The sequence below is a fragment of the Petaurus breviceps genome, unplaced genomic scaffold (assembly GCF_028583685.1).
Source record: "Petaurus breviceps papuanus isolate PSGF00001 unplaced genomic scaffold, PetGlider_PUasm1.0 63, whole genome shotgun sequence".
Classification (NCBI taxonomy): Eukaryota; Metazoa; Chordata; class Mammalia; order Diprotodontia; family Petauridae; genus Petaurus; species Petaurus breviceps.
The window spans coordinates 1,035,716-1,179,894 of NW_027186418.1; the positions used below are offsets into that span (position 1 = coordinate 1,035,716).

General features: G+C 40.3%; 1 protein-coding gene and 1 long non-coding RNA gene across 4 annotated transcripts; one reads left to right on the plus strand and one right to left on the minus strand.

The window, feature by feature from the left end:
* Positions 1-2,292: 2,292 nt before the first annotated feature.
* LOC138173639 (sphingolipid delta(4)-desaturase/C4-monooxygenase DES2-like) lies at positions 2,293-75,151 on the minus strand. 3 transcript variants are annotated; one of them, XM_069103689.1, is made up of 4 exons: positions 74,731-74,987; positions 63,326-63,383; positions 23,848-24,590; positions 2,293-4,954 (listed from the first exon to the last, which is right to left on the minus strand). In XM_069103689.1, exons 3-4 carry the CDS (start codon positions 24,562-24,564, stop codon positions 4,808-4,810), a joined length of 864 nt encoding a protein of 287 aa, XP_068959790.1. In that variant the 5' UTR covers positions 24,565-24,590; positions 63,326-63,383; positions 74,731-74,987; the 3' UTR covers positions 2,293-4,807. The 3 variants fall into 3 exon arrangements, with proteins under 3 accessions (XP_068959790.1, XP_068959788.1, XP_068959789.1); XM_069103687.1 differs by lacking the exon at positions 63,326-63,383 and having other exon boundaries at positions 74,902-75,151; XM_069103688.1 differs by lacking the exon at positions 63,326-63,383 and having other exon boundaries at positions 74,731-74,984.
* A 49-nt stretch (positions 75,152-75,200) lies between these two features.
* Positions 75,201-80,077, plus strand: LOC138173642 (uncharacterized). Its single transcript, XR_011171475.1, has 2 exons — positions 75,201-75,339; positions 78,716-80,077. It is a non-coding gene; the product is annotated as an uncharacterized lncRNA (long non-coding RNA).
* The last annotated feature ends 64,102 nt before the right edge of the window (positions 80,078-144,179 follow it).

The following is a 144,179-nucleotide window of genomic DNA, read 5'->3' on the forward strand; positions in this document are numbered from 1 at the left end:
GCAAGGAGGCCCATGCCAGCTGACTAGAGAATACCCAAGGGAAATGAAGTGTAAGAAGACTGTAAAGGTAGGAAGGGGCAAGGTAATCAAGAACTTTAAAAGCTGAAATGGGGGGTTTTATTTGATTCCAGAGGTGATCTGAAGCCATTGGACTTGGAGTGTGGGGTGTGGGCAGAGGGAAGGGTGTGAATGGAGAGAGGAATGATGGTCAGAGCTGTGCTTTAAGATCACTTTGTTTTGTTTTGTTTTTATTTTGGGGAGGCAATTAGGGTTAAGTGACTTGCCCAGGGTCACACAGCTAGTAAGTTTCTGAGGCTGGATTTAAGCTTAGGTCTTCCTTACTCCAGCCTTTATGCTCTATCCACTGTGCCACCTAGCTGCCCCAAAATGAGAATTGGTAGAGTGTGAATCAAGATTTGAGTTTAAATCCTGCCTCAGACACTTTGTTATTGTTCAGTTGTTGCAGTCCCATATGACTCTTTGTGACCCCATTAGTGTTTCCTTGGCGAAGATACTGGAGTAGTTTTCTATTTCCTTCTCTAGGTCATTTTCCAGATGAGGAAACTGAGACAAACAGGGTTAAGTGACTTGTCCAGGATCACCCCGCTAGTAAGTGTCTGAGGTCAGATTTGAACTCAGGTCTTCTTGACTTCAAGCCTGGCACTCTATTCACTGTGCCACCTAGCTGCCCTTAAGATCACTTTGACAACTGAGTGGGGGATGGGATGGAGTGGAGAAGAGACTTGAGGCAGGGAACTCAACCAACAGACTATTATAATACTCCAGGAATGAGACAATGAGAGCCCGCGCTAGGGTGGGGGCAGCAACAGAGGAAAAAAGACATGTACCCAAGATGTTGTGAAGGGAGGATGGACAGAAGTTGGCAGCACATTGGATACTGGGGAGAGAGAGAGTGATGGATCATCTAGGTGCCTGGGAAGAGGATGGTACCCTCCACAATCATGGAGAAGCTGGGAAGAGGACGATTGAGAGGGAAAAGAGGGGATAGGTTTGGGATGGGTTGAGGTGAAGATGTCTGTGGAACATCCAGGTGGAGATATCCAATAGGCTGTTAGAGATGTGAGACTGGGCATCAGCTAAGGCTGGATAAACAAAATGATAAAATTGTCATTATCATTGAATCCACGGCAGCTGATGATATCGCCAAACACAACCGTATAGAGAGAAAAGAGAAGAGGGCATGGGATAGAGCCTCCAAGGACACCCATAGTTACTCACTCATGGAGGCCTAGAGAATGGCCCAGCCAAATGACCAAAAAGGACCAATCAGGTTAGAGGAGACCCAGGAGAGAGCAGTCCTTCAAAAACTTGCAGAGAAGAGAATTATCAAGAAGAGAGTAATCAACTGTGTCAAAGGTTTTCAGAGGACCAAAATGTTGAGGACTGAGAAAAAGTCATTATAAAATGGATGTAAGAGCTGGGAAAAAAAACCTTAGAATATGGAATGTTTGAACTGCAAGGGATCTTAAAATGAAAGAATGGAAGTTACAGCCACAAAGGTTCTTAAATATCTAGCCCCTTCCTTACCTAACAGATCCCTTCTACATACATTTCAGCCATTGTTTAAATACCTCCAAGTGACAGAAATCATGGTCCCAAGATAAGATCTATTCAATTGCTGGATGGCTGTAATTGTCTTTCTTATACTAAGCTGAAATATTGAACTGGACCTTCTATTCCCTACTTTAAGCAGAACAACTTTAATCCCCCTTTCCACAGGACGTCAAATACTTAAAGACAGTGATGTTTGTCCCTCCCAAATTTTCTCTCCTCCAAGTTCCCCAATTGCTTCAACTTATCCTCACATAGGAGGTGATAATGTCTACGGAGGTGAGGGAAGATCATCAGCCGCTATTTGAGTCTTCAGAGGGACAGTGCCCAGTTTGGATCCTTAAATAGCGACCTGGGACCTTGTTCTTGGGTGGAATCAGAAGGAAGAGGAATGATCCAAATAAGTGTTCCTGATTCCTCTGTCATGGGCTGATGTCCGATCAACACCAGGTTAGCCAGTTGCATTTGGTGGGAAAGTGGAGGTGTGGTCTCTTCCTTCTAGATTTTTAGGCTCTGGTTAGGAATAAATTCTTACATAGGACCCTCTTTATCTCTAGCCCCACTCTAGTCTGGAACGTAGGGAAAGACAAGGAGGAGTCTAGACCCAGAGGAGGACACAAGGACCATAGCTGTTCCCCTTAGGCTGGAAACCTCAAGGCCATCCCCTCCCCATCCCACCTTCCTTATAAGCATATCCCACAAACAAAGAAAATCCAAGACTGGATTTAATTATTTTATTTTAAGTCCAGATAACCTTCAGAAACACAAGAGATTCAAACATTTATTACATTTGTTTTTCACAGGACAGCTCTGGTCAAGGGCCTCACAGGCCAGATGAATTATCCAGTGGAATGGCCCATAGGCCAATTTATTGATATTTTTCCTACCCCTTCATGACTGGTGACCCTAAGAACGAGCTCCAAAGAATTTCTGGAAGCTGCTCTGAAAAGCATAAAGTGATATATAAACATAAAAGAGAACATTAGACTCATAAAATATCAAAACTGGAAGGGAGCTTGGACTCATGGAATGTAGAATGTTGAAGCTATAAGGAGTTTTTTAACGAGATTCAGAGCTTCAAACCGACTCATTCATAGTCATCCAGCATATTAATGGCAGATCCAAGAATCTGTCCCTTGCTTCTGAGTACCTTTTAGGTCTGGTCATTTTTAGGTCATTACCTTTTATGACTGGGGACATTTCACTAGGAAGACTGGAACATGTCCATAAGAATACAAATTCCATCTCAAAGGCTATTTCTTCTGGGGCTGAGAAAAGGAGCACCTTAGACCCCTCCCTTTCGGTACAGTTGTTACAGGAGCATCCTTTGAGGAACAAAGGGGAAGTTGGATCATAGGCTCTGGTTTACAGTTCTCTGGGCCTTGGGGTCCCAGGTTTCCTATGCCACAGCAGTGGCCAGTCTACTGTTGGTGGTGTGGGAAGAAGACAGTAAGAAGCTAATGATCTATTAGAGGACTCCAGTATCATAATGCTAGTGCAGGCCAACCTTCCTGACCTCTGATCCCAGTAGGCCCCAAGCTGACCAGGGCTGGATCCTCTCAAGAACAATCCTTCCCATATTTCTCTACCCTTCAACAGAGACCAGCAACGGACCCTTCTAAGCAGCTGGTCTTCAAGTAAGGAGAGGTATCACAACAGGCTGTTTAGAAATCCTGGGCAATATTGGGAGAAAGAGATGAAACTGACCCCCATCAGAATTTAAAGAATTTAGTCATCAACGAAAGGGAATGCAGCCCTGGAACCCTACAACTATAGAATGTCAGTACTGAAAGGGGCCTTGGAGATAATCCATCCCAATCACTTAATCTTATAGATGAGGAAGCTTGAGACCCAGAGAGGGGAAATTATTTGTTAGAGGTCACACAAGGTTCTGGTGACAGTATAGGAATCCAGACTCCCGCCTCTGGACCCAGAGGTTTTTCCACATCATCACCTTTCACTGGACTTAAAACGACCCTGCCCAAGGTTCCTTCACAAAGAAAACTGGCTTGTCAGAGGACTCAATTTGCAGGGGTTGGGGTGCAAAGAAGGCTTTGTCCCAAGAAGGAGGCTGATGTCCATGACCACCCAGCTACTCAGGAGTGACCTTGGTGGAGCCACATCTACCAGCCCTAGGGGCCACAAGTTAAGGATAAGGGAGTGGTATGATATGAGAAGGCAAAAAGCACTCTGACTCAAATGTATTTCTCCCTTTTCCACTGAGTGCCTATTACACTGCCATTATAACTTCATTTCTTGAAGTCTTTAAAAAAAAATGCCCCTGTTCAAATGAAGATACCTGAAGAAAGCAATGTGATCAAAGTAGAAAAACGTTGGTGAGGGATTTGGGCTATTCTGATACCAGATCTGCCAGCAGAGTGACTTGGTTGCTGGAATTCTCTGGGCCTCAGTTTCTTCATTGAAAAAATGATACTTAGAGCATGCCTAAGCCCTGCTCCCCATCCCCTTCCCCTCCAGTGGCTCTGATATCCAGTACTGGATTGATCTAACACTGTCTTCTGCCCTAGAGACCAGTCATGGCATGTGCTCAGGAACAAGAAGCCAAAAAGCACCAGGGGAATGAAAATGCTGAAGAACCAGTTCTTCTGCATGGACCCAAATTTGCATGGTGCAGAAAAATATTAACAACCCAAGAATAGTATAAGAACTACCCTTGGGGTCCTTTAGTAAGGAGCCCCAGACCACCCCTGAGCAAAGTTAACAGCCTATCCCTCCTCCTCCCTGCCACCTTCAGGATACTGGATTACAGAATCTAGAACTGGAAGGAATCTTCAAGATCATCTACTTAGCCCAACCATCCCAGAACAGCTCTGGTTCAGAATACAGTAAAAGCAGGAGAGCCAGAACTCAAACCCAGATCTTCTGATTCAAAACGAATGTTCTTTTGCTGCCACATCAGTGCAAAGGAAGAATTCTGTTTTTTTTTCTCTCTTGTTTCTCAGGACTGAAGCAAAAAGTCCAGCGGGTCATGGGATCTGTCCCCCTGCTCAGAGTGTAATGGGAGCTTCCTGGAGGCAGGACAGAGGTGGGTGGGGTTTGTTGTTTCTGCTCTATTTAAACAAGGACACATTTCAGTATTTTGGCCATTTCAGATAACAACTCAGGTTCTACATACAGTTCACATTGAGGACTTCTGGGCCAACCTTTTTTTCCAACCAAGTTAGGTCCCCGACCCAGGCCCAAGATGGCCCTATCAATTGAATAGAGAGGCAGGTTAGAAGGCTTTCAAGGCCTTCTTGTAGACCCTCTTTGTCCTTGAGGCAGGCCCCATGGTGTCTTTGAAGACAAAGTCCCAGAGAACTTGGATCCAGGAATGGTGCTGAGGCAGGTTGTCATAATATTCAGGGGCAATTTTCCGTACCTGGAGAGAAGAAAGAGAATCAGTCAGCATCATAGAATGCTAGAGCTAAAAAGAGTTTAGGCAGGGTGGGGAACCTGTGAAGTATCAGTCAAAGGGCCACACTTGAGGACCTGGAGGGCCACATGTGGTCTCAAGGCCACAAGTTCCTCACCCCTGCTTTAGAGACTCTAAGATTTAGAGCAGAAAAAGGACTTTACTGATGACCCAGGTCATCATTTTAGAGATGAGGCCCAATGTCACATACAGATAGCAGCAGAGACCTGAATACAGGTCTCTTGACTTCTATTCTTATATCATTTCTGCTGCTATCTCCCCCAGCTGACTCCTGAAAAAGGGTCACAATCTACACTGGCAACCAGTTTCCCTGCAGGACCCTTAGTTTCCTCATCTATAAAATGGAGGAATGTTGTAAGGAAAAATGCTTAAAATCTTAAAGCACTCTAGAAACGTCAACTACTGTTGTTTTTGTTATTGTGTTTTGAACCTTAGTACAAGGTGTATAATATACATGATAGAGAATTGGAGTGAATCATCTGTCCAGGTCTCTCATACCTACAAGGAATCTAGATCCAACCCCTTCACTTGACCTGTCCAAGGTAACATGGCAAGATGGTAACCATGCTGGGGCTAGAACCTAGGTTCCTTAATTGCTAGTCCAAAGCAAAGAATGCAAAGACTGTGCATGGAGTCACTAGTCTCCACTCCCCTCTACAGCATTCTTCTCTTTTAGTGCAAAAAACATAAGGCTTTGAGAATAAAATGGGATGGAAAAGTGGTTGGAACTTGAGAAAGGTCTTAAGTATTTCAGGATCTAGTCCAGGGGTGGGAAACCTGCAGCCAACATGAGCAGCACTTGAGGGCTTAGAGGGCCATGTGTGGCCTCCAAGCAGCAGATTCCTCACCCCTGGGATAGCCTATGAAATAAGGATTAGATTTGTCCTGCTTGGGCCCAAAATGCAAAACAACGAACAGTGAATAGGAGTTGCAAAAAGGCTTAATTTAACAGACTGAGCTAGCCTCCAAAGTAGAATGGCTGGTCTTTGGATGTAGCAGGTTCCCTCTACCACTAGAGGTCATGGAAGCCGGGCAGTGTAAGGGGGAATTCCTGTTCAGATATAGGTTGATCTCAGAGGTCCATCTCAGCTCTGAAATCCTAATTCCTTCTGTACTTTCCCCCAACCTATCTCCTCTGATGACACTGTTCTCAAGGCAAAGTGACATTTTACACATCAGTGGAAATGGAGGGGCCATGTAGTAGAGCAGAATTAGCACCCATCTTGTAGTCAGAGTACTTGTAACTAGGACAAGTTACTTAGTCTTCCTGGTCCTCAGTATTCCCATACGCCACATCAGGGAGTTGGACCAGGTAGCCTCCAAGATGCCTTCCAGCTCTAGCTCTATAGGCCTATGAGCCCTCACCCAAGGGCTTTGTGCTTCAAGCTTGACCTATGAGTAGGAAAGGTTTGGCACACTCATCCTTCCTTTTCTGTGGCTTCTAGAATCCATGGCTGCCCCTGTCTATACACAGTAGACAGTCTAGACACTGTCTATACCATCAGGGCACAGAGTGGTCCCCAAGGGGCCTGAGATATCCAAGTGGCCCCTAATTCACAGGCCCAAGCCTGTATTAGGAGTGCAAAGAATCTTGAAATAAATAGCATTTAGAGCATCCCATGGTGTCATAGAGTGATAAGAATGCTGGATCTGGGGAATCTGCGTTTGAATCAGCTCTGCTGTTTAGGAAAGCTTAAACAAATCTCTTTTCTCGAGGTCTCTGTTTCTTCCTTTGCCAGCAATAATTCATATCATATAGCACTTTAAGATTTACAAAGCTCTTTCCTTACAACACCACTTTAAAGTGGGATAGTATTTGTTGTTGTTCAATTGCTTCAGTCAAATCAAACTCTTTGTGACCCTATTTGGGATTTAAATGGAAAAGACACTGGACTGGTTTGCCATTTCCTTTTCCAACTCATTTTATAAAGAAGGAAACTGAGGCAAACAAGGTTAAATGACTTGCCTAGGGTCACACAGCTAGTAAATATCTGAGTTCTGATTTAAACTTAGGTCTTCCTGACTCCAGTCTGGGTGCTTTATCCACTGTACCACCTAGCTACCCAATGATGGTATTATTATCCCCATTTTAAGGTGCAGAAATCAAGGCCCTAAGAGGTATAATGACTTACCCTATGCAAATAGTTGCATAGCTAACATCAGAATTCAAACCTAAATCCCCTTATCTCCAAATCCAAAATCCTTTCCACTTCATAATGTCAATAAGGACTTTGGACTAAGTATAATCCCTGAGTTCTTCCTAAGAAAGCAAGTGGTATAGTAAAAAAACATTGGACTTGAAATAGGACTAAGGTTCACAATATTAAGTCACTTAAAAACTCATATCAATGCAATAACCAGTTTTGATTGCAATCCAATCTCTTCCATTGAAAGAGGGGAACGATGAGAATGTATAATGCTACAATGTGTTTTGCATCAGTTATTGGGAAGTGAAAATGGGGTGTGTATGTGTGTGTTTGTGTATGTGTGCGTGTGCATTTTAAGCTTCATATTTTAGTTCCTGTACCTGGCATAAACTAGCTGTGTGATTTTGGATGTTTCCTTACCTATAAAGAGTTTTAAAATAACTTGAATGACCTCCTTCTCCAAGATTGTTGTAAGGAAAACATATACAGTAAAACACTGTACGTGGGAGTGTTACTTCCTCCCTATGTAACCTTAGGCAAGTCATTTTACATCTAAGTGCCCCACGTTCGCCATCAGTAAAATGAAAGGACGTTTGAAGTCCCTTTCCAGTTCAGAAGCCCGAATGGTAGCTAAATTCCCTTTAACTAAGAACAGTCACCCTTCCAGATTTAAGCCACTCCCAATCCTACTCTTCCAGGGAGGATTCCAAAGAAGCCACCGTTCCCCTCCAGGTCTCCCCACCACACCCCAGTCCTGCCCCCATGCCCTACCCCAGCCACAAGGAAAACTGGGAATTACATCTGGGAGTTTAGGATAGAATCTGGACCCTGAGGGAAGGAGTTGGCTTGCTTCCTGATATCTTGCCTCTGGACCTAGATGGCTCTTGGGGAGCTGGTGACTTTGCAGAACTCTCCTTCACTTAAATCCAATTCACTCGCAAGTCATGGCATCCCCTCCCTGACAAACAAGAATCCCGCTGCGCCAGGCTTTTTGGGGTTTTCAGTAGGTGTTCCCAGCTTGATCGGCCTCAGTGCAGAAACCAAAGCAAGCCCCTGGGGCTATTTACGCCTTCCTCGGGGAGATTGTTATTGGACAACAGAAATAACTCAGCTAGAAGGAAATGTAAGAGAAATGTCCTAACAAATGGAAGAAGATTGAAGAGCTCCGGGTAACTTCCCCTCTTCTCCCCCTTAGCACCTAGCCTAGGACTAGGCACAGAACAATAAATATTTCACAGATAAGAAGAGTCTATGGGCAGGAAACCAAAAACAGATTTTATAAGTTCAACTTCTTCCTTTTGCTAATAAGGAAGCTGAAGTCCTGGAAGAGGGATGTGACTTGCCCAAGGCATTAGGCAAAAACTCTCTCTGGAGAAGAGATAGAATGGGGCTGGATGACATCATAGCATCAGAGACATTCGGATTCTGAGAGTTTGAAAGGAATTCTAGAGGTTTAGTTTATTAGCTGGGAAAGCTGAAGCCTGTAGACCCTGATTGGCAGGACTGTCTCCCCCCTTCATAATACCCTTGACGAGTTGCCAGATTACTAATTCCACAATTACAAATTCTGACCATTGGAGAAAATTCAGATAAAAGGGAGAATGGATGAGATGGGCATGAAAAATGGGGAGCAATGTCTAAGGTCTGACTATTCCTATGTATGACTGAGGACAGGGTCACTAAGGATGAGAAGGATGAGGAACTCGGAGGACATGGTACTGAAGGGGACAGGGCTTGGGGTAAAGAAAACTGTGAGCTAGGCACTAAGCTGACAGAGTAGAAAAAAGAATGACCTGGAAGTCCACAGGTGAAAACACTAAGAACCTGTGCTACTCAGGATTCATCGAATTTCCAAGGGTGAAAAGGTAGCAATCCTTGCTCATCCTTCTTTCTCGATAAGGACCAATCACAGGGTGTTGTCTTTTTTTTTTTCTTTTTGGAGGGCAACTGGGGTTAAGTGACTTGCCCAAGGTCACACCACTAGTGTTCTATGTCTAAGGCCAGATTTGAACTCAGGTCCTCCTGACTCCAGGGCCAGTGTTCTGTTCACTGTGCCACCTAGCCACCCCCTCACAGGGTGTTGTTTTGAACTGTGAGTGAATTGAATTTAAGTGAGGCAGAATCGCCCCAAATCCTCAGCCTCACTCCCTCCTCCAGTCATGAAGACCAGTGGCTAGATGATGGCTTGAAATTCATCAGGTGACCTCGGCCTTTCTAAATTAAAGTCTTTCCCAGCCCCCTTGAGTGATGGAGGATGAACACTGGCAATAAGGTGCATACCAATTCCTCTTCCTTGCCCTATGTGTCAGGAATGAAGAGAAGGAAAGTGGTCTTAAGGAGTGAGGTCAGAAGGAAGCATCAGTCAGAGGAAGAAATCTAAGCTGAAGATGGGTTTGATAACTAAAAGGGAGGGTCCCACAGGGCACAGTGAAAAATGAAAGCAAAGAGAGTATGGCCTGGGGATGGCTGGGGTGTCATTTATTCATGAGAGGAGCTGATACTAGCAAGTCCCCACTAATCTGTTCTAAGGGATCAGGGTTCATCACCTCCTTGTTCCTGAAAGTTATGCCTCCATTAATGCTGCCCCAGATGGCATAAAGGATTTTGGTCTGCCAAATCATATGGCATGGTGAGCTTGGAGTCCATTAAAACCCATAAATCTTTTTGAGATAAACCATTATCTGGTTATGCCTCTCCATCTTGTACTTGTGACATTTTTTTTTAATTCAACTGCAAGATTTTAGATTAATCCCTTGTTAATCTGATCTCATTACATTCAGCTCCATGCTATATCTATCTAGTCTCTGATAATCTTGGATCCTGAGTCTATCCATTGGGTTAGCTATCCATCCCATGATGGTGTCTGCCATCTGCAGATCTGATAATTCTGCCTTTATCCAAGTCTAGGTATGTTCCGGCTTGTCAACATCCACTGTAAAATGTGATGCCTACGAGAGAGCTCCAATACTCCAGATGTGATCTGACAAGGACAGAGGACATCTGGACTCAAACCTTCATCATTCTCAAGTCCAGATTTATATGAACTCAACCTAAGATTGCATTTGGTTTTCTGGTTGTACGTTGTACTGTTGATTCAGATTGAATTTACAAGCCACTAAAATCCTCCTCTTCTTCTCATGAGCTATTATTCAACTACATTTGCCATTAGGTGGGATTGGAACTAGTAGAATTAATGCTAATAGCTCAGTGTCAACCTGGAGAGAAGTCTCTAGGAAACACCAGTACTCTAGAATAGAGAGTCAAGATTTTTATCAATGCTTTAGATAAAGGCATAGGTGGCCCAAAGCTTAAAAGGGTAACTAATGTATTAGATGGCAGAGTTGTGACCCAAAACGATTTTGACAGGGTAAAACAACGGACTTAAAAGATAAAATTTTATATGAGTAAAAAAAAGTAGCACCTTGCTCTAAAGATAAAAAGAAAAAATCAACAGGGTGTTGGAGGTGTTCTAGGACATGCTAACTGATGTCTTTCTGTGTATTAGTACAGAGGGAGTTGGAGTAGGGGGTGGAGTAAATTACTTTTAAGCTACCACAGGAATACTAAAATTCTATGATTACAAGATGGCAGAGACATGACCACAGGTATGTTTAGTACTGGTGGAATTAAGGCTAATGTACACTTGAAGAGAAACCTCTGGAAACCATCACAATACGGTGACCTCATTGGGAATTTCCCACCCAAGTTATGAATTTCTAATGGTTCATCACTAGTCTTGGAAGCTCCATCTGAGGGGAAAGGGAAGCCAAAGATCTGGGTAATCCACAACCTTGATAATAAAACCAGTCTTCCCAGAACCCATGCTAGGCTGTCATCCTCTGACAGCTCCAGGGTGATAAATGAGAGCACTGTAATCAGCTAAACTGGGCAAACAAGCAAGGCAGTCACCTGACCACTGGGTTTGTTTGTTTTTTTTCCTGACCATTCTTTCTTGGTATCCTTTGCTGGGTCCTCTCCCAGACCATGACCTCTAACCATACATGTCCTAGGCGCTCTTCTCTTTTCCCTCTATACTATTTTACTTGGTGATCTCATCAACTTACGCAGATTTATTTACCCTCTTTATGTTGACGATTCTCAAATCTACCTATCCTGCCCCAAATTCTCTGCTTACCTCCAATGTCACAACTCCAACCGCCTTTCAGATATCTCAAATTCAATGTCCAGTAGACATTGTAAACTCAATATGTCCAAAATGGAACTTACTATCTTTCCCCCAAAACCTCCCCCTTCTCCTGCTGTTCAGTCATTTCAGTTGTGTCAGATTCTCCATGACCCCATTTGGGATTTCTTGGCAAAGATTTCCTTCTCCAGGTCATTTTATAGATGATGAAACAGAGGTTAAGTTAAACAGGGTTAAGTGACTTGCCCAGGGTCACACAGCTCGTCAGTATCTGAGGCCAGATTTGAATTCAGAAAGATGAGTTTTCCTGACTTCCAGCCCAGCACTCTGTCCATTGTGCCCCACCACCTCCTACCCCAAAGAGCAACGCCATCCTCCCAGTCCCTCAGGCTTGAAATCTAGGAAGCACCAGAATTCTTCACTATCTCTCATCACTCCCCCACCCCATACCTTTGTGACATCTCTTGAACACACACACACACACAACCACCCCCAACACTGCCATCACTCTAGGGTAGACCCTTGTCTCCTCACATATTGATTACTGTAGGTCTGCCTGCCTCAATTCTTTCCCCATTCCACTCCATCTTCTATTCAGCCACTAAAGTGGCTTTTCTAAAGTGCAAGTCTGATTATGTCACCCTCACCCCTACTTAACAAACTTTAGTAGTTCCCTATTACCTCCAGGAGGAAATACAAAATGTGCTGTTTGGCATTCAAAGCCTTTCATAACCCAGTTCTGCCCTTACCCCTTGCCTATTTTTTTGGTCTCCTTTTACCTTACTCCCTGACATGTACCAGGGACTCCTGCCTGTTCCCCAAACAAGACACTCCATCTCTGAGCTCCAGGCTTTTTTTTCTGGCTGTCCCCTATGCCTGGAACACTTTCCCTCCTGCACTCCAACTACTCCCTGGTTTACCTTAAGTCTCAACTAAAATCCCAGGAAGTCTTTCTCAACCCCTCTTAATTCTAGTGCCTTCACTCTGTTAATTATTTCCTATTTATCCTGTATATAGCTTCCTTTATGTATCTTTGTTTGCATGGGTATATATTTGTTTGCAAGAGAACAAGTATATATTTGTTCACCTTATTAGATTATAACTTCCTTAAGGACAGGAAATGTCTTTTGCCTCTTTTTTCTTTTTTGTATCCCCAGTGCTTAGTATAATGCCTGGCACATAGTAGGTTTCTAATAAATGTTAATTGATTAACTGATTAATTGGACACCAGCTTGGGATTTTGTCAAGTGGCGACCTTTGAGGATCCCAGAACACTCTTTGGGGTGCCAAGTCTGCCTTTTCAGGGGTTGATAAAATGAGGGGAAAAAAAGATTGAAGTCATCCCTCCTCTTAGGAACAAGAGGACAGCTGAGAAAAGCCAACTCCTTATAGTTTTAATGACCAGAATCAACCTAATTTGATCACTCTAGAAGGGGTTCTCAACAAGCATGGTGTGCCAGAAATTGTATGCATGTTATACTTGCAATCCCATTCATTTACCCCATTCTCTTAACTCTCCAATTGGAGTTATTGGCTCCAATATTGGTTCCAATTCTTCCCAGGAGCAAAAATAGGTTATGAGTAAGGCTATGGAGCCCAGTTGGACTCTGCCAAAGACTTCTGGATTCTAAAGAGCCCAGACCTGAGAGTCAAGAGAGTTGGTTCTACTTCTGGTTAAGCTATTAATTTCCTGTATGACCTTGGGCAACTTTCTTCCTTTTTTCTCGGCCACAATTTCTTCATCTATAAAATGGAGCTAGCAATCACCACTCTGTCATGCCTCCTTCACAGGGTGCTGTGAAGATGAAATGAGATAAGCCCTAGAAAGGTATAAATCAGAAGTGTAAATTATTCTTAGGATCATCATCATTTTATACCCCTGCTATGAGCTGCTGGGGGCATGGGGGTGGTGAGAGGCTCTCCATTTTGGAAGACTAGTCCCATTTTTCTGAATTTTAATCAGTCACCAAACAAGAATGAGAAATATCCTAGACCCTTAAAAGAAATTTCTGCTCTTGGAGATAAGGAGAGAAGGAAGGTATATGCCAGTGGCCTCAGTAGTGCCAGAGATAGGATTTCTTCCCAGTACTCTGTTTTTTCATGTACAGATGTTTACAAGAGAAGGCTGTGTACATTTGCCCAGCTAAACCAGCTGAAAAAACTTTTCTAGCAATCTCTCCCCACCCCCACCCAACTTAAAACACTGCCCTGTAAACAAACAAAAGGCCCAGTGTCTCCAACCAAGCAAGTCAGCAAGGAAACCGTCAAATTCAGCTCAGTTTTGGTTGGGTCTAAAGTTCAGCTCCACAGGCTTGGTAGTACCTTAGTACATAAGACATCCCATCAATCTGAGACAGGTAAAGGTAGAGTAGGGGGGAGGAAGAGGAGGAGAGGGAGAAACATCAAAGAGAAGTTCTATTGTTAAAATAAGTAATGGTTTCTTCCCTGGTTATGCTAGTCTAGAAGTCAGTACAGAGGGATGAAATATCATTACCCATCTCCTATTTGCTCCAAGTCTCCGAACCATAGAACATGGAATGTCAAAACTGGAAGGTACCCAACCCACAGTGTAGGTAGGGTATTTCTTTTCTGCCCATGGATTTTCTCCTCCTCTAAGACAGGAAGGGAACTAAAAATTCCATGAGCTTCCTTAGCTTCTTTTAAGAGAAGAAGAAAATTCCAAGAGTTTCTTTGGTCCATCCCCCCCAAATTGTACAGAAGCAGACTGGGTCAGAGGAAAAACCACTGGGTTCAAGATGTAGCTCTGTCACTTAGAATAATGCTTTGGGGCCTTGGCATTTGTTAGCAGATTGCTTGCTGGAAGTCTTATTAACAGATATACTGAAGATAATTGGAACACTGCAAAAGTTTAGAGAAGTAGCCTCATAAAAGCACTGTTAGGACTTTTCCAAAGATCCCATTGTTTTTTCTCCTTGAGAATCAAGGAAGCCTCCATTTGGTTGGCCACAAGGTTATTTATTATAAAGCTTAGCATGAAAACATACTGAATGAATTTCCAATTTTGGAACCCAACTTTACTCAGGATTAAGCTATTAGTCAAAGAATGAAGGTTCAAAGAAACTATGCAAGGTCAGCCTATAATTTCCAAACTAAAACTCAGTAGAACAGTCTACAGTAAGTTCTCATCCCCACCCCCATCCCCAAGTAAATTAGTCTGGTTGTAGATAAAGACTCCTAATTCCCTAATAATAATTTTTTGTACAGTTATTTAATTTATCTATATTGAGAAGAGAGGAACAGCTAAATGGTGCAGTGGATAGAGTGATGGGCTTGGATTCAAGAGGACCTGACTTCAAATCTGGCCTCAGATTCTTACTGGATAAATCATTTAACTTTGTTTGTCTCAGTTCCTTGTCTGGAAATGAGCTGGAGAAGGAAATGGCAAACTACTCCAGTATCTCTGCCAAGAAATTCCCAAAGAGGGTCACAAAGAATCCAACACAACTGTGATGGAATCCTAATAAAGCTGTCCTCAGCCCCAGTATTCTAACTTTGTTACAGGCCCCACTGAACAGCAGGCATGTTCTGATTTAACCACACAATCTGACCTGAACCACACTACAGGCCCCCAGATTCAATACAATCTTTTCCCCTAGATCCAATTCACACATTTGAACAGGTGTGTTCTCGTACTCAACCAAATCACATCATCAGTTTGGCCCAAAACAGGACCACAATACCTAACTATCCATCCTGACCAGACAGGACCACAATAGCCAGCCAATCAGAGGGCAGCACAACCAGGATGTCTGACCACCAAACCATAGAAGGGACTCTTCCTCCATTACCTAATCCCTTAACAAACTCCTCCTACCTTTTTAATATTCATAATTTCTGTTAGGTAATTGCATCTTTACCCTCTACAGACCCATCTTGCTTTCTCTGAAGATGCTGATTCTTCTTGGAACCTAACCCACTTCTGAGGGGTGTCAATTCTCAAGAAATGCCTATACTTGGATTAAAGGTGGTCCGATTCTGAATTTTTTGATATGGTGCCACCGTGAAACTGCAATGCTAGAATCAAATCACACCTATGACATGACCTATGTTACCTTGGCAAAGGTATTTAAACCTCTCGGCGCCTTCATTGAGGAGCTAGGTGGTGCAGTGCATGGAGTGCTGGGCCTAGAGTCAGGATAACATCTCCCTGAGTTCAAATCCAGCCTCAAACACTTCCTAGCTTTGTGGCCCTGGGCAAGTCACTTTGCCCTGTTTGCGTCAGTTTCCTCACCTATAAAATGAGCTAGAGAAAGAAATGGCAAACCACTCCAGTGTCTTTGCTAGGAAAATCACAGATGGGGTCACAAAGAGTCAGACACAATTCAACAAGTGCCTTAGATTCCTCATCCATAAAATGAGGAGATTAAACTAGATGGCCTCTGAGGACACTTCCAGTTCCAAAGCCTATTCTTCTAGAAAATGTATGAGTAAGGGGCAGCCAGGTGGCACAGTAAACAGAGCACCTGCCCTAGAGCCAGGAGGACCTAAGTTCAAATCTGACCTCAGTCACTTAACACTTACTAGCTATGTGACCTTGGGCAAGTCACTTAAAACCAATTGCCCTGCCTTTCCCCTCCAAAAAGAAAAAAAAATGTATGAGTAAAAATAGAAGATGGAACAACCACATGTCAAGAATGGGGGCTAATTAACCCATGAAGAACCCAAATATTTCATTGTTGTTGTTATTCAGTTGTGTACAACTCTACATGACACTATGGACGTTTTGTCCATGAGATTTCATTGGCAAAGACACTGAAGTGGTTTGCCATTTCCTTCTTCAGTGTGCCCTCATTTTACAGATGAAGAAGTGAGGCAAATAGGGGTTAAGTGACTTGCCCAGGATCACACAGCTAGTGTCTGAAGCCAAATTTGAACTCAGATCTTTCTGGCTCCAAGTCTGGTGCATTACCTAGATCCTCCAAATATTCTATTAAGATCCTCGTAATGTCAGAAGCAAAACAAGAAAGGAACCCAGCAGAGTGAATGAACACCCCCCACCCCCATCACAAATTTTGAGAATAGCATAAGTTACAGTCGATGTGATAGGTAGGGATTAGTGGGTTTGTAGCAGCATTCCTGGAGGAAATATCCAAATCTCTAAGATCACAGATGCGTTTGAGGACTAAGCACCAAAGAGTAGAGGCAGAGTTTCTCTCTTACTCCTGTTTCTTATTTAGAGAAGGGTGGTCTTTCTCCATCTCTCTTCTACCCCTATCCCTGCCCCAAGAGCCACTCCACCCCCAAAGAATTAAAAAAAACTAACTTGCTTTTTCCACCTAACCAACCCAGGTCAACAAAACTAGGATCTTTATTACTCTGTTTCATCTTCCCAGAGATCCTTTCAATTTAGTTTGGATACTCCCCATCTGTCCTTAAGTGTGTGTGTGTGGTTTGTTTTCTCCCTCAAAAGTCTCTCCAGGTTCACTCTACATAAGGACCTTTTCTGCCCACCTGATTTGTGATTCACTATTAAAGGTTTTTAAAGCTAAGACCATATGCAAGGTAGGTAGCTACCTGACTGAGCCAATTTTCATTCAGATGACCAATGGTTAGTATCCTTGTCCATGGGCCAAAATGTTTCTATCGTGATTGTGACATTTATTTTAATAAATCTATACTTCTCTTTTCAAAGATGGACCTATGAGAGTGTGAGTCCTTAGGTACAATTGACCAAGAGACTTGAAGGAATTTGTAAAAGAAGTACGTCCATGAGAAGAATCTTACTAATAGCAATTGCCTTTGCCTATGTCCATGAGAAGAATCTTACTAATAGCAATTGCCTTTGCCTTTCTGAATGTTGGTTTACTGATATCCGAAACGAAGATAAGCACACTTGTATCGCTTTCTTATAGGGTCGTTTGTGAGGGAAACACTTAGTAAATGGTAAAGCACACGAGAAATGGGAACTGCTTTTATTGAGAGGAGTGGTAGTTGGGAAGGACATATAGCTTGGGTATGGCAAGGGAGCCCACATTCCCAGTCTGGAAACTCTAAGTGACAGGCCTGGCTCCAAGCATAGTATCCGTAGTTGGCATGGGACAGGGCAGGATTCCAGGGAACCTACAACCAACCCAACTCCAAACTAACCCAAAAGCACAGGACTCAAACAAAGAGAAATTGGAGGTGGGAAGGAAGGAAGGCAGGAGACACAGAAAGAGATGACTCCAAAGGTAATGAGCTTCCCATCACTGCAGGAGTTAGCGATGTCATAAGGGAGTTTAGTTATTGGTTCAACTAGAAACCCCTCAGATCCCTTCCAGCTCTTAAGTTTTGTGATTCTATAAAGGATGGAGCCACTCAAGATCCCTGTGGGAAGGTTGATTTGGGGGTGTCAGAAATACCCAGTAAATGGTGGTGGGAGGAGACAATCCACAGTGGTTTCGTGGTATTTGCATTAGGCTTTGATGGGATTGGTAGAAATTTAAGAGGTGAAGAGGGGAAGGAGGGACAATCTGAGCATAGATAATATTGTGAACAAAAGAATAAATGCCCGCCAGAGTAAAGCATGGAGAACAATTCATTTTGGCTGGAATATAGATTACGTGGCAGAGCATACCTGGCATTGGCAGTGTAGCTATAACTTTCTAATGCTAGTAAAACAAAAGTGGCATTGCCAAGGTGGCACAGCAGATAGAGTGCTGGCCTAGAGACAGGAAGACTCACCTTCCTAAGTTCAAATCTGGCTTCAGACACTTTCTAGTTCTGTGCCTCCAGGTAAGTTACTGAACCCTGTCTACCTCAGTTTCCTCATCTGTAAAATGAGTTGGAGAAAGAAATGGCAAAACCACTTGTAATGGAAATGCAAATTTAAAGATCTTCCCTACCCCTAAGCTAAAGTACACCTGGAGCCTGGAGCCTGGGGTGGGAAGCTTGTTTTTCAGTAGATACTTCTTGATTGGCCAGTGAGTCAATAAGGTTGTTACATTCTCTGAGCCAGGAGAAGGCTATATAAGCCCTGATATGTAGCTTTGTTTAGGGGGCTCACTTTGAGAAGTGTTCTGTGATTTGATATGGATTCTGGGAAGCCGTTGTCCTGAGCCGCACCCCCCCCCCCGCGCTTTGAAAAACCCAGATGTTGACTGGGTATGGATGTGATGGTTGTACAGTTTGGAAATCTGTCTACTTGATCTGTTTCTGTCTTGATAATTCTGCCTGTATACTTTGAAGTTCAGGGTGCTGACCTTTTTCCCCTGAACAAGGTAAACGATATATGTTTGACTGATTAAAGTAAGCTTGTTAACCCATTTTGAGTTGCTCTCCTTTATCAAAGCAGATCCAAGAACCTGTGGTGGCAGCAAACCCTGAGGATGCTTGGGGTGCTTGCTGCTACACCACTCCAATATCTTTGCCAAGAAAACCCCAAATGGGGTCACAAAGAGTCAGATACCACAGAAACAAATGAACAACAACAAAGGATTGGAAACATTTGTCCTATACTAATGAAATACTTCTAAATACATCTGTGAAGTGTCCAGATTCTCAGATGTTTTGTGAATAAATTTTGCTTAGTTGTATGTGTTTGTGTGTGTGTGCATGTGTATGCTCTTTTTTCCATGAATGTCTAGCACATTGCAATCCTCAAACAGGATTACCTTTGTTGTACTGGCACAATCAGTGACTACCTGCATGTCCAGCAGTAACATTTTAGAAAGTTTTATCAGCCAGCAATATCTTCTGTTCATAAGTATTCAAAAATCACATGCAAGAATGGATTTAAATTTTCTGAATATCAAGATTGAACTTCAAATTGCTGTAGAGTTAGTAATTGCTTATTAAATTAGTTTTGATGTTAGCACTGCATGTGCTATGCATACTCTGATTTTATTAAGATAAAAAGTTCAACTGCAGAGCCTCCTTTTCACTGTAGCCCAATATTAGGTGAAATAAATATAGATTACTTTGTAAAAAAAAAATCTCTGATGTTACTTTCACCTCACCAATGGGAGAAATTTAAGTTTTTATCCTAACATTCAGTAGGGATCAATTGTTTCATAGAAATACACTAATAGCTTTTTAGTGGCTCAAGTCAGTAACTATTTAGATAAGAGTAAGGTTGGATTTGGAGTTGAAAATTCCACATTTGCCACTGACTAGCTGTGTGACCTTGTACACATTCACAACTTCTCCTTGTATAAAATGAGTGGGAGGTATTGGATAATCTTTTAATATTCTACCCAACTTTTATTGTCAGAAAACGGAGACACGGGTGATAAAGGGGCATGGGTGTATCAATATATAAGGGGTAAGAATTCAGGCTCTGTCCTATTGAATTTCATGCTGACAAAGCTGGGGGAGTTATCTCTACAATATATACTCCAGTTTGTTAACTCTCTTTAAGAGCCCAATTCAACTCTCTTCTAGAAACAAGTTATTAAGTACCTATTCTATGTACCTTATAGAGATAAGGCTGAAAAGAGGAGATGGCATGGGGCCAAGGTCATGGCAGAGATGAAGAATGATGAACTCTCCCCCTGACTAGATGAGGCCAGCCTCCTGACTTATTCAGTCACTGGCTCACAGGATTTCCCTACACTAACAATGAACTACATAACTCCCATTGGACCCCCTCACAGGTAACAGGTGCCAAAGTTGGCCAACAGGTTTCAGATCCCTCAGGAGAGTAACCCTGCCCAGGTTTAATGAGTAACTCACTTGTCCTCAGAAGAAGCAGGGTGAGGCCTAGCATGCTGAAAGTGGGTGGAAGGCGGTAGAGCATAATTGAAAAGGGAAAGGGGTACTGAATATAGAAGGCAGCCTTCAAAAAATATACATATGGGAAGCAGCCAAAGTTTGGAGCTACGTTCTCAGGTGCACCATGGAAAAAGCAAAGGGTAAGAAAGGAATCCATGAGAAATTTGCCAAAATGCCGCTCTCTAATCTAAATTCGTTGCCTCCAGGCTCCAGGTCAACTAATAAGACTCGGAATAGGCAAGAAGAGGAAGAAGTTCTGTTCTGTGAGCCAGGAGACCTGAGTTCTAGTCCTGCTTGCTTACATGACCTCAAGCAAATCATTCTCCACTCTGAGCCTCTGTCTCTTCATTGTTAAAACAAAGAAAATCCATGGAGGAGTAGAAAGAGAGCTATTAGAGCCTGCTTCCAGTCCAGGCCCTTCCGTCATCAGTGAGGAAAGTAATCCCTGTGTGAAAAAGGAGACCACCATCTTCACCACCAATAACCACCACTGGAAAACTGTCACTGATAGGCAAGTAATCCCAAAAGCTTCAGGAGAGGAAGCACCCCATTCCAAACCACTGGCCACCCCTACCCCCCAACCTTAGCCATCATCCAGGGAAACAAAACAGCTACTGAAAAGCCAGAAAGGAAAGTTCTTACCATCAAAGTCCTTGGCAATGTCAAATGGTTCAGCATCAGAAAAAGATACAATTTCATCCGTGCAAATAGCATGAAAGAAGGATCATCTTCTGCTTTATCACTGCCCCATGAGAACCATAGGGCCTTTCCATCTGACTTGCAGCTGAAACCTGCACTGGAAGCTGTCTCCTCTCAATGCCCTAGCACTTATGCCTGGGCATTCAGCCAGCACCTAATAAGTGCTTTGTCATTCACTCATTGTTGGCAATTGGTGAGATTTTCATGAAGCTTTTTAAATTAAAAAAAACTTTGACATAGAAATTTTTTAAATTACTTTGACACTTAAGGAGCCATGACTTCTATCGATGTGCTTAGTAGATGATCTTATTGAGTTGCTGGGGCTAAAAAAAGTCATCCCCAGGTAGTCAACCTTCTGGTGATGAGCCTCTCTTACTGAAAATGAAAAATAACCAATGAGCTAGGTAATAAATAAAACTGGATGATTATAATGTCTGCCTCTTCAAATCTGCTAATCATAGCATGGACAGGTTAGTGAGGTGGCACAGTAGATAGAGCAACCGCCCTAGAGTTCAAATTGTTAAAACAGGGGGGACCTTGAATTCAAACCTAGCCTCAAACACTTACTAGCTGTGTGACCCTGGGCTAGTCACTTAACCTCCTCACCAAAAAATTATAGCATGGAGGTGACCCTGAGTTCTCATCAGAGTAATGCAAAGAACACTAGCTTTGCAAATGGAGAAAAGCGAGTTTAAATTCTGCTTCCACTCCATTCTAGAAAGGCATAACATCGGGTGAGTCACTCACTCACCTCTCAGCTTCCTCATCTATAAAATCAAGGGGCTGGATTGGATGACTGACTGCCAAGGTTCCTTCCAGTTCTCAATCCAATGCCAGCATTAGACTGAAGACCAAAAGGAAGAAAACCAGATCCGGACCACAGAAAATGTCAGACTCTCTAGTGTCTAACTCCATATGGCCACATCCTTCCCTTCCTCTTCTCCATGCCCATGGATACCACACTGATTCATATCCACGTTGCCTTTATTCTTGGACTATTATAATAGCCTCCTACTTGGTCTCCCTGCCTTTAGCAGGGAGATGCTCCCTCCCATCCCTAACCCACACCATTGCTCCAATCCATTCTTGACATTGCCAAAATAATCTCTCTAAGACATAAATCTGAATATGTCATTCCTGCTGTTCACAAGTCTGCAGGGACTCTCTAATGCTAGTAAGATATCAATTCTTTAGTCTAGGACTTAGGCTTTCTATTATCAGCATCTTTTAACTCTTTCAGTCTTTACTTCAGGTGGCTATTATTCATGAACCCTAGAGGTAGTTAGGTGTCACAGTGAATAGAGCACCAGGTCTGAAGTGAGGGAGACCCAAGTTCAAATCTGGCCTCAGATGCCTTGTGGGCCTAGGCAAGTCAGTCAACCTCTATTGGTCTCAGTTTCATTCCCTGAAGATTGAGACCATTATAGCATCTGCCTCACAGAGCTGTTGTGAGGATCAAGCATAGTATTTGTAAAATACTCAGCGCATTTGATGTTGTTGTTATTTGGTCATTTCAGTATTTCTAACTCTTCATGACCCCATTTGGGGTTTTCTCGGCAATGATACTTGCCATTCCCTTCTTATACAAAGGAAGAAACTGAGGCAAACAGGGTTAAGTGACTTTCCCAGTGTCACATAGCTGGGAAATATCTAAGGCTGACCATTGTGCCACCTAGTTGGGAGCAAACCCATAGTAGGTGCTTAATGAATGTTTCTCATTCCCTACCATGAGCCCTATTCTCTAGGCAAACTAGACTATGAGCTGTCCTCTTACCAGAAGCATTCTCTTGCCTCTACCCATTCACACAGTCAGCTTCCAATGTTGAGATCTTTCTCTTCTTCAAGGCTTTCTTTCTCTTGATTCCCCTAACCCAAATGCTCTCTTCTTCCTCCAATTTTCCTATTCTTATGGTACTTTGCCAGTATGTCTCCTATGGTCCTATCACATTCTATTCTGCACTGCAGATCATAGATCTAGATCTGAAAGAAACCTTATAGATAGAACATCTAGTCCCATTCCCTCATTGTACAGATAAAGAAATGGTGGACCAGTGAGTTTCAGTGACTTGCCACGGTAATACGACTAGGATATTAAAACGAGGTTTTCCAACACCAAGTCCAGCAACATTACTTATTTGTCTAGATGTCATACCCTCCTCCTTGGTTACAATAGGAAACATCTTGAGAGGCGGTATGATGTTGTGAAAATGGCAGAATTGACAATGTTGTCTCATGCAAAGATTTCAGATGCTCCCTTCAGAGTAGGGGGAACCAGATGAAAATGTAATTGGGAAATGTCCAAGAAAAGAAATAAAAATACAATATGATATTAGTAATGTTCATTTGTGGTTTTCTACGTCAATATGGGGCAGCAGAAAATCATTTCTATTTTAATTGGACACCACTGGTCTAGTGGATATGGCTTGGATTTAGAAAGACCTGGATTCAAATCCTACCTCACATACTAGCAGTGTGACCCTGGGTAGATCATTTAATCGTTCTGAGACTCATCTGTAAAATAAGGAGGCTGGACTAGAGGACCACTAAAATCTCTTACAGCTCTAGCTACATCATTCTTTGATCCTAAGGCAAGAGACCTAGGTTCTAGTATTGACTGTAAGGCATAGTAGCTCTGTGACCATGGGCAAATCACTTAACATTTCTAAGCCTCAATTTCCACACCTGTAGAATGAGGAAAATAACCATCTACCTCACGGAGATACTATAAAGAAAGCGTTTTACAAATCTTAAAGTACTATTTAAATGTTATTATCACTAGCCTTTAAAAAAAAGAAATCTGGACTAATAATTTTATCAGTATGGGGAATTCCTGGTGCAGAAGCTCCTTTCACTGATAGGATGAGCAGTTTATCTATAACATATAGTCTTAATATTGTTATCATGATGCTTCATTACATATATATGATATTAATATAATTATATGCTATAATGATCCTAAGTATTAACAGTTATTACAAATAATATTAGAGCTATAGTTATAATTATTTGTAGGCCCCATCACAGTAGCTGACACATAGTATGTCTAATAAATTTTTGCTGAGGTGAACTACGTTGGCCCCCTACCCATACTCAGCACAGCATGACGGAAAAAGTCTCCCTAAAGGTACCCCACCTACCATGGGCAGCTTGAAGCCTGAGATACTGGGAAAGTCATGGTGTTCCATGTGGTAGCCCACATTAAAGGTCATCCAGTTGAGAGGCCCATAGTAGGAATAGGTCTCATAGCCCTTCAAGAACATATAGTGCTCAGCAATGAAGTGACCAGAGAAGGGGTGTATTCCTGTGCAGAGGACAGTGCCCGCGATAAAGTATACAATTGGCTTCAGCCCCCAAAACATATAGATGGTAAGGTTGACTGCAAGCTGGGTCAGTGCGTTGTAGATCTCCATCTGCGTAATAGGTGTGGGGTTTACAAAGAGCGGCCGCAGGGCATAAAACACCGGCTGCAAGAAGAGCCAGAGCAGCTTCCTCAAGGGAGTGCAGAAGAACCAACACTCAAAGTCTGTGGGGATGTCCACATCTAGTTTGTCACCGCCCAGGTAGCGATGGTGATCGACGTGGTACTTCTTGAAGGAAGCAGAGTATGGCAACCCAATGGGCAGGTTGGCGAAGACTGCAAACCAGCGGTTCCGCTGAATAAATTTGTTGCCAAAGGCCACGTTATGGGAGATGTCGTGGATGGCCAGGGTCAAGGAGTGGTTCACACAGCCCCCAAAGGCATAGGCCCAGAAGAAGACCCATCGCCAAGACAAGTCTTTGACCAGGTAACAAGCGCAGAACTGGGTCAGCACCATGCAGGACACAATCCATTTCAAGAGTGGATCTGGGCCCATTAGAGATTTGATGGCTGGATACTTGGCTAAAGGGGAAGACAGAAACATTTTCAAAACAAGAAGAATCAATTCATTTCGCCTTGTGGATAGTGGGCTTTTGCAGCGAGCACCCAACACAGTGCAAATGTAATACATTCATCTGGATACGATTTGGGTAGAATACATTCATTTGGCACGTAGAACAAGAGAAATTAGAATTGGAAGGGACCTGAGAATGACAAGACCATTCCTTCAGATATTTAACTGTCTACTGAAGTGGTTCTCTAACTTCACACTTCTCTATCTACATTATGACACAGCAATACCAGCTACCTTGCTATATGTCACAGATGACACACTATCTCCCAGTTCCAGGCCTTTTTACAGGCTGTCTCCCATGCTAGAATGCTTTCCCTCCTTACCTCTGCCTCCTGCTCCTCTGGCTTCCTTCATAACTGATCAAATCTTACCTTCTACAAGAGGACTTTCCTGGCCGTCCTCAAAGTTAGTGCCTTCCATCTGAAATTATATCTGTGTATGCCTCTATACACACACACACACACACACACACATATACATATACACATTTATACATACACATAAACACATAAACAGATACATACGCAATGTACACTGAATACATGTACACACATATACCTATACATATATATCTACGCAGACACATATGTGTGTATACATATACATCTATACACGTATACAGACATATGTACGTGTATACATATATACATAGAGACAGAGAACTATCTAGCATGTACAAGTTTTTTATGTTGTCTCCTCTATGGGAAAGGTGAGCTCCCTGAGGACAGAGATTGTATTTTCACTTTTCTTTGTATCTTTAACACTTAGGATAGTGCCTGGTACATAGTAAACACTCAATAAATACTTGTTTTCTGCTCTTTTTTTCTTGAGGCCCTGATCACTTAAGTTGGCAACAAAAAAGGAGAGTCAGGAGACACTCTTGCAGTTTATCCTTCAGTAAAGGCAGCAAGAATACATTTCTATTTTAGTTAATTTCTTGGAAAGTCCAAAGTCTAATGGGTTTTGAGGTCAGTACATACTAACATATAATAAGTGAGCTTAAGGGTGGCCAGGTAGCACAGCAAGTAAGAGCATCAGCTTCAGTGTCAGAACGACCAGGAGATCGAATCCCGAGCTCAGACACTTAGCACCCACCCACAAACACCTGGCCGTGTAACCTTGAGCAAGTTACTTAACCCTGATTGCTTAATAAAAAAAAAAAAATAAGTGAGCTTCATTTATTTTGCAAATATTATGCTATATCTGCTGGGAAAGTAAAATTTATATGAAACAGAATTACTCAGAAAGTTTCTTTTATTTGCCATAATATAACATCCAAGTTTCCACAGTATACAAGGCACTCCCATGAGATTTTGTTAGAGTTGTCTGGGTCCACCTTACCCCTTTCTGAGGGGAGGAATTCCCTGAGGAGGGGATTGTATTCCCTCTGCTCTGTTCTGAGGACAGAACATGCTTGGGTGGAGAATGCAAATTTCCCCAGGTCACAGGGATTGTTCCTAGCCAAGCTACGTTTAGAACCCACAGCTCTTGACCTGGCCACACTCTTTGCACTATTCTCCACTGGCTTACATTATAATCATTTTATTTTTGTCCTTATTACAGCTGATGCTCCCTACTATATGGTAAACTCCTTAAAGAGAGGGATGACGTTTTATTTTTGCTTTGTACATCCCACAGTTCCAAATACAGAGTACAGAGCTTTACGTATAGGACATACTATATATATATATATATATATATATATATATATATTAGATGTATACACATATATTATAAGATAAATATAACAATAATATAAGTATATGTATATATGTGCATACACACACGCATTAGTATGACCAACATAGACAAACATACAATAAATTACATAACAAAAAGTCCATTTTGCATCAATATTCAAACACTGTAATCTATTCTATTTTACTAATAGGAACTTTTTTCTTCTATAGAGAAGTTATCACCTTGTCATTTCCTCCAGTTGTTCCTTGTTCTTCTTGGGAATGAGCAGAACTAGGATGATCACTCTTCCACATAAGAACCCTTCCAATGCTTGAAGGCATTTGTCATATCCCAATAAGTCTTTTCTTCTCCAGCTAAACAACCTAAATTTATTCATTATCCTATTTGAAATCATTATTTGCTTCCTCCACCTGTAGCTACTGCCCCATCAGGGTCTTACAATCTTTTTAAAATACAGAGATTAGATCAAATGTCCTTTAATGTCCTTTTCAACTCTGACATTCTGTGATTCCAGAGTCCCTTTCAACAGGGACTTTTATTTTTTTTTATTTCTATGACATTAGAAGAGAACAGGTACAATGTGTGAACTTTGGTGCAAGAAAGAAATGTCTGCCATTTGCCAACGTCTCTCATGCCATCCTTGACAATATGTGTCCGTTAGCTGAATGGGTACAGAAAAGTAGATTCAGAAATGGTAAAAATGGTCAGAAACTAGGCCTAGTCTTCATTGGATGTCAACCTAAAGAGAGAGCCCTAAAGGAATTCCCCCAAGATCTGACATTTGACCAGCATTGTTCTCTTCATCAAAGGCTCAGATAACAGCCTCTGCAATCTGCAGATGACAAAACTCTGGAGAGGAGAGCAAACACATTGGGGCAGAATGGGATAATGAGATTAACATAATAGGATGAAATGAAAGCAGGATACATGCTTTTAACTGCCTGCCGAAGTCCTACATTTGGGTTAAAAAAAAATCAACTGCATCTTTTTGTAAGAGGAGAGAGGTGTGGCAAAGACCACAATCCCTATGGAAAAACATCTGAGAGGTTTTATGGACTGCAAACCCAATGTAAGTCAACAGTATATGATAAGCCCCTCCAATAATAAAAATAATAATAATATCTAATGCCACAAGAATAGAGGCACAGTGTCCAAAGTAAGGGAAGTAATAGTCCTGCTATATTCTATCCAAGTAGACTGAATCTGAAGTAACGGATTCAATTATAGGCCCGCTATTTTAGAAAGGAGCAATGTCAAACTGGAACCCACCCACAGGAGTGAGAAGACTGAAAAACATGCCATACAGAGATTGGTTAAACAAATAAGAGATGGATAACCTGGAGAAAAGAAGACAGGAAAAGGCTGGGAACATCAGATAGGACTTCTGAATACCTGAAAAGCTGTCACCTAAAAGGAAGATTGAACTCACTCTCCTTGTCCCCAAAGGGCAGGACTAGGAGCAATGGGTATGTGTTACAGAGAGGCAGATTTTAGCTAGCTATAAAGAAAACCTTAGCCATAATTAGGTCTATCCACAAGTCAAATGGGCTGCTTGGGGAAGTAGTGGATCCCTCCATCAGGGATGGATGATGACTTCCTGTTGAGTAGAGTGTAGAGGGAGTGGTTTGTATTGGACATCTTCTGAAGTTCCTTCCAACTCTGGGTTTCTGTGACTCAGGGATTTTGGAAAATGATTTTAAAGTGCTATGCAACCTACCTCCCTTCTCTGAGGTGGGAGACAATGGGTATGACCTATCCCATTTCCTACTAGGTATGGTGGATGCATTTAGTTGTTCTTGCCAAACCGTATTTTCTTCTTTATCTTTTATAAGGAATGGTTTGCTGTGGTTGGACAGTAGGAATATTCTGAAATGTGTTAAGACAAAGTTAACATAAAAATTTGATTAAAAAATTAAATGCTGATGTATATAACCTATATCAGATTACTTGCCCTCTTGGGGAGGGAAGAGAGGAGGAAGGGACAGAGAAAAATTTGGAGCTCAAAATCTTATAAGAAAATGAATGTTGGGGCAGCTAGGTGGCACAGTGAATAGAGCACCGGCCCTGGAGTCAGGAGTCCCTGAATTCAAATTTGGCCTCAGACACTTAACACAAAAACTAGCCGTGTGACCTTGGGCAAGTCACTTAACCCCAGTTGCCCACCAAAAAGCAAAAAAAAAGAAAAAAAAGAAAAAATGAATGTTGAAAACTATCTTTACATGTAATTGGAACAAAGAAAATGTTATTTACAAAAAAAAAAATGCTGAGCAAATGTGAAGTAAAGGCAGTTAATTGTTGTCCTCATTGAACTTTGGTCCATACTTCAATGTTCCCCAGTTTTCATGGCTTCCCTGCCAACCATCCCCACAATCTCTCATTGTGATAAGGACCTTTCTGGTGTAGCACTCCCAGGTCATTAACACACAAACAGGCAAGATGGAACAGAGAAAAGGGGAATGAAACAAGTCAGAACAGATGGAAATACAGATTTGTTTTTGTTATTCAGTTGTTCAGTTATGTCCAATTCTTCATGACCAACTCTTCATGACCCCATGGATCACGGTACACCAAGTCCTTCTATCCTTCACTATCTCTCAAAGTCTGTCCAAGTTCATGTTCATTGTGTCCATGACACTATTTATCCATCTCATGCTCTGCTGTCCCCTTTTCCTTTTGCCTTCAATCTATCCCAACATCAGGGTCTTTTCCAATGAGTCCTGTCTTCTCATTACATGACCAAAGTATTTAAGCTTCAGTATTTGACCTTCCAGTGAATAGTCTGAATTAATAGATACAAGTATGGATATGCCAGTTATCTATAAATCTCATTCCAAAATCATGTGTATTTGGCTGCTCCCCATCACATTCATTTCCAAGTGTCACCATAGAGCTCCAGCACCCAAGAGGGGTTCTCTGTCCTTGGTCCTGAGTTCTAGGCTCACATCATTCACTGCCATCATTCGAGGCTGGATATCTAAGAGGCATCTCCAACTTAACATGTCCATAATAGAACTTAGCATTTTCCCCCAGGAAAACCCATCCATCTTCCAAAGTGTCTTATTTCCATCAAGAGCACCACAACCCTTCTACTCATACAAGTTGGCAACTTCAAAGTTATCTTCAACTCTTCACTCTCACTTAGCCCACTTTATCTATTAAATTGCCAAATCCTGTCTATATTCACAGCATCTCTCATCTCTGTCCCTTTCTCTCTACTTATCACCTCTTGACTGGACTATTACAACAGCCTCCTAATTGGCTTCTCTGCCCCAAGTCTCTTCCCTTTCTAATTCATCCCTTATATAGTTTCCTAAGTGAGATCCCTAACGCATATGTGTGTCCATGTCACTCCCCTGCTCAATAAACTCCAGTTTATTGTCCCTATTACCTACAGGAACAAACACGAATCCTCTTTTGACATTTAAAAGCCTCTATAATTTGACTCAAACCTACCATTAGACTTATTATACATTAACTCCCCTCTATTCACTCTTTGGATTAGCTAAACTGACTTTGCAGTTCCTCAAACACTACCTTGCATCTCCTCTCCCCACGCCTCACAGAAATTCCCCTCCCTTCCCCTCTTAGAACCTCTAACATGCCTCAAAGCTCAGCTCTAATAGGTCTTTCCTGTTTTCTCCCAGCCCTTCCCAGTGCAATTAATAGTGCTTCACACACACACACACACACACACACACACACACACACACACACACACTAAAATTACCTCATTTATTTTGTATACTTATAACACACACATTGGAGAAGGAAATGGCAAACCTCACCAGTATCTTTGCCAAGAAAACCCCAAATGGGAAAACAAAGAGTTGGAGATGACTGAGAAAGACTGAACAACAACATGTATATATTGGCTCCACCTCTAGAATGTACATATGCTCTTTGAAGATGAGACTTTCATTTTTGTCTTTGTGTCTCCAGTGCCTGACACACAGTAGGAACTTAATAAATGCTTCTTCCTTGATTGATAAAACCAACTTCAGCAGGTAATATGTATACACACAACTGCTTCCAAAGAAGTAGATGTAAACTTCCCCTTGGAAAGAAGCCAGAAGTTATTGAACTTTCTAATGCTAGAAAGATTAGAGCGAGGGAAACACCCTTGGCCAGCAAACCTCAGGGAGGCTGAGCAGGTGTGCTGTAGTTAATAGTGAAGTGGAAGAATGGCCAACGATATTGAATACAAACTAACACACACCTACTATTAATGATCCCCAACTCACAGGGGAAACAAAAAAGCCCTGGCCCCTTTGAAAAGTACTGGGAACACAGGAGGATTAGCCTTCCAAACCCAAGCTGACAAAGTCTATTCCCAGGGGCCCAGGTCACTGCTGCTTCCCACCTTTCCAAGTATGAGCAATGATCATTTTCCCATGAGGCTGACTTAAGACAGACCAAGTTCTCCAGTCCCACCTCTGCCAGAAGGCTCTTGATGAGTGATAATTCCCTATATCTAGCCAAGGGTTCTTGTCCCAGGACCCATGAACTGCTGGGCTCCATAAATAGATTTCATGAACTTGGATAGAACCAAAGTTACATGTTTAGTTTTATTAACCTCTAGCTGAAATTTGTCATTTCCTTCATTTATATGTATGTGCAACAAAACATTATTCTGAGAAGGGATAACTAGGTTTCACTAGACTTCACCAGACTGCCAAATGGGCAGCGAGGTGGCAATAGAAAGAGCATTGACCTTAGATCTGAAGACCTGAAATAAAATCTGACATCAGACACTTATTAGCTGTATGATCCTTGGTAAGTTACTTAACCTCTGTCTGCCTCAGTTTCCTGAACTGTAAAATGGGAGTCATAATAGCACCTTACCTCCCAGGATGGTTGTGAGGATCAAATGAGATAATATTTGTAAAGCACTTAGCACAGTGCCTGGCACATAGCGTTTCCTTCCCCCCTCTTCCATAACACAAAAAAAGGTTAAGAATCCCTGAATGAGCCCCAGTCAGACCCACCATGCCACTCCCTGTCTAGCCATTCCATGAAACAAAGCATACCCTTTCCTCTACCTTCCACCTTGGGAAGAATAATCAAACTAACACTGCTTTTCTAGAAAGGACATGCCAATCAGTCAATTGCCCCATAGCTTCACTCATCAATCATTCTCTTGACTTCCCGGACCAAAACACCCCTCCCTGGACCTTACTCACCTATATGTGTTGTCTTCCCCTATTAAAATGTAAGCTCTTTCTGGGTCTGCAGGGATAGTCATGTTTTTTGTATTTGTATGTCCTACAAATGCAAGTGCCTGGTCTATAGTAAGTGCTTAAAAAACGGTTTTTCAGGGCGACTAGGTGGCACAGTGAATAGAATACCAGCCCTGGAGTCAGGAGGACCTGAGTTCAAATCCAGCCCCAGACACTTAACACAAAACTAAACATGTGACCTTGGGCAAGTCACTTAACCACAAATTGCCCTACCTTCCCCCCTCCAAAAAAAAAGCAAAAAATAAAAATAAATGGTTTTTCATTTATTCTTTCAATTTCTTCATCACTAATGGTCTTCAAGAAAAATGTAGCCTTGTTTCTCAAATACATAAAGAACTGAGTCAAATTTATAAGAATACAAGTCATTCCCCAACTGATAGACAGTCAAAGGTTATGAACAGATAGTTTTCAGATAAAGAAATGAAATTACTATAGTCAGATAAAAATGCTCTAAATTGCCATTGATTAAAGAAATGCAAATTAAAACAACTTTAAGATACTACCTCACACCTCTCAGATTGGCTAATATGGCAAAAAAGGAAAATGACAAATGTTGGAGGAGATGTGGGAAAATTGGGACACTAAAGCACTGTTGATGGAGTTGTAAAATGAGCCAACCATTCTGGAGCAAAGGGCTATAAAATTATGTACACCCTTTGACCCAGCAATACCACTACTAGTTGTGTATCCCAAAGACATAAAAAAAATTTTTTTAAGTAAAAGGAAAAGGATCTATATGTACAAAAACATTTAGAGCAGTTCTTTCTGTGGTGGCAAAGATTTGGATTTTGAGAGGATGCCCATCAATTAGGGAATGGTGTAGTTGTACATGAATGTGATAGAATACTATTGTAATATAAGAAATGACAAACAGGATGATTTCAGAAAAATCTGGAAAAACTTATATGAATTGGTACAAAGTGAAATGAAAACCAGGAGAAAATTGTATGAAGTAACAGCAATATTGTACAATGATCCCTTATAAATGACTTAATTATTCTCAGCAATACAATGAACCAAGATAATTCTGAAAGACTTATGATGAAAAATGCTTTCCATATCCAGAGAAAGAACTAATGGAATGCAGATAAAAGCAAACTTTTTTTTACTGTCTTCATTATTCTTGGGTTGTTTTTATTTTGGTCTGTGCTTTCTTTTACAACATAACTAATATGGAAATAGATTTTGCATGACTCCACCTATGTCTAATTGCTTGCCTTCTCAATGAGAAGGGAGGGGAGAGAGAGAGAATTTGGAATTCAAAATTTTTTAAAATTGTTTTTACATATAATTGGGAATAAAGTAAAATATTTTTTAAATGTAGGTGGCCACCTATTGTATATGGTTTAAGAGGAAATTTCTACTGCATTTACAGACTACACTACATGGTCCTGGAGGTCTTTTCTAACTGTGATTCCACAGTTCTGCTCCTAACCCTCAGTGACATCTCATCTCTCAATTCCTATAATACTCAGGATCACTGTCCACCATTTTTCTTTGTTTCATGTGTAGATCTTGTCTCCCCTACTAGATAATGATTTAAAGCATCTGCCCCATAGATCCTGACCTTGTTCAGACACAGCTTGTCTGTATCTCAGACCAAAGTGATAACTAGCAATGGAATCTAATGATTGAAAAAAAAAAAACAATAACCACCACAACAACAAAATCAGACTGAAAATTGGAAGGTCTAGCTAGATACTCATATCAACTCAGACTCTTACTAGGCCTTGTGACACCAAAGGAGTCCTTACCTTTCTCTGGGTCTCAGAATGCTCATTTGCAAAAGGGCTTAGGGTCAGAAGATCCAAATCCAAACACCAGGTCTTACCCTTACTGATCATGTAAGTATCAGTAAGGGCAGGTAGGTGGCACAGTGGATAGAGCACCAGAAAGATTCACCCTCAAGAGTTGGAAGCCATCCTCAGACACTTACTAGCTATGTGACGCTGGGCAAGTCACTTCACTCAGTTTGCCTTACTTTGCTTATCTGGAAAATAAGCTGGAGAAGGAAGTGGCAGACCACTCCAGTGCCCCAGAAGGGGTCAGGAAGAGTCAGACATGACTGAACAATGACAAAAATATCAGCAAATCTCTTAACTCTCTGAGCCTCTTCTCTTCATCTCTACAAAGAGGACATTGATGATGAAGCTATAACCTCATATTTGGGGAAAGTACTTGACTAGCCTTAAAGTATTCTAGAAATATAGTGCTTTTATCTTATCTACATAATATTTGACCATGTCTATCACTTAGCACAGTGACTAGCATGTAATAGGTACTTAATAAATGCTTCTTTATTGACTGTGGACTGCGTTGTTCAAATTGATCCAGGATCTCATGTGGTGTTCCCAACACCCTTTGCCCATCTCACAGCAGGGTTGTAAGGATCAAATGAGATGGTAAATCATGGGGAAATGAGTCAGAAGAACTAGAAAAGTATCCAAGAACAACTCCCCATTTTGCAGAGGGAGAAAGTGGCCTTTGTGATTAAGGACCATACCTCAAAGGCTATAAAACAATGCACACCCTTTGACCAGGCTTTATCCCTACTAGGTCTGTATCCCCAAGATGAAAAACAAAAAGCAAAAGGATCTATATATACAAAAATATTTATAGCAGCTCTTTTAGTGGTGGCAAAGAATTGGAAATTGAGAGGATGTACTCTATCCACTGGCCACCTAGGTGCTTCCATAACAACATTGGGAAATGGTTCACCAAGTTATGGTATATGATTGTGATGGAACAGCATTGTGCTATAAGAAATGATGAGCAGGATGCTCTCAGAAAAATCTAGGATGACTTACATGAACTGATGCGAAGTGAAATGAGCAGAACCAAGAGAGCAGTGACAGCAATATTGTATGATCATCAACTGTGAATGATTTAGCTATTCTCAGCAATACAATGAAGATCCATGACAACTCTGAAGGACTTATAATAAAAAATGCTAGACATCTCCAGAGAAAGAATTAATGGAGTCTGAATGCAGACTGAAGTGTACTTTTTCTTTACTTTATTTTTGTTGTTGGTCTTTTCTTGGCTATGTTCTCTTTCACAAAATGACTAACATGGAAGTATGTTTTGCATAACTCCACATGTATAACCTATATCAAATTGCTTGCCTTCTCAATAAGGGGACAGAAAGAGGGAGAAAATTTGGAACTCAAAAATTTTAAATAAACAAATGTTAAAAAATGTTCTTACATGTAATTGGGGGCAGGAGAATAATATTGGGATAGCAAGGCAGCAGTGTGGATAGAGCACCATCCCTAGAGTCAGGAACACCTGAGTTCAAATCCAGCCTCAGATACTTATTAGCTGTATGACCCTGGGTAAATAACTTAACCCTGAATGCCTCCAAAAATCATTTTAGATGATTAAAATAAAATAATAAAATTAAATCCTAAATTAAAAAAAAAAAAAGAAAGTGACATCCAGGGAAGGGAACTGGCCTGCTCACACTCTCATAACAAGTCTGTGGCAGAGCTAGATCTAGAATCCAGGCCTCCTAACTGGCCAGTGCTTTTTCTACTACATGACATAAATGTAAGCTACAATTATTTTTCTGATGAAATTGTTTGTACTAATGAGAAGAGAGTAAGATGCACAAGACCTTCCTTACTCATTTCCAGAGAATACATTTAACCTTAATAGGTGCCTTTCTAGCCTTTCCTCCCCACTTCTGGAGCTCTCTAGCACCCCTTCCCCACCCCTCCCCGAGGGCTTCATTGAAACATTAAACAAACATTCACTGAGCTTCCTACTGACATGTCACTTCATCCTCTGAGGCTGAACCCAAAGGTGGAACCAGCAGGTCAATGGAGAGACAGAAGTCCTACAGCAATTCGTTGTGGAGAGATATTCCAAAGGATCTTGGGCCATAGACCCAGAAGAGACCTTAAGAGATCTTTTCTTTTCCAACCCTATCATTTTACAGATAAGGAAACTGAGCCTCAGAGGAGAAAAGATTTGCTGAAAGTCACAGAGACAACAAAGGTAAGAATAGAACTGCCACTTCTCAACAGCCAACCCAGTGTTTTTCCCATAACTCACCATGTACATTTTTCTTCTTCCCTCCAGCTATCCTGGTAAATGACCTTTCCAATGTCTTCTCAGACCTTAAAGGATTAAAATATAATGGGCCACAGCCTCAAATCCTACCCACCGCCAGGTCTTTTGCTAAGAGCTATTTGTCTCTGTCTTTAACAGGGCTCAGGATATTCTCTAGCATTGTCAGAGGGATTTTGTTAACATTCTCATTGTCCTTACATAATCTCTTGCTCAAAAGATGTTTTCTTGAGTAAGACACATCCAATAGAATGGAGATACATACTCTTCCTTCCTAGATTCTCACTCTAGGTGTGAGATGCTTATACAGTGAGAAGGCAGAGGACTGTAGCCTCTTCAGGAGAATTGAGCTCCACAGTTCACTGGGTTCATCTCAGAGTTGGGAGAATCTCTCCTGCTTCTAAATCCCTGAAAGATGAGCTGGTGATTCCCCCTTGGGTCATAGGTCAAAAGTCATGCTTGTGGTTAGGAAGTTTTGGAAAGGAAGGGAGGAGAGTGTTACCTGGCCTGGTACCCTTGAGGAGAGTCTGAACCCCAGGGCTCCAGAGGTAAAGAAGATCCTAGCTAAAAGCCCATTATGGTTGACCAGATGGAGGAGAGCTAGGGTGAGGGGGGTGGAGAGGAAGATGTTCCCCAATCTTTCTGATGCTCTGCCCTATGGTCTTGGATCAAGAAGAAGAGGAACACTGAGTGCACCAAGAAAGGCTATGACCACACCCAGTGTTCCAACTGTACCCACTGCATACACAAGGATTAAGGTCATGCGGAAGTTTGTCATCCAGATTATGGCTGCCATGACCCTCAGGGATATCTCCAAGGACAGGGCCCCTGACTCCTCTGTCCTGGCTAGAAACCGTATGTGAAACTACATTACTATGAGAGCTACAATCCACTACAAGGTGGTGAGGAAACAATTCTCAAAGGCATGAAAAGATCCAACACCCCCACCCCACTTGAGACCTGAGAATGCTTCCCCTAGAGCTGCTCCAAATCCCATGAAAAAAAAAATCTATCTTCCCATCAAGATGGAAAGGAAGGAGAGAAAAGGGGAAATGGGGAGAGAGGGAAAGGGAAAAGGGAAAAGGGAAAGAAGAATTGAAGGAAGGAAGGGAGAGATACTAGAGGGAGCCAGGTGTCAGATCAAGATAAGGAACAATTTTCTAACAATCAGAGGGGTCAAAAGCAAAATACATTGCCATTAAAGAGCATGAGTTCCTCATCACAGAAAATTTCCAAATAGAAACTTGATGACCCTTTATTATGGGGGCTGGGGAGGAAATTCCAGCATTGGAAGAAAGGTTGGGCTAAATGCCCTTTGGGAATCATAATTTCTAACTCAGATTTTATGAGCAGGAGAATCTCTGTTTGGAGTTTCTACCCTGCTGACTATATAAATCCTTCAAGATTCTAGCTCAAACCCCACCTCCCAAAGCACTCCAGGCCACCCTAAACTATTCTGTCTCAGAGCTCCTAAAACAGTCAGAAACACACACCTTTACATTTAAGCACACTATAGTTGTAACATAGGTATTATGCCATCTCCAAGCAAGATTATGAGCTCTGATGGAAAAGACCATGTCTTCTTTTGTAACTTGTAACTCATAAAGGTCATTAGGTCAGAAGGTCCCCAACAGCAAAGGCTAGGTGACCCTATGTCAGGAATGATGTTAAAGTACTCCTGCTTCAAGTAACAAGTTGGACAAGAAGATCTCTGGGGCCTACCACACGGAGCTCCAGACAACACAAACTAATGCCTATACAACTGTCCTTTCCACATCGTGAGGTTTAGGGGTGCAGGGTTCCCTCCCATGATCTGGAAAATACTCACAAAATTTTTCGGCCTTGCCTTCATACCAGAGAAGAAATCTTAATTTTTTCTTTTTCTTTTATGGGGTATTGACAGTGCCTTATTATAAAATTAAGTATTTGGTTCTGTTGTTGTCTGCTGGCCTTTGCATGTCATCTGAAACTTCTGCAAAATTCTCCCAAAATTTCTTATGCCAACCCAGGATATATCAAAACCCTATGGGGGAAAGTTGCAAGGGGCAAGGAATAACTGTACTTGCTGATTTAGTGACTCTAAACCAGGATTCTGCTTCTGATGGTGTAATGGGAATGGGAATCTGAAGATCTTCCCTGCCCTTTAAAAGACCTAGGGGGGAGTTTGAAGACCTCCCCTGCTTTGAAAGCCAACTCTGCCCTCTAATAGGCTGAATGTAATCACATGGAGCATGTGATGGAGGGAATTTGCTGAAGCCATGGTGGAGAAGAGCCCACAGGAAGCTTCCCTGCTGTGAAGATAAACTCTGCCCCCTAATAGGCTGAATGTAGTCACATGGAGCCTGTGGTGGGAGGAGTTTTGCTGAAGGAAAGTAGAGCCCACAGGAAGCTAGTTCAGAACTGGCCAGACAGTGGGGGACAGAGGAGTTCAGGCAAGGAGATAGAGAGTTTTGGGAGTAAATATTGATTTTGTATTGGTTTATGAGAAGGCTAAAGGATGGCATGGCTCTCAGTGTTATTATGGCTTCTGAATATCTTTGGTACTGTGATGGGAATTGGCTTACTGGTTTGGGGATTCGGTTTTTTGGTGTTTAAATAAATCCTTCAGTGCTATCCTCTATCTGGAGAGTTGAGCATATTTTGTGATCGAATGTCATGTGATACTTATAGTCATGGTTTTTATTGTGATTGTGGGCACTGGAAATATTGCATTGGTGCTACAGATGGGTGGTGGGAGGGATGAAAGACAGTTTGTAGAGAGCTCAGTTTTCATTACAATGTCAGAATGTATTGACAAGACCCCATCCACAACTTCCAATAATAAATCATTGTTTTCAGCCATTATTATATGGTACAAGATCAACCTAAGGCAAGCCATTTCCCCTGTATATGTGTCATTTTCCTTGTGTGTAAAATAAGGGAATTGAATAGGAAGGAAGGAAAGAAATTAGAGGCAGATATCATCTTAAGATCTACAATAACTTCCTAATAATCAGAGCTGTCTGAAAGTGATATATATCCTGCCTTTGGATGGAAATGAGCTCCCCATCATGCCCATCAATTGGGGAATGGCTGAACAAGTTGTGGTATATGCATGTTATGGAATACTATTGTGCTATAAGAAACGAGGAGCAGATGGTCTTCATATTTACCTGGAGAGGCTTATACGAACTGATGCTGAGTGAGTAGAACCAGGAGAAATTTGCACACAATTACAGACACAACATATGTGTGATGACCAACTTTGATAGACCGGACTCCTCTCAGCAACGCAGTGATATAAGTCAATCCCAAAAGACTCATGATGGAGAGAAATATGTGCATCCAGAGAAAGAACTAGAAAGAACTGAATTTATATCCAGGTGGAAGCAAAATACCTAATCTTTTTCCTTCTCTTATTTGGCTTTATATACGCTACTATTTTTCATTCCAGCTGATCCAATACGTCTTTATAACCTGACTAATGTATAATGTGAAAGTATTTACAGATCTTATACTTGACTATATGCCACCATGGGGGGGAGGGGAGGGAGGAGGACAAAATGTGAAACTCAAGGAATTGTGGAAATGAATCCTGTAAACTAAAAGGAAACAAACAAATTAATTAAAATAAAAAAAATTTAAAAAAAAGAAAGAAATTATGCCCCCTTATGGCTTTCAATTATATTCCAATTAAATTATAAGCTCTTAAATTACATTCAAGTTCCTCATAATAAAGATTTTAATATAAAAAGAAAAAAAAAGAAATGAGCTCCCCATCATAGAAGGTTTCCAAATAAAGTCTGGATGACCCTCTTTCATGGGGCCTGTGGGGAAAATTCTAGTACAGTATATATCCAGGAGAACTCGGGAACAACTTTCTTTGGGAAAAAGAAGCTGGAGAAGAAAACAAAGCCATCATTCAAAATTATATCATAGATTCATAATATCATATCAGCAAATACTTATTAAATGCTGTGTGCCTGGATCTGAGACAAGTGACATGAAGAAAACAGGTGACAGAGAAGATATGATATTCTTGAGCTCACAGTCTAGTTCAGGTGATGAGAGTAAAACACAAATACAGTGTGACCTTGATTAAGATGATTAACCTCTCTGGGCCTTAACTTCCTCCATCTGTAAATGAAGGTGCCGAAGTATCCATGACTAACAATCCATTAAACATCAATGTATAATACTGCATAGGGGGAAGATCATAGAATATAGAACATAAAAGTTACAGGAGAAGGTTTAGTGGAAGAGAAGGGCCTCCATCAAGGTTGATAGAATTTGACTTGGTGGGAAGGAGGATTAAGTGTAAAGGAAACTTAATAAAAGGCTCATACAAGCCTGGCTCAGGAACAATGTCCAGGGAAAAGATTAGATAAAATCATAATATGCCAGTCAGAAAGGGCCTTATAATCATAAAATACAAGAATGTCAGCTCTGGGCGATTTCTTGGCATTTCTTCAGATGAGCTGTGATCTCTCCATCATGGGTACAGAAGGGGCCCTAGCATCCATCTAGTCTAACCCATGCCAAAAGAAAATTCACAGAATACCATGTGCAAGAAGCATCTTGTACCTTTTACTAAAAGGGCTCTCTTTAACAAGGAACAATCTTAGTCTGTCACCCTTTAGATAGCTCTAATCGTTAGGGAGTTTATTTTTCCTGTCATCAAATTGAATTTTGCCCCTTTGCATCTTCTACCTATTGTTCACAGTTTTATCATCCAGGATCAAATGGAATGTCTTCAATATCAATACATCCAAAATTATAAGGTGCAAATTTCTGCACCATGACCTGTTAAATTGGCATTGAACTTCTCTGCCACCAGACACGGTGGATATGGCCTCACTGCTCACTATGCTCTCCTAACTTTAGTCTAATTATTTACTCAAGCCAATGGTTCCAGAAGTAGAGGGAGAATTCTCTTTCAAACTAAAAGTAAGGAATGAACTGCTCGTAGTAAAAAAAAAAGCACTTCCAAAAGTACAAACAAGCAAAGGCTTTTAAAGAAAAGGAGAAAAAACCCAGGATAAATGGTTAGGACCAAAGACCTAGAGCAGGAGTTCTTAACCTAGAGTCCATGAACTTGTTTTATAAAAAATATTTTGAGAATTGTTTCAATATAATTGGTTTCCTTTGCACTCCTCTGTATTTTATTTCATGCATTTAAAACATTATTCTGAAAAGGGGTCTATAGGCTTCGCCAGACTGCTGCAGGAGCCCATGACAACAAAAAGATGAACCTAGAGCAGTTGTTCTCAAGGAGTGGTCCAGGAACCCTCAGAGTTGCTAGGACCTTTTAACAATGTCCTCAAAGTAAAAACTATTTTCATAATAATACCATGATATTTTAATTTTTTTTTTGAAGCAATTGGGGTTAAGTAACTTGCTCAAGGTTACACAGCCAGTTATTTCTGGATGTGGTGCTAAGTATCTGAGCCCAGATTTGATCTCCAGGTCATCCTGACACTGGAGTCGGTGCTCTTACTCACTGAGCCACCTGGCCGCCCCTAAGCAATTGGGGTTAAGTAACTTGCTCAAAATTACATGGCCAGGTGTCTCTGGGTGGGTGCTAAGTGTCTGAGCCCGGATTCGATCCCCAGGTCATCCTGAATTGGGGCCGGTGCTCTTACTCGCTGTGCTACCTGGCGCCCCAATATTTTAATTTCTAATGCAGTCAATATTGATAAGTATAGCCCACATAAACAAAAGTTACTGGGGTGCAGCACAGTGTCCTCAATAAGTTTCAAGGGTATAGAGAAGTCCTGAAACCAAAACACTTGAGAATCACTGACCTAGGGGCGGCCAGGTAGCACAGCGAGTAAGAGCACTGGCTCCAGTGTTGAGAAGATCTGGAGATCGAATCCCAGGCTCAGACACTTAGCACCCACCCAGAAACACCTGGCCGTGTAACCTTGAGCAAGTTACTTAACCCCAATTGCTTAGGGGCAGCCAGGTGGCTCAGCAAGTAAGAGCACTGGTTCCAGTGTCGGGATGACCTGGATCAAATCCGAGCTCAGATACTCAGTACCACACCCAGAAATAACTGGCCGTGTAACCTTGAGCAAGTTACTTAACTCCAATTGCTTTAAAAAAAAAAAAAAAGAGAGAATCACTGACCTAAATTTATGTTGAGAAGAGAGTCAAAGGTTAAAATAACATTTACAGAAACCAAATTAGGAGCATGTAAGAGAGAAGCAGTCACGATTTAGTCAATCTTGCTTATCACTATTGCCATGTTGTAAGTGTGTGCTTGTGGCCCTGTGTGCTGTTAATGGTGAGTATTCTTGCAAATAAAATAATATTAATAAGTATTTACAAATGTTACATACACATATTTACATATTACACAATAAGTATTTACATAGTATTTATACATTGTATGTAATTTATACAAATCTAGTAAGTGGTATTTTAAGAAATAAGTTTTGAAAGCAAAATAAATTCTTAAATTGGCCATTATGATAACATGATTTTATATAGCTCAGTTAACCTTGCCATGAGATGAATATGACATTATTCAAAGGCCACTCAATAATGTTTGCTGATGTTTTCCAGTATTTGAATATTCACTGTAGACTATGTTTCTTGGTAAATAATATGAAACTTAATATTTCTAATTTATTAAGCACAATTTTTAAAAACTATCCATTACAATGAATAATATAGAAGCAGCCAGGTGGTTCAGTGGATAGAGTGCTAAGCCTAGAGTCAGGAAGATCTCAGTTCAAATCCAGCCACAGAAACTCACTGTGTGACCCTAGGCAAGTCACTGACTCACTATTTGCTTTAACCCATTGGCAAAGGAAATGGCAAACCTCTCTGGTATCTTTGCCAAGAAAATCCTCATATGGGATAAGGAAGAGTTGGACATAACTGAACAACAACAATAATGAATAAAGAGAATGAAGAATGTTGGAAGTGTTTTAAGATAAAGGAAACTATTCAACTCATTGCAAGATATGTTTTCTATCACTGTCATAATACATTAGTTCATAACAATAATAAACCATTCAGAAAACCTCTGAAAGTTTTAGTATAACTATTATAAAAAATGATTCACTGTTTATAACAAAAATCTTATGGGAAATATAGGATAAATTATTCAGTAATTCCCAAGAATTTCTGGGAATTCTGATTTCTCATTCCTGAATCCTAAAGATTACTATCTGTTGGAAATTTGGAAACACTAATCCAGTCCAATGTTTTTTCTTATTCAGTTCTGAACATGGTGTAGTGCCTGTTCAAGACATAGGAAATTATGGGCTAACCCAATGACTGATCAATCGATCATCAAACTGTATGTTAATAGACAATCTGGACAATAACTGTTCTTCATCCACTTGAGTTCTGGAGTGGTAGAGGGCTAAGTGACTCAGCCAATCTATTTTAAATGACCACGGACCTCTTTGAGAAGGTACTGTCATTATTCTGGGCCTCCATGAAATCAACATGATGTCAGCTGTGAACAGGAACATATACCTTATTATTTACAAATAATTAATCTCCTATTTTTTTTTTAAGCAATTGGAGTTAAGTAACTTGCTCAAGGTTACACAGCCAGTTATTTCTGGGTGTGGTGCTAAGTATCTGAGCCTGGATTTGATCCCCAGGTCATCCTGACACTGGAGCCAGTGCTCTTACTCGCTGAGCCACCTGGCTGCCCCTAAGCAGTTGGGATTAAGTAACTTGCTCAAGGTTACATGGCCAGGTGTTTCTGGGTGGGTGCTAAGTGTCTGAGCCTGGATTCGATCCCCAGGTCATCTTGACACTGGAGCCAGTGCTCTTACTCACTGTGCTACCTGGCCGCCCCATCTCCTATTTTAATTATACATAGGACTTCATCCTGTCCTCTGGCCTTGGACCATCCCAGAATTTGCCTGGATTGGCAGTGGTAGGAAGAGGCACTACCACTAGGAGTGTGCCCCTATTCCCTTGCCTTATCTGACCCTACACTATTCCCAAAATCTATCAGAAAAACCAAGGATGAGAAAATTCTCTACTACGGGGTTCACCCTTCCTTTCTTGACCCCTCCCCGACACCAGATGATGCCCAAACCCATCCAGGCTGCTTGACTGCTTACACAGCTTGAATGAAAGGAGACTGACCCACTCTATTCCTTATAGTAAGATGGAGAACTACTGAACCTTACAGCATGCCCTACCTCCTAAGCCTTACCTGCATAGGCCTGGCACTGTATTTTTATGTAACCTCAGGACCCCTGGGCCTCACCATCTATCCCATTTCATCTTCCTTAGGACTTCCATGCCTTTCTACCCACTTTGTAGCTGAACTTTCTTTCATATGTTTTCTCCCTTAATTCCAGTATGAGTTCCCTGAGAACAAGGGCTATCTCACTTTTGCCCTTTGAATCCTCAGCAGTTAACATGGCACTGGGCCCATAGTAAGCACTTAATAAACATTTTTCAATCATTTTTGTTCATTCATAGACATCTTTGTTCTATGCTTTGCTCAAAAGTGATACTCAGGAAATCTCAGGGGTGGATACCCAGAAGACTGGATGATCTTGAGGGATAGGAGGGGATGAAAGGGAAGGGAAGAGAAGGAACAGGAACAAACATTTATATGGCACCTACTAGATACCAGGGACTGTGAGAGGTGCTTTATAAATATGGTTTCATTTGATCCTCACAACAATCCTAGGAGATAAGTACTATACTTATCCCCCTTTTACAGTGGAGGAAACTGGGGCAAACAAGAATTAAGTGACTTTCCCAGGGTCACAAAGCTAGAAAGAGTCTGAGGTCATATTTCAACTTCAGTCTTCTCGACTCCACCCCAGCATTCTATCCACCACACCATGAGGTTGCCTAACATCTCTGGAAGATACCTATTTTGACATCCCTTGTTAGAACCAGTTAGAACACAGTAAGGACAGAGTCCAAATCCTGCCTCAGACATTTACCAGCTGTGGGTGTAGTCACTTAACCTTTTCAGCCTCAGTTTACTCACCTGGAAAATGCTAAGCACCAACTTCACAGGACTATTAGGAGATTCAAATGAGATACCTCGTGAAAAAGCACTTTGTAGACCTCAAAGTGCTATATAAATAAATGTTAGTGATTCTCATCATTATGTCTTTAGAATCACACTTTGCTGACCAATGCTTTTTTGTGATCAACTAATGAAAAGAGTGGGATCAATGTATGACTATGAAGATGCAGTCTGAGAAAAGCATGTTGGGAAATTAATTGAGAAATGGTGAAATATATTGTGGCATATTATGGCGCCACAAGGAACAACAATAATTATCAATTCAGAAACATAAAAACTCATACCCAGTGGAACCAGGAAAATATATGTGACTACAATATGTAAATGGAGACAATATAATTCAAATCAAACACAATGGTCAATGTTAGTTCCAAGTGATGAATGTGAGAATACATTCATTTCCTCTTTGTTAGGAAATGGTAAAATACAGGTAAAGAACTTGACACAATATATCAGGTTTTTTTGCTTGTTTAAGAGAAGATATGACTTGGCGGATGTTTACTGAAAAGTGAATATTATGTCAAAATAAAGTACATCAGAGCTTTTTAAGGGGAAAAAATGTGCAAAATCAGTTCAGATCCCTTTTTATGTCTTCATCTAGAATGATCTTGATACCTGAAATAAGAAAGTAGACACATGGAGCTAGTAGAGCTTGAAGGCACTTTAGAGATTATATGGTTCATTTCTTTATTTTACAGATGATTCCCTCAAAGTGGGGAAATTAATTGTCCATAGTCACATATGGAATTACTGACAAAGACAGACAAAAGCAGTAAAAATGTTTATCTGATGATATATTTGCTATATGTGTGACATAACAGAAAGAATATAGTCTTTTTTTTTTTTTTGCTTTTTGGAGGGGGAAAGTCAGGGCAGTTGGGGTTAAGTGACTTGCCCAAGGTCATACGGCTAGTTTTTGTGTTAAGTGTCTGAGGCCAGATTTGAACTCAGGTCCTCCTGACTCCAGGGCTGGTGCTCTATTCACTGCATCACCTAGCTGCCCCACGAACATAGTCAAAAGCATCTTGGTTCAAATTTTGACTCTGGAATTTACTACTCCTATGATCTGTGGCAAAATAATTAATCTCTGGGGGCTTTAGAGTCTCATCAATATACTAACTTAGACAAAATACTAATCTCCACCTTGATTAGAGTCAATGCTAAAACTGAAAGGGACCCTGGAGCATAGAATATAGCCTATGTGCTATGTAGCCTGGCTATTCTCCAAATATAGTTCTTAGACCCAAGGGTCCCTAAGGTCAAAAAACCATCATCATCATCACCACCATCACAGCTCACATTTATATAATACTGTAAGATTTGCAAAGATCTTCATAAATGTCATTTTATACAACAAACCTGAGAAGTATGTGCTATTATTATTGCAATTTTACAGATGAAGAAACCAAAGAAGACAGAAGTTAAATAAATTGCCCAGGGTCACACAGCTACTAAATATCAGAGGTCACATTTGAACACAAGTCACTTGACTCCAGGTCTATTTGACCATTAAAATATTCTTCCCTTTTCTAACTACATATTTTATGGGGTTGAATTCTCTTCATATATTTCAACCAAAACAACATACTGCAACAGACTGAATGCAGCAGCAAATAGGAGAATCTGGCTGTCTTAAATTAAGCCAGACAACAACAAGATTTGCAAAAAATACATAAAACAATGCCACTCTTCTCATTAATTTTTTTATATTGGAAAATAGTTACTTTTCATAAAAATATATCATTTTAGATTAATAGATAATTGATTCATTATTATTTTCTAAAGGGATCAATAATTTAAGTTTATCAGTTTTAATTTTAGTATGGTAAATATTGAAAGTTATAGCCCACACAAATAAAAGTTCTTTGGAGTCCCCAATGATTTTAAGAGTGTAAAGGGGTTCTGAGACCCTGTAATGGGAATGTAAATTTGAAGATCTTCCCTGCCCCTAGGCTAAAGTGCACCTGGAGCCTGGGGTGGGAGGCTTGTTTTTCAGTAGATACTTCTTGATTAGCCAGTGAGTCAATAAGGTTGTTACATTCTCTGAGCCAGTAGAAGGCTATATAAGCCCTGAGTGTAGCTTTGTTTTGGGGCTCACTTTGAGAAGTGTTCTGTGATTTGATGAAACTCTGGGCTAGCCATTGTCCAGAGGCCCCCCCCCCCTTTGAAACCCAGATGTTGTTTGGTATGGATGTAATGGTTGGACAGTTTGAAATCTGTTTACTTGATCTGTTTTTGTCTTGACAATTCTGTCTGTATACTTTGAAGTTCAGGGTGCTGACCTTTTTCCCCTGAACTAGGTAAAAGATACATATCTGACTGATTAAAGTAAGCTTGTTAACCCATTTTGAGTTGCTTTCCTTTATCAAAGCAGATCCAAGAACCTGTATTGGCAGCCACCCTGAGGACTCTTGGGGTGCTTGCTGCTACAAAATGGCATCAGGAACAGGATCTGCAGAGTAAAAGGAAAGTATGGGGGCTGGGATAATTGTTTGTTTCCCAGTTGTGGTAGCTGTGACTCTGTGGAGCTGTGGAGCAGGAGAGAAACATGGCCTGCATGCAGACTTCGATGAGCTGAGAGCAGGAATGGTGAGCTGCCTGCATCAGGACCTGGGCAGAAGCCAGGAACGGCTGCCGCCTGTGGGAGGAGAAGGAGCCCAGGAGTTTGGAATTCAGCCACAGGAAAAGATAAGAACTGAACAGCAAAGCAGGGGCACTGAATGTGTTTCCTGGCTGCATCCCACAGTTTGGGACCCTGGGGGAGGATGGACTTGTGACTATGGTGGGTGGGATGAAGTGCCTTGGACCCCCAAGGACCCCACCTTGTTGGTTTTGTTGCCCAGCCCCCTCTCTGTACTTGGAAGCTGGGGCTGGAGCTGTGTGAGGGGAAGGACACCCCCTCCCCCCAAGAGAACTTTATTTGAACTCTTGTTTTGAATTGAAGTGGTAATGCAACGTACTTTGTGTTTGTTTAAGGCCCAGTGGCCACTTTGGTAACTTCAGTTATGTATCTTGCAAATGTGACCTATGATTGTTAATGCTAATTCAAAAGTAAATTGTCTGTGCTATGGGCATGAAAGATCTTGGGGTGGAATGTAATGAGAATGTAAATTTGAAGATCTTCCCTGCCCCTAGGCTAAAGTGCACCTGGAGCCTGGGGTGGGAGGCTTGTTTTCCAGTAGATACTTCTTGATTAGCCAGTGAGTCAATAAGGTTGTTACATTCTCTGAGCCAGTAGAAGGCTATATAAGCCCTGAGTGTAGCTTTGTTTTGGGGCTCACTTTGAGAAGTGTTCTGTGATTTGATGAAACTCTGGGCTAGCCATTGTCCAGAGCCCCCCCCCCCTTTGAAACCCAGATGTTGTTTGGTATGGATGTAATGGTTGGACAGTTTGAAATCTGTTTACTTGATCTGTTTTTGTCTTGATAATTCTGTCTGTATACTTTGAAGTTCAGGGTGCTGACCTTTTTCCCCTGAACTAGGTAAAAGATACATATCTGACTGATTAAAGTAAGCTTGTTAACCCATTTTGAGTTGCTTTCCTTTATCAAAGCAGATCCAAGAACCTGTATTGGCAGCCACCCTGGCTACGCTTGGGGTGCTTGCCACTAGAGACCCAAAAGCTTAAGAACTGATAATCTAGCTCAATTACTTTATTGAATAGATGGTAAAAACTATGGTCTTAGAGATCAATCAGTCCAACCCCTTCATTTTACAGATGGGAAAACTGAGGCCTAGAGAGATGAATGATCTGGCATAAAGTCAATGAAAACCAAAGCCAGGGCTTGAATCCAAGGCCTCTGCTCCAAATAGTCAATAGTTCTTCTGCTTACTAGAATATGAGCTCCTTCTTGAGGAATTGTTTAACTTTTGTTTTTGTTTCCCCAGATACTTAAGCAGGTATTTAAATGAATGTTTGTTGATTGATTTACAAAATTAGTGATGGATTTATAATCACAAAAAGCTAGAAACAAACCATGTGCCCAGAGAACAGGAAATAGCTAAACAAATCTATGAGTGTGATAAAATATTATCGCACCATAATCAACACTGAAATGAAGAATTCATAGAAACATGGAGAGACTGGCACCAAGAAAGGTAGTCTGGCATAGTAACAAGAGTGCTGGACCTGGATTCAGCAAGACCTGGGTTCAAATTCCACCTGTGACACAAATTATTTAATGTCTCTAAACCTCAGTTTCCTTATCTGTAAAATGAGAGGGTAAGGCTTCTAAGGTCCCTTCCAACTATAAACTTACAATTTTATACTCTGATGCAGAGCAAAAAAACAAAACAAAAAAAAATAGACATAATGACTCAAATATAAATAATAAATATAAGTAATAAGATAATAAATGAAAACAATTCAGGACAAACACAATGGCCAATATTAGTACCAGGTTATTGAGTTTTAAACACACAGCCTTCCTTTTGATTAGAGAATGGTAAACTAAAGAGTGTAAAAGTTATATGTGCTATCAGTTAAAATTGCTATATTAGCTAGCTTAGCTTAGCTTTTTTTAATTTTTTTAATGAGAAGTCAAAATAAAAGAGGTTATTCAAGCGATATGTTTAAAATATATCAACAAAAAAGTATAATTTTATCATTGCAAGGACATCAAGACTATCTAGATGGCCTATCCCCCTGCTTTCTGAGAGAAGAGATTCTTGAGGGTCTCTGAAGGTCTTTTTTTTTTCCCCACTGATCTCCAAGAAATAATTTAGGGTCACATTTTAACACCAAGGTTAGATGTCCACAACAAAGGTAGAATATCTTGAAAGTCAAGGATCAGAGATTCAGAGATGGAAGTTACCTTACACTTATCAAGTCCAAACCCCTCTGTACAGATGAGGAAATTGAGGCAAAAAGAGGGTTAAGTGACTTGCCCAGTGAGTGTCTGAGGCAGGATTTGAACTCAGGTTTTCCTGACTCCAAGCCTAATACTCTTTTGATTGAAACACCCAGATACATAGTTGGCATTCTATAAATATTTGCTAACTATCAACAGTGATAGGACAGTAATTAAGGGCATACATTTGAAAATAGTGTTTTAGAGAACTTTCTTCAACATATGAAAGGTAAAATATTTTACTTCATTGTAAACCTAAAATGTAATGTAATGTAATGTAACAATGGCCCATTTATTTATTATTTCCAGGTTTATAAAGCACTTTTGTCATAGGAATCCTGTCAGGTAAGTAGCGAGAGCACTATTTTTCTCATTTTGCAGATGAGGAAACAGACCCTGAGAGTCCAAGGTAACAATGTATCTTTTAAGTGTGGATGCTATGAGTTGAACTCTGATCTCCTAAGTCTTACCAATATTTCTACTATTCACACTGAATGATGGTATAGTTTGATCAATTCTGAATTGGACTGGATATAAAAAGTGAAGATAAAAGGATCAGTGTCGGCCCGAAGAAAGGTTTCCAAATGGACTGCTTTGGTCACTGTGCCGTGAAGCATTTTTTACAAAGCCCTTTGATGAAGGAATAAATGGCATGCTATCAAAGTTATAAATGAGATAAAATAAGGAGGTATCTCTTGATACCTCAACAGAGACAAGTAGGATGAAACAGAAAGGCATCTAGATATTGATACCTCCCTATTTCTTGCATCAGTGATACACTGAATAATGTATCTTCCCAGTAAATAAGTAGATACATCGAATGATGAAATTGGCACTCCAACAAATCAACAGGTTATAATTAAGGGATAAATGTAATAAAATGATATTTTTATATGAGACCTATGAATTCATTGAGAAATCCCAATGAAGAAATTGTCTTGATCAGTGTAGTTTGTCAACCATTCTGCGACACTCAGAATTATGAGGTTAGGTCCCTTGCATAGGGTTGCCAAACTAATACATGCCCCAGTCCGGACTGAGCCCAGAACTTTCCTGATTCTCAGGCCAGCTCTCAATCTACATCACCATACTGCCTCTGGATAATAACTCACATATCTATAGTGATTTATTCAAAACAAAATATCCCCACTTCATAAACTGGGAAAATAAAGTCCAGAGAATTTAGATCATAGTGACCACGATCCAGTAAGGAAAAATGGGTCAGTATTACCATCCTATTTTGCAGATAAGGAGACAGAAACTCAGAGAAAGACTTGTCTACAGTTATTTTGTTGTTGTTATTGTTTGGTTGTTTCTGACTCTTTGTGATCCTATTTGGGGTTTTCTTGCAAAAATACAGGAGTGGTTTGCCATTTCCTTCTCCAGCTCATTTGACAGATAAGGAAATTGAGACAAGTAGGGTTAAGTGACTTGCCCAAGGTCACACAGCTAGTATGTGTCTGAGGCCAGCTTTGAAGGGGGGGGGGGGGGGCGCAGTCCCTTCCTGACACCAGGCCCCACACTCTATTCACTGAGCCACCTAGCTGCCCAAATTATACAGATAGTACATAGCATTTCCAGGACCTGAGTCCAGGCCCTCAGAGTCCATATCTCGTGTCTTTCCCACTAAGCTACACTGTAAGTGAGCCATAGGGTCCCTTTCAGCTCTAAAGGTCAATGTATGATTCTAGGATGAGCTTCCTCAATGGAGGCCTCCTGAGCAAAGAAAATCTCCAAGCAGGCTATGAACATGATTTTATCAAGAACAAGTCATGCCAGATTAACTTCATTTCCATTTTTTTTTTTTAAAAAGTTACTAAACTGGTAGATCAGGGAATGCCATAGACAGCTGACTCCCTATCACATGCTAGTTTTGTAGACCAGAAAAAAAAAAAATGATACCACAAGGAAGTCAATTCAGAACTGTTTGAGTGGCCAAGACCCAAAGAGGAGAATCTATTTATTAACCAATATCAACCTGATCTGCCTCAGGGTGATGGGGTAAAAAAGAGTGAGAGACCTAAGGTTACTGGGCCAAAGGAGAGATCTGCTATGGGACTTCTCTGAGGGACACTGAGCAAGCCTCTGCTTTCTCCTCAATAAGACGAGAGTTTGAACTGGCTGGCTGATTTTTGTACTGCAGTGAGTTGGTGTGGGAGGCTAGGTGCTGCAGTGGATAGAGTACTAGGCCTGGAGTTAGGAAAATTAATGGTCCTGAATTCAAATCTAGCCTCAGATGCTTACTAGCTGTGTGACCGTAGGCAAAACACTTAACCTTGTTTGCCTAAGTTTCCTCATGTGGAAACTGAGCTAGAGAAGGAAATGGCAAACCATTCTAGTGTCTCTGCCAAGAAAACCCCAAATGGGATCACAAAGAATCGGACAGGATTGAAAAGGCTGAACAACAAAGAAGTCAGGGATTGTGTCATTTTCAGTCTCCATCTCCCAAGAATATAGGACCTTACACACTGTAGTTACTAAGTGTTTATTGAATGGAATGGAATTGGAAAAGGAGGAAAGCAAAAATGATGGAGGGGAGGAAAAAATGAAATGAAAATAGAAGAGTCAGACATGACTGAAAGACAACTGAACAAAGTTCTCTGATGTCCTTAAAGTTTATGTGTGTATACACACACACACACACACACATATTATGTATGTGTATATACCCACATGTATATATACACACCTACATATACAGATATACTCAGACACATTTATGTATATAAGTGTGTGTATACGTATGTATATATAGATAAATGTATATCTAATATCTATATACACATACATATGCATACATCACATATACATATATTATATGTTATTTCTACATATAACTGCTAGCTATTAAATAATTCAAAATGGGAAAGGGGAGGAGTCAACACATAGTTAACACTGGATGAGAGAGAAAAAAACATACCTTGAAAGGCTCAAATCTTAGGTCAGATCTAATAAGATAAGATTTAATAAGAATAAAGGTAAAAGTCTTAAGGCCTAGATTTTTTTTTTTTAAGTACAAGATAGGTGAGGCTTCTGGATAGTTTTTCAGAAAAAAAAAATACTGAACTTTTACTAGACACTTGCCCATGTCTAATATACTTATAAGGCTGCACTGAGAGACATACAAACACCTAGGTCTAATATGGCCACAGCCCTGTTGTTCCCCTCCCTGGCCAGACCACATCTGGAGCAATGTGTCCAATTCTAGGCACCACATTTTAGAAGGGACCTTGATAAGTTTGAAAGGGTCCAAGGAGGGCGTGTGAAGGGCCTGGACACTGCCATATAAGGAACTGCGGATGTTCAACCCAGAAAAAAGATGTGGGGGTGGGGGTGGTGCAAGGAGAACAGAGACACATCCAGAAGACATGAAGGGCAGCCAAAGCAGGCCTCAGAACAACAGATGGAATTTGGATGGGGTAGATTTGAGACTCATTGTTAGAATGTCCTCTCCCCTCACTTCTCTAGGAATTCCTAGCTCTACTGAAGGTTTACTTTAAGCGCCACCTTATTCAGGAGGCCTTCCTGATCTTCTCATGCCCCTCACCTGTTTACCCCAACCCCTAGAAACTTCTTTGTATATATTTTAAATTTACTTATCTGTATCCATGTTGTTTCCCCCAGTAGGCTATAAGTTTATTGAAGGCAGAAACTTATCATTTTTGTCTTTATAGTAGTCCCAGTAACTACATAGTACACAAGGGAGCAGGGTATGTACCTGTGTCCCACGATGGCAGTGAACAGACTACTCCCCAGAAAACACTACTTTGGGTTTTGTCTTTTTTTTGGTTTTGGTTTTTTTGGAGTCAATCAGGGTTAAGTGACTTACCCAGGGTCACACAGCTAGTGTCTGAGGCAGATTTTAACTCAGTCCCTCCAAACTCAAGGGTCTGTGCTCTAACCATTGTGATACCTAGCTGCCCAGAACAAACTTGTCTGGAACACCAAAACCTTAGAGTCCTCCTAGAAGGAGCTGTGGAAACAGCAGAAGGATATTTTATCAACCCTAAAGATGATCAGAGTTCAATTCTAACATAAAGTCCAAAGTCAACTTCCTAATAAGTAGAGCTACTTAAAAGTGAAATAGAGGGGGCAGCTAGGTGTCACAGTGGACAGGGCACTAGCCCTGGGGCCAGACTGGAATTCAGCTCTTCACCCCAGGCCCAGCGCTCTGATCACTGAACCATCAGCTGCTCTGGGTAATAGGATGGTACCTGTTATAGACAGACCTCTTTTCAGCAGCAGTTTGGTTCAATGGCTTCTGTGATCTCTGAAGTCCCTTTCATAGATCTAAGAGTAGGAGATTCTGAGCTGGAAGGAACTTAGAACCATAGCACACAAAATGTTTGAACTGAACAGTATCTGAGGGAGAGTTTAGGCTGCCTCCCTTATTCCATAGCCCAGGGGAAGGGAAGTTGTTTGTGTCCAATGAGCCACTGGATCTTGTTCATCTCTTGTTTGTAAGCAGTTGTTTGCATGTTGTCTTCTCTTAGACTGTGAGCGTCTTCAGGGCAGGGTCTGTCTTTTGCCTCTCTTTGTACCCCTGGCACTTGGCACAGTGGCTGGCATTGAAAAGCGCTGGCTCCTTCCAGATCCCTTATCAAGTGAACATTGCTCTCTGACCTGAACTTTAGAAGCTGTAATTAAGAATCAATGTCAACTCGAAGCCTTCCTCTGTCCTCTGCAGCACCTTTCATGCGCTAAAAGGTTGGGCCTATGATGCAGTTCATTTTCCTGGATCACTAATTCATCTTCCAAGTCCCTCAGGACCACTGCAGGCAAATGGTCTGATACATGCACAGGCAGGATGCTTTTATGCTACTTGGGCAACAGCCTCCTTTCATGTTCCTGTTGATTTCAGCATACCCTGACAGTCTATGAATGCCTGGATAAGGGAGCCAGGAGACCTGGGTTCCAGTTCCAATTCTTCCCTCAATTCACTCAGTGACCTTGGACAAGTCATTCCACTTCTTGAGGTGATAGTTTCATCCTCTAAAAACTGAAGGGATTGTACACGACAAGCTTCTAAGGGTCCTTCCAGAGCTAATATGACTAAGTCTAAGTGTAAGCATTAAACACTAAGTTTTTTTTTTTGAGGGGGGGAAATAACAGAAAACCTTTTTTTCCAAATTAGATATATGACATTTAAATAAATTAGTAAGATTCATAAATTAGTAATTTACTAATTAGCAATTACAAGTATTAGTTTTATAATTAGTAAATTAGTGCAGACAGAATACACCCTAACTACAAAAGCCAGGAGGATGATTGTGTATCCTGAACTACATTGTCTTTCCATTTAATAGAAATATGGCATTATACTTTTTAAAGATACCAGATGACCCTGGGCAAGTCAGTTACTTAACCCTGTTTGCCTCACTTTCCTCATCTGTAAAATGAGCTGGAGAAGAAAATGGCAAATCACTCCAGTATCTTTGCCAAGAAAACCCCAAATGGGGTCACAAAAGGTCCACGACTAAAACAACTCACCAACAAGTTCCCTAAGATTTTTCTTTGTCCATGGACAGTTCTGTCCTTGTCTATCTCTTGGTAAGTGTCCTGAGTTTTGCATAATCATCAGTTGGGAGAGGGTCAGTGTGTTGCTGGCTCAGTGAGCAAAGTAGGAAAAGGGAGCGGTTATATAATCATGTCAGGAGTCAGAAACCCTGAGCTTACAGCTTAGCTAGGCCTGCTAGAGCTGTGTGACTCAGGAAAAGTCCTTCCCCTCCCTCACCCTCCTTTCCTTATCTTGGAAAGAGGACAAAAATTCCTGCCTCTCCCTCGGGGCTGTTATGAGATCAAAAGAGATAAAGTTTATAAAAGCACTTTGGACACCCTGTGTGGATGAAAGGTGGAGTTTCCTGAATAGGGTGCCACTCCCATCTTCCTCTCTCAAGCCTCAGTTTCTACATCTATGGAAGGAGAGTCAACTAAATGGTTTTTAAGGGACCTTCTCATTTTAAGACCAACACCTGAGATAGCAAAGACCTGAACATTCATGAGTGATGGAATCTTGTTTAACGTCAAAGCTGATGGTACCTGCAAGTGGCAGGTGAGTACCTAGGTAAACTAGGGATACTGCTTTCATGGAGGGAGACTTAATCCAGGGAAGAGCTCAATCAGAAAAACTATCTATTCCAGCAGAGATTAGCATGCCCTTGGTCCCAAGAGATCTTTTTGAATCCATAATGATGATAATAAAAATATTCATAACTATCATTTACATAACTTTAATATTTGCAAGGCTCTTTACAATTATTGCCTCATTTTATCCTCACAACAGTCTTGGGAGATAAGCACTATTGCTGTTGTTGTTCAGTCATTTTTCAGGCATGTCTGACCCTTCATGACCCCATTGGAAATTTTCTTGGCAAAGAAACTGGAGTGATTTGTCATTTCCTTCTTCAGTAGACTAAGGCAAAGATTAAGTGACTAACCCAAGGTCACACAGCTAGTAAATGTCTGAATCCAAATCTGAACTCAGGTCTTCCTGACTCCAGGTCCAGTGCTCTATCCACAGTCCTACCTAGCTACTTAAATCATAGCATTTAGAGCTATAAACAACAGTACTGATCATCTACTCCAACCACATCATTTTAGAGATGAGGAAATTAAGGGCCAGGGAAAGAACTTGACCAAAATTACATTGGTAGTCAAAGAGCATACAGAATTTGAAATCAGTTCTTCTAATTACAAATGAGTGTGTGGATTTTTTCCCACAGCCAGTACAAAGGCACTGAAATTAGAGGTGAAACTATGAATTAGAGAAAGCAGTCAGACCAATACAACAGGATCCTAAAATATATAGAATAGAAAGGTAGAAAGAGGAGAGGTGGCCCATATTGATCTTTAGGAAAATCATTTGGCATCGATGTGGAGGACAGATTGGAAAAGAGTAAAACTTGGAGCAGGAAAACCAATTAAGAGGTGACTGAAACAGTCTGGGGAAGGGGACCCGAACTAAGGTGATGCTTGTGTGAATGGAGACAAAGAGATGTAAGAGATATACTGGAGGTAGAAATGACAAGATTGGGTATTTGATTAGATATGTGAGGTGCCTTCCTCAAATCTCTGCCCACACCAATCCATCCTCTACTCAGCCACTAAAAAGCTTTTCCTAAAACTCAAGTCTGGTCATGTCAGACCCTCACCTACCCACTCAATAAACTCCAGTGGCTTCCCATCACTTCCAGGAAGAAATACAAAATACTCTGTATGACATTCAAAGCCCTTCCTAAGCCAGGCTCACTCCTACCTTTCTCATCTTCTTATGACTTATTCACGACATAAGTTCTTTGATCCAATGACACTGGCCTCCTGGCTGTTCCACAAACAAAACCCTCCATCTCTCAGCTCCCCCATACTTGGAACACTCTCTGTCCTCTGCTCTGCTTACTGACCTTCCTGGCTTCTTTAAGTCCCAACTAAAACCCAATCTTCTACAGGAAGACTCCTCTAACCCCTCTTAAATACAGTGCTTTTCATCTTTTAATTATTTCCTATGTATCCTATATATAGCTTTCTTTGTATATATTTATTTGCTTATTGTTTCGCCCACTAGATTGTAAGGTTTTTGCCTCTGTTTATATCCCCAGCACTTAACACATTTCCTGGGACATGGTATGTGATTAAAAAATGTTTACAGAATTGAATCAAAATGACACCGAGGTTGTTCTTGAAAGATGGTACCACCCTGAGTAGATTGGGGAATGCAGTTCATTTTTTTTGGTGGGGGGATGGGGAATGATGAATTTGTTTTGGACATATTAAGCTGGAAATGGCCAATAAGCAGCTGGTGATGTAGGATGGAATACAGGAGAGTCATAGATCTGAGGGTCATTTGCATAGAGAAGATGTTAGCTGATGAGATCACCAAATGAGAGAACATGGAGAGAAGGCCCAAGACAGGACATGAATGAAGATCCATTACAAGAACCTTCTCATTATGTGGCCAAAGTATTTAAGCTTCAGCTTTAGTATTTGACCTTGCAGTGAAAAGTTTGAATTAGTTTCTTCATGTATTGACTGATTTGATCTCCTTTGCTTTCCAAGGACTCTCAAAAGACTTCTCTGGTACCACAATTCAAAAGTGGTTCTCAGTTTTCCTTAGAGTCCAATTATCATAGCCAGACATTGCTACTGGAAAAACCATAGCTTTGTTGGAAAGGTGATGTCTCTGCTTTTTAGCATGCTGTTCAGATTTGGCGTAACTTTCCTTACAAAGAGCAAGCATCTTTTAATTTCACAGCTGCAGTTGCCATCTGCAGTGATCTTTGAGCCCAAGAATACAAAACCTGACCCTGCTTCCATTTCTTCTTCCTCTCTTTGCCAGGAAATTAAGGAACCAGTTGCCAAGATCTTAGTTGGTTTGTGTGTGTGTGTGTGTGTGTGTGTGTGTGTGTGTGTTAAGCTTCAAGCTAGTGTTTTCTTTTACCGTCATCAAGAGGCTTCTTAATTCCTCTCAAAAAGGATAGGGGTTGAAAAAAGGCCATTTAATTTGGCAATTAAGAGGTCGTTAGTAAATATGGAAAAAAAACACTGCAATTGAATGATGAATGTCAGATTGGAGAAGGCTGAGAGGAAAGTGAAGGAGAGGGAGAAAAAAGGCACAGCAATAGATACCTTTTTCAAGAAGTTTAGCTGAAAAGTGAAAGAAATACAGGATGATACCTAGAAGGAAAGGTAGGATCTAGTGAGAGTTTGAGTTTTTTTTAAAGTCACTCAGAATATGAAAAAAAATCTCAGAGGTCAAATAGTCTACCTCCAGGGATGGGGAACTTGCAGCCTCTAGGCCACATGTGGGCCTCTAGGTCCTCAAGTGCGGCTGTTTGACTGAACCTCCTAAGGATTTGTTCTGTGAAGTTTGGATTTGGTCAAAGGGCCACACTGAGGATCTAGAGGGCCACATGTGGCCTTGAGGATGCAGGTTCCCCACCCCTGGGTCCTGGACCCAAACAGAGATCTCCTTCACAACACCCTTGCTTAAAGACCTCAAGGGAGAGGGAAGGCTTACATTTAGATAATTCTAATTATTAGGAAGAATAATGATATACTGGTGTGCTTCCAGAAGATAGTAACCAGGATGGTAAAGGGACTTGCAATCATGCTATATGAAGATCAGTTGGAGCCTGGAAAAGAGAAGATTTGAAGAGGGTTAGGGAGAGGAGACAGGTGAGCTTTCATTCCTTCTCCCTCTGATCTTCTACAGCATTTTGTTGGGTATGAATCTGATGTATTTTTACACAATTATAGTCATCTGGTTTTGTGACCTATTTCCAGACTCCTAACTACTTCCTTTTGTTCTCTGGTGCCCAACACTGTACTCTGCACAAAGAATATTTTTTAAATGTTATTCTATTGATTAAATTTGCTTGTGAATTCAAAAGATCATTGGCCAAATCTGATTTTTTAACTGCCATCAAAAGTGAGAAGAAACTGTTAGGTAGTAGTAAGTCCCCAGGATGGAAGACAGAACACCTGGGTTTGGATCGGCAGGACCTTTTCCCATGTTTAATGAACTCTGAAATTCTATTGTTCAATGATCCTAAGATCCTGCCAAACACCAACAATCCTTGATTCTAGGCATGGAATTAAAAAAAAAAAAAAAAGCAAAAAGGAAGCCAAAAATCATTCAGCTTTGGCAGAAGCCATAAAATAGATTTGCTTTCTGATTTTCCTTCCTTATGCTTGACCAAGGCATGATAAGGTGTTCACTGTAAGAGCCAGAGAGAAGTGGCCCCAGGGGCAGCCTAGGCATCAAACAAACCAGTTTGTGATTGAAGCTTTCCAGTAACACATTCTCCTATGGAACCATAGGACTTCAGAGCTAGAGAAGATCTTAGTATCAGAGAAACCTAGAACATTAAAGATGGAAGGAATTTGTTGTTGTTGTTGAGTCATCATAGTCACGTCCAATTCTTCATGAACAATTTGGGGTTTTCTTGGCAAAGTCACTGGGGTAGTTCACCATTTCCTTCACCATAGAAGGAACTTTAGAGCTTTTTCCTTTTTTTAAAGACCAGATCTGTGATTCTCATCAATGAGTGAACTCCCAGTGTGGGAATTTCCTCTGCTGATACAGATTGGCAAGGAAGCTAGAGCATTTTATTAGTTTCCTGGGTCACTTAAAGATTAAACTACTTGTCCAGGGTCACATATGTAGTACATGTCAAAAGACAGGGGTTGACCTGAGGTCTTCCTGATTTCAAGGCTAGCCACTCACTATCTTTGTTAGAATCATGGAACCATGTTAGAAATAGAGGGGACTTAAGAGATCAGTGAAAATCATACAGAGAAAGAGAAGGAAGGAAGGACTATCATTTAATCCAACCTCTTCATTTTACAAATAAGGAAACTGAAGTCCACAGAGGTTGAATAACTTTCTCAAGGTCACACAGTTAGCAACAGGCCAGAACTAGATCCAAAGACCTCTGACCCCAGAGCCAATCAGTTAACCAATAAGCATTTATTAAATGCTTACCACGTGCCAGACACTGTGCTAAATGCTAAGGATACAAATAAAGGCAAAAGACAGACCCTGCTCCAGAGGAGCTCACTTTCTAAGAGAAGAGACAATATACAAATAACCATGGGCAAGCAAGCTATGTACAGGATGACATGGAAATAAATAACAGAAAGAAGTCACTAGAATTAAGAGGGATTGGAAAAGGTTGCCTGAAAAAGGTAGATTATAGCTGGACTTGAAGAAGCCCAGAAGGTGGAGATGAGGAGGGAAGTATTCCAGGCATGGTATCACAGCCAGTGAAAATGAAAATTCCCAGAGTTGGGAGATAAGGTGTCTTAAGAGGAACGGCTAGGAGGCCAGCATCACCAGATGGCAGGGGACAAAGACAGGACAATTGTTACAGGGAGGTGGGGTATCTTAATGCAAGAAGGGTGGGAAATTGGGAGTGCAGATTATGAAGGACTTTGAATGCCAAACAGCATTTTATATTTGATCCTGGAGGTGATTGGGAGCAACTAGAATTTAATTAGGTTTTATCTTGGCCTTTTTGTAACCAGAAGCTGTTAGATCTGCATAGCTCTTTCATTTGGAGCTAATTCAGATCATTGGAACAAGCTGGGCTGGGGCGGCTAGGTGGCACAGTGAATAGAGCAGCAACCCTGGAGTCAGAAGGACCTGAGTTCAAATCCAGCCTCAGACACTTAACACAAAAACTAGCCATGTGACCTTGGGCAAGTCACTTAACCCCAGTTGCCCTCCAAAAAGAAAAAAAAAAGAAAGCAAAAGGAACAGGCTGGGATAAAGTTTAGCCTTGTATGATCTGTAAATAAAGAGTTTGTTTTGCAAGTAGATCATTGAATCCAAAATGTTTATAAGACAATTAAACCACTTAACACTAGACCAACATATCCTTGCAGGTGATGTGATGTAACCAAGGGGTGGGGAACCTGCGACCTCAAGGCCACATGTGGCCCTCCAGGTCCTCAAGTGCAACCCTTGGACTGAATCCAACTTGAGGATCTAGAGGGCCACATGTGGCCTCAAGGTTGCAGGTTCCCCACCCCTGGAACTTTAACCTGTGCCAGTTCTCTTCCCACTGTACTGTAATACTAAGCCTCTTGTTTTACAGGAGGAACTGCAGATCAAGGAGGAAAAGAGATCTATATATGCAGCCCTAGATCACCAATTGCCTGTTGGACAATTTGAACTGGAGGCCTCAGAGACATCTCCAACTCAACATGTCCAGTTAGAATCACAGTTAGAATCATAGATCAGGTCTTTAAAAAAATAGAAAAAGTTCTAAAGTTCCTTCTATGGAGAAGGAAATGGTGAACTATTCCAGTGTCTTTGCCAAGAAAATCCCAAATTGGTCATGAAGAATTTGACATGACTGAAATGACTCAACTCATTATCTCTCCCCTAGAACCCACCCCTCTTCTGAACTTCCTTTTTACTGTTGAGGGCACCACCATCCTTTCAGTCACCTGGGTTCACAACCTCCATGGAATCTGTAACTCTTCACTCACCCAATATAACCAGTCAGCTGCAAATCCTATCCTTCCTACCTCCAGTCTCTCTTGTGTCTTTTGTCTTCTCACTGATAGTCATCAACCCTAATTCAGTCCCTTATCAAACCAGACTATTGCATTAGCCTTCTAAATTGTCTCTCAGCCTCAAGTCTCTCTCTACTCCAATCTATCTTCTACACTGCAACCAAAGTGATTTTCCTAAAGAAAAGTTCTGATCATGTCACCCCATTCAATAAATTCCAATAGCTGTCATTACCTCTAGGCTCAAATAGATATGTATGTGTGTAGATAGATAGATAGATAGATAGATGTGGGGGGGGGGTAATGGGGGCGTGTGTGTATGCACACACATATATTACTATATACTATATGTATGTATATATACCTACATACTATATCCTATATGTACACATACATATATACATATACACACATATTACTATATATTATATGTCTATACCACATATTATTACTGTATATACTATATATTACTATTTACTGTATGTATGTATAAGTATATGCTATATAGACTATATACTGTATGTATATGTGTATATGCTGTATATACAATATATTATTACTATATATACTATATTTATGTATATGTGTATACTACATATTATTATATACTATATGTATGTATATATGCATACATATATACATACATATATATTCCTCTGTTAAGCATTTAGAGCTCTTTACGACTGGAATACATCCTAATTTCCCATGCTTTTTGTATACCACTCTCCTTCATATACACTGTGGTCCAATCGAATTGGCTTTCCCCACACACGACAATCTATCTTCCATCTCCACACCTTTGCACAGGCTGTCCTCCACACCGATGATGTTCTTCTGTTCCAACCTCTTGACATTCCTGGTTTCTTTCAAGATTCAGTTCCTGTGCTATGTTTTGCATCCCCGGTCTTCTCCCATCTCTCCCCAATTCCCCACCAGCTGGTATTTTCTTTTCCTCCTCTCCAAGGTTACCTCATGTATTTTGCATATATGTGTAAGTTCTTTCGTCCATTAAAATGTGAAGGTAGGAACTGTTCCTCTTTTCTGTATCCTTGCCTGGTATACAATAGGTATTTAATATATGCTTATTGATTGATTAACCCAGAGTCATACAGAGGGGTCAGTCAGTGACAAAGCCAAGCACAGAACTGGTCTCTTATACCCAAGGCCAGGGTAAAAAAATACTCATCTCCTCATCTCTACTGCTTTCTTTTTCGGGGGGGCGAGGGGAGATAATAATAACACCTATTTCACAGAGTTGTTGTGAAAATCAAATGAGATAATATTTGCAAAAGCACTCAGTACATCGTCTGGCACTGTACTAAATAATTGCTTATTCTCTTTCTTCTTTTCTTTTCTCCCTTAGAATGGACAATAGAAACTAGATGATTGGCCAAGCAACCATTACACACTGGGGAAGCAAAACCCTTTTATCACCAACTACAGTGACTCCCATTTCCACAGCATTTAAGGGCAAACAGAGTTCCCCCATCACAACAAACCTGGGAGGGAGGGAGGTAACTGAATAGTTATGCCTCAGAGGAAAATGAGGGACCAGAAAGGGTCCTCACCAGAGCCAACTTAGTATCAGGCTTGGAACTCTACTCCTCCTCTCCCCATTCTACTTCCTGTAAAGAACATATATCTTTCGGGGGTGGCTAGGTGGCACAGTGAGTCAGGAGGACCTGAGTTCAAATTTGGCCTCAGACACTTAATACAAATACTAGCCATGTGACCTGGGGCAAGTCACTTAAGCCCAATTGCCCTCCAAAAAGCAAAAAAAAAAATCTTTCTAAGACACTACGTACCCACATCACCAGTCTTGTTGCTGTTGTTCACCCTTCCATCTCAAAGAGCACCAATGACCTGCCAAGGGTGTGAAGTGGATTTAATGGAGATAGAGTTTAGAGGCTAAGGTCACCCACCACATTAAGAGTCTACCCCTTCACATGGACATTCATTGGCCCTTATTCCTCATAGGCAAACTGTAATGCAGAGTCACTGTGAATAACCTTGTGTAAGCTTCATTGAAGACATGAAAGTTCACAGAGCCATCCCCAGCACTTAACAATTTGTCTCTAGCTTCTCCCTCTTTCCCAAAGCATAGAACCAGTAAGCAAAGGAATGTTCCTGTCCTAAAGCAACTTCCTAAGCAGGATTTCTCCAGGGCACCTCCTGCCACCAAAGCCTAAGGTTCAATCTTCAGGGTCACAGTGCAGGAACTGACTTTTCCCCTAATCTGAGCTCTACTCCATATGGATTAGGTAGAACTAATATCACTTTAACCACAGTACAGCAAGAATATGATTCTCTATATTACTGAATTATAAGCAAAAAAATGTTTGAATTTATTGTTGTTTCCATGGTACCTTTTCCTTTTCTTACTCATTCCCACATTCAGAAGCACTTTAAATTTTTGGCTAGAAAAGGACTCAGAAGTCATTTGGTCTGGGGCGGCCAGGTGGCTCAGCGAGTAAGGGTACCGGCTCCAGTGTTGGGACGACCTGGAGATCGAATTCCGGGCTCAGACACTCAGCACCACACCCAGAAATAACTGGCCATGTAACCTTGAGCAAGTTACTTAACCCCGATTGCTTAAAAAAAAAAAAAAAAAAAAGAAGTCATTTGGTCTAACCTGTGCTGGATACGTATTCCCCTCTATAACATATCTATTCCTGAGCTTTCCCTGAACCGAAGGAGAGAGAAATCTGATCTCTATCCTGAATTCTAGTCTCTCATCTGGTTACCAACTTCTGGACAGCTCTATTTAGATGTCTCATGGGCATCTCAAACTCAACATTTCCAAAGCAGAACACATTGTCCTACCCTTCCTTCAAACTTCGCTTTTTCTGTTGAGGCTAACATAGAATACAGAACTATGTTTTGTATGACTTCACATATATAATAGATATCATATATTGCTTGCCTTCTCAATGAGTAGGGGAGGGGCAGGTGGAAGGGAGAGAATAAAGAGTTCAAAATTTTCAAAAATGAATGGTAATTTTGCATGTAATTGAGAAATATTTAACAAAATATATAAAAATATAGAAGAAAAAATTGTGTAAATACTTGTTGACTTGCCTTAAATAATTCCACCTCAGAGTTTCTGAGTTTCACTCTTGTTTCTCTCCTTTCTTTGTCATGTTTAAAGTACACGTGTATCCTCCTCAACCCCTTTTTCTCCTCCCCCTTTTATTTTCCTACTTTTGTGCTATCACCTCAAGAAACAAAACAAAACAGAAAATTTCTCAATTCTATTTGATCCCGACCCTGTTACTAAGTGGTTAGTGATGTATTAGTAGTGTTATCTCCATCAAAGAAAAGAAAGATCTAAAGTCTAGAAATAAAACTAAACTTACTTTTTTTTTTTTTGCTTTTTGGAGGGGGGAGGGCAAGGCAATTGGGGTTAAGTGACTTGCCCAAGGTCACATGGCTAGTGTGTCAAGTGTCTGAGGTCAGATTTGAACTCAGGTCCTCCTGACTCCAGGGTCAGTGCTCTATTCTCTGTACCACCTAGCTGCCCCTTAATTTTTTTTTAATAAAAAGGTCACTGTTCTCTGACAATTAGCAGGTGCATTACCCTGGGCAAGTTATTTTACTTGAGCCTTGGGGGATTTTCTGTTAGGCAGGTAGGTGACATATTGGATGTATAGAGCCCTGGACCTCAAATCATGAAGAAAGTAAGTTCAGATTCAATCTCAAACACTTACTAGCTTTATGATCCCATTCAACCACTTAATCTCTCTGTGCCTCAGTTTCCTCATCTGTAAAATAAGGAAGTGGGATTTGACAGCCTCTAAGTTCCTTTCTACATGATGCTATGATCCCTTCCAGATTCCACACAAGTCTTCATGTCCCTTTGGTCATCTAATTAAATCTGCTTTTCCTACTCAGGACAAAAATAAGTTATGTTTAATTTTATTCAGCAAACATTAATTTTGCCATGTGATAGGAAGATAGGAACAGAATGTTTTCAGGGAGTTTCTAATCTAAACACATGAAGAGGGTCCTTCCCACCGTGGGGTGGGAATACAAGAGATGTCACATTATGGGCATGGAACAGAGAAGGGAGCACACTTGGCCCCTTCCATGCTGCACAGGCTGTCTCCAGCCCCCAAACAGGCTATGTTCCAAGATTTCTTTTGGGAGTGCACCTTATGGTGCTCTGTGATACAAGAGACAGTAAAATAAGTGCAAAAGAGAGATCAAAAAGTACTATGAGAAATTTAAGGCACTTTCATGGGGAAATGGGAGGGAGAGAAAAGGAAATATGGTGTAATGGTAAGAGAATTTGAAGATCTTCCCTGCCCCTTAACAGGCCTCACTTGGAACCCATCAAGAGAAGCTTGCTTAGGGGAGGCTTGTTTTTCAGAAAGGCCCACATCTTGTTGCTTTGTAATTAGGCAGTGGGTCATGAAGTTTGCTTTGTCCTCTGACCCTGAGGTGATATTTTGCTTTGGGGCTCACTTATGGGAAGAGTTGTGTGATTTGGTCAGATGAGACTGGGCAGTCATTGAGCCCCCCAGCTTTGAAAACACAAATGTTGGTGCTTCTCTCTCTGGTAACTAGCGCTGTATATATGTAATGGTCAGACAGTTAGAAGTCCTGTCTGTTGGTCTGTTGAATTGTGTTATTTTCTCTATATTTTTTGTCTGCTTATAATTTGTTTGTATTTTCTGAAGTTCAGGTTGCTGACTTTTTCCCCTGAACTAAGTGAATGAGATTTATATATGTTTGATTAAAGTAAGATTAACCCATTCTGAGTTGCTTTCCTTTAGAAAAGCAGATCAAAGAACCTGTGCCAGCAGCCTTCCTGGGTATGCTAGGGGGCTTGCTGTTACAGATGGTCTGAGAAAGCTTCTTGGAAGAGGTGGCTTGAGGGAAGGGGGAGACTTCAGGCCACATCAATTACTGCTAGGGTACGTAAGTAGATGGGCAGAAACAGGAAGGGGAAAGAGGAGCATGGCTGATAGAGCAATCTAGTTTGGCTGACACTAAAAGTACCCATGGGGAAATCATATAAAATCAGAGCTTAGATCTTAAAGGGATTTTAGGGATCATCTAATCCAAACTCCTCATATCACAGAAGGAAATGGGCTCAAAGATGTTGAATAATTTGTCCAAGGACACACAACTAACAGCACATGCAAGAATCAAACCTAGATCTTCTGACTCCAGGACTCAAGTTCTTTCCAACACAGCACAAATTAAATCTGGAGAACTGGAGTGGAATCATTCATCCATTCCAACAAATCAAGTTCTCCTGTATGCTGAGTATTGTGCTCAATGATGCCAAAGAGAAAACAGTTCCCGAACTCACAAAGGTTACAGTCTAGTAACCACACTGTGGAAATCCTTGAATTTCAAGGTCAGCAATGCAATTTTTTCCCCTGTTTGGGTTAGTCACTAGCATAGTGGAAGAATTGCTTTATATATTTTTTTTTCCTAGTTTAGTTATATTTCAAATTTGTGTGTTTGTGTGTGTGTGTGTGTGTGTGTGTGTGTGTTCGATTTAAATTGGCTTTTGAGGCTAGTCTGGAAGTAGACCTCCCTCTTACATTGTCTCTGTAAGGAAAGGCGTTCCAAGTTCCAAAAGGTGCATTCCCTAAAACAATCTTGGAACGCAGCCTATTTGGGGACTGGAGACAGACTGTACAGCATGGAAGGGGCCAGTTGTTCTCCCCTTTTCTGTTCCGTGCCCATGATGTGACATCACTCTGACTCAATTCTCTTTTAAATTTCAACAACAAATACAAAGCAAGATAAGAAGCAAGGGGGCTTTTGAAGTGTTTCTCTTATTTTGGATTCTCAGACATTTTATCTTTAGTGAGTACCACTCCAAATTCGAGATCTTGATTAGTGTCCTTTCAGAGAAGTTAACAAATGGTTCACTACTACCACCCAAAATAGTGGAAAAAGCAGCAGGGTGAAGACAAAAGAATACACGGATTCTAGCCTAAGCTCCGCCACTAATTTGCTGATAATTGACCTTGCTTCCTTGAGTCTCGTCTCTAGCCCTCGGTTTGTAAAATGAATAAGTCGTTTGTACTTCTTTTCCTGGCATTGAAAGCCCTCTACGACCTAGTACCACCTTTACTTTCTAGATCAGAGAAAAAGATCGGTGAACCTGAATCACAAGACAATGATTTGAATAGCTTTACTTACTACCTTGGAGTCCCTAGCAAGTGCTTGATAAATGGCAGGAGAAGGAAAGAAGAAAAGGTTGGGGACTGGAAGATCTCTACAATCTCTTCTACCTCTTGCATCCAAATATTCTAGGGGTTCTATCTACATCACGAATATCCCTCCAACGTGATGCCTAAAACAACAAATATTGCTTCATCCTGTCTTGTATTCTCCCCCAGATACTTATTTTTCTCAACAATATTCACCTTTGAACTAAAAACAAAACATGAGGAAAAGTGGGGGCAATAATAACAACAATCACAATAATTATGAATAATAATACTTTGCAAAGTACATTGAATATATCATTTCATTTGAACTTTATAACAATCTTATTTTTTTAAAAAGCACTACAGGTGCCTGGAAAGGCAAGTTCTACAGCAGATTTTTTTTTTAAAGCTTATCAAAATGATTTTTTGTACATGCCAAAGATATTTTATTTTTTTATATTTTACTTTATTTCAGAATTTTTTAAGTTTTTTTTTTTACCATTTTTAAATTCTGAGTTCCAAATTATTTTCCTCCTGCAGCCTTTGAGAAACTAAACAATATGATATTCATTATACATGTGAAATTATATAAAATATATTTCTATGCCAGACATGTTGCAAAAAAAGATAAATTGAAAAAATATGCTTTAATTGAGGCATGTTTTAAAAGGGGGAAGTCTGGTGGAAAGGAGAAGGTATTCAATGTGTGAAGGCAGAAAAAAAGTTGAAATTTTTAAAAAAGCAAACTACATATTAGAAATAGCACAGAGATTTGTCTCGAGGGAGCAAGGGTAAATAGTCAGACTGAATAAGTGTTCCCAAGTTCCCGTTGCTACAGGATTAAATTTACAATCTTTAAAAAGGGTCTTATCACTACTTACTCCAAATCATCCAGAAATGATAAAGGGTAAGGAAATAGTATCTCTGTCTTTGAGGACCTTTTTTTTTTCTAGAACTATCTGTGATGAGATTGTACTGGAAAATCTTTAAAGACTTTCCTAACTCTGAAATTCATTGGTTCTATGATCAATGTTTATTTTGTCAGCACACCGAGAGTTCTCAGAAATGACTGGTGACAATATGGCCAACAAGTTCTCCCACTACAGTTGACTTGCAATACTAGCCCAGCAGTTGGGTGGTACAGTGGACAGAGCACCAGGTCTGCAAATCCAGCCTCAGACACTTACTAGCTGTGTGACCCTGGGCAAGTCACTTACTTAACCCTGTTTGCCTCTGTTTCCTCATCTGTCAAATGAGCTGCAGAAGGAAATGGCAAACCACTCCAGTATCTTTGCCAAGAAAACCCCAAATGGGGTCACAAAGAGTCAGAAACAACTGAAAAATGACTGAACAACAACAACTAGTCCAGCAATTAACTGATGAAAACATTTGTACTTCTCCATTACCTTTCACATCACGTTTCTGCTCACCATAGACCGTAAGCACTCTCACGACCTAAATCCAGGGCCTTAGGACCTAAGTTGCTTGGTAACAGGTATGATTATGACCATAAAATGAGACCTGGAAGAGGTCAAGGCAAGCATTTCTCAAATAAATTATGCCATAAATTTTTTTTAGCTTGAATGACATTCATAAGACCCAAAATGCTAGCCTGAGATGATATTTTGTTGTTCAATTGTGTCCTACTCTTTGTGACCCCACATGGGATTTTCTTTGCAAAAATACTAGAGTGGTTTGCCATGTCCTTCTCCAGCTCTTTTTACAGATGAGGAAACAGAGGCAAACAGAGTTAAGTGACTTCCCTGCACAAGGTCACACAGCTAGCAAGTGTCAGAGGCCAGATCTAAACTCACAAAGATGAGTCTTTCTGATTCTTAGCCCAGTGCTCTATGCAGTGTGCCACCTCACTGCCCCAGGAGGCTATATGGTTATGGAACCCTATGTAAAATAAAAGAGAAAATTTGGAACAAAAAATGGAAAGAAAATAAGCCTCTTTCATTTAAAAAAAAAAAAGCCTGCACAAATATGTTTTATATAATTATTAGAAAAATATTCCTATATAAGGTTGCCCCAACAAATAACTAAAGTCACCTTAAAGTCCCAAATACCCAAGCCTAATAAATTATATTTTGAATTGAAATAATGTCATTTGATCAATTTATAACCTTTTTCTTTGGAGAACACTACCTCCTGTACCATCACTTCACCATATATTATGGAATCAATTGATATTAGATATGATATCTTACATAATTTCATATTTAAGGATAGGAAATAGTACTAGCATTTAAATGTTCTCATGGAAATCCTACTCAACTCATAGTGAATAGCAAATCTCTGTGGAACTAAGTTTGGGGAACACTGGCCTAAACTCGCCTTCTCATATAAAAGACAAGGGAACTGAAGCTCAGGGTTGGAAATGACTTGCCCAAAACAAGTTGGAGGCAAAGCCATGACTAGGGACTAATCTCTAAGGACCTCTAGAATCCCAGCCCAGTGTTCTAGCAATCTTTTGTTCAGTATCTCTTTTACTCTCCCCACTACCACCTTGGCCAAGCTTTCATCAGCTAATTCCAGAATTATTATAATAGTTTACTATTCAGTCTCCCTGTCTCAGATATATCCTACCCATACTACTGGAGCCAGATTCCTAAAATACATTGACCACATCACACTCTCCTCAAAACACACCCATGATGATTGCCTCCTGAGTACAAATACTTTATTCTAGTATTCAAGGCCCCTCTGGCTCCACAATCTGATTCAACTAGGCTTGCTTCACTTACCTGCCATTCATACCTTCTCTACTTCAGGTAAACTAGTCTAGTAGCTACCTTGCAAACTCATCCCATGTACTCCTATGTCTTTACTCATGCTATCCACTATACTTAAAATGCCTGATCACAGCCACTTGTTGAAATTCTTCCCATCCTTCCAGGATGACTCAAATACCTCATCTTCTGTGAAGCCTCTCCTAGTTCCCCCAGCCAGAAGTCATCTATCTCTCCTCTGAACTCTCAGAATACACAGTCCATGGGGGCAGCGAGGTAGCACAGTAAAACCTGGAGTCAGAAGGACCAGAGTTCAAATCCGGCCTCAGACACTTAACACTTAATAGCTGTGTGATTTGGGGCAAGTCATTTAACCCCAATTGCCCTCCCCCCTCCAAAAAAAAAGACAAAAAAAAAATACACAGTCCATGCCTATTTTCTGCATGATTGTTCGATTTTTGCTTTATATTTCAGAATATCTTGTCTCCCCTGCCAGAGTGTGAGCTTCATAAGGACAGAAACCCAATCTTATGTATCTATCATCTGAAGCACAGGTTCTTGCAAATACTAAGTGATTACAGCTCTTGCAAAATGAATGGAAGAGAAAAGCACCCTCTGGTAGAGAGTGGAAAGGGGCAGAACACAGATGTATGTTACTTTTTAAATGGTGTCAGATAAGCTCCAAATGGGTACATGAATTAGACATAAAAAGTGAGATCATAAACAAATTAGAAGTACAAGGAAGAAATTACCTTTTGACCTATGGATAGGAGAAGAGTTCGTAACCAAACAAGGGGTGAGAGGACCACAAAAGATAAAATCAATAATTTTGATTACATAAAATTAGGAAGTCACTGCACAAATAAAATCAATGCTAAAAATTGGAAGGGAAAGCAGTTAACTGTGAAGGGAAATCTTTGTAGCAACTTTCTCTTATGAAGGTCTTATTTCCCAGATATATAGGGAACTGATTAAAGTTTATAAGAAACAAACATTTAGTAACTACCTGCTATGTGCTATGAACTGAACTAGGCTCTGGTGATGCAAAATGAGTCAAAACACAATCTCCACCCTCAAGGAATGTATAATCTACTTGGAAGCACAGCATGCAAAGAGATACATAAAAAGCAAGCTACATACAGGATAAATGGTAGATAATTAACAAAGAGAAGGAGCTGGAATTAAGAGGGATTGAGGAAGGCTTCCTGTAGAGGGCAGGATTTTAGTTGGTACTTAAAGATAGCCATTCCTCAAATTATAAATAATGAAGAGACATGAAGACTTTATAAAGGAAGAAATCCAAAGCTATCAATAGTTACATGAAAATGTTCCAAATCACTAATATTAGAGAAATGCAGTTCCACCTCACACTCATCAGATTAACAAAGTTGACAAGAAAGGAAAATGACATATTTCGAGGTGCCACTGGAAAAGAGGCATATTGATGCACTATTGGCAGGGCTATGAGTTGGTACAGCCATTCTGGAAAACAATCTGGAACTATGTCCAAAAAGTCACTAAACCACCTCTGCCCCAGTAATATTTCTTGTTTAGTTGTTTCTAACTCTTCGTGACCCCATTTGTGGTTCTCTTGGCAAAGACACTGCAGTTTCTCCATTTTACAGATGAGGAAACTGAGGTAAACAAGGCTAAGTGACTTGCCCAGAGTCACAGAGCTAGTGAGTATCTGAGGGCGGATGAGTCTTCCCAACTCCAGGTCTAGTACTCCTCTCACTGCGCCATCTAGCTACCCTTCCTAGTAACACGGCTACTAGACCTACACCTCAAAGAGATCAAAGAGGGAAAGGACCCATATGTACAAAAATATTTATAAAAGCAAAACATTTATAACAGCTCTCCTTGTAGTAGCAAAGACTGAAAACTAAGGAGTCCCCATCAATCGGGCAATGGCTGAACAAATTATGGCATGTGAATGTAACAGAAATGATAAAAGGGACAATATAAATGAAACTTGGGAAGACGTGAACTGATATAGAATGAAGGGAGAATAACTTGTATAATAACAAAAACACTGTAAAAACAAACTTCAAGAAACTTAAGAATTCTGATCAACATGATGACCGATCGTGATGCCAGTGGAGCAAGGATGAAGCATGCCACCTGTCTTCTAACAGAGGGGCAAATAGATTCACAATGCAGAATAAGACACGTGTTTTGGGATATGGCCAATCCAGGAATTTGTTTTGCTTGACTCTGCATATGTGTTACAAGAATTTTTTGGTTTTTCCAGTGATTGACACGGGAAGGAAAAGAAAATTGATTTTGTTCATTTAGGAAAAAAAAAAAACATCTTAATTTGAAAAGACTTATAAGTGATGTCCTGGAAATACTGGAGTGTTGGAATCAGGAAAACTTCATCCTAGTTCTGATGCTTAGTAGATGTGTAATTGTAAGTAAAAGAGTATTGAAATTTTCTGAAATTCAGTTTCTTCTTCTGTAAGATGGAGATAAGTATATCTGAACTATCGCCTACCTCACAGAGTTGCTGAGAGGAAGGACTTTGTAAACCTTAAAGCAATATATCAGGCACCATTATTATATAATTAAAATAAACACCCAAAATGAGATCAAAAGGTTACTAAGAACTCTAAATATAAAACACTATGATTTTGTTTGAAGGCAACAGTTACAAAGAAACAATGTTTTCACAAAACTAGCATGCAGTAGAACTGACGTCATATCACCTAAATATCAATTCTTGGGCATCTTATTAAAAGATTTCTTCTTTCAACTGCTTTGGCAAGCAGAGGAGACAAAGGGTCCCAAAGAATGGCTTTACTTCAGTTCTAGACAATTTCTTCAAATGTTAGAGGCAAAAATACCCTAGAGGCTGTACTTCCTCACCCTCTCCAAGCAAACACACCCATGAAAACCTTTCAAAAAAATTTTTTAAATAATAAGGATGTGTTTTAAGTTTTCCTATTCTTGCCAGTTTCTGGCCATTGTTCTCCCATGTGTTTACAGATCAGAGTGAATTTGGTACTGTAGGAGGCAGGAGGTGGCAAAGAAGGGGAGGGACAGGGGAAACACACATAGCTCCCCCAGACCCTTTATACACTGTTATAAAAAAATCCAGACCCACCTGGTGCCTTGCTCCCACCCCTACACACTAGAGTCACAGACCCACACAGTCCTTTCAAATGCACCCACACATAAAAACACAAACACACAAGCACAGTGTCCTGAACCCACACAGTCTATTCACCACCACCCTACTGAAACACACTGACCCAGGGGGCTCTAACCTTAAGGTTCCAATAAGCAAGAGATGCTGCCTTAGACCTCTCCGCAAACTGACCCCAAACCCTTCCCGGTCTCCAACAAGAGACAAAGAGGACAGAAATACAAAAAGTCACTGGCGTACAGCCCTTGTCTTGGTGACACACCGATGACAAGTCACTTCCCTAAAGTCTCCCCGGTAGCACTGGCTGATTCCTTGCCTTAGCCCTGAGCCCTGAGTGGTGAAAATCGGAGCCGACTGGGACTTTCCTGTCCTTCCCTAGCCTCTTGTGGCCCAAGGTCCGATGACCTGGAGGGAGTGAGTAGGGCTCCCACTACCCACTGCTACCCTTACGCAGTGAAAAAGGGTGGTGGGCAAGGATGACCGACCCAGTGACTGCCAGCCAGCATCATCAGCTCAGGAGTTGGGGTGGGGCAGGGAAGGGAAAGAAGAAAAGATTACCAGGATTCTGCTTTTAGTTCCCCTCACTTTCCGTCCTGTCCTGTCCTGTCCCAGTGGGTGGGGGTGGGGGTGGGGGTGAGGGTGAAGGGAGCGAGAGAGTGGGGAAGGGGGAGAGAGAGAGACAGAGAGAGTGGGGGGAGGGGAGAGAGACAGAGACAGAGACACAGAGACAGAGAGATTTTACAGCCGCTGGGAAAGGGGGATGAAGGACCTCAGCTAGCAACTTCGATTCAGAGGACCCTTAGCTAGAAGGGACTCTAGAAATTATCTAGTCCAACCCTTTCATTTTATAGATAGGGAAACCAAGGCTGAGAGAAACGAGCAACCGAAATCGCGCAGTGAAACTTGCCCAGGTCCATCCTGACACCGCTTCAGGCTCTAGGTCTTCACTTGCGCAACGCTCTGCCCACCCACTAAATGTCTCTTGCAGGCATCACCAGCGTCCTGTCACCGCTATCCCCCGACCCTGCCAGTGATTTTTTTCCCCCTGAGGACCTGTTGGAACATTTCACTCGCCGTGTGTGTCCCCTCTCGGCCACCCCCCCCCCCCCGGCCCTGGCTCAGCGGGGAGACCGACCCTCTTTGGCCAGCCAGGTACCTACCCAAGATCTCCTTGCGTCGCTGGGTGTGGGGCTGATCGGTGTAAACCCACTCGAAGTTTCCCCGGGTGATCCTGTTGCCCATGGCTGTTAGGGAAGGTGAGGAGGATAAACTAACTAGAGCGCTAGCCTGTGGTCTCTGGCTGGGTCATGGGGGAAGCCCAGTTTACATACCTTGGGCACTAGTGGGCAGCCCCGTCCTTTTAAGATCTAAGCACACCTGTCGGGGCGGTGCCGGAGCGCGGAGAGGGCGGGGCCAGCTGCTGCAGCTGCCCAGGAAACTCCTGTGAAGACTTTGGGACCTCACCTTCACGGAGATGCCTGCTTTAAGCCTGGGTGACAGCAGGGAGAGGTGAGGCAGCCCCTGGAATGGAAATGGGATAGCTCCGCGCCTTGGCACAACAAACGAGAGCTTCATCATGGGCTGGCCAAGTCACTTTTCGAACCTGTCTCCCCAGTAAAAGGAGAGGATTAGACGAACCGGTCTCAAAGGGCCTCTTCCAAGTCGGCCATTCCGTGTTTAACGAGTTCTGCCTTTCTAAGAGTTTGCGTCCTTGCTCTGGGTGCTCAAGCTCCCTGGGACCAGTCTCTCTGCCTTTCCGGAAGTTGCAGGTGGACCTTATTTCACTTTAATTACCTTAATGAACTGAAATAAACTTTTTTAAGGGGTAAAATTGTGCACCTACTTTGATGGGGGGAGGGGGTCCACAGGTACCTAGGGTATGGGAGTGCTCTGATCTGTGTACTAATATAAGAAATTATTATTGGCTTTTGTTTACGTCCTGGGTTTTGTTTTTGGTGCTGAGATTTTTTTTGGCTTGGTTGGTTTATTTTGTTTTTAGCATTAATATATCTGAGGGAACTGGAATTTTAAGGGCATATAATCACAACAGAGCTAGGAAGTCCTGACCAAACTTCCCATTAAATCTCAACACTTCCATACCTTTAGACTTTTATGAGTTGTGACTGAGGTTTTAATGGTGAGGAATTTCTCAACACTTAATTACTCTGGTTCCCAAAACCTAGGTCAGCACCTGGCAATAGGTAGATATTGCAATAAATGCTTGTAGATCAATTAGCTGAACAACAACAACAAAACGGGGTTCATCTGATTGTAATCTATTCTTCCACAAAGCACTTTCTAAAGTAAAAAAACAGTGTTCTAGACTCTAGGGAAAGAAAGCCAATATAAAAAGCCATCCCCATCCTCAAAGAGTTTCACTCTCCTGGGGAGGGATGAAGGGGAAAGGAATATAACATTTATATAGGTAAGTAAATAGACCATGATTTGAGGAGGGAGAAGGGGCTAACAACTAGAGGGATGAGGAAAGGTTTCATGAAGAAGGTGAAATTTAGGGGCAGCTAGGTGGCAGTGAATAGAGCACTGGCCCTGGAGTCAGGAGGACCTGAGTGCAAATTTGGATTAAGACACTTAACACTTACTAGCCAGGTGACTTTGGGCAAGTCACTTAACCCCAATTACCCTGCCTTCCCCCTCCAAAAAGCAAAAAAAAAAAAAGTTTAACCACAGCATGGAAAGGATTCTCCACAAGGATAAACCACTTGTCCACAATAGAAACAAGCCCCCGTATCTCCATTGAGAAACACCTGGTCAACAGGACAAGAAGTGGTGACTTTTCTGTCTATGTAAATGGGTCTCTTATTTCCCTTAGGTGACCTAGCAGCCTTGTCAATGAGTCTCAGGAACAACTTCTAGTTTTTAGAGAAAAAACTAGCCTACTCTACAATGGTCTAGACCTGGATAAAGTTTGGTCTTACCACAGTGGTCAAACCCTACAATCTCTAGTCTTCTCTCAACTATTTTCATCTCATTTTCTCCTCCCCTCCATCATTTTTGCTTTCCCCCTTTTTCAATTCAATTCCATTCAATAAACAATTTAAAAAGTGTAAGGTCCTATGTCCTTGGGAGATAAGAGAATTTTAAAATGACACAATCCCTGATTTCTTTGTTGTTCAGTGATTGACTCTTTGTGACCCTGTGTGGAGTTTATTGGCAAAGATACTGGAGTGGTTTGCCATTTCCTTCTCCAGCTCATTTACAGGTGAGGAAATTGAAGCAAACAGGTTTAAGTGACTTTCCCAGGGAACTAGGAAGTGTCTGAGGCCAGATTTGAACTCATGAAGGTAAGTCTTCCTGATTCCAGGCCTGGCATTCTGTGCATTACACAGCCACCTAGCTGCCCTGACTTCTAGGAGATCACAATCTAGTTAAGGGAATGAATATGTAGAGTCACAATGTCTTAGAGAACTTGAACCCATGACACACTTTATTTTAGCTCTGCTTCTTTCTGCCTGTATCTTCTTGGGCAAATCACTTGAATTCCCTAAGTCTTTGTTTTCCTCACCTGCAACATGAGGAAGTTGGACTGGATGACCTCTGAGGTCCCTCCCTCATAAGAAATCAGATGATAGTAATAATAATCATCAGTAGATCATATCATAAATCATCATAACAAATCAGATTCTATTTAACATGGTTTCTTTGATCCTCCTTTCTCAGGGGTCAGGTCCATTCTATTTTGCTGCTCCCTACACTCCTCTCCCTTACACCCTTCTTCTGGAGGTCCAGTACCCAGAGGGGGTTGAGGGGTCTGTCTTGCCTCTCTGCCATTGGCTTAAGCCTCCACTGATTACGTTTCCCCCATTTATAGTGGCCCATTAACTAGCACCCCAGTTTCATTTAACCACTTAGCGGTAGATAAGCCTTTTTCAAAGTGATACACTTCAAAGACTAGAAAGAACAAGACATAAAAACTTTCAACAGTCTGAGGGTATGTCCGCTTCCCATTCCCACAACCTCCTAGAGAGGTATTAGACTCACAGCTTAGCTCAGTTCATATATCAGTTCCAATAAATTAAAGTCAAAGCCCCACTGGGCTAGCATTGTGGACCATTGTTCCTCCAGGATTCCCTACTGGTCGGGCTGCTCACCATCTGGCCTGGAATCTTGGACTCTGAGATCCCCATAACTAGAGATCCTTGGTTGGAGACTCCAGTCCTTGCATCTAGAACCAAAAAGGAATGACATAAGACCCAAATCCCAAGCCTGTTTCTCAGGGCCACATGTCTCAAGGGGTGGGGAGATGTGAACCTTGGGCCTTCCCACTCAACCATATGGCATCAGCTGCTGACACCATGGTGAAGGAGTCCTAAACCTTTAAATGTGAGAAAAAGAGATCGTTCTTAAATACACAGACAATCCTGGCTATACAACCAATGGAAAAAGAACATGGTGGGGCAGTACAGAATATCCGCATATGCACAAGTTCCCCTAGGTGTAGGTCCCAAACATCTTCCTCGTGGATGGCACCATTGTAGGTTATCTGGGTACATGTCATACTCCATTACTCTGATATCTACCACATGTCCTTCAACAGCCCATTTCAAGCAAATATTGAGCAACGTGGTATAGTGGAAAGAGACATGGAATAAGGATAATTGGATGTATTTTTTGTTGCTCTTTAATTGTTGTTCAGTTTATCCGATTCTTCAGGACTCCTTTTGGGGTTTTCTTGGCAAAAATACTGGAGTAGTTTTCCATTTCCTTCATTTTACAGATAAAGAAACTGAGGCAAAAAGGGTTAAGTGACTTGTCCAGGGTCACACAGCTGGTCAGTGTCTGAGGCCAGATTTGAACTGAGGAAGATGAGTTGGTGACTCTAGGCCTGGCGCTCTCTCCAATGTGCCACCTAGCTGCCAGAATTTTATATATATTGAATCCTAATGCTAGTTGTGTGATAAAGGACCAATCATTTTCCCCTCTTAGTCCTCAGTTTTCTCATCTGTAAAATGAGGATAATACTACTTATACAAAATACTCAAGAAATGGGAGGTTATAAGATGTTGCTTTTTGGTTACCGTGAAGGTTTTTGGACCTGATAGAAGCTTGAAATATCAAAAGTTCAGTGAAACTGTTTCCTCCCTTGAGTGACTTATCTCCCTGTATCTGTGGCTGTCCTTTCCTTAGGTATATGGATGTCTCTGTTCCCAGATGAATGCATCGTCTCATACTGGTCCAATTGTCCAGTGACAGGAGGGACAAAGAGCAAATCCTCTCTCCCTCAACTCACTCCAGGTGTCTTCCCCACCAAGCGCTCCTGAGCCTGTGTTCATCAGCTCTGCAACTGAAACTACTAAAAATCATCCAGCTGTTGCAAGCCTTCTGGGTGTAAACAACTTGTTTGCTCAGCCAAACAAGGTATCCTTTTTGACCTGAATCAAAGAGGTTTGCACTTCATAGAGGGATCACACATCTTAGACTCATCTCATTCATACCTCATTAAAACCTCATTAAGTGTGACTAGGACAATCTAAGGAGGAAAACCCTTCCCTTGCAAACAAAAACAAAAAACAAACCTTTAAAAGGAGATTTTCTGAACTCTGGTGTGTGGTGAACAAACAAACATGGCCAAAAGAAACTTATCTCCTGGGAATGGTAAAGGAAACAGCCTCTACTGGAAAAATTAGTTAGGGGGTTTTTCCTCAAATTTTAAGTTCCAGAGAATTGAAAATGACTTGCCCAAGGTCATCCAGCTATGAAATATAGAACACAGGGGCAATTAGGTGGAGCAGTGACTAGAGCACCAGCCCTGGGATCAGGAGGACCTGAGTTCAAATCCAGCCTCAGACATTTGACACACTAGCTATGTGACCTTGGGTAAGTCACTTAACATCAATTGCCTTGCCTTCCCCCCTCCAAAGGGGAAAAAATATATAGAGAGCACAGAGAGGGCAGGGCTGGTACTATGGAAAGAATACATGTTTGGAAGTCAAGGAACATTTTTGAATCTGCTAATTACTATTTGTGTGACCTTAGTAGAGTCACTTGACCTCTCCCCAGTTTTCTCATCTGTAATATGAGAAAGAACAAATTGGTCCCTAAGAGCTTCCCAGTTCTAAATCCTATTTCAGGATTCCTGACTCTATATCCCATGTTCTTTTCTCTCCTTTCTTCATAATAGCCAAAAATTACTTTGAAGATTGTGTGTGTCTGTAATGTTTCTTTTCTTAAAAGACCAGTTGGTGGCTTTGCCAAAAAGTCAAGGCTGCAAATGATCTTGGAGCGTCACCATTTAATTAGACTTCAGTGCTTCAGGGACTCGTGATTTGATCCTTCCTCTTGGATCCTCCTTCCACCAAACTGGGCCATCATTCCTCCACACTGAAATTGAAAGAATTCATCTTCTGGTCACAAGAAAGGGACATGAACCTCTCTGTAAGGAGACAGATGACAGATATGCAGTTTGTCCCCAGGCCTTTCCAGTGTTTACCACATCCCAGCTAAGTCTTGTAATTTCCAAAATAAACAGTACTTGATTTTAATAACTTACTCAAGTGTATCACAGATGACTCCATAAAGATTACTTAATTATATGTGCCTATATCTCATACACATTGCCATTTTATAAATCATTGCATTGTTCAATTGGTTTCAGTTGTATCCTATTCTCTGTAACCGTATTTGGGATTTTGATGGCAAAGATCCCGGAGTGATCTGCCATTTTCTTCTCCAGATCATTTTACAGATGAGAAGACTGAGGGAAACAGGGTTAAGTGACTTGCCCAGAGTCACACAGCTAGGTAGTATCTGAGGCTGGACTTGAACTTGGGTCTTTCCAACCCTAGACCCAGCACTCTATCCACTGCACCACCTAGCTGCCCTATTGCAAACTTTATGCTGTTTTAAAATGAAAAAAGAAGAGGAAGGCAGAGCCAAAATGGCAGAGTACAGGCAATGACTTGCCTGAGCTCTCCCCAAATTCCTCCAAATCCCTTTTAAAAATTACTATAAATAAATTCCAAAGCAGTAAAACCCACAAAAAGATGGAGTGAAACAAATTTCCAACCCAAGACAACTTAGAAGGTTGGTAGGAAAGGTCTGTTGCACCAGGGTGAGAGATAAATGCAGTCCAGCACAGGTTACACCAATGCAGACCGGACCCCAGCAAACCTAGAGCAGACCTCTGACAATTTCCATATTTCCTAGTCCACAAATGCCAAAGACAACTTGCAAGGTAGTCAGGAAAGGTCTGTCACACCTGGGTGAGAGTGGAGTACAGTCTAACACACTCCCCACCAGCATAGCCCCAGACCCAGCAAACCAGGAGCAGACCCTGGGAGTGATTGAATCAGCAGCAGCAGTGGCCAGCAAAAAACAAAACAAAACAAAACAAAACAAGAAAATCATAAAAAAGTAAACAGGAAAGGAAAATCATAAGGGACTTAATAAGGTTAACCTGTTTATATTCCTACATAGGAAGATGATAAACAAAGGGCACAGGTGTGAATTCAATATGAAGGGATAATATCTGAAAAATAAAATTAAGGGGGTTTGAGAATAATATAATGGAAGAAAGAAAAGGGAGAGGTAGAATGGGATAAATTATCTCATGTAAAAGAAGCAATAAAAAGTTTGATAAAGTATAATAGTAGTGAAACACATGAGAAGACAATGCCTGGGCTCCAGGTATACTTTTTGACTCCTGGTTCCCTTAGAGGGAATGTAGAGCCCCAGAAATAAAAGTTGGGGTAATGCATTTGTCCTTCTAAAAAAACTAGAGCAGATGCCAGGAAAGACCCAATTTCCTGGGGTAGAGTTTTGGCCTGAGTGAAGTGCAAACACCCCCAGGTCTGTTCCACTGAAAGAACAAACAACGAGCCCTGCAGGCAGCTGGGTTGGGAGGCAGCCCCAAAAGAAAGTCAATCAAGTAGAAATAGGGAATCAAAAACTTAGGGAAGAGGGGTGGCTAAGTGGTACAGTGAATAGAGCATGGGCCCTGGAATCAGGAGATACCTGAGTTCAAATCCAGCCTCAGACACTTAACACTTACTAGCTATATGACCTTGGGCAAGTCACAACCCCAATTGCCCTGCCTTGCCCCTCCAAAAAAAATAAAGCAAAGAAAAAAACTTAGGGAAGAAAATAACTCCTTGAAAATTAGAATTGGGCAAGGGGAAGCTAATGATGTTATAAGACACCAAAAAGAATAAAGCAAAAACTCTCAAAGAATTAAAAAAAAAAAAAGAAAATGTGAAACATCTCATCAGAAAAATTCATCTGGAGAACATATCAAGGAGAGTGGACTACCTAAAAGTTACATTTAAAAAAAAAGAATCTTGATACAATATTACAAGATATTATTGAGGAAAATTGCCTTGAAGTTCTAGAACAAGAAGGTAAAATCCACTGATCACTACCTGAAAGAGATCCCAGGAGGAAAACTAATAGGAAAAGTTTAAAAACTTAAAAAAAAAAAGTTTAAAAACATAGCCAAGTTTAAAAACTCCCAGGTTAAGGAGAAAATATTGCAAACAATGAGAAAAAAAAAACTTTAAATATCATGGAGCTACAATCAGGATCACACAAGACCTAGCAGCGATTATACTGAAAGACTGTAGATCTTAGAACACTATATTTCACAGAGCAAAAAAGTTGGGGTAATAATTAATGTTAACTTACCCAGCAATAATCCTGAATAAAAAGAAAATGCACTTCTAAGAAATGAAAGACTTTCAGGTATTTGTGACAAAAAGGGCAGAACTTAATAGAAAATTCAACATATAAGATCCAGGAGAAATATAAGTAGTAAACAGTTTGACCTTATTAAAGACCAATTATAAGGTAATAAGATCAAACTGTTTACTACTTATATGTGAAAATGTTATCAGGGGGGTGGCTAGGTGGTGAAGTGAGTAAAGCACCAGCCTGGAGTCAGGAAGACCTGAGTCCTGTAGACTGTTCTGGCCTCAGACACGTAACACCCACACCAGAAAACTAGCCATGTAACCTTGGGCAAGTTACTTAACCCCAATTGCCCTCCAAAAAGAAAAAAAAAAAAAAAGAAAATGTTATCAGTACTCTTGTAACTGTCATCATAGGGGTAGTTTGAAAGAAAGATGAGCTGAGCTGTGTATGATGGGGTGATTCTAAAAAAATAAAACTGCATAGGGAGAGAAAAAGGAGTAATTGTCTCATACAAATAAGTCATGAAAGGAAGAACTGATACAGAAGAAGCAAGTGGAGGGGGAGGACTGGTGATACTGGAAACCTACTCATCAGAAATGGGTTGAAGCAGGGTGGCTAGGTGGCTCAGTGAGTAGAGTGCTGGCCCTGGAGTCAGGAGGACCTGAGTTCAGATACAGCCTCAGACACTTAACACACACAAACAAAAAAACTAGCCATGTGACCTTGGGCAAGTTACATAAATCCAATTGCCCTCTAAAAAGCAAAATAAAGAAAAATAAAAATAAAGAAATGGGTTAAAGAGAGAACAACATGTACATCTAGAAGGGTATAAAAGTCTTCTAAAATCAGAAAGAAATGAGGGTGAGGGGGTAGGATAAGGAAGAGACTTTTAGAAGGGTATGTAAATTAAGAACTAGGAGGGGGAGGGGATAAAGGAGAAACTCTTAGAAAGATAGGTAGATTAAGGTGGAGGGCGGGGAAAGGATAAGAGAGGGACTCTCAGAAAGGTTGGTAGATTAAGGAATGGGAGGGCAAGGTAGTGGGTAGAAGTAAATTAGATGAGTGAGGAGGAATAGGGTAAATGGGGAAGATACATGGTGAGGAGAAATTAGGATGAAGAGAAATACATAACAATTTAACATATAATATATAACATAATGTAAATGGGTTGAACTAACCCATAAAATAAAAATGGATAGCAGAATGGAATAAAAAACTGAATTCAACAATATGTCACTTTTAGGAAACAAAATTTTAAGAAGATACACATAGAGATAAAATAAAGAGCTGGAGTAGAATTTATTATGTAAACAAAAACGTAGAGGAAAGTAATCATGGTTTTAGACAAAGTTAAAACTAAAATAGATTTAATTAAAAGAGAATAGGGAAACTATACTACATCACCAATATTATTCAATATTGTTTTAGATCATTTAAAATAACTAGACAATATAAAATACCTGAGTGTATTATCTGCCAAAACAGACAGGAACTGTATGAATATAAACATAAAACATTCTTTATACAAATAAAGTCAGATATAAATATGGAGAAATATCCATTGTTCATGGGTAGATAAAGTCAATATATTTTTTTAAACAGACAATTTTACTTTATTTATTAAATGCCATCTCAATTAAATTACTAAAAAAAATTTACTGAGTTAGAAAAAAAATAATAACAAAATTCATTTGGAAGAACAAAGAGTCAAGAATTCCAAAGAAACTGAAGGAAATAAAAATAAAGAAATGAGATTCATCAATACCAGACTTTAAAGTATATTATAAGGTAAGAACATTGTTGGAAGTGTTGTAATGGGAATGTAAATTTTTAAGATCTTCCCTGCCCCTAGGCTAAGTGCACCTGGAGCCTGTGGTGGGAGGTTTGTTTTTCAGTAGATACTTTGTGATTGGGCAGTGAGTCAAGAAGGTTGTTACATTCTCTGAGCCAGGAGAAGGCTATATAAGCCCTGATGTGAGGCTTTGTTTGGGGGCTCACTTTGAGAAGTGTTGTCTAATTTGACCAGAGAGACTCTGGGAAGCCGTTGAGAGCCCCCTGGCTTTGAAAAACCCAGATGTTGATGCCCCCCTCCCTGGAAACTGTGATTTGGTATGCATATAGTGTTTGGACAGTTTGGAGGCCTGTCTGTTGAAATATTCTTGTAACTTCTGTATACTCTGAAGTTCGGGGTGGTGACCTTTTTCCCCTAAATTAGGTAAATGATATATGTTTGACTGATTAAAGTAAGCTTGTTAACCCATTTTGAGTTGCTTTCCTTTAGCAAAGCAGATCTAAGAACCTGTGTTGGCAGCCACCCTGGGGATGCTGAGGTGCTTGCCGCTACAAGTATAAAATGGGTAATTTCAATTATTTTAAACTAAAATTTTCTTGTATAAAACTAATGTAGTCAAGATTAGAAGGAAAGCAAAAAATTGGAGGAAAGCTCTCATAGACAATCTCTCAAATAGGATATGATTATGATGGACTACAGTTGTGATATAAGAAATGATGAACAGGTTGATTTAGGAAAACATGGAAAGACTTGGACCTATGAAGGAAGATATTATCCACATCCAGAGGAAGAACTGACAAACAGAAATATGCACAGTATGGTCTTACATAAATGTATGTGTGTGTGTTTATAGATACATATATATATACATACATATATATGTGTGTGTATATATGTATGTGTGTGTGTGTATATATATATGTATATGTATATTTGCATTTAATTCTAGCCCAGGAGGGAGGGAGACAGGGAAAGGAAAGAGAAAAAAATACAAAGTACATGGTGGAGAACAAAGGAAAACCTAGAAGGAAGCAAAGGGAAACTGAGTAGCTTTGAAAACAATGTGCATTATAAATGCAAAACATAGGTTTTCTTAAAATGGAAATTTATTGTTTTATATTGAATCCTCTCATCTGTTCTGCTGTATACATGGAATGTTCTCTTTTCTCATTTTGTATTTGAGTTTAAAATGAACAAATTTTTTTTTAACAACTTTTATATGTTCAAACCTTCTGTTACAGCCAATCCTGAGTAATCAATCCTTCTGGCTCAGAGACCAATAGAAGACTCATCACCACACAGGACCAGCCCTTCTTCTACTGATTAGCAGAAGCAGGTTCACCAATCTCCCATGTTTTGGACTAGAGCCAGGAAGAGAATATCTGTGCCTGCTCTTTATAAAATACATGTAAAGGTAAATCCAAATATACTGGGCCCTCACTAGCATATCCACCCATTACACTAAGATAAGAAAGGTATTTCTAAATTTGTTCTGAACACTACTTTTCTCTTATCAAATAGGCATCTAGACATTAGACTCAGGTTTACCTAAGTCTAAACCAGATCTGAGACTAAAGACTTTTTCTGAGATTTTCAGATGTTATTTTTCTCTTTCTCTTTCTTTTCTTTCTTTTTCACAAGTCATCAGGTGAAGGGAAGGGGGAGAGGGTACAGTTTGGAGGTAAGTTCATAACTTCATGTCCAGTTTCATATGATTTCTATTTCCTATTTTTAGTGTTATTTTATTTTTATGTCCAGTTCCAAATTCTCTCCCACCCATAATTCCCTCTCCCATCTACTAAGAAGGCAAGAAATATGTCTTAATATAATTTAATAAAGGGAAACTGAGGTGCAAAATTCAAAGCTTTATATTAGCAGAGCACGAACCTATTAACAAAACGGGTCAAAATGGCTACCTCGATTAGGCCAATGACACAGTGAAGAAGGTTCAGCTCCTTTTTGTAAGTATAGAACAAAGAACAGAACTGGGTAGGTGAGGAAAATAATGCAATTAGCTACAGGGCTGGCAGTACCATGGAGGTGAAGACAACACTACTGGTGGAAAATTGAAAATGAAAGGCTAGCAGTAACCCCCTCCTTCCCTCCTGTGACTAAAACTTATTCATTGTTTGAGTCCACTTGGAAGGTTAGAGATAGTGGACCAGATTTCTTTGGATAGCAAACCAGACATACTTGAAAGACAGCTTGGTATAAAGATAGTAGAACACACTCCCTGGTGTCCACCTGTATCTCTCAAGGATAACATATTTTCTTGAGGCAAGAACAGTGATTAGCAAGAGAACTGGATTTCTAAACTTTAACTCATTATAGGCCAGCAAAATTTCTGAATTAAGTTCAAAGACAAAAATTATGACTTAGGTAGTTGCAAGACAAAATCAATTATTTGTTCATAGAATCAATTATCAAATGATACAGAATCAATTTACTTTCTTGAAATGTAACTCCCATTACACAGATGAAGTCATGTAAAACACATTTCCTAATTAGCTATTGGCGCCCCCCCTCCCAAAAAAAGGGCAAGAAAAATAAAGTGGGGGGAAAAATGCTTCAATTTATACCCAGAGTTTATAGATTTTCTCTTTGGAAGTGGATAGCATTTTCATCATGAGTCCTTTGAAATTGTTGTGGATCATTGTATTATAGATCCAAGTAGCTAAGTCTTTCACAGTTGATTATTTTACAATATTTCTATTGCTGTGTACAATGTTCTCCTAGTTCTGCTAATTTCACTTTACATCAGGTCATATAAGTCTTCCCAGGTTTTTTTTTTAAACCATTGCTTTCATCATTTCTTATAGAACAATAGTATTTCATCACAATCATATATTATAACTTGTTCAACCATTGTCTGGATCTCTGGAATTTGGCTATAATATTCCTGGGAGTTATTTTCGAATCTCTTTCAGGAGGTAATTGGTAAATTCTTTCAATTTCTATTTTTTTCTGGTTCTAAGATATTTGAGCAGTTTTTCTTTATAATTTCTTGAAATATGATGTCTTAGCTCTTTTTTTGAGCATAGCTTCCAGATAGTCTAATAATTCTTAAATTCTCTCTCATGGATCTATTTTCCAGCTCAGTTTTTCTTTTCCTATGAGATATTTCACCTCTTATATTTTTTTCATTCTTTTGATTTTGTTTTATTGTTTTTTGATGTCTCATAGAGTCATTAGCTTCCACTTGATTAATTTTAGTTTTTGAGGAGTTGCTTTCTTCAATGAACTTTTGTACCTCTTTCACCATTTGACCAATTATAAATTTTTTTTTAATTTTTGCTTTTTGGAGGGTAATTGGGGTTAAGCGACTTGCCCAAGGTCACACAGCTAGTTTTTGTGTTAAGTGTCTGAGGCTGGATTTGAACTCAGGTCCTCCTGACTCCAGGACCAGTGCTCTACTCACTGCACCACATAGCTGCCCCTCCAATTCTAATTTTTAAGGAATTATTTTCTTCAATATTTTTGTACTTCTTTTACCAACTATTAATTCTCTTTTTAATAATTTTCTTGCCTAGCTCTCATCCCTTTTCCATTTTTTCTCTATAACTCTTATTTTCTTTTTAAAATAATTTTTTGCCTTTTAAAAAAAACTCTTTAGCTCTTTGGGGAATTCTTGTTGAGTTTGTGTCCAATCTTCATTTTTTTTTTCCTCTGAGGATTGTACTGCAGCAGCTTTTCATGGTCATATTTTTTGTTGTTTGCCCATTTTCCTAGTCTATTTCTTGATTTTCAGTTTTGGGGGATCTTTTTACCTCTAGGGGGCAAGTAACTGTTCCAAGCTTTAGGCTTTTATGTCTTGCTGTTTTCACAGCTAGTTCTGGGAACCTTTATGATTTTGGTGTTTCCAAACGGTGTTCTAGGAAGAGATGTGTTCACTGCTCTCTTTGTCTGCACTCTGGTCCTTACCCAGGTAGGACCCCTGCTCTCTCATAACCACAGCTCCTCTCCATCCTGAAACTGCAACCCAGAACTGAATAATAGGCGATGGAATTGCCATGTGGCCTCCAGTCTTACCCCAACCCCAGTTCTACAGACCTCTATTTCTGTCCTTCTAAGCTGTCCTGAGCTGGAAAAATGACTCACCCTGACTTTTGTTGCTTATGCTGCTTAGAGTTCTATTTGACATACTTAAAAAAATTGTTTAGAGGGGAATATTGGGAGAGCTCAGCAAAAATATCCAAAATTTTACTCCAAAATCTTCGTTCTACCCCTCTTCTTCTAGTTCTTCCCCAGTGCCTCTGGAAACATGCTCCCTTGGATAATGGAGTACTTAGTCTGTCATTCAAAGTCTTCTACTTTGTGGTCCCACCCTATTTTCTCAGCTCTATCTTCCACTACTTTCCCATGCTTATATAACCAAACTCCAGAGTACAGCAGCATGGATTTATGGGAATTACAGTCCAAAGGAATAATGTGATAATCAAAATCCTAACAATAACTAGCATTTATACTAGACCTTAAGGTTTGCAAAGTGCTTTAAAATATCATCATTTGATCCTCATAACAACCCTGGAAGGTAGGTACTATTGTTATCCTTATTTTACAGATAAGGAAAGTGAGGCATAGATTTAGTGACTTGCCCAAGATCACACAAGTAGTATGAATCTGAGGCAGGATTTGAACTCAGATCTTCTGACTCCAGGTCCAGCACTCTCTATACTGCCCTGCTTATCTGTCTCATAGTTCTCACCTTAGAAGGGAGGGTTGGAAAACATACAGAGGGAGTACAAGAATACAAAAGCAACCGAGGAGGAGAAGATCAAGTAGGCATTTTTTAATGGAGTGAACTCCTCTTCCTGAGTTCAAATCCACCCTCAGATACTTCCTAGCTGTATGACCCTGGGCAAGTCATTTAACCCTGTTTGCCTCAGTTCTTTCATCTGTAAAATGATCAGGAGAAGGGAATGGCAAACCACTCCAATATCTTTGCCAAGAAGACTCCAAATGGGGTCATGAAGAGTCAGATATGACTCAACAACAACAACATTTGGCAGGGAGGGACACTGATGTGATGAGAACTACATTGAAGAAGCTAGGTGGCACAGTGGATAGAGTGCTAGGTCTGGAGTCAGGAAGGCCTGAAGTCAAATTTGGCCTCTGACACTTACTAGCTGTGGGACCTTGAGCAAGTCATTTAACCTCTGTGAGAGTTAAGCAGATCATGGATGTAGTTAGGAGCACTGTGGGTTAAACAGATCATGGATGCAATTAGGAACAAGAAACTCATAAATATTTTCATTAGACCAAATATTTATGTGTGCCTAGCAGCCAACTCTCTCTTGGGTGAACATTTATAGATCCTGCTTATTTTGATTACACACTCCTGTATATCCTGCATGTTTTAACCCAATTACTCCTTAAGCAGTTTCGGTAAAAATTACATAAACAGGGGTGGCCAGGTAGCACAGCGAGTAAGAACACTGGCCCCAGAGTTGGGATGACCTGGGGATTGAATCCAGCCTCAGATACTTAGCACCACACCCAGAAATAACTGGGCGTGTAACCTTGAGCAAGTTACTTAACCCCAAATGCTTAAAAAAAAAAATACATAAACAGCTTAAGAACAAAACTTCTGTGTACTTCTGCCATAGTATACTTATGTATACTTCTGCCATAGTACGCCCTATTTGCTTGTTGCCCATAACAATATACTACTGCAGGGATCTCTTGTAAGTAAATGTCTTAATAAATCACAAACTAATCACCTTGGCTTTGTGTGCAGAACTCCTACATCACATGTGGATACAATTGGGCACTTTGGTGTCCCAGTCTGTAACAATTGGCATAATTGCAGGATTCCCAGAAAATGGACTGGGGAAGGGAGGAAAATGTCAGGAAGATACTCAAATGACCGTCTACAGGAATGTGGGCCCCAGTAGTACACTAAACGATTTGTAAAGGCCACCTAGGGAGTGGGAGGAACTCCCATTAAACCCCACAAGGATTGAGTACTCTGCTAGCCAAGATGAAATTGTCAGCTGTTGGCAGAGCTTAGGGCTACAATTCCAAAACTACCTTGGCTGTTACTATGTCAGTGGTCAACAGTTACACTAAACAGGCAAACCACAAGGCTAGTAGTGCCCAGGAAATCCACTCACTTCCTTCACAAGCCTAGATTTTCAAAGGGCACAAGAGACCAGGAAACCCTGGAGTTCAGAGCTGCTTACCACTCCGCCACTACAAGGGGATCTAGCCACCATTTCTCCAGGAATTCTCAATACTCTATGACTGCCCTGGCTGCTGCCATCTTTTGGGTAAGAAAGTCCATCCTTAGGTTTCTGACCTCTGCTTTCTTCTCAGCCATAGGTATATGATTGCTTCTGGACTAGTTCAACTGCCTTTTGCCGCAAGGTAGAGGAAGGCAATAGGGGAAAAGACACAACACACAGTAATCCTGGGTGGCAATGGAGATGCCTACTCACATCTACCAACTAGTGATATTGTATAAATGGGGTTACTGGGACTACAGCACAAATATATAACATCACTGATTTAAGAAAAACATGGATAGATTTGCATGAAATAATGAAGAGTGCAATAAGCAGAATCAAGAGAACATTGTATATTGTAACTGCAATATTGTTTTAAGAACAACTTTGAGCTACTAGGTCACTTTGATTAGTGTAAATACCCAAACTAACTACAAAGGAGCTATGAAGACGCTATCTGCACCCAGAGTAAGAATTGCCAAATAGAAGTAGGTATAGAATAATTTTACATATATATGTTTACATATATATACATATATATATATATATATATTTGTGTCTAATGGTAGCTATCTCTAGGGTGGGGAGGCAGGGAGGAGGGAAGAAAAAAGGAAAAAATTATATTATAATTTTATTATATAGTTAAATATAAATTATAAATATAAATATAGAATTGTAATAGATTTATATGATATATAAATATATATGATATATAAGTAAGTCAAATATAAATTATATTGTTAAAAGGAATAGCAAGTTATACAAAATAGATTTTCATGTGCATGGACAATCTTTTTTATTCTGTTATGGAAATGCTTGTTTTATTTCACAAATTAAAAATAAAATTTTTTAAAAAATACCTAGGATCTAGGACCACTCTTTGCACTCAGGATCTAGTGAACAAGTAGGAATAGATGGAAAGGGGGTCCACTACAGGTTTGGCAATTGCTTTTTATTGAGTAACACAAGCGGGTAGCCTCTATCCCAAGAATTAGTGCCACAAAAGTTACAGGAAATCAAGCTGACCAGCATAAGGAAAGTTCATCTTTCAGGAGATGCCAAGTATCCTGCTGTACTACATGAGGATCAAAATCCCAACCAAAAACTCACCGCCAAGGTACATTTTTCAAAATCTGCCTCTCTGCAACTTCTCATTGCCCTGAGTTCTGCCCTCTGGAGTCAATAGAATAAGCCTAATAACTCCTCCACATCATAGCCCTTCAAATACTTGAAGACAACTTTCATGGCTCTCCTCTCTTCTCTAGCGGGTTAAACAACCCCAGGTCTTTCACCCAATTTTTGCAAGGCATTATTTACTATAGCCCTGATTATTCTTGAGGAACATTCTTTCAAATGGTTGTTAACAGTTTGCAATTCTTTTGAGAAGTATATTCAGATCCTTTGATCTGATCTATTGGGCAATGATATTTGGTCAAAATCATTGTTACTAATGAGTGTAATGTGGATTTGTACTATGGAAGCCTACAAACACATAGAAATATTAAGAAATAATTTTTTCTCAATACCCTGGTCTGAAGTCCTTTTCCAGACTTAACAGAATAAAGTATATTTTGTCAATATATAATCAAATTCCTAAAACAATGCCCTCTACTTAAACCCCTTCCAGCTCCCCTACATGTTTTATATTCCCCTGCTAAAAAGTAAGCTCCTTGAGAGGAAAGATTGGTCTTGTTTGATTGCATTTGCATCCTCGGTGCTTAGCACAGGACCTGGCATATGATAAACGCTTAATAAATCTGTACTTACTCTATTTACCTATCAATATGTATTCATTTATTTCTATCATCTATTTTTCTATCTATATACCTACTGACCGACCAACCTATATTATCAGCTTACTTCCAGACCACATAGCAAATTTGGGGCTAAGTCCAATCATATGATGACCTCCTCCTGAAAGAACCTGGCATTTTAATATTGTAACAAAGATTATGGGGGCAGCTAGGTGGTGCAGTGAATAGACCACAGGCCCTGGAGTCAGGACTACCTGAGTTTAAATCTGACCTCAGACACTTGACACACTTAGTAGCTGTGTGACCTTGGGCAAGTCACTTAACCCCAATTGCCTTACCTTTCCCCCTCCAAAAAAGAAAAAGAAAAAGGTTATGCGCAACAGAGGTGAGACAGACCAGTACTCTCCAATGCACATGGTTCCCTTGCTACTGCTGCTATAACCATATTTACTCTGGTGGACAATGCCACACACACACACCTCCCCACCCCACCCCATTACCACCTCTGAGCCCAGTAGAACTCAGGAACCTTTCAAAACTCTCATGGTCACCAACTAAAGGAAAGAAAACACAAAAGAGATGCAAAGGCAGCCGGGAGGACCCCATACAAGCCAGCCTGGTTGGGTCTAGGCTCCAGGTAGGGAGCAACAGTGGGGTCACCATTATATTGGAGCAAGACCCTCCCTCTTTCCACCCCTTCCTAAAATCAAATCTGGCCACCTAGAGAGATGCAGGCAAGTGGCTGTCAGCTAGAAACTCTTCTCTTATGACACTCCTACCCTTTGGTGGGGGATAGGGAACAGACAACCAAGAGACCACTCAGGATCTTTCACATCTTATTAAAATACCAAGTCCTTTCAGCAACGAGTCACCATGTCTCGTTGAAGACAAGAATGACAAGAGAATGTCTGTCCATGCTCCATACAAACCCAAGTAACATGATAGTAAATCCCATCTCTGTAGTGCTTTAAGGTTTATAAGGTATTTTCTTCTTAACCACCTCATGAGGTAGGTTGAATTGATAATTAATTTATGAAATTATGAAATGGAGACAAGCATTTCTGGTTCTCTGGGTACTCATAAGGAAAGCCCATGATGGCATTAGGAAGTGAGGCTGCAAACATATTTCAGTAAGGCACAGAGGGTACAGAAACAAGAGGCAAAAGATATTGTGGCAGACCACAATAGGGAACAGGGGATGGGATGGTGAATGGAAACAGTAAATAGCATGGGGAAGAGGAGAGGGAGGAGAGGCAGAGCCTACCACTCACATAACCATGGATTAGAGCTAGAAGCACTCAGCAGCTTCGACTCAGTGGAGATGGAGGAGTGCTGGGAGGTGGGAAAGAGAAGAGGAACCTGAGGTCTTATTTTCATAGGGTTTTGAGGGGAACAGACTGACTCTTATCTGTGCCACCTTGGGGTTAATTCATTACTATGTCCACATCATTTTAAAATTATCAGTAATTTTTAGTGTTCTGCTGGTTTTGCCATGGAGGTCTGGAACTTGTCTGAAATTTACGTACCAGACCAGAAGGTCCTGACAGCAGCACCCAGATGGCTTCTGCTGATCCAGCACATATTACCAGGATGTGAATTTTGGTTAATATATAATATAGTTTGTAAGTTATGCTCCTTTGATCTTCAGGATGATTTGTATGTGACTTCCAGGTTCCCCTTTGCAATCTTATTTCCTATTATACTTATTTCCCTTTATACTGGCTATTTATAAACTAACTATACAGATTTGGGGGAAGTGGGGGAGTTATTTTTAACACATAGGTAATATAAGCCTCACTATCTCCATTTTGTAGATGAGGAAACTGAGGCTCAGAGAGACAAAGGGGCTTGCCTAAGGGTTACAAAGTTATAATTAGGAAATTGACTCAGAATTTGAACCCAGATTTTCTGACTCCAAGAAAGCATTCCTTCCATCCACAAGGATACCGTTACTATACTAGTTTCCTCTTTTTAAAGGGCCACAAATAAATTACAATCAATTCAGTAACACTCTAAATTAGTTTTTTTCTTCAAAATCAGGACTTGACAAAGGGTTATTTAGTAAACATGACAAACTCAGGTCATAACCTGTACACTGTAATCTAGGTGCATTTAGACCTTCAAAAATGGCATTGATGGTCCCATTTGTGACCTAAGGATATCTCTAAATCACTTTCAAAGTTTTGGGATCCAGGAAGATGGAAAATATGCTTCACTGCACATTTTCCCCTTTAAGATTTTTTCAAACTCACTGAGCTTTAGATAGAAATATAATCTGAATGTTCTGAATTCATTGGCTTGGCGAACCCAATGAACCTTTAAATAGATAATCTATTTAGAACTTTAGAAGAAAAAAAATTGAAAGGCCTGTTTGGTTAGCCAGAAATGACTTCTGTATAAGATAGAACAATGAATGTTAAAAATGTAATGGTAATGGTAATAACTCATATTTATGCAGCTGGTGCTTTATCTTTTATGAAGTTATATCGATAAAGTCTTTTCCATCAAGACAGTTAATAAAAGAATTCAGAAATAAAATGGTGAAAGCCTAATTTTTTTTAAAAAATTTAAATCTAGGCTCCTGTCTTGAGAAACAAACTACTGTACTCATTTAAATGTGTGAGGATATCCCCCATTCAAGAGTGAGTGAAAATTATAGGTATTTCTGTATTCAATTATGGTATTTGGGAGCGATGCCTTTCAGGAGATGGGAAGGAGAAGCACCTTATGAATGAATTATCAGGGAGAACATGGGAAAGGGGGGGAGGGGCTGACCACCTGAATCCAGTCGCTTTGCTCCAAAAGTCATCCCATTTCTCATGCTCTCTCATCACTGGCTCCTTCCCATCTATCTACAAGTATGCCCCAATTTTCCCAAATCTTAAAAAAAAAATTTCCTTGATACTTATCTAGCTCCCTCCTCTCATTCACTTTTTTTTTCTTGGAGGCAATAGGGATGGGGGTGGGGACAGCTAAATGACTTGTCCAGGGTCACACAGCTAATAAGTATCTGAGACAAGATTTGCTCTTGGGGTCTCCTGATTCCAGGCCCAGTGCTCTGCCCACTGGACCATCTAAACAGCCCTCTCTCACTTGCTTCTAAACTTCTCTACCTCCCACTTCCTCACTATTCACAACCCCTCAAGACCCTTTAGTTTTTGTCTCCACCACTGCATTGAAATGTTCTCCCAAAGGTCACCGACAGCTTCCTGATAGTCAAACCCAGTAACTATTTTTTGGTCATCTTCCTCGAGCTCTTGCAGTTTTTGACACTGTTGATGGCTTCTTATGACCAGATGCACTCTTGTCCGATATGGCTTCCAAAACAGCCCAGCTTTTCTAGTACTCCTTCCTTTCTAACCAGTCTTTTCTGTCTCCTTTACTAGAGGTTCCTGGGTTTCCTGGCCCCTTCGTGTGAGAACCTGGCCCCAGGTTCTCCCTCTCCTTTTTGTCCAGGCTTTCTCCCAAGCTTGAAACGTACTCACCACCTCTTACATATTTTTCTAATCCCCCCCCTCCAGCTGATCTCTCACTGAAATTACTTTGTATTTTCTTCATATATAATTACTGGTGTACATATTATTTTGCCTAATAAACTGTAAGCCCTTTGAGGAAAGAGGTGGTTTCCTTTTTGTCTTTCTATCCCCAGACCTTAGCAAAGTGTTTGCCACATAGATTGCTATGGGCAGCTAAGTGATGTGGTAGAGCTCAGGGCCTGGAATCAGCAAGACCTGAATTCAAATCTGGCCTCAGACACTTACTAGCAGTTACTTAACCTTGTTTGCCTCAGTTTCCTCATCTGTAAAATGAGCTGGAGAAGGAAATGGCCAATCACTCCAGTATCTCTGCCAAGAAAACCAAAATGTGGTCACAAAGAGTTGGACATGACTGAGATGAGGAACAAAAAAAGCGGCCAAGTCCTGACATCACCTCCACATCACACCTAACTCCACCTCCAGCATACCTTTGGCTTCTATAACCCTTCTGTTATTTATACTGACCTGGACTATTACAACAGTCTCATTAAAGACCTTATCTCCTCTAACAAAACCCACTGCCAAAATAGCCTTTACTAGACATAGATTTGATTATATCTCTCCTCTGCTCAAAAGGCTTCTGGTGCTTGCCTCCCTACTGTTTGTCAATGCCAAATATATATTATTTTTCTTGGTCTTCCAGACCCTCCACCATCTGGTGCCTGCCCCTCCCCCCCACCCCGCCCCTTTCCAGCCTAGTCTATACTCTGATCACACTGGGTTATTCTCTTCACCCAAGCCATACCTCTGCTCACTCTGTTCCCTAAGCCTGGAATGCCTTTCTTCCCTTCTTTATATATTGAAGCCCTACTCGTCTTTAAAAACCCAACTTACGTGCCAAACAGGCTTGCTCCTCTATATCAGGCGGCGTCAGACTCAAATAGAAAGAAGGGGCACTAAACAGTGTATAATGATCCTTGCCAAACACACATTGGTTTCTTTTTAAAATTAAATTTATTTAATTTTTATTTAAAATTTCTTTATTAAAATACTTCCCAATTACATTTTAATCTGGTTCAGGTAACACTTGGGAGTGCTGTGGGCCACATGCAGCTTGTAGCTGTGCCTGGCACCTCTCATCACGGTGATGCCATTTGCTGCTCGTGCTTGGGCCAAGAACTCCTTGGCCTAGATCCACGAGGGTTGGTGCATGAAATCCTCCACCACAGCCCTTCAGCTCCCAGCTTGGTCCTGGAAAGACTCTGTCCACTGCCATCTCTGGAGCCATGTGGTTCCATCCTCTCCTGGGGCCACGTAGTTCCCTGATGCACGTGGTTCCCTGGAGGGGCCGTAGAACCACAAGGTCACAAAGCTTCCCTGCAGCAACAGCCAAAGCCTGTCTGTGCCCGCTGCCATCAGGCAAGTGCTGTTTCCTGCTCTCCAGCCCTCCTTTTAAAGGTTAAATCCAAAGACTCAGCTTGGTTATGTGCCTGCCATAAGTTAGTTATCCTTAATAAGATGTAAAATAACCAACAAATATCCAGAGCAATGGAAATTCACACCTTTGGAAGGAAACAGTCATCAATCCCAGAGCAAAGATTTTATTCATGTTAACCTTTTCAAAGAAATCTCATGGAAAGTCCTGGATACCCCCATACTCAGTCCTCATTTGGGGTTTTGTAACTTCCTAAGGTGTTTATGATATAATATCATCTATTATAATTATCTTCCTTAACCCTCTATCAGAACATAAGCTCCGCATAGGTAGTGTCTTATCTAAACTTTGTATGTGGATCCTGCATTAGTGGGTGTGGGTAAGACTTCTATTGCTAGACATAAGAGAAACCCAAAAATCATACAGAAAAAAAAATTCACTAACATATGAAACAAGGTCAGTAGCAAGAGAGTGAATCAAGTAGTAAATCATTCTCTGCACCCAAATACAAAGCAATGTAGATCAGCACCTGCAGAACAGTTGCTATATAATTCCCCATCAGTCTATCTGACTCCCAGCAGGATCTGGGGACAAACACTATAAACTTTCATTAGCTGGCTTATAGTAGAGAACAAGTTAACCCCAAAACACAGAACATATGCAGGTACGTAGAACATTACAAATACATTAATGTTTTATGCAGTAGACTAGACACAGAGGCCATATCCAGAAACATAATACAACATGGAACATACAACACACAAAAGCTGCATGTTGCAGACCAGGTACATAAGGCATGTGTAATTTTTTTCTTACCACACTGCATGCCATATCAAGGTTGCATAAAGTAAATGAGATTGAGATCATACGTAATACATGCCATCACATGATGAGGTTATATACAAAACATACATCCCCAATCAATGAATATTTTCTCTGCAACTTCCCTATTACATTCGTCTTCAGGGCACATCTTCACAGCTCACTCTTGTAGCCTCATAACCACTGGCCTACAGTGCCATTGCTGAGTCCATGGAAGGCCTAAATTGACTATTATTGTTTCTAAGTCCTACAGAATCATTATCTCTATTTTTCAGTCAGTCACTTTCAGTTCTGTCTAACTCTTCGTGACCCCATTCAGAGTCCTCTTGGCAAAGATACTGGAATGTTTGCCATTTCCTTCTCTAGATCATTTTACAGATGAGAAAACTGAGATAAATGGGATTAAGTGATCTGCCCAGGGTCACATAGCTAATAAGTGTTTAAGGCCACATTTGAACTCAGGATGATGAGTCTTCCTGTCTTCGGGCTGGACACTCTAATTACTGCATTGACCAGCTTCCTATCATTACTTCCATAGGTTGCCTCAATTCCTAGAGCTTGATGACTGGGCAGGAGAAAGGGTGTTCCTAATGTCATACCAACCTCTTCTCCCCCATCCTGACTCCCCAATCTATGGATAGGTCCCTTTCAGTCTAGGACAGCCCTGACAGGTTTTCCCTGACCCTCAGCTAATCAGCTATATCAGCTCAGGTAATACAATGGAGAGAGCACTGGGCCTGGAGTCAGGAAGACCTGAGTTCAAATTTAGCCTCAGGCACTGACTAGCTGTGTGACCTTGGGCAAGTGACTTAACCTCTGTTTGCCTCAGTTTCCTCAATGGTAAAATGGAGACAATAATAGCACCAAACCTCCCAGAGTTACTATGAGGATCAAATGAAATAGTATTTGTAAAAAGTGCTTGGCACAGTGCTTGGCCCATAGTAGGTACTTATTCCTTTCTCTACCATCTTGCCTTGTTCTTATCATCCAAATTTTGAGATGGATCTTTGCATGGGTCATTGTCTGATTCCAACTGTCCATCTGTGACCAGAGGATCCTGCATGGCTTGGATCCTCCATTACTCCTGTCTTGCTGCTAGTCAAGACCTGAGGCTTTCCACTGGAGGTTGCATTAACAGACACAGAGTGTCCAGAAGGATGAAAGTGATAATCCCTCTGTCCTCTGCCCTGGTCAGACCACATCTGGAACACTGTGAGCAGTTCTGAGTGCCAGTTTTCAAACTGGAGAGTACAGAGAGAGATGACCAAGATGGTGAGAACATTCGACAGCATTCCAGGTAAGAGTCATCTGAAGGAGTAAGGGATATTTAATTTGAAGAGAAGACCAAGTGGGACCTTACTTTGTGTCATCCTTTTTGCAGTCTGGTGAAACCTATGGAAACTTTCTCAGAATGTTTTTAAATATGTAAAATAAAATACACAAGATTACAAAAGAAACCAAAAGCTGGTGATAATAACAACATATTTTTTTTCATATCCAAATCCAGAGACCCTCTGAAACCTCTCCATATACCCTTTAGGGGCCCACAGATACCAAGATAAAAACCTTGTACTTAAAGGTAATAGTTGTCTGCCAATGGAAGAAGAATTAAATTTGTTCTCCTAGGCCCCAGAAGGCAGGAACTGAACAATGGGTAAAAGCTTCAGAAGTGAACTTCAATATATGGGGGAAAAAATTTCTAGTCATTCAAGGTGACCAAAAGTTGAATAACCAGCCAAGAGAGTCAGTGGGCCTTAAAGGCATCTCACAAATCACATCTTCAGTTTGCATCCTCACCCACCCAACGTTTCCCCTGGAAATAAGAGATTTTGGTCCATGTCTTTGTCTCCACGATAAAAAGACAAAATCCTTCAACTCCCATGCAAGTACTCATGCCTGTATAACATCAATTATAGGGCAGGTTTTATTTAAACAACAAAAAGTAAAACAGAAAGGACTTGCACCTAACCATAGTTTTAGGGGACAGCATTGGGGATGGGTATGACTGGGTCCCTCTATCTTGCCCAGGCTAGAAGAGCAGCAGCCACTCACAGGCCCCCTCCACTGCCAATTAGCACCAAAGCTTTGTCTCGCTCCATTTCTGCTCCTCCTTAGGCAGCCTAGTTTCCCCTTCCTTCCCCTTTCCCTTCCCAGGGCTCATCATATTTAATGTTGTGCTTAGTATGGACATCCACACTCAAGTTCATACTTTTTAATTGAAAATTATTTGTTAGGCAATCATCATCTCTCCTTCCTACCTCCCCTAACCCCAAACACACACCTTTGAGAAAGCAAGAAAAACATAATCCTTATTACAAACATGTATAGTAAAGCAAAACAAATTTCCACATTGGCCATGTCCAAAAAATATGTCTCAATTCGCACTCTCTAGTCCATCATCTCTCTATCAGGAGAGGAGTAACATGACTTTGTCATGAGTCCTCTGGAATTGTAGTTGGTTATTGCATTGGTCAGAGAGTGCCTTCAAAGTTGTCTTTATGTTGTTTTTTTATTGTTCCCTGATACTGTTCACTTCACTTTGCATCATGTCTTCCTAGGTTTCTGAATCTATCCCCTTCATCAACAGCATAATAGCATTCCATTACATTTATATACCCTAACTTGTTCAGCTATTCCCCACTTTGTGGGCCCCTCTTCATTTTCCAATTTATTGTCATTTCAAAAAGAGTTGCTATAAATATTTTCGTACATACATAAATTGTCAGGGCAACCCTCCTCCCCTGTCCATTGGGCTTCTACTTCACCCAGGCTTTTTGTGCACTCCATATGTAACAGAGCTTTTATTAACCTTCCAGTAGCAGTTCCTTTGTAGATGTGAGATGCAAAGTGTTAGGATGTCTTGCAATGTGAGAGAAACACCTTTCAAATACTCTCTCTGATGAACATATCTATCTACCTCCCCAGCTCTGGGTTTGCTACTTTTACTTGTTAGCTTATTAATTCTATCACATCTTGTTCAAAGGCACTCAAGGGGTATGTTCTAAAATTACCTCATACATTTACACACACACACACACACACACACTATTTCATGAACTAATTAGCTCTAAGCTCCTATCCCAGTTTACAGATTTAAAAAAATAAGGAAAATTTACTTTCCCATAAACTTTTTCTCTTCTGTCAGTATTAACTAGTTTAGACAAACGTTACTGGCTATATAATTTATTTATAGTAACAAATATTGCAAAGGAAAGTTTCAACAGTGTATTAGTTGTGAGAAAGGTCTCAACAAGCAACACTACAACCAGTGATTCTTCCATGGAAAACAGGAAGACTGGAATCATGGTCCAACAATTCAGTTCTCTCAAGATAGCAGTTTAAGTAAGTATCCTCTAATCAGATTTCCATTCACTTCTCGAATGCATCTGACATATGCGTGATGATCTCACCTATATTTGTAGCAGAAGATAACCCTACACCTTTCACCTACTCTCTGTTCATGATGTCCTTGCATCAGACTGTCCTCTGATCCTCTGACCCTTTTCTTCTCCAAGGAGAACAGATCTGCTGTCAACTGTTCCATTTCTTTTTTCAGATAGTATTTTATTTTTCCAATTACATGTAAAGACAATTTTCAACATTCATTTTTTATAAGATTTTGTATTCCAGATTTTTCTCCCTCCTTCCCTTTCCCAAGAAAAATGTCATTACTTACTTTTTTTTTTTTTTTTTTGAGACAATCCTGGTAAAGTTGCTTGCCCAGGGTCATACAGCTAGTAAGTGTCTGAGGCCAGATTTGAATTCTGGTCCTCCTGACTCCTGGGCTAGTACTCTGTCCATTGTGCCACCTAGATGCCCCCATTGTCCCATTTCTTGGCAAAGCTGAGTGACTAGTGATGTTCAGAAGTCAGTCCAAGTTGAGTTTGCCCAATCCAGCCTTATTTGCTTCCTCAAGTTTTACTGCTTCTCTCTTTGATGAAGCATAGTGGATAGAGTCCAGGCATGGAGTCGGGAAGACCTAAGTTCAAATCCAGCCTGAGATATTTACTAGCTGTGTGACCATGAGCAAGTCACTTAACCCTGCTTGTCTCAGTTTCCTTTTCTGTAAAATGATCTGGAGAAGGAAATGACAAACCACTCCAGAATCTTTGCTGAGAAAATCCCAAATGGGGTTATGAAAAGTAAAACACAACCAAACAACAACTGCTCTGTTGCCTTTCTAAATCAACCACCCACCCACGTTATGAAGACAAACAGCTTTGAGATTAGTGGTAAACTAAATGAATTTAGCATATTCTTGTCATGGTGTCCCACTACCACCAAGCTGCCTTGCCACACTGCATGCTTCATAGTCTTCATGCCTTGTACAATTCCAAAAGCGATTTCTTTTTAAGGCCTTCCAGCAGCTTAACCTCTTTGTTTTCCTAAAGCAGGTGCAGGCCCCTGATGCTACCTACCACTGCTGTTCTCCTTTCCTTTCCCCCCACACAGGCCCTGAACAGACACCAAGCACCTTGCTGACTGCCCAGGCTCTTCCTTCCTCCTCCCCCTAGAAAAAAAAAAAGGTAGGTGTATGACAGGCGGGAGAGGTGCTGCAACAGAGCCTGAGAGCAGCAGAAACAAGGACAGGAATCTAGGGAGGCAGCTGCCACTACCACCACCTAACTGGTCACTCAAGGAGCTAAGCACAGAACTTATTCAGACCTGCAGCCTAACTCCCAAGACTTTCCCCCTTCCCATAGCCACTGGAAAGTTTACAGGCAAATAGAAAAGGCCGCCCATCACCTGGAAAACAGGGCCTACCTTGCACCCACCCTGCTACTGGCTATAGTCTCCCTGCCCAGGCCTTAAATCTGACTTCTGGTGACTAGGCCCCCTCCTGACATCAGGGAAAACAGTAATGTACTTACTACATTTTTAATAAAAGTCTTTGCATAATTGGTGAGGGACTAAAAAAAAAAGCAGCAGCACAGCTTAGTGAGGGCAGCCAATTATGTAATTCCATTTGGGTCTATGTACCTTTGTGAGGCATAAACAAAACCCTCCAACCTTAGGCTCTAGGCATTTTTTCTGGCTGTCTTCCATGTCTGGAACACTCTCCTTTCCCGACTCCAACTATTGACCTCCCTGGCTACCTTTAAGTCTCAACTAAAATCTCATCTTTTACTGAAAGCCTTTCCCAACCCATCTTAACTCCAGTGTCTCCCTCCCCCCCTTTAATTATTTCCTATTTATCCTATATAAATATTTATCCCATATAGTTATCCTTGCTTTGTATATATTTGTTTATATGTTGTTTCTTTCACTAGATTTTAAGCTCCTTGAGGTTAGACACTGTCTTTTCCCTCTTTTTATATCCCCAACACTGAGAACACCATCTGGTACATAGTAGGTGTTTACTGATTGATCTTTTCCAGCTAAGACTGCCATTAAAACTGAGTATCAAAATAAAATGAGAATCAGACCTTTGGATCACTTTCGTAAACTGTTAAATCAATACTTGCAAAAATAATGAAGTATATTACACTGTATAACACTCAATTAAAAATGTTATTTCTAGTGAGATCAAAAGGATTTTTAATGCTATTCATAAAAAATAATATTTTTAAAAAGATTTTCTGATCCTTTTCTCAATTATGTTTTTATTTCTGTTTTATAGGTTTCTGAATTTATAGAATATATTGCTATGGTGGCAACATATATAATTTGTAAACAAAAAGTATAACATACTGTGTATATTATAAACATATATACGTAAATGTATATTGTGTACATGTGTGTATATCTGCAGTATGTACATGTGTGTATATGGCAGAAATGTACACACACATATATACCCCAATATAGGCATATGCACATATTTACATATATATGTCTGTATATATGTATATAACATATATGTATATGTCTCTGCATACGTATGTGTATATTTGTATATTTATATACATGTGTGAATACTCAAAATTTCTTATTGGTAGGGATATGTAATCCAAAGAGTTTAGAGACCACTAGTCTAAAGTAAAATGGAACAAATCTCCTATCTTCTCCCGGAATCCTTTCAGATGGAAGGCAGATATTACACTCCCACAAAATCTTCACCCTTTCAGGCTAAACATCTTTGGTTCCTTCAAGTAATTCTTATAGTTCAAGTAGTCCTTGCATTTCCCTTCTCACCCTGGCTATCCTCCTCTAGATCTATGATGGCCAGAACTGAACATAAATTTCCAGATGTAGAATGATGAGTAAAACAATTACTAAAAATAGCCATTGTCTATAGTATAGTAAGACAAATGTTCACTTGAGTTCAGTAGGTCTGAGTTCAAATCTTGGCTCTGACAATTACTACTGTGTGACTATGGGCAAATCATCCCACCTCTCTTGAGCCTCAGTTTCCTCATCTGTTTAAAAAAAAAAGTTGATACCTATCTCACAGTTTTTTTTATTTTCTTTTTTATTATGAACCTAAATATAAAGAAATATGAACATTTCACTATATAACAGAGAAAAGAGAACTGTATGTGAAATTACGAACTTCTGTTACATACAGTTTTTTAAGCATATATTAAATTTAACATTAAGGGGCAGCTATGTGGCACAGTAAAATAGAACACTGGGACTGGAGTCAGAAAGAAGCAGATTTCAAATCGAACCTCAGACACTTATGAGCTGTGTGACCCTGGGCAAGTCACTTAACCTGTTCATCTGTCTCCTCATCTGCAAAATGAGCTGGAGAAGGAAATGGCAAATTACTCCAGTATCTTTGCCAAGAAAACCCCAAATGGGGTCATGCAGAGTCAGACACAACTGAACAATAACAACAGCAATCCGTAGTCTGAGTCGATCACCTTTCTATCCAGAGTGGGTAGTGTGTTTCATCATGAGAGCATTACTCAGAATTCCTAAATCTTTCAAAGTTATTTGTCTTTACAGCATTATTGTTTTATATAAATTGTTCTCCCGGTTCTTCCCACTTCACTCTGCTTCAGTTCATACAAGTCACAGGAGTCAGGCATGAATGAACAACAAAATTTATCATTACAGTAACAAAACTACCCTGCCTGTCTGTGGCCCCTTCTGTCCTTCATTCTGCCTATCTCCACACATTTTTTAAAAATGTTTATTGATGTCCCTTTACTTTTTAAATCATTATTACTACATATTAAGTCTGTCCCTCACCCCCATGCCTCCCATCTTTGCCTGAAGCCCTTCCTCATAACAAATAAGTACAGTCAAGGAAACCACACTCACACATTGTTGTGTCTGGAAATGTACATGCCTTTCTACACATTTTTGTCCATCGCCTCTCTGTAAAAGATGGGAAGCATGATTCATCATACATCTTTTGGGATCTTTCGAAGTTGTTTTCCTTTATATCACATCAAATGCTCTCCTGGTTCACTTTACACCAATTCATACAAGTCTTCCCAGGTTTCTCTCAATCTTCCATATTCATCAATTCTTATAGTTCAATAATATTCCATTATATTCACATACCATAATTTTTTTCATCCATTCTCCAAATGAGTGCCTCCTTTGGTTCTTGGCCACACACACACACACACACACACAAAGTGCCATCAGAGAACTCTTTGTCTTTGAGCTCTCTGGGGTATATGCTTAGTAGATGTACCACTGGGTACTTCTGGACCAAAGTGGTCCAGCTATTCTGGAAAGCAATCTGGAACTATGTGCAAAAACTTTGAAACTGTGCATACCTTTTACCCAGAGATACCACAAGTAGATCTATTTCCCTAAAGAGATCAAAGAAAAAGGAAAAGGACCCAGTTGGACAAAAATATTTACAGCAGCTCATTTTGTGGTGGCAAAGAACTAGAAACTGAAGGGGTTGCCCCATTTGATTTCCCATTAATTGGGGAATGGTTGAACAAGTTATAGTATGCAAATAAGTATGATGGAATTCTATTATACTGTAAGAAATGATGAAGGGGATAGTTTCAAAGAAACTGAAGCAGAGTGAAGTGATAAAAATCAGGAGAACAATTTATATAAAAACAACAATGTTGTAAAGACAAGCAACTTTGAAAGATTTAGGACCTCTGAGTAATGCCATGACCAACAACAATTCCAGAGGACTCATGATAAAACATACAACCCACTCCAGAAAAAGAGGAGATAGATTCAGACTACAGATGGTTGTCATTATTGTTGCTGTTCTGTCATCTCTGACTTTTCATGAATCCATTTTGGATTTTCTTTGCAAAGATGCTAGACTGGTTTGCCATTTCCTTTTCCAGGTCATATTATAGATGAGGAAACTTGAGGCAAACAGGGTTAAGTGACTTGTCCAGGTTCACTTGTACATGTCTGGGGCCAGATCTGAGCTCAGGAAAATGAATCTTCCTGACTCCAGGCCCAGTGCTCTATCCACTGTGCCACGTGGCTGCCCTCAAGTACAGATTAAGACTAAGACGTGTGTATGTGTGTGTGTAGGTGTATACATATGTACATTTTTTAACATGACCAATGTGAGAATTTGTTTTGCTTGACAATTCATGTTTGTAAGCAGGGAATTTTGTTTTTCTTGCTTTCTCAATGGGGTGGAAGAGAATAGAGATTAGAGAGAGCTGTATCTTCATGAAAATAAATCAAATTTAAGTTTAAAAAATGACTGGACCAATTCACAGTTCTATCTACAGTTCATTACTGTGCCTATCTATCCTCCCATAGGCCCTCCAATAATTGCAATTCTCTTTTTGTCACCTTATGAAATCTGATGGGTATAAAGTAGAACCTCAGTGGAGTTTAATTTGCATTTTTATGAGTGTTTTGTTTGTTCATGTTGATAACTAATATTTCTTCTTTTGAAAAACTGCCCTTGACCCTTTATCTATCTGGGACTCAAAAGATCTTTTTGAGAAGGTATTTGAATAGCTTAAGACACTACTGAAATAAAGGATTTATCACCCATCCTAAATTCTATGTTTTTGTTCATGTAGCTTAAAATCTATTAACTTCCTACCCAGTTAAACATCCAAACTGTCATCTACATTGGGAAGTTGTTATCCAGGTATTTTACATATGATAATATGATATGATATAAGACATGACACGACATATATTACTGATATGATGTGAGATGAGATACAATATGATACAATAAGATATGATACGATAATAAGAGGCTCCTACCCTTGTTGTAGGCCTGTGGGTTAAGAGTGCTGGATTTGAAGTCAGGAAGAAATGAGTTCTAATCTCAACAAAGCACTTAAACTGAGTAACACTGAGCAAGTCACTTAACTTTCTTGCCTCAGGTACCACATCTATAAAATGGTGATAATAATAGCATTCACCCTAGAGGATTATTGTGATTCTCAAATGAGGTAACAAGTGCAGAGCCTGGCAAACCTTAAACACTAACTATTGTTGTTATATGTTATATATATATATATATGTGTGTGTGTGTATGTGTGTGTGTGTGTGTGTGTGTGTGTTAAAGCTTCTCAAGAATCACAGGGTCAGAAAGGTTTTATTAGTACTAACAATAACAGACCCTCCTTTTACTTGTACAGAGATTTACAGATCACTAAATGCTTTAATACCCATTGCTTCCTTTGATCTACACCCATGATAACCCTCGGATGACATTCCCCATTTTTGACAATGAGGAAAGCAAAACCCCAAAGGGGAAGTCATTTCTCCAAGAACAGTCACAAGTCTAACAAGGGGTACAGTCAGAACAAGGGCCATACATAGTCCCTGGATTCCCAATCCAAATAGGATTTGGCCACTTCCCTAGTTAACTAAAACTCCCTTCTAGAATTTGCAAGCTAAGAGCCCTCTAGGAAAAATAAATGGGAGGATAGTGGTGAAAAGACCTGGAATAGGCTCCTCTCTTTGAGATGATCTCATCATTTGTCCCCAAAAGTTCAAGAAATTGAGGAAGGTGTCATTACTAGATATGACCACAAGGTGGAGGAAGTATGCCACACAGCAGCTCTCCACTGTTCAACTCCAAAAAGACAGCCTTGCTTGAAATACAGTTAATTCAGGAAACTTAACAAAGTCACCTTATTGGTACTATCCCAAAATCTCTCTACTGCTCTTCAACTCACTGGGCTAAGGTTGTGCCAGCCTGTGGGCCAAAGTAGGCACAGCAGCCTTGCCAAATGACATCCTCTCTAGATATGCTATACACAACCTGATGCAAATCCTAAACAACACAAACCTAATGATAAAAGCATCAAAGTCAGAACACCTAAGTGCTTGTCCTATTTCTGCCACTATGTGCCTTTTGGAAAGTCATGCCCCACCCCCTCTGTGCTCTTTGGAGCCCCAATGACTTTCAGTAAAAGTCATTAAGTGGGGGGCAGCCAGGAAGTGCAGTGAATAGAGCCCGGGAGTCAGGAAGACCCAAGTTCAAATTTGACTTCAGACACTTGACACTTACTACCTATGTGACCTTGGACAAGTCATTTAACCCCAACTGCCCTGCTTTCCTCCTTCCAAAAAAAAAAACTTTAAAAAAAATCATTAAACTATCTATCCTTCATAACCTGGCTAATTGTTCACTAATTGCACCTGTTCTTTGGAGGGCCATTTGTAGATTGTAATGGGAATGATATTGGAAGATCTTCCCTGCCCCTTAATGGACCTCCCCAGCTGGAAGATAAACTCTTCCCCCTGATAGGCTGAATGTGGTCACATGGAGCCGTGGTGGGAGGAGGTTTTGATGAGGAGAAGCAGAGCCCTCAGGAAGCTGGTAGAGAGTTAGCCTGACAGGTGGAGACAGCTGGGGACAGAGGAGCTCAGGCAAGAAGATAGAGGTTTGTGAGTAAATAATGATCTCAGTATGAGTTTGTGGGAAGGCTAAAGGATGCTGCGGTTCTCAGCATTATTATGGCTTCTAAATATCTTTGGTACTCCAGCTGAATGGTTTTAGGATTTGGTTTTCTGGTGTCCAAATAAATCCTTCAATTTTATCCTCTATCTGAAGAGTTTGACATGTTTTGCGATCTAACTCCAAGCAATAGTTATTATAGTCACGGTCTGTATCATGATTGTGGGCACTGTAAGTATTGCATTGGCGCTACACAGATAACAGTGTTCCCCTTCTAAAACCAAAAGTAGTTTTGCCTTCTCAGTTTGCCAAAGAAATAAAATTAGTGTACACTTACTCTTTGATTAAAAAAAAAAATGCATTCTATTTTTGGACCCTGGGACCATTTCTTATCTCAGAAGGAGATACAACCTAGGACCAGGCTGATGGATCTCTTCCTCAAAATAGATTGATCCATTTTCCTAGTACCTCAACCTAGCAAAGAAAATATGGGTTCCAAATGGTTTTTATTGTGTAGAATCAGGGCTTTGCTGCACATGCCCAGATCACCTAAGATGGAAGAACTCATGTGGGAGATGGCAGGGACCTGCTTCTGGGAAGACATTCTGCTTTCCCCTACCACATGAGTGGGTGCTATCTCTCACATGGGATCCCCATGTTAAATGATCTGGGCACGTGCAACAAAGCCTTGGTTATATACAAATAATCACTAAAATACATGATATGGATATGAAAGGTAACCTCACAAACAAATTAGAGGGGCAAGGAAGAAAATACCTTTCATAACAATGGATAGGGAAAGACCTCATGACCAAGCAAAACATAGAGAGGTTGACAGAAGATAAAACGGACACTCTTTTAAAAAGGTTTTGCACAAATAAGAGTTAAAATTAGAAAGCAAACAACTGAAGGAAAATTTTGTAGCAAGTTTGCCTGATAAGAGTTCTCCTATCTAAGAGGTGTAAGAAACTGATTAAAATTTATAAGAAGAGGCACCATTCCCCAGCAGATAAATGGTCAAGAGATATGAACAGGTAGTTTTCAAAGGAAGAAATCTAAGCTATGAACAACCACGTGAAAAAATGTTCCAAATCACTATAGAAATATAAATTAAAACTACTTTGAAGTTCTACCTTACACCAGTCAGACTGGCAAAGATGACTTAAGAAAGGAAAATGGCAATTTTGGGAGGGGCTTCAGCACTTTTGGTACAGCTGTGAATTGGTCCATGCACTTTGGAAAGTAATTGGGAATTATGCCCTAATAGGTACTAAATTATACATACTGCTACTGGACTTATACTCAAAAGAGACCAAAGAAACAATAAAAGTAGCATATTTTTAAAACTATAGCAGATCTTTTGTTATAGCAAAGAACTGGAAACTAAAGTGGTGCCTATCACCTGAAGAATGAACAGAAAAATTATGGGATATGAACATAAAGGAGAATTATTGTACTTTTTAAAAGTACCACTAGGTGGCAAAGTGGATAGAGCAACAGCCTGAGTGAGCAAGAAGCCACGGGCTGAATTCAAATTCTGCCTCCCACACTTGCTGGTTGTGTCACTTTATCCAGTTTACCTCAGTTTCCTCTTCTGTAAAGGGAGCTGGAGGAGGAAAAAGCAAACAACTCCAGTATCTCTGCCCAGAAAATCCCAAATGGGGTCAAGAACAATTGACGCAACTGAAACAAATGAACAATAGCAACAAAAAGAAATGATGGCACAGTTTCCAACAAATTTGGGAAGACACGCAAAGTAATGCAAAGTGAAGTGAACAAAACTAGGAAAATCTACACAATAACAACAATATGGTAAAGACAAACAACTATGAATATAATGAGCAACTACAATTGTGGAAGGCCAGTAGTGAAGCATGCTACTCACCTCTTGACAAAAAGGTGATAGGTTCAAGATGCAAAATGAGACATAGATTTTTGGACTCAACCAATGTGAGAATTATCTTGTGTGACAATGTGTATTTGTGACAAGAGTTTTGCTTTTTTTTTTTTATTAGAAGGGGAGGAGAGGCTGGAAGGGAAGTAATAGCGCTGCCCCAAAAAGAAGAAAAAGAAAGGAATTTCATAGAATATTTTGTTGTCATTGTTACACAAAACAGAAGGAAGATAAGAAGTAATCACAAATAGGACAGCTTTGAAAGTTATATTCTGGGGGCAGCCAAGTAGCACAGCGAATAAGAGCACCGACCCAGTATCGGGATGACCTGGGGATAGAATCCAGGCTCAGACACTTAGCACCCACCCAGAAACACCTGGCCATGTAACCCTGAGCAAGTTACTGAACCCCAATTGCTTTTAAAAGAAAGTTATATTTTGGCAGAGTCAAGATGGCAGAGTAGAAACAGGACTTCCGTGTAGCTCCAGCTACCACCTCCTCCAATTCATGTAAAAAATCACTCTATGGGGCAGCCAGGTACCACAGAGAGTAAGAGAACCGGCTCCAGTGTCAGGATGACCTAGACATCGAATCCCAGGCTCAGACACTCAGCACCACACCCAGAAATAACTGGCCATGTAACCTTGAGCAAGTTACTTAACCCTGATTGCTTAAAAAAAAAAATTACTCTAGACAAACTTTGGAGATACAGAACCCACAAAATGACACAGAGAAGCTAACCGCCCACTGAGGACAGCCTGGCAGGCCAGCAGGGAGCAGCCAGCAGAGCGCTCTGGAAGCTGGCCCCAGCCCTGCTTGAGCCGGAGGTTTTGGCCTCAGGGCAGGCCTGACCAGCTGCCAGCTGGAAGGACTTCAGATCATCAGCAGCTGTGGTGGTTTCCAGAATTATCAACCCATAGATGCCAAGGACAAAGTGAGAGGTTAGTACAGTGTGGACTTTGAGACCTGGGAATTTGGAGTGTGATCCAGCCTTTGCACCCGGGGCGAGAAGCGGCTGAGGATCCATGACCATGCAGCCACTGCTTTGTGGCTGCTTCAAAGTTCCTGCTCTACAGATTGCAGGGGGATCAAGCGACCAGTCTGAGAGGTAATTGGTCTTGCTTTAACCTGCTTGGGTCTGGACTGCTGTCTAGGGTGGAGGTCCTGGCATGCATGAGCAGTCTGTCAGAGCGTGTGAAGGCTTCAGAGAGGGCACCCAACTAATACTTTCAGCAGCTGAGAAAATTCCAGTGTTTGGGATAAAGCTCCCGTTTCTGGTAGCAGAGTTCTACTGTGGCAAAAAGCTCAAAAGTCAAGTAATTGAGTGGCAACATGAGCAAGCGAAGGAAGCAAAGCAAACACAGCAAGCCAACTTTATACTCCTATTTTGGGGACAAAAATGATCAAAACATGGAACAGGAGGAAGACAGCGACTTAAAGTCAGGACTCCTGCACCAAAAGCTTCCCAAAAAATATGAGCTAGTTACAGGCCATAGAGGAGCTTAAAAAGGATTTTGAAAATCAAATAAGAGAAGTGGAGGAAAAATTGGGAAGAGAAATGAGAAGAATGCAAGAAAATTATGAAATGAGAGTCAACAACTTCACTGAAGAAAATAACACCTTAAAAAATAGACTAACTCAGATGGCAAAAGAGGCTGAAATAGGCAATAAGTAGAAGAATGCTTTAAAAAGCCAAATTTGCCAGATGGAAAAAGAATCTCAAAAGCTCACTGAAGAGAATCATTCCTTCAGAATTATATTGGAGCAAATGCAAGCTAGTGACTTTATGAGAAATCAAGATGCTATTAAACAGATCCAAACAAATGAAAAAATAGAAGGCAATGTGAAGTATCTCATTGGGAAAGCCACTGACCTGGAAAATAGATCCAGGAGAGATAATTTTAAAATTGTTGGACTACCTGAAAACCATAATAAAAAAAAATAACCTAGAAATCATCCTTCAAGAAATTTTCAAGGAAAATTTCCCTGATGTTTTAGAACCAGAGGGCAAAATAGAGGTTGAAAGAGTCCACTGATCACCTCCTGAAAAAGATCCCAAAAAGAAAACTCCTAGGAATATTATAGCCAGGTTCCAGAGTTCCCAGATCAAGGAGAAAATGTTACAAGCAGCCAGAAAGAAACAATTTAAATATTGTGGAAACACAATCAGGATAACTCAGGACCTGGCAGCTTCTACATTGAGGGATTGATGGGCTTGGAATATAATATTCTGGAGGTCAAAGGAGCTGGGAATAAACCCAAGAATCACATACCCAGCAAAACTGAGTATCATGTTTCAGGGGAAAATATGGGCATTCAGTGGAGTAGAGGACTTTCAAGCATTCTTGATGAAAAAAACAGAGTTGAATAGGAAATATGACATTTAGATACAAGAAGCAAGAGAAGTATGAGAAGGTAAACAGGGAAAAGAAATCATAAGGAACTTACTAAAGTTGAACTTTGGAAAAAGTTATGGAAAAGCGATAATTGTAACTTATGAAACTTTTCTCAGTATGAGAATAGTTGAAGGGAATAGAAATGTGTGTGTATATATAGATATACACATATACATATATACATATATATGTATGTGTGTATATATGTCTATATGAGGGTATATGGGCATATGAATATATATATATATGTGAGTGTGTGTATATATGTGTACAGGTATACACAGACAGAGGGCACAGGACTAATTGAATAGGAAGGGAAGATACTTAAAAGGTGAAATTGAGAGGTGATAGAGGAATATAATGAGAGGAGATGAGGAGAGACAGAATGGGGCAAACTATCTCATATAGAAGAAGCAAGGGAAAACTGTTACAATGGAGGGGAAGAACAGGAAAGCAAAAGGGAATGAGTCAACCTTATTCTCATTGAATTTGGCTTAGGGAGGGAATGACATACACACTAAATAGGGTATTTCACCCTACAGGTGAGTAGAGGGGAAGGAGAAGAGAGGGGGGATGATGGAAGGGAGGGCAGGCTGGGGGGGGGGAATTTGGAAGAACCCACTTTTGAAAAGGGACAGTATCAAAGTAGAGAATGGAACAAGTCGGGGGTGGGATGGGATGGAGGGAAGTGTAGTCAGTCTTTCACAATGTATCCACTATGGAAATGTTTTGCATGGCTACGCATGTACAACCTATATTGAATTGCTTGTCTTCCCAGTGGGGGTTGGTAACGAGGGAGGAAGGGAAAGAATCTGGAATCCAAAGTTTTGAAAGCAAATGTTTTAAAATATATACACATGTTATTAAAAAAAAAAGAAAGTTATATTCTGAATTTATATTAAAAAGGAAAGCAAGATGTATATAATAAAAGATTTGTCAGTTTCATGGACAATTCATTTTTTGCTATTCTACTATATAATTTTATTTGGTGTTTAAAAATCAGAATAAAAATTAAATTTAACTTAAAAAAAGGAAAAATAAAAAATAATCACTGAACCATAAAATATTAGGGCAGAAGAGGGGAATAAAACAAAATACCAGCACTGAAAAAGATTTTAGAATCGCATAGTATAGAATGTCAGAGCTGGAATGTTGGTTTAGAAATCTTCAGCATCTCATTTCCTTTTACCACATGCTTTTTTCCTCCTAGATTACACCCTACTTAAGCAAGGTCACCAGTAATCCCTTGCTATCTAATGATGAGCTTCACTATAATTCTCTCTAGATCTGCCATATATAGCTAGGTAGAAATTCAGAAAAACTGCTTAGCTACGAACCCTAATGATAATAGTACCAGAATGGGAGACCTCAGTTCTAGTTCCCTCTCTGATACTGATTTACTGTGCATCCTTGGACAGGTCATATCCCCTATCTATGTTATTCCTCCACTATCACAGACCTTCAAGGCCTGAATAGTAAGTACTACATGTTTCAGGATTCTTTTATTCTCCCCACCCCCTTTATCAGCTCATTTCAAACTCAATAATACAGAATCTCAGAGTGTGAAGGGACTGTCTAGTACAGCCTCCCTCCAAATTATCTTCTAAAGTATCTCTGACAAGTGACCTTCAAGGGCTTCCAATAAAAGTAGCTATTTGAGAGGTTCCAGCAAAGCCTAAATTCCCTAAAGAATTCCAAAATAATTAAACAGCTCACCAGACAAAATCAGAATAGGCCAGAACAGGCTCCTCTACCCCGTCCAGGACTGTACCTGAAGCCCTCCAAACCAGGCAGGAAAGGCAGACGGAGGATTAGCCAAGGTAACTATCAGCAGCACTGTGGGCCACCAGGAAAGACTGAGGCTTCCAGGAGCAAGGAGCTCAGGACCCCTTGGAGAAAAGCCTGAGGTCAGCAGGCCTAAAAGGGGGAAGAGACCTGAAGCTTCTGACCCAGGGTTGAAGAAGCTGGGTTGACTAGACACCACTGATTTCTAGGGGCCAAAAGCCAAAAAGACTGGCTCCAATAGCTAAGCTGACTCAGTCTGACTGGTTTCTGGGTGCCAGGAGTCAGGAAGACACAATCCAGATGGTTGTAGGATATGGGCTGTAGAATCCACCAGAGGAAAGGCTGATGCCAGCAACACCAGGATTGGGAGCTATTAGGAAAAGAACTGAGACCAGTGCAACCTGGAGCCAGGGAGTGAGCCTTGAAACCTGTACAATCTCATCTTCCTCTTGGGACTACTCCAGGAGACAAGCTGAAGCCAATGTGTCTTACCAGAGGTACCAAAATGGACTACAACAGAATGCAGAGCTTGGTCTCAGTTTCAAGTCAAAGGCCAGAGTTCTAAAAAGAGTCACAGGGTCTGATTCTGGTTGAGGACTATGTGAGGGAAGGCAGAGCTAGAACTCAACCACATCTAAAAGCAGCAGCAGAAGAGGGGCATCCTGACTACAAAAGGGGCAAGACCTAAATTTCCCTAGCAATTTCCAACTAACACTTCATCTAGATATAGGACCTAGCCTTAGCCACCCCATTCATAAGTGTGGAAAGAGATAGGCCTTGGCCATGGTACAAAGACCCAATTTAGGAAATGAAACTGAAAACATGAATAAACAGTGGGGGGAAACCCTTTTGAATACACTGAAGAAATTCTATGTGTTAAGAGAAAATCCAAATAAAAAGAAAGATCCAAGGTAAAACCCCAGAAAAAGAAAATTATGGTAGGACCCCAGAAAAAAGAACAGATTTTCCAAGAGGACTACAAGAGTGGATGCAAGAAAACCAGGGTCAAATTAAAAAATATGGACACAATATTTCAAGAAATCATGAGAAAATTACCCAAAAGTACTTGAAATCAAAGGGACAGCTAGGAGGCACAGTAGATAGGATACCAGGCCTAGAGTCAGGAAGGCTCATCTTCCCCCATTCAAATCTGGCCTGGGACACTTACTAGCTGTGTGATCCAAAGCAAGTCATCTCACCCTGTTTGTCTCAGTTTCCTAATCTGTAAAACGAACTAGAGAAAGATATGGCAAACCACTCTAGTATCTTTGCCAAGAAAATCCCAATAGGGTCACAAAAAGTCAGATATGACTGAAGAGACTGAACAACAAAAATTTGGAATAAAAAGGCAATGTGAAAATGGAAATAATCCACATGTCACTTCCTGAAAAAAAACAAAAACCTTTAAATTGAACAGACCCAGAAAAATCATTGCCAATATTTAGAACTTCCAGGTTAAAAGTAGTCAGGAAAAAAGAAATCAAATAACCAAGGAACCACAAGCAGGTTTAAATAATATATGCAGCAATTATGTAAATGGAAGAAAAACTTAGAATATAACCTATCAAAAGCAAAAGAGAAAGATTTACAACCAAGAACAACACGTCTTACAAAACTTGAGTGGAACTTTAATAAAACAGAGGATTTTCAAGCATTCTCAACAAGAAAACCTGAGATGGGCAGACTCTTCAAAACAGAAAGACCTAAAAAGGTAAATACATTTGAACAATTTGAAGAGGCTTAAATGATTTTCAAATGCTTACATCCTAGAAAAGGCAGAAGAGAAAACTGTCTATCCAGAATCTCACTGTCCTCAAATGTCAAAGAGGAGCCAAAGGAAAAAAAGTTATTTATTTTAAGAGAAAAGGACCAAGCATGGTGCTATACACCTGTAATACCAGCTACTAGGAGGCTGAGATTGGCCCATCTCTTGAGCTCCACAGTTCTGAGCTGCAGCGAGTTTTGCTAATGGGATTGTCCGCATTAAGTTCAGTCCTGATATGATGAGTCCCCCCCAAAGAAGAGGGTTACTGGGTCATCTAAGGAAGGGCAAACCGTGTCAGGTTGGAAACAGGCAAGTCAAAATTCCCCTGTCAGTCAGTAGCAGGATCAAGCCTATAAACAGCTTCTGAATTTTCAAACTGCCGGCAAGATAAGAAGACCCAGTCTTTCAAAAATAATAATAATAAAAATAAAAGTTAGGGGAAAAGGAATATGCTAGAGGATGAGATGGATACATAATATCATGGAAACAATGAACATGAACTTCAAGAGACTTGGTGAGATACAGATGTGTTTGGTGTGCTATGGTCCATAGGGTCACAAAGAGTCAGAAATGACTGAACAACTAAACAACAAGGGGGAATGATGAATAAAAAAAGGAAGGAATCTACCATTCCTCCTATTTGGCTATATTAGAAGAATGAACACACTTGGAAGTTTCATGAATCTCATTCAGTTATGTCTGATATGCAAAATAAATTTGAACATACACTCATGAAGAGTTTAGTATAGAAATACATTAAACTCAGAAAAATAGATGGAAACAGAAGGAGGGAAAGGGGGGAATTAAGAGAGGGTAGAATTTGGTAGGGTAAATTTACAAACAAAAGAAATTTCAACTACAGAGGACTGATCAAAGGGAGAACTAAAAGAGGAAAATGAAAATTTAAGAGCCAGTGATATGACTAGACTACATGAAGAGAAGGACAAAGGACTGGGATAAGAACACTCCAATTATGGGTTACTAGTACTGATTTCATTCCCTTCTTTTCCCTCCTTTTTTCTTGATAGAGGAGAGCATGGGGACAAGGGGTTGGCAAAGGGTGCAAATATTATAGTAGGACATGATAGAGGGAAAAAAACACAACAAAACATCACTAATTGTGAAAACAAACAGGTTGAACTTACCCATAAAAAAGGATGAGTGTGGCAGATTGGATTAAAGAGAAGAATCTCAAAATATGTTGCATACAAAAAGAAACACACACAAAATATAAAGTTATATAGAGTTCAAATGAGGGGTTGGAGTTAAATCTATTATAGCTCAGGTGACACAAAAAAAGCAGGAATAGTAATCAGGATCTCAAAGAAGGAAACAAAAATGCAGTCAACAGAAAAGCAGAAAAACTGAAGAAAAATTATGGTGCTTAAAGGCACTTTAGATAATGATATGATATCAATACTAAGTATTGCATACTTTTTATGAAATAGCATAGCATATAAGTGCTTAATGGATAATGGAAACTGAACTACAGGGAGAAACAAGCAGCAAAAAATAATTACTGGTTACTTTAATGAAGTCTCTTTTCAGTCTAACAAAAATCTAGCAAAAAGAAAAATAAGAAAGAAGTTAGCCAAAGAAGAATATATATGAAATGGCATATCTCCCAACTCCTTTGCAGAGATCATGGTTCACAGATAGAGAATGTTGCATATGACATCAAATTTTTTCAGTATGTTGATTGGTTTTGCTGAATTTTTTTTTCTATTTCTCTTTCTTTAAAAAAAATTTTTTGTTATAAGAAATGGCAGAAGAGTGAGATATACAGAAAAAAATATATATAATGGAAAAACCAAGGATATCAACAAGAATCTTTTAAAAAAGAAAGGCATTAAAATATGAATAAGATTTAAGTTATAAACCCTTTGAGATAGCTGAATGGAAATTACAAAGACTACACCTATCTCAGATTTACAGGATAACTTTTTAAAAACTGACAATATGTGATGGCATAAAAAAAATCTCACAAATGCAGAAAAACAGAGTTAATAAACACATCCTTTACTGAACTCAATGCAATAAAAATAATAGTCAATAAGGAGAACTTGAAGAAAAGATTTATACTTAAATGGAGAATAAGTAATATAATTCTAATGAATGTATGATCAAAGAACAAATTATAGAAATAACAGATAACTTTGCCAAGGAAAATTAGAACGAGACAACGCACTGAAAATTGTGAGATGAAGCAAAAGCAAAATTCCTAACTCTAAACAATTCTACAACAAAAGCAAGAAATAAGAGATCAATGAATTGGACATACAGCCAAAGGGGTAAAAAAAAAAAAAAAAAGCAATAAACCAAAAAAGCCTTAAATAAAAATAACAATTGCTAAAGTCAAAGAAAAAATAAAGCTGGAAACAAAAAGTCAACAGATTAATAAATAAAAAATAGGAGGGTTTTTTAAAGACTAGTAAGGCAAACAAATTATCAGCTAATTTGACCCCCAAAAAACCTCCAAGAAAACCAAATTATCAAAATAAAAAATGAAAAAGGAGAAATCACAATAAATTAAGAGAAAATAAAGGAAGTTACTTTGAAACTATTTTGCTCAATTATATGTTCCCCAAATTAATAAATTAAATGAAATAGAAGACTATTTTTTAAAAATACATATAAAACATCTAGATTAATAGAATAATAGGGAATTCAATCAACTCAATCAAAGAAAAAGATATTGAGAAAAATATAACATCCAAAGGGAAAAGAAAAAAAAAAAGGCTCAGGTCCAAATGGATTTATAAGTGAATTCTACTGACCTTTAAAAGAACAATTCATTACTACAATACATATTTTTTTTGTAAATGTAGAGAAAGAAGCATCTTACCAAAGCTCTTTATACAACAAAAATATGGTCCTGATACCTAAGCCATGAAGAGAGGAAGCAGAGAAATAAAAACAAACAAATAAGAGATCAAGAAGCATCTGATTATGGGGCAGCTAGGTGGCGCAGTAAGAGCACCAGCCTAGAGTCCGGAGGACCCTGGATCGGTTCTGGCCTCAGATACTTAACACCCACACAAAAAAAATGGCTGTGTAACCTTGGGCAAGTTACTTAACCCCAATTGCTTAATCAAAAAAAAGAAGAAGAAACATCTGCTTAAACACTTTCAAAGAATTCATGATATTAAGAGGAACCCCTTCCACTGCTGGACAGAATTGATTATTACAAAGTTTTACCTACTAAACCAAAATCTGTGTCCCCACAATTTCTACACATTATTTTTAGTTCTGTCCTTCATGGTGAAGAAAAACAAATCTAATCCCTCTTCCCCAAGATGACCCTTAGGATAAGGGTCACTCCTTGACAAACTCTCCCTTCTAGGATAAAGAGCTACAATTCCATTAATAGGATTTAGAATTCTCTTCCCATCCAGCTCCCTCATCGATGCTACAGTCTTTGAAACAGTTGAAGAAACTAGACAATATCTCTATCTGGGTTGGCCAAGAAGCAGAAAGACTGGAAGTGGAAGCACTAGGGGCAACCTCCTCCCTCGCCTTCCTTTTACCCTCTTCCCTAACCCTTGGGACACCCAGATTCTATTAGGTGGTTGAGTGGTAGGAAAGCCCATAACTAAGGTCACTTCCCCCACCCTTTTACCTTGACTTGGCACCACACAATCAGGAAAAGAAATATAATTGTTCAAACCTCTTGGATGAGATGGGATTCATCAACTTTAATCTTTCCAGTGAGATGGATGACCACCAAGAACAGCATCTACCCTACCACTGAATCCTAAGGCCCTCCTGGACTTACCATCTGCCATTCCTCTATACTCTCCAGACCCTAGGGACCTGACCTATTAATGTACCCTGAGGACTCCTGGGCTTTTGCCATTCTCCCCAGTGCTGAACCTTGGGACTTCTGGGTCTTTCCATCTGCCCTGAAGCTGAATTTTATTTTATGTGCTGTCTCCCCCAGTTAGAGTATGAGTTACCTGAAAGCAGAGACTAAAAAGCTTCTTCTTTTTGTATCCCAGTACTTATTTAATAAATGCTTTTTTGTTTATACATTGATTTATTCATTCCTCTCTGAAAATTTTCTGTGTTGGATTCCCTTATTGAAAATCATAATAATAATAAACTAAAGTAATAAAAGACCAAAGCATTAGCTGTGTAATCTGTTACCCCTCCCACACAACAGTATGTTAACCTTTAAAAGAGGGAGGCTAAGGCTAAGAACTTCAGATACTGTAGAAGGAGCTATAAGAAGTATCTGGGAGCCTTTCAATTTACCTCAAATCTGGGAGAAATGATCCATTAATTAATTTCATTATGTTACATGGCTGACATGTAGTTTACGAAACATTCTCTTCTAAGCTAATCAATTTGGCAGAGGGCTGACAGTTCCCAACACGTCCCTTCCCTCCTCAACAGCATTTGTTCAGAGGTACATCAGCTGCTGCAGTTATTTTAAAACATAATATCATCTAGTCAAACCTCCTGATTTTACATGTGAGGAAACTGAGGCTCACAGAAGAAATAACCTACCCAAGGCTGTACAATAAGTTAGTGACAGAGGCCAATTTCCTGATTTCTCAGATTTCCCTAGGTTAGGGAAAAGACCATGTGATTGTTCTAGGGAGAGAAGGCAGAGGAGACACTTTGCAAACAGCCATAAATAAAATCAACAGTGTTTTAGAAAACGTAGACTTTATCTGTGTCTTTTAAAAAATAAAAAGACAGCTTAGGTCTGGCCTCTATTCAATAACTATCCAACCACACCATTAACGGATAGTTGCCAAAGGTTAAGAGCCAAAGAAAAGATTAAATCATCACATTTTTAAAGGTTTTCAGTAAGCAATTATAAAGAGGCCTCAGATAGCACACAATTCCTATAACAAGTACAAAGTAGGTGATGTTTTTGAGAAATCGTGCTTTTTCAGTCTTTAAAAACACATTCACTTGGATTTTTTTCACACATAGTAAGTATTCAGGAAGCATTTTTGACAAATTTCTTATTGATACATTAAATAAAGACATAAGGATAGCGATGTTCTTCTGCTTCCTCCTCTCTAAGTTTGAGGAGGTTGGACCCTAAATGTTCATTAAGTAAAATCTAACATTCTCTGGTTTTGTGATCCTTATTACCCACCCCCACCCTCTTAGCACTGATATTCTGTGGCTCTGTGAATATGATTTTGATTATTCAAATGATTCAAACTGAGGCACAGATGAGAATATAATGTGTGACTGACTTTATGTTAAGGCCTATATGCATAAATGTTTGTAAATGTTTTGTTCTTCTGAAATTTGTTGAGGGGTAGGATGGGGTAGGAAGGTTTATTGAGTTCTTTTAATGGAATTTATTTTTAAAATACATTAAATGAATGCAGTTAATATTAATTCAGTGCAGTTAACATATGAAATGAATTCAAAAGTCTATAATCCTGTTTATTTTAAATACTTACATTTATGGGGATTACAGATGAATCACAGACTTCTAGAATGTTTGAGTTGAGAAGGACCTTCACTATCACCTAATCAGACCTCTTCATTTGGCAGGTGAGAACCTGGAGGCCCAGACAGGGTAGCTTCCTCAAAGCACACAGTGAGACAGAGACACAGAAGAGTGAAGAGTGAGAGTGTGAGTGGGAGATTGGAGCGCCGGGAGGAGATACTAAAATCTGAAGTTCTCCCAATCCAGTGTTCTGTACAGTAAGAAGAGGCACACTATACCCACCAAAGCACAGGCCTGAGAGTCAGAAGACATGGCTGTGTTACAGTATCTGCTACTTATGAGCTATGAGGTCACGGGTAAGTTCAAAGTGGATCATTTTCTCTGCTCCATCTCTTCCACAGGGATTTTGTGAAGACCAAATAAGATCATGGATGTGAAAGTGCTTTGGAAAAAGTAAAGTGCTAGAAAAATATGAACTGCTGTCATTATTTCCACTACATCTGGAAGAAGGATATGGATGGGGGCAGCTTTTTTTTCTTTGCCTCCACAGAAATACACTGGAATCTATGTCTGAGGCTGTTATTCTGGGTCCGGGGGCCCAGTGGGCATATCCATAGTTAAACATCCTTAATCCGAGATAAAAACCCTCCTGTCATGCTAAGGACTGGCATGACAGTGCACTATGCCAGGGCAGCACAAGCCTTGGCATATACTACTGAGCTAGGAAGGCCCCATCTGAGGACAACCCTCAGATGCAATTTAAAAAACACCTTACCAGAAAGCAGACCACCAAGTGACAACTTTTCTCAGCCATAACAATTCATGAAGATCATCAGATGAGTTGTAGAGGTGGTTGCCATCTGTGTTCATGGAAGGAGAGCCTACATACATGAAACCATAGATGAATATATGAAATATTTATTAAAGGGTGGCAGTCTATTATTATATTTAAACTTAAAGCTATAGGTTGCAGATAGTACTCAGCAATAGCTTACTTTGCAAATAGACACTGTTATTATTCACTCTAAACTCACAGTGTTTCTTAACTTTTTTTGTGTCACACAGATCCCTCTGGCAGTCTGGTGAAGCTATGTGAACTCTTCTTAGAATAATGTCTTTAAAAGCATAAAATAAAATACATAGGATTACAATGGAAGCCAAAGGTTAATAAATAAAGATGCATTTTTTCCCATCCATGTTCATGGACTCCCTGAAAGCTATCCATGGGCTCCTTGGGAGCCCACAGGTAAAGAACCCCTGCTCCGCTGTCATAGGTCCATGTAGATCACAAGAACCTAAAGGTAAAGTTCATTACGCTGAGGATTTAATATCCTCTAGAACAGCTGCTTGCTTTGGTCCCCAGCTGAACTGGGCAGCTTTTGCTTCATAATCTGGACTCCAATGGTTTGTGCCATCCAACTGCAGAGGCAGCAGCTGGTCAGCATCACCTCAATAGACTGATATCGGGAAAGAGCAGCGTGTTCCAAATCACTATGCACAATAACAGGGCAACAGGCAGGGGGATTGAGACAGCCATGCGGCAGCACCTAGAAGTTGACGTGAAGGCCCTCCCAGTAAAGTAAACTGATCTTGGCCGACTACGTGCCAATCCTTCCCACAACATGGTGGCACCAATACGGTGACAAACTCCACTTTGTCTATTTCCCAGGGACAGTTACCTTTGCTAGGCCACACATGGGTGGGACTCCAACCTGATAGCACTGAGACCAGCTCAGTCCCCACTCACCTCAGTCTCTAATAGGAACACACTCACTATGCATTTGATCTGATTTGCCACTAATAAAAGGATGAGGATAAAAGGCTCCTAAAACTACCCTCCACACACCCACCTGAACCTTACCTCACCCTTACCAACAATGGTGACCTGATTCCCAGTACCAAGCAGTCCCAGATGGGAGCTGTTAGCTGAGGGTGACACAAGCATGGTGCTTTCTATTCCCCACAGTCCTAGGCGTTAAACCTGATTAGATCTAGGAGAAGCGCCTCTACTCCAAATAGTAGCTGGACTTATATTCTAGGAGGTCTGAGCAGAGAGGACTTTCACACTATTTTCAAACTAGTGTGCTAACCGGATGCCCATAAATTTCTTCTTTGTTTACCTCATCAGTCATCAGTCAAATTCAAAGCTCTCACCTCCTCAGGTTATCTCCTTTCCTTGGGTTTCTTCACTCCTGGTATCTGACTTGCTTTTCTCTTCTAACTAGATGGCTTAAGGGCCTGTATTCTTGGTTTACCCAATGAGTGCGTAACACACAGTAAAGCAACTATCCAGTCCCACACTGGGATATGCCTAGTACTAGAGCCACATAGGGTTTCCAAGCTACAAGTGTCTTGAGGCCTCTAAGCACAGTGGTTGATGCTGACAGGCTAACCTACTTAATGGATGACTCTTTGGGTTTACAAAGTCACCATCCTCACTTTCCACAAGAGGGTGGCATCTATATGGTGAAAAACTCTACTTTGTCTATTTCCCAGGGAAAGCTACCTTTGCTGGGCCACACCTGATGACTAGCCTCCTCCACCCATTAGAAGAAGGTTTGTGAGCATCCTCACCAACAAACTGATGACTTCCAACCTGGCTTGGAGAAAGAAGCCTCCAACAGGGGGTCTCCTGCTTAAATTCCCCACTTAATGAGACCAGCTCCATTCCACTACCCACACATAACCAATATGTTCATCAGCAGACTTTTGTGAGTACTTACCCTAAAACTGGACTAAGTGTCTCCAATTATATTTCTGTGTTTCCATGAAACTTTATTTAACAATAATAAAGCCTATTAATAAATAGAGATATTTATTAGATAAATATCTCTATCAATCAGGTCTTAACAGGAATGAATAGGTTCTCAGGGAGAGCACCCAGAGAGTCTCCATGATGGGGCTGGGCTTTGGATATCTCCCTCTCTCTTGGACCCAGGAACATAAATATTCCCCCAATTTATCAACCACCCTCTTCCATAGGGACTGAGAGCTCCTTCTGAGCCATCCTTCCATGTCCCCTCTTCATCTTTTATTTCCAGGATTTCTTGGAAGGATAGTGCCTCTGGGGTAGAAAGAATTGACAAAAGCTCCAGAGCCCTTTTCATTTGGATGATAATGCAATCCATCCATCTTTTGTGCTCGTCCTTTGTTAGTACAGTATTTTGCCAGAAGTTGATTAAAATAGTCCCCCAATTTCCTTCAGTGTCAACAGAAGCAGCCACAGAATAGTAGCACACACTGGAAGTCCAGCATCCATCCAACTGAACCTTCTGGGGTATCCCTCCTCATCCCATAGATGAAATTTCTCTCATAGTACCTGAGAGTCCTTCACTACCAAGTACCAAAGGTGGTATTAGATCACTCAAGGAAATGCAGGGCCTCATCCCTGGCCATACACCCCCTTTCTTAAGAGGTTATTCTGGCTTCATCCTGCCAACCACACAAAATTAATTATGCCTGAGAAACTCAGATTTGGCAAGAATGAGCTCTCAAGCAACTACTCTCAAGCACTACTATCCCTTTTAATGTTACCATAGAAGGATACAGATGCCAAGATACATTCAGAAAACTGACAGCTGAAAGGTAGCTTCCCATTGCCTCTTGATTCTTCACAGAAGTACTGCCCAAATATCCACCAGTATAAGCAGTTCACACAAAGTAAGGATTCTGCTAGAACAGAGAAGCAATGATTTCCCCGCCCAGTGGCTACTTTTATCCTCTCTCAACTGTTGGTTGCCATATCAGCCCCAAGGGCCAACGAAAACAATTGTAAAAATACTGGCATTAAAGCAAAGGTGCTATCATGTGGCTCAGGCCTGAGTGTCTCTGGACAACATCCCCCCCCTCATTTCTACAGAGTTAAATACCTTGTTTATCCATATAGTTAAATTTCTACTGTCCTTACTCTGATTCCATATAAACCACCAGACCACAGTGGAGAACACAGCATGATGTGGTCAAAGTACACCAATGCTACTCCTGGTATCATCAGCTTGGGGTTTTTTGTTGTCTCAGAAGATGGAAAGGACACAAACATCCACAAACAGTACATTTCTCGTCTGAGCAGCTCAAAGTTTACCAACTAGAGATGACTAGCTCAACAGTATGATGTCCAAGTTTACTGTCAAAATCTTCAACAAAGAGAAAAATCTTGATGCTCAAGGAATACACAAGTTAGCAGATCAATGAAAGGCTACCCCAGACTAAGTTGTTTAGAGACTGGGCAACTTGCCTGCTTACAGAATTGCACCAGAGAGCGGCATGGATCCTGTACAATAACTCATACAACAAAGAAGCTGGACACTAAGGAATAGGAAGAAAGAAATCATGGACAATTAGCTCAGGAGATTTCAGGTAAAAAGAGTCCCTACCCATTGTACAAATACTGTATACGAGACAAATACTGTATACAAGACAATTACTCGAGAGTGACGTTTCAGATGATAAAAATTGCTCACTAACAACCTTGCCTTGAACTGAAGAAGATTCCAGTCAGATGGAGGCAGCTAGGCAGAAGGCCGCAGTAGAAGAGCACTGGACTCATCTCTGGGAATCTGGCCCCAGACACTTACTAGCTGTGTGACCCTGGGCAAGTTTGTTTGCCTCATCTAAAAAATTAGCTGGAAAAGGAAATGGAAAAATCACTGTAGGATCTTTGCCAAGAAAACCCCAAAATGGGGTCACAAAGAGTTGGACACAGGGGAAATGATTGAACAACAAACCAGTCAGATGGAAGAGGAGGAAGCAATTGAACCTAGAGGCAGGGTCTTCATGCCTAGGACTTTAGTGCCACACAGATGATCCACAGAATCTAGCTGTGCTGATATCCAGTCCAGACAGCCACCACACTCAGATTTAGATATGCAAATCGACAGATATCCCAAATGACAAAGATCATCTCATGCCATGAATCAGCTCACTTTAGAAATAGGAGTAGAAAGGTCTGTAAGTCCCAAAAGAGCAAGATTCAACTGACCTGATTAACTTACGACGCTATAAGACAACCTGAAGAAGTGATTCCACATGACACTAGTAATGTTTGTCAATATGCTTTAAAATTTTTTTATTTCATTTTTAATTTATGTAATAAAATAAGCATTTCCATGACATAGTACAATAAAAAGATGACTCTACATGAAACTGCAGATCTGCTGTGTACAACTTGCTATTCCTTTCGAATATACAACAAAATTATCATGGAAATTTCCTTTTTTTCCCCTTCCCTCCCCCACCCCTGCCTTAGAGATAGCTACCATTAGACATAAGTAGGTGTATATGTATATGTATGTATATATACATACATATATACATATATGTATAATTATTCTACATGTATTTCTGTTTATTAATTCTTTCTCTGGATGCTGACAGCATCTTTCTTCATATGTCCTTTTTAGTTAATTTGGGCCTTTGTAACAGTCAATGTACTTTCATAGGATTCATGTTTGCACAAGAACTTGAGCTATTGGAAGTTTTTGCTCACAATTACACTAATTTAATTTAAAAAAAAAAACCTTCTAGGGAGAATAAGACTGTTCTTTCCTGAGAAAACCCGGCTGGTGAATCATTATTCTCCTCTTCCTTTTTTCCATCTGAAAAGGTAGAGGTTTAGACCCTAAATCTGTTTCCTTTTATTAAATAATTCTTTAATTATTTTAACAGTACTTCAGGTCTAGTTTTCTCTAGATAAAGATACAATTATTCAATATTTTTTTTTCTTCAAAGACAGAGAGAGTGTAAATGGAAAGATGGAAGTGATTATTTGAATTCATAGATTTTTATAGTTGTACTCTATGACCTGGGAACTAGAAGTCACTCAAGTCTGAATTGTTTCACTATTAACCTGTACTAATAAGCTCCTAAAAACATCAGAAAAGGGTGACATGTGGACCAGTGGACCTCTGAACTGGGCTAACCTTGTACTTATCTGATAATGCCAATAACTTTTGGGGAAAAAAAAACAAAACAAAAAATAACCCTGAGCTTGGGCAATTTCTACTCTTACCAGTATCCAGAGAAAGGAGGGGAGGGGAGCGTTGTGGCCTGAGGAAAAGTAATGCCCCAAACTAAGAAAGTTCCTAGGTATAATACCTGTCTACAAACATCTATAACCCCCTTATATATTTGAACCCTTCCCTGCAATGTTTCCAAGCCACTGTGATTCAGGAATATGGCCTCTGGTTCCCTTTGTAATCTTGAAGTTAGAACAACACAACCCTGAAAGAACTTCCATTCTTGCCCTAAGGAGACTCATCCTGAGAGTCCCTCAAGTCTGGAGACCAAAAACTTGGGTGGCTTGGAAGAACCAAATGGGGTGGTTGCTTTCTGGGATGTTTTAAATTTGGGTGTGGTAGAAGGACCTTTACCATCCTCATCTCAGATAGCTTTAGTAATATTTATCTCCTTTTCAACTGCATGTTCATTGCCTGGACTGTGATTTTGAGAGAATTGTACATCATTTGATTTTTTTAAATCTTTTTTATTATTTGTATCAATTTGTATTAATCTCTTTTTTCTCCAATACTGCTTGTGCTGGTTTTCTTCCTGAGGTAGTGGTGATCTCTGGGAGATTTGGAAGGCTGGGGCATAGTAGGGACAGCATTCATTTCACATAAGCTAATACAGTTTGCCTTTAAGGAGGCAATCCTTGGAATTTGGTTGGTCCAGAGAAATAGAGACATAAACCCACTCTATGAGGGGTTGGTGTTCCTAAAGTTTACCAGAGTTTTCACTGACCTGGTGAATTATTGCACTGTGTGGCCCACAAATTTTTAATTTAATTCCTATATCACAACACTGACCCAGAATCCTCTCTCAGAATCACTGTTCCATCACCTGTCTTAGGGACAGAACACAAAGCAGAAGCAGCAGTATCCAGGCCTCAAACCTCAATGTTCTTATCACCATGTGCTATCATCACAATGGCTTTGAGGGCAGGAGGGGCAGCAAGAGGAGCTACCTGGGCAACATCAGAACAGGTGGATTGAAAGAGAGGCAGCAAAAGATGTGTCAGCAGTAGAAGGATCAAGCCAAGGAACAGAAGAGGAGAACAAAAGCAAGTAGAGAGGGAATTTTCTATTATCAGGTAAAGGGGAAGTAAGACCTGGCCAGGGTAGCACCTTGCCAGCTGCCCCAGAACACAGGATATTTTTTTAAAAGCTAGTTGTGTCTGATGTGTATGATAAGCACTGCCACCTTCTCCAGGGCAAGGATGTTGTTCCCAAGAGATGGGGAGACCTGTGCAGTGGCTGAGGCAGAACTGTTGGGACCCAGGAGTGGGGAGGGAAGGTGGTGACTGACATTAGAAGATGATGACATTGGCACTGCATAAAGGATGTGGGGAAGGGTGAGGGAAGGTGAACAGAGTACCAGCTCCCAAACTAGTCATAGTTTCTTGGTAATTAGGAAGCATCTAAGAAAGAAAGGAGAAGAGGAGAATGGGGAGCTAGGAGAGGCCTCCATGATTAGGGATGTAGTGAAGAGAGTACCTCACACGGCCCCTTCCTCCCTGCTTTCCTCTGCTCCTTTTCCCCCAGTCACCAATCATCTTTGATACAACCTCCTAATCATAGGTACCAGTAAGGAATTTCTTTGTCATCTCAAATTACAAGTCCTTTAGTCATAGCACATGTCTTCCCATAGATAAAGAGCATGCCCACCCAATTCCATGGGAGGTACCCCAACATAGCAGATGAGAGAGCTACCCCTTTCCCACAAGGTGAAGAATCTCCAGCTTAGTTATTATCTAAAGATCCCCTCCAATACGAATGTTCTATGTTCTAAGCACCCTTCTAATTCTTACATTTTGTGATGTAAGTCAATAGGCCCTTCTGGCGCTGATTTTCTCAGCTTGGAAGCAAAGTACTCTCTGCTTACCCCTAAGGCATGCCTGTAGGGTTATTAGGATGCAAAACCACCACAAAGTTAAATTAGTAACATATGATTCCTCCTCAAAGTGTAATTTATTTTCTGGATGAAACTAGATAGTCCGTGCTCTCAGATTAAAACCAATCAGAAACTTTGGCTGCGGTAGAAGACAGCAAATAGGCTGCTTTCTACTTAAATCAGCTTTGTCTATATAAGATGCTGCACTGCTATCCATTCCCCATGGATTTTGCTATTTTTAACCTTGAAGGCACTGATGTGGTTCATGCAATGATTACCTGGATTACTCCTTTTCCCTTCTACACATTTATACCTAATGCAACAGTAGGGAATCTTTTTCTATAAGTGGTCAATGAGCTATGGGAACAACAACAAAACTCTAACATTAAATAGTAAGAGTAATTTAATTTATGAGTTTTCTACGCTTAGAAAAAAATTCATTTTTATATTAAGACTAAGGTATATAAAGCAATTCAATAAATATTTTAAAATATATCTCATTTCTACATTTTGGACTGTTGGAAGGGGCAAGTAAAAAGCAGGGAGAAGTGATTAGAAGGAGAGCAAAAGAGGAGAATGAAATGTGAAGAGTTAGAAAGACAGAGAAGGAAGCGTTTAGAGAGATAAACAGAAGGGAAGGGAAAATAGAAAAAGAAGAACAAGAGAGAAGGATAGACAGAAAAGGAATAGGAGAAAAGAGAAATAAACATAAAACGGAAGAGAGGAGAAAAGAGAGGAAAAATTAGACTCAAAAAAGGAGTCAGATAAGGAGAAAAGGGGAGGGAAAAAGAGAAAGACGAGGGGATAAGATACAAGCATAGAGGGAAAAGAAAGATGCAGAGAAATAGTGTTTTGGATAGAGGTTAGACTAAGCCAGAGGTGTCAAATAAATCCGCTACTTACAACACTCCCAAGTACAGCCAGAACCAGATTAAAATGTAAATGGGAAACTTTTAACATAAATAAAAATATAACAGAACATAGTGTTAATAGATGTTTTTCTAAGTCTATATGAAGCAGCAGGGATCATTATGTGCAATCCTGAGTGGTTCATTTCCATTTGAATTTGACACCATTGGACTGATGATTTCTGAAGGAGTCCTTTCTAATTATGAAACAGCCACAAAAACCCAAAAGGGGGGAAAAACCATCACTTACACATATAATCATTCATCATCATTATTATTACCACCACCATAATTAGCAACTCTTATTAAGAACCATTTACATACAATATGCCTCCCCAGAATAGAGAAGGTATATGTGTTTTAGCCCTCAAGGAACTTAAAATCTTTTTTTTTTTTTTAAGCAATTGGGGTTAAGTAACTTGCTCAAGGTTACAAGGCCAGTTATTTCTGGGTGTGGTACTAAGTATCTGAGCCCAGATTCAATCCCCAGGTCATCCCGACACTGGGGCTGGTGCTCTTACTCGCTGAGCCACCTGGCCACCCTAGGAACTTATAATCTAATTGAGGAGAAAGGATATGTGCAAAAATACAAAGATTGATATAAAGGAGCATATGAACTAAATGAGTGGTACTGGCAATAAGCAAAGAAATTTAGAATTTAGTCACCCTCCCAAAATCACATTAAGGGGGGAAAGATAAATCAAACTGGAGGCTGAATAAACTGGATAAACAAACTGGAAGCAAGGCAAAGGACTGTTCATTCTTTATCTAACAGGTACAATCAACTTGAGTGCTCTTCCAAAAATCCTGGGAAATGATCTACAAGAAATTAGAAGACAAATATTTCAAATATATTCAGTGATTCCACAGTCTCACTTGGCAATTCCAGATATCCCCTAACCCTTAGTCAAATTTATACTTTTGTACCTTTCTATAATAGACAGAAATATGGACTTAGTTCATTCCTTTATTCATTCATTCACTTCTTCAACAATATCTTTGAGCACCTTAAGCAGGGCCTGGTATTTGGTGAATAGGGGAATAGGAAGATATAAAAGAACTGCTTCCTACTCGTTGGGAGCTTATCACAGCTCAAGCACTACCTTCTATATAAAAATCTTTCCCGATTCCCTGCCAAATACTAGTACCCCCTTTCCCAAACTAACTTGTATTTAACAACTTTATATTTATTTATATTTATTCTCTTCTATTTATTGATTCTGTTTATTACTTACATATGTATTTGTCTCCCTTATTAGGATGTAAGTTCTTTGGAAGTAAGTACATCAGGGGTTAATAACCATTTTTCCTATCACAGAACCCTTTGGCAGTCTGGGAAAAACTATGGACCTCTTCTCAGGATGTTTTTAATAATTGAAGGAAATGATAAATTTCAGTTAGAGGCCAGTGGAAATAGACATGTCACTTTTTTTTTCTCATCCATGTTCACAGCCCCCCTGAAAATCTCATGATCTAAGGTCAAGAAACCCTACAGTACTGGGTTTTATTTGTTTTCTTTCTGTCTGCATACTTAGCACCTAGCAGAAGGCCTCGTACTGGTATGTGCTCACTTGATTGAGTGACTGAAAGGAGAGAAGACTCAGACACTTAAGTTACACGCTTTGAAAGATTCATGATTTGATTGTTGTGGGTACTCCTTCTACTAACACAGACCACCATCTTCTTTTGAGTTTCTATGGTCCCCAAATTAATCTCTTGATTTTTAACTTCATGCCAATGAACTTCTTTATACTCCATTAGTCAAGGGTTCACACAATAGGCATGGAATCCACTTCCATGTTGTACCTGAAACCTTTCCAGCTTGTTAGTACTTTCCAGAGATTGCACTCCAGTGCATATAGCCTTGGAGAAAACCCATGGTCCTCTCCCTTATGACAAGAGGAATGAAAAAAGGACTATAAAGCAGCATGCCACTTTTTTTCCCCTCTTGGACAAAAGTCCTCCTCCCATGCATGCCTCATCATGAGATGAAGGTGATCTTAAGGTTCTGAAAGGCTAAGGCAGTGAAATTGAAGCTTTGGTAGGGGCTACAAAGCTTGAAAGGTTTCAAAAAGGAGTCAGAGACAGACTGAGTCTGCTGTGCCAGGACAAGCCTGGCTAAATGTGGACAGAAACTCACCACCAGCAGACAGGGCATTAGGTAAAGAATCTTTGTCTGTGGCAACCCAAAAAAAGTAGATGACAATTAAAAATAGTTTTTGGTCCAGTACAGTTGGCTTCCAGACCAAATATTAGAATCCAGGGTATTGTCAGCAAAAGGGTTGTGTGCCAAGGGACAGTAAGGTTGGAAAATGAGTGGTGCGTGTGTGTGTGTGTGTGTGTGTGTGTGTGTGTGTGTGGTATGAGTGAGAGTGAGAGAGAGAGAGACAGAGAAACAGACACTGAGAGACAAAAAGAGAAAGAGCCAGATTAGGAAGGAGGGAGGGACAAAGAGGTGCAGAGAAAGGGAGAGGAAGAGAGAAAAAGAGAGAAAGGCAAATAAAAAGGTGGGTATTGCCCAGTTATGTTTTGAGCTCTGGTCTATATCAGTAATCTGAAACCTACTTCTCCCACCAAGCAGCAGAGAAACCCATGATGAGAAGCAGATAAGATATGTTCTCATATCACTTATCTGAATTGGGCATTTCCTGAAGATATCCCAGTAGTTTCTATTTTGAGAACACAGGTGACCAAGGGAGTGCAAGAGAATTGTACAGGACTAGCTGAGATAAGCATTACCTGTAAATGAAAGGTATCTGACACCAAAGTGATGTCAAAGTGATGGTGAAAGGCAGAAAGCTTGACTGAAGTCATTGCAACAAATAGAGTCCAGAGGGTATTAAAAAAGAACATACTTTTAGATTAAATAAAACCATTAATTGCACTGGTTCACTCTAAATGTGATATTTTCATAACATGTATAATAAAGAAAACATCACCTACTGGAAGAAATGAAAACTGCCAATATTTATATTCTCACTCAAAATGAAACTAGACAACTTCATCCCCTCTGAAATTCATAGATCCAGGATACTAAGAACAGGATAGAGCCAAGATGGAGGCGTAGAAGCAGGAAAACTCCCTGTGCTCCTCCCATAACCACCTCAAATATAAAATGACTCTAAACAAACTTGAGGGCTACATAACCCACAAAGAGATGAGAAAAACAAATTTCCAGCTGAAGAGAGCCCAGCAGGCCAACAGGAAGGGTTCATCGCAGTCTGCTGAGAGCAGATCCCAGCCCTGCAAGAGCCTGTGGTTTTAGCCTCAGGGCAGCCCAACCAGCCATGGCTAGAGGGACATGGGGAGAGTAGATCATCAGCAGCTGTGGCGGTTTCCAGAATTATCAACCCATAGATGCCAAAGACAAAGTGAGAGCTCAGTGTAGATTTTTGGAACAGGGAGTGCAGGAGTGCAGTCTGGCTGCTGCCCCTTGGAGGGAGAAGCGGCTGAGGCATAGTGGCCGCAACTGCATGGTTGCTTCAGAGCTCCTGGCCTGCAGATTGTAGGGGGACCAAGCAACCATTTTGAGGGGCAATCGCTCTTGCTTTAACCTGCTTGGATCTGGATTACTGTCTAGGCTGGAGGTTCTGGGATGAATGACCAGTGAGCCAGAGCCTGTGGAGGCTTCAGAATGGGCAGACAACTAATAGCTCCAGCAGCTGTAAAAACCCCAACAATTTGGGACAAAGCTCTCCTCTCTGGAAGGAGAGTTCTACTGTGGCAAAAAGCTCAAAAGTCAAGTAATTGAGTGGCAACACGAGCAAGCAAAGGAAGCACAGTAAGCACAGCAAACCAGCTTTAGATTCCTTTTTTTGGGGACAAAAAAGGATCAAAGCATGGAACAACAGGAAGACAACAAAGTCAGAACTCCTACACCAAAAGCTTCCAAGAAAAATATGAATTGGTTACAGGCCATAGAGGAGCTTAAGAAGGATTTTGAAAACCAAATAAGAGAAGTAGAGGAAAAACTGGGAAGAGAAATGAGAATGATGCAAGAAAATCATGAAAAGAGAGTCAACAACCTGACTAAAGAAAATAATACCTTAAAAAATAGACTAATTCAAATGGCAAAAGAGGTTCAAAAAGCCAATGAGGAGAAGAATGCCTTAAAGAGCTGAATTTGCCTGATGAAAAAAGAATCTCAAAAGCTCACTGAAGAGAATCATTACTTCAGAATTAGATTGGAGCAAACACAAGCTAGTGACTTTATGAGAAATCAAGATACTATTAAACAGATCCAAACAAATGAAAAAATAGAAGGCAATGTGAAATATCTCACTGGGAAAACCACTGACCTGGAAAATAGATCCAGGAGAGATAATTTTAAAATTATTGGACTACCTGAAAGAGATGATCAAAAAAAGAACTTAGAAATCATTCTTCAAGAAATTCTCAAGGAAAACTTCCCTGATGTTTTAGAACCAGAGGACAAAATAGAGGCTGAAAGAATCCACCAATCACCTCTTGAAAAAGATCCCCCCCAAAAAACTCCTAGTATTATTTTAGCCAGGTTCTGGAGTTCCCAGATCAAGGAGAAAATATTACAAGCAGCCAAGAAGAAACAATTTGAATATTGTGAAAACACAATAGGATGACACAGGATCTGGCAGCTTCTACACTGTGGGAACAAAGAGCTTGGAATATGATATTCCAGAGGTCAAAGGAGCTGGGATTAAAGCCAAGAATCACCTACCCAGCAAAGCTGAGTATCATGTTTCAAATTTCAGGGGAAAATATGGTCATTCAATGAAATAGAGGATTTTCAAGCATTCTTTTTTTTTTTAAGCAACTGGGGTTAAATAACTTGCTCAAGGTTACACGGCCAGTTATTTCTGGGTGTGGTGCTAAGTATCTGAGCCTGGATTCGATCCCCAGGTCATCCCAACACTGGGGCCCATGCTCTTACTCGCTGAGCCACCTGGCCACCCCAACTTTCAAGCATTCTTGATGAAAAAACCAGAGTTGAATAGAAAATTTGACATTCAGATACAAGAAGCAAGAGAAGTGTGAGAAGGTAAACAGGGAAAAGAAATCATAAGGAACTTATCAAAGTTGAACTATTTATATTCCTACATGGGAAAACAATAATTGTAACTGACGAAACTTTTCTCAGTATGAGAACAGTTGAAGGGAATATAAATGTATACATATATATATATATATATGTCTATATAGGAGGTTATATGGGCATATGAATACATATGTGAATGTGTGTATATATGTGTACAAGTATACATAGAGGGCACAGGACCAATTGAATAGGAAGGGATGATACTTAAAAGGTGAAATTGAGAGGTGAGAGAGGAATATAATGAGAGGAGACAGGGAGAGACAGAATGGGGTAAATTATCTCATATAGTAGAGGAAAGGGAAAATGGTTACAATGGAGGGGAAGAACAGGAAGACAAAAGGGAATGGAACAACCTTACTCTCATTGAATTTGGCTTAGGGAGGGAATGACATACACACTAAACAGGGTATCTCACCCTACAGTAGAGTAGGGGGGAAGGGGAAGAAGTAGAGAAGGGGGGAAGAAGTAGAGGGGGGATGATGGAACGGAGGGTAGGGGAGAGGGAAGTTAGAAGCACACACTTTTGAAAAGAGACAGGGTCAAAGTAGAGAATAGAACAAGTGAGAGATGGAATAGGATGGAGGGAAATAGTCTTTCACAATATATCCACTATAGAGAGGTTTTGCGTAGCTACATGTGTACAACCTACATTGAATTGCTTGTCTTCCAAGTGGGGGTGGGTGACGAGGGAGGAAGGGAAAGAATCTGGAATTCAAAGTTTTAAAATCAAATATTTTATATATATATATATATATATATATATTTTTTTTTAACATGCAACTGGGAAATAAGATCTACAGGCACTGGGGTATAGAGATTCATCTTGCCCTACTGGAAAGTCAGAGGGGGGGATGGGGAAGGATATAGGAGAAAGCAGATTGGGGAGGGGGTATACAGTGGAATCGCTGTTTTGGGGTAGTGGGTAGGGGAAAGACAGGGAGAAAATTTGTAACTCAAAATCTTGTGGAAATGAATGATGTAAACTAAAAATAAACATAAAATTTAATTTTAAAGAAAAAAAAAAGAAATTAATAGATCCAGGGGGTCACCGTGGGGAAATGAAGGTCAGTATAAGAATCCAGGGGACCTAAGGAGAGGCTAACCAAAGCTGGCTGTGGTGGAAACTGGACCTGGTCCAAAGCCCAAATTCAGAAACTAAAGCTGCAAATTCAGTATTTGTAAAATTAGTCTCATCTGAGTTTCTCTTAGGTATCTATCTTAAAGTTAAACCACAGCATTTCTAGTAATAATAGCTTTATACCCCAAAAAGATCAAAGAAAGAGGAAAAGGACCCATGCGTAAAAAATTATAGCAGTTCTTTTTGTAGAGGCAAAGTACTAGAAGTAAAAGGGGTGCCCATCAAATGGAGAAGGGCCAAACAAATTACAATATATAGATGTTTTGTTGTTCAGTTGTTTCAGTCATGTCTCTTTCATGACCCCATTTGAAGTTCTCTTGACAAAGATATGGAAGTGGTTTTCCATTACTTTCTCCAGCTCATTTTACAGATGAGGAAACTGAGGCAAACAGGGTTAAGTGACTTGCCCAGGATCACACAGTTAATAAGAGTCTAAGGCCACATTTGAACTCAGGAAGAAAAATCTTCCTGACTCCAGGCCCAGCACTCCCCTGTGCCACCTGGCTGCCCACTGTGATTTATAGTGGCTCTTTATGTAGTGGCAAAGAAGAGGAAGTGGGGTGCCCATCAACTGGATAATGACTGAACAAATTATGATATATGAATATAACATAATATTATAGTGTCCTAAGCAACAATGAAAAGGGATGGCTTTAGAGAAAACTGGGAAGACTTCATGAACTAATGCAGAGTAAAATGAGTAGATCAAAGAGAACATTTTTTATAACATTGTAAAGATAATCAACTTTTAAAAGGTTTGAGAATTCTAATCAATGCAATGGTCAACAATGATTCCAAAGGACTGAAAATGAAGAATGTCAAACACCTCCAGATAGAGAGGTTAGGGAATCAAGATGTAGAAGTTGTACATTTCTTAGAAACAGCCAATATTGGGGCGGCTAAGTGGTGCAGTGAGTAGAGCACTGGCCATGCAGTCAGGAGGAACTGGGTTCAAATCTAGCCTCAGACAACACAAAAACTAGGTGTGTGACCTGGGCAAGTCACTTAACCCCAACTGCCCTCCAAAAAAAGGAAAAAATAAAGCCAATATGGGGATTTGTTCTGCTTCACAATGCCTATTTGTTACAAGGTATTTTTCCTTTTTCTTTTTTTCCTTTTCTAGTAAGAGAGAAAGGATGAAGAGAGAAAAAATATGCTTGTTAAGTTAAAAACATAAAATAAAACTTAATCTGAGCAAAAAAATTTAAATACATAAAATGACTCAAGATATGTTTGTGAAAGACATATCTCTTCACTACATTCAGTGTTTTCTTCTGTTTTGGGTTTTTGGTTTGGGACTTTGTGGCAGAGATAGGTTTTTTTTCCCAAAAAATACTCTTGAATGACTTGGTCAGGTTATTTATTTAGTCTTGTCTGTGGTTTCTAGTTCTGTCACTGGAATGTACTTTCCCAGGTATGTTTCACGATTCTGCAAACTTCATGGGCTCCTACAGTATAGGCAGAGTACTTCAGGTTTCCAGAATGCAGACTTCTAGTCCCCTCTCCACAGTATCTTACAAACTAAAGGTTTCCAGTCCGACGACCTAAGCTCCCACTGGCTTCCCTAGTGTGACCCCTTTCTCAGTGCCCACAGTGTTGTCTTTTCATGAAGCCCTGAGCTAGATTGGAAAGTTTACTATTCTCTTTAGACTTCCTGAACATTTTTCAATCTGGTACTCTTTTCATCTTTATATAGGAATACTTAAGGGAGAGTGAGTCTATAACCTTTCGTGGCACACCATTTCTAAGCAGTACCATGTTTCCCCGATAATAAGACACTGTCTTATTATTTTTTTTGGAAAGAAAAACACCAGAGGGCTTATTTTTAGGGGAGGGCTTATGTTGTCCTGCCTCAGCTCTCCTCCGTGGCACTGCTCTCAATGGCGCCAGCAAGCAAATCACTGGGGAAGAACAGGATGACGCGCTCACTGCTGCAGCTCTGATTGGATGCAGCACGGAGCACGGCATGCGTTTCACCCGGGGCGGGGAACAGTGCATACAGAGGGTACCGTAATGTAGTGTGTAGCGCAGGGGATCACCTTCACTATAGTAGCAATCTCAATAGGGCTTATTTTCGGGGTAGGGCTTATTTTAGAGGAACCTTACACAGTAAAGGGGAGGGCTTATTTTCGGGATAGGTCTTATTATCGGGGAAACACGGTAGTCTCATACTAATAACTTTTTTTTTGCTTTTTGGAGGGCAATTGGGGTTGTGACTTGCCCAAGGTCACATGGCTAGTTTTTTGTTAAGTGTCTGAGGCCAGATTTGAACTCAGGTCCTCCTGACTCCAGGGCCGGTGCTCTATTCACTGCACCACCTAGCCACCCCGATACTAATAACTTTTTACCTTGACAGTAATGATTTCCTTCAAAAAGGGGAGGAATAAACAAGAAAATCCTATTATATTCTATGTCTGATTCTCACTAAGATTGAGAAACTAGTTTATATAGAAATGACTGAACTCTGAGAAGAAATGACCACTCCTTCCTAGAGGATGCTATAGAGATAAAGATTTCTTCCCTATCATGTCAGAATAGTCTGACATGCACTATAGATTATGGTACAGCAGATTTCAAATGGTTCAGAGAAAAGATAGGTGGAATCCTACTTATTAAAATGTTAAGGGGAGTCAGCCCAGGAGGGATAGGAGATATTCAAGAATAAAATCCTGTGTGAATACACCAGGAAACAATTCCAACAGCAAGGAAGTGATTATATTTTTCTTGCTATTTCTCAAAAGCACAACCAAAGATAAGATTAATGTTTAGGGAAGCAATTTATGAGGATAATCCCTTTTTGACACAATGATAAAAGTTACCAATGATAAAAGTCAAGGGTAGTGAGGTGGCATAGTGGCTATAGCACTCACTTTGCAGTTAGGAAGATCTGAGCTTGAATCCTGGCTCAGAGACTTAACGGCTGTGAGACTCTGGGCAAGTCACTTAACTGCTTAACCTCAGTTTTATCAATCTGTAAAAAGGAGTCCTTCAAGAAGCCGGATGACTTATTAAGTATGTTACAGAGGGGAATCCTACTGGATATGAATCAAACTAGATGGCTACTGAGATTCCTTCAAACTCTCAAATTTTGTAAAAAATGAACTTAACCAAATCAAAAAAGCATTGTTTTGGTGAGAAACAGGGTGCTCTGTTTTGCAGTGTGAGACTTTGTTATGCTATTCTTTGTAATGGGATTTTACTGTAATAGCATCTATTTAAAGAGAGGTTTCTGAAGGCTGAATAAAACCTAATATCAATTTTGACTGGGTGTGTCAAAACAAGATTATCCTTATAAATCAAATCTACTTAAGACTTCCATGGGCAACAACTGTCTTAAGCTGTACTTTTGACAAACAGAAGAAATAGAAATATCACTTCATCACAGTTGGAGAGATCAAAATGCCTCTTTGGGAGTTATGAATACTATTCTTCATTTTCTTTTCTACACTAATTCTTCTATTAGTGAAGATTTATCACTGCAATTATGTGAATAATCTGGAATTATATCCAAATTCCAGGCAGGATATACTTTTATTTGCTTTCAAAAGAATAAAATTTATTTCTTCCAGAGGCTTTTAAGGACAACCAAGAAATTAAGCTCAATAACATTCAGTAACTGTGGAGTCTTGTTACTGAAGGACTTCCTTTAGGCCAATCTTCATTGTTGAGCAATAAATCCCACCCATTCCCCTTTCCCTGTTATTAAAGACAAATATTCATTATTAAATGTTAAAGTCAGCACACCTACTATGCATAGCCCTATCCTACCTGTAATTTGTGTTATACACTTGAGACGTGAGCCAACATCCAGTCTAACTCACTATGAAATTCAGGGCTCTTTTCTAGACATCTTCAAGTGTCCATCTACTCTTTTTTTTTTTTTTAAAGCAGTCGGGGTTAAGTAACTTGCTCAAGGTTACACGGCCAGTTATTTCTGGGTGTGGTGCTGAGTATCTGAGCCCGGATTTGATCCAGGTCATCCCAACACTGGAGCCAGTGCTCTTACTCGCTGAGCCACCTGGCCACCCCTAAACAATTGGGGTTAAATAACTTGCTCAAGGTTACACGGCCAGGTGTTTCTGGGTGGGTGCTAAGTGTCTGAGCCCGGGATTCGATCTCCAGGTCTTCTCAACACTGGAGCCTGAGCTCTTGCTCGCTGTGCTACCTGGCCCCCCCATCTACTCTTTTAACACCCTCAAGGGCAGGAAATTCATTCACTACCTCTTGAAGCAAATCATTCTATTGTTGGGCAACTCTAAATGCTATTAAGTTTTTTGTGCTGTAAGCCAAAAAACTGCTTTCTCTAATTTCTACCCTTTCAGGATGCTGGTCCTAAGTCTATTCTCTCTTCCAGGTGCCTAAAGTTAATAATCCTGTCCCTGCATAAGTCATCTCTTCTCCATATTAATTTTCTCTAGTCCCTTCAATCATTTCTCACATGACATAAAATGATATGGTTAAAGAGTACTAGACTCAAAATTAGGGGAGATCCAAGTTTAAATTCCAACATTATACTATCACTGGGCAAGTCATTTAATTTCTCAGTTTTCTCATCCGAAAAATGGAGATTAGATGACTTTAATTACATGCTTATCTCAGAGGACTGATGCTAGGAAAGCTCCTTGTAAGCCTTAAAGTACTACTATGGACAATATCCATATCTGTCTAAAGCACAGTGCCTAAAACTATCCATACATAGCCTTTCGGAAGAGCCTTCACCATCACAGGGAATACTAAGATGAACTGTTACTTCTTTTGCACTAGACAAGATACTTTTCTATTCATGCAGCTTAAAATTTGAATACCTCACAAAAATCTCATTCAATTAATCAAAAACTCCCATTCCTTTAACAAGCTGACAATGGTGATTTTGCTAAATAATTTATTAAGGACAGTGGTTGTAGCCAATATGCAATGGTAGAGAAAGTTAGCATGGTGTAATAGAAATAAATTTATAATCAAATCTAGCTTTGACCCTCAGTTCTGTCACTTAACTATGTGTCCCTGAACAAGTCACTTCCTGTCTAAGGCTCAGTTTCTGTATCCTGTGAAATGAGGATGTTCAACTAGATAGCCAGCAAACTCTAATTTTCTATTGTTTTATGATTTGACAATTAACAAGATGATACTCTTATAGATTACAGAAGCTGGTAATATAATAAAAGATGTTAGCAAGAAAAGTTAACAGGCCCTACAGGAGAATGGATTAAGAATAATGTAATTTTCCTAAGGATTGAATCATGAGTCACTGGAACACGTAGGAGAAGGCTAAGAAAGAAAAGCATAAAACCTCCACAGATTGCTGTTGTTTCTCTTTAGACTTCTTTAACATTTTTTAGTCTGGTGTCCTTTTTATATCTTGGTTGAAATACTTATGGGAGAGTTAGGCTGCTCTATGACCTTTCATGTCACTATCTTTAAGCAGCATAAAATCTCCACACAAACATATGATTTTAGACCTCAGAATTCAATGAATCGAATCCCCTCTCTACAGATGAAGAAAATGAGGCCCAACAACCACCTCCACACCTCTATCTTCCCCCCACCTCACCCCCCAAGGACACATGCAGCCAACCAGTTATAGAATTCCCCAGGGCAGAACTTTTCCCCTTATACTGACACTGCAAACAAAAATTTTTTGCCCCTCTTTTATTTTGCAATCCCTTCACTCTTGCAGATAATTCAGGGTTATTTTTTAGTTAAAAAAGAGATCAGTAACCAATCTCTTGTCTAAACACATACCTACAAGTTGCTTATTTACAATTCATGAGAGTTGCTTATTTACAATTCATGATTTCCAAGGTTCCTTCCAGTACTAATATTCTGATTCAATCAATTAGCAGGTATGAATTGAGCACCTGCTATGTTTGGGCCAGGCACTGGGGATATAAATACATCTTTTGTCTTCTCCCCACCTATAAACTCAGTTCAAGTACTACCTTCTACATGAAGTCTTTTGTGATCACATATCCCACCCCACCCCCACCCCCGCCCCTGCCCTGTAGCCGGTGCATTTCCCCTCCCCCACCAAAAAAGTATCTTGCATTTTGCACATACCTACATGTACCTTCTCTCTCTCTCTCTCTTTTTTTAAGCAATCGGGGTTAAGTAATTTGCTCAAGGTTACATGGCCAGTTATTTCTGGGTGTGGTGCTAAGTATCTGAGCCCAGATTTGATCTCCAGGTCATCCTGACACTGGAGCCAGTGCTCTTACTTGCTGAGCCACCTGGCCGCCCCAAGAGCCATCCATTCTTTTAATTCAACAGGTTTTGGGGTTTTTTTGGCTTTTTGAAGGGGGGGAGGGCAGGGCAATTGGGATTAAGTGACTTGGCCAAGGTCACAGGGCTAGTAAATGTTAAGTGTCTGAGGCCGAATTTGAACTCATATCCTCCTGACTCCAGGGCCGGGTGCGCCACCTAGCTGCCCCACAACAGTTATTTTTAAAGCATCTACTAAATAAATAGGATTGGGCTAGGTAGAGGAATACAAAGTAAAGAATTAAAAAGCCCCTGTCTTCATTCAAGAAGCTTTCATTATACTGATTCATACATGCAAACATAAATAAATACAAGGCAATTTGATGGGAGGGCAGACACAACTAAATAGATCAGGCAAGGCCTCCCTTAGGGCTGGCACCCAATCTAAGCCTAGAATGAAGCTAGAGGAACAAAGGAAAGAATGAAGGATGTTATGATGGTTTGAAATTCGGGAGTAAGGGAGAAGAGGGAACTTAAGAAAGAACGTAAATTTTGATGACAGAAATCTAGCAAGATATTTTGGGGTTTAGGGGTTAGACTTCTTTCTTAAAAACCATGCCTTAAACCAAATTCACTCAGGCTGTCACTGATTGGTCAACAATAACTCCCAGCCCAAGCCCCACTTAGTGGTCATTGTCTGGGCCCATAGTGAATGTAGATAGTAATTTTTTCTGTTTGGGCCAGATCTTCCCCCTCCCAGATTAAGGCTGTTTTGTATTTTTTTAATTGGGGGAAAAAAAGGCCATTCCTTGGCTCATTTCTTACCTAGCCTTAATAACTAAATGGGTGTTGCCTCAGTCAAAGCAAGAACTTGGAAGATCCTAGCTCAAAAAAGGCCAAGATCTCCCACTGCATCCAGAACCACCTCCAAGTCGTCCTGATCTTGTCCCTAGACCCAGATGGTTCCAGAGAAGAGACTGGTGACTTTGCACAGCCCTCCTTCACTTAAATCCAAAGCAAAATGAGAAACAAGCACGTTAGGACAAGAATTCTGTGTCTTCAACTGATTCTTATCATTGAATCAGCTCCCCAGACTTCTCACCATTCTAGCAGCCCTCTTAGGAATCAAATATAATCTAGGGCAGAGGTATCAAATGCAATTCAGCACTTTAGGCTGGACCAGATTAAAATGTAACTGGAAAATACTTAACAGATACAATGAAAACATATTAATGTATAG

Excerpts from the sequence above, each read along its gene's own strand:
- LOC138173639 (XM_069103687.1), bottom strand. The coding sequence starts at position 75,148 with ATGATGAAGCTCTCGTTTGTTGTGCCAAGGCGCGGAGCTATCCCATTT. Across the intron at positions 24,591-74,901 it reads GCTGCCCACTAGTGCCCAAG|CCAAGTATCCAGCCATCAAA; the intron begins GTATGTAAACTG and ends CTTCCCCTTTAG. Across the intron at positions 4,955-23,847 it reads CAGGCTTCAAGCTGCCCATG|GTACGGAAAATTGCCCCTGA; the intron begins GTAGGTGGGGTA and ends TCTTCTCTCCAG.